The sequence below is a fragment of the Natrix helvetica genome, assembly GCF_964273705.1.
Source record: "Natrix helvetica genome assembly, chromosome: 1".
NCBI lineage: Eukaryota > Metazoa > Chordata > Lepidosauria > Squamata > Natricidae > Natrix > Natrix helvetica.
In genome coordinates, this window is record NC_138548.1 from 226,345,640 (window position 1) to 226,489,157 (window position 143,518).

General features: G+C 42.6%; 2 protein-coding genes across 8 annotated transcripts in view; one reads left to right on the forward strand and one right to left on the reverse strand.

Annotated features, from left to right (window-relative positions):
• The first annotated feature begins 3,523 nt into the window (after nt 1-3,523).
• Nucleotides 3,524-77,558, forward strand: HLF (HLF transcription factor, PAR bZIP family member). 5 transcript variants are annotated; one of them, XM_081938054.1, is made up of 6 exons: nt 3,524-3,714; nt 3,960-4,106; nt 6,996-7,331; nt 71,102-71,322; nt 75,567-75,791; nt 75,935-77,558. In XM_081938054.1, the coding sequence occupies exons 2-5, from the start codon at nt 4,001-4,003 to the stop codon at nt 75,783-75,785; spliced, it is 882 nt and encodes a 293-aa protein (XP_081794180.1). In that variant the 5' UTR covers nt 3,524-3,714; nt 3,960-4,000; the 3' UTR covers nt 75,786-75,791; nt 75,935-77,558. The 5 variants fall into 5 exon arrangements, with proteins under 5 accessions (XP_081794180.1, XP_081794182.1, XP_081794178.1 ...); XM_081938056.1 differs by lacking the exon at nt 3,524-3,714 and adding an exon at nt 4,831-4,983 and having other exon boundaries at nt 3,752-4,106; XM_081938052.1 differs by lacking the exon at nt 3,524-3,714 and having other exon boundaries at nt 3,753-4,106.
• Nucleotides 77,559-115,455: 37,897 nt separating this feature from the next.
• Nucleotides 115,456-143,518, reverse strand: part of MMD (monocyte to macrophage differentiation associated) — a 48,489-nt gene continuing 20,426 nt past the window's right edge. For all 3 annotated transcript variants that reach the window (XM_081939843.1, XM_081939845.1, XM_081939844.1), the window contains 6 exons: nt 125,060-125,141; nt 123,224-123,384; nt 120,671-120,745; nt 119,435-119,536; nt 117,749-117,818; nt 115,456-116,410 (listed from right to left, as the gene is read on the reverse strand). In XM_081939843.1, coding sequence (XP_081795969.1) covers nt 116,210-116,410; nt 117,749-117,818; nt 119,435-119,536; nt 120,671-120,745; nt 123,224-123,384; nt 125,060-125,141 — 691 coding nt within the window. In that variant the 3' untranslated portion in view covers nt 115,456-116,209. The remainder of the gene's footprint in view (nt 116,411-117,748; nt 117,819-119,434; nt 119,537-120,670; nt 120,746-123,223; nt 123,385-125,059; nt 125,142-143,518) is intronic.

Sequence of the window (143,518 nt, forward strand, 5' to 3'; positions counted from 1 at the left end):
TCTCCTCTAGGACTGACCGGTTTGATTGCCTTGCAGTCTAAGGGACTCGCAGGAGTCTTCTCCAGCACCATAGTTCAAAGGCCTCAATTCTTTGGTGCTCAGCCTTTCTTAGGGTCCAACTTTCACAGCCGTACATTGCAACTGGAAAAACCATAGCCTTGACTCTATGCACTTTTGTTGGCAGGGTGATGTCTCTGGTTTTAAATATGCTGTCTAGATTTGCCATAGCTTTCCACCCCAGGAGCAAGCATCTTTTAATTTATAACCCAGGAAAATAAGATCTGATAGTGGAACCTCACAAAACTTGCCACATTGCTCTTCTTTATTTTCTGACTTGCTTAGTTTGATGCTTTACCTTACTTCCAAATAAGAACAAACAGCCATGATTTGAAGAAGGCATAATTGCCTATTCAAATTGACTTCATGGTAAAATAGGGATGAGGTGAGTTGAAAAAGCATTCCTAATAGCCAAGTTGTCACTAGGAGAACTGAACCTTAACTTTCCAGAATCTTAAATAAAATGTCCCCTCCTTTCTCTACTCAACTATCCTCAAGATCATGCAAAATTTTAGGTCACAGAACCAAGCACACTTGAAGCCTCAGCATGTTCCTAAAGTAAATGTCTTCATCTTGCCCACTTCCAGCTATACCAGACAGGAGGAGATTAAGTAGAGGCTGTTTCAAGTATGCACCAGGCTAAAATTATCCTACTTTGGACACATTATGTGAAGATCTAACTCTCTGGAGAAGGCTGCAATATTGAGAAAGGTGGAAAGAAAGAGAAGAATTGGTTGGAAGAGCAGCAGGTTGGATGAAAAATGACTTGATTGTAGGAGATGACCAGGCTAAGCCCGAGGGAAGGGTCAAATGTGTCATAAGTCCCTTCCCGCCCACAAGAGATCTAAGTCCAGCCCACCTTGAATGCCTTTGATTCTTATCTACCACCAATGCCTTTGATTCTTATCCACCACCAATTTGCTTTGGCTGTTAGTAGTTCAGATTCTTGCAGAAAGCTTAGCTTAGCTTGCGATCAATCTTTATACCACCCCCTCCAGTGGTGGGATTAAAATAATTTAACAACCGGTTCTCTGCCCTAATGACCAGCTGGGTAGGCGTGGATCGGTGGTCATGTGACTGAGTGGGCCTGACCAACTCAACGTCACTCATGTCAATAAGCGCTTCACCTTAGCTGTTGCAATGTAACAAGGGTTAACCAGAGCAGCAATTTCTGTAAGCAGGGCAATGAAGATTAGGCTAGAAACAACACCAGAATGTTTCGTTCCTGCCTTCCTTACAGGATTAGCCCTGCAAAGTGGAAACAACCAAAATAAGATTTCTTCCAACAACCGGTTCTCCGAACTGCTAAGAAAGTTAAAATGTCTTCTCCCGAATAGATGTGAACTGGCTGAATCCCACCACTACCCCCTGCCCCCCCCAAAAAACTTGCCACATTGTAAATGGAGTATGGGAAAAGACAAGTGTTCAGTAGCTTTGGGGGTACTTTCTCACTGGATGGAGTGCCACTGAATGGCTCAACCCATATATTGGCTTCTTAAATTCTGCCCAGCTTCGTTTTTGAAAAGTTAAGAAAATACCTGACCAATGAATGGAGAGGCGAGAGCTTTGGCAAGGAAGTCTTGTGGAACCTAATTGTGTTGGAAGATTAGGCAGAAGAGATATTCAGCAAGTGGCTCTCGGCAAAAGAAAATGCCAAGCCCTCCTCTTGCTCTGAAGTTTATTTAAGCAAGTATTTGATACCAATCCCGAAAGCACAAATACCATGTGAGCAGGTATAAAAATTAACGGCTGACAAGTCTTTCTCAACAGTCGGGGAAAATTTTCCAGCACTGTGTGCTGCCTCCAGAAACATTCAGCCCTAAAGGAAACACCATTGCACCACTTTTCTTTCTTTCTTTCTTTTTTAAAGTTGCCTCCTAGGTTAGCTTGCTGCAATAAAAACACCTATGTAAAAAAAAAAGTTTCCAACAATGAAGAACAGATGTTGCTTCTGGCATGCAAAATAAGCTAGTCCTTTCTTGAGGTTTTAGAAGCCTCCGTTAATCGTGGCACCACTAGCTGCTTCACACATGTGGCACCAATTTAGAAAAGTCTTAAAACTCCAATTCAGAGAGCTGGTTTTGTTCTTTCAGGCCCAAAATATTTCGGAAGGAAATAGCTAAAATAATGTCTTCTGGCATTCTCTAAGGCAGTGATGGCTAACCTTTTTGCCATTGTATGCCAAAAGCATGGGAGAGTGTGTGTGTGTGGCGGGGGTTGTGTGCACACATGCCTGCACCCATAATTCTATGCGCCCTCCCCCCACACATGCGTTCGTGACCCACACACACACACACTCCCCATGCTTTTGGCATGTGATGGCATGGTAGACGTGTTTTTTTGCCCTTCCCCAGGCTCCAGACTCTTTCTAGGAGCTTGGGGAGGGCAAAAACAGCCCCCCCCAAGACTGGAAATGGCCTGTTTTCCGACTTCCAATTTCTGCATTGCCATGCATGCCATAGGTTCACCATCACTGCTCTAAGGGTTTTCATTGGCTGAGGACATTAACCTATGGTTATTAGAATCATAGCTTGCTCAGTTAACTCCGATTGCATTCCTCAGGAAGCACAATGGCTGGGTTTGTTCAAGATAAAATCAAGCCTCTGAGCTGAGCTCAACCCTTGGTGACCACAGGGATACACCTATATAGTTTCCTTGGCAGGATAGGGAATTAGTTTGCAGTTGCCTTCTTTCAGGATGTTTCCCCACCCCCTCAACCTAGTCCAAAGTCTTGGGATCTCCTAATGGTCTCCCATCCACTAAGTATATGTTGCAAGCAGGTGCTTTGGAGACAAATCCCTGCTTTCCATAGCACCTTTAGAGACCCAAACTGAAGCCTTGCCCGGCTGTATTAACCAGGCCAGTGGCCTTATTTGGCTCTTCTAGAGCAGCCAAGCACTTCATCCTAGCTTGGTGAACCTACAGAAATAGGCAAATGAACCACATTTCCACTTCTGATGGCGGCCTCTGTATTAGGAGCAGAACAGAGTCTCCTCCCTAGAGAATTGGCTGGCTCTGCTATCCTTTGGGTGGTCAGCAAATTCATCAAAAAAAAAAAAAAAACATTTATCCTGGCTTTTAAATAGAAAGGAGTAAGTGAATGAATCAAATGTGGCTTTCTAAGGTTTTGGCTTCTAAGCCTTTCCATTTTGTTGGGTTTCCCTATAAACGCGTTCCACCCAGAAATCGGAGCAAAACATTTTAAATGAATTTAGAAAAAAAAAGTGATTGTTTAAAAAAAAACCGTTGGTTTTAAAGTTACTACAGACTTTGTTTTCATTTTATTTTTGTTCATAGGTTTAAAAAAAAAATTCCCCCACACAGCGAAACGCGAAAGCCTTTCCTGAAGGCAGGTCCACCTCCTCATTAGAAACCCGCGTTTAGCTCTGCCTCCCCAACATCGGCGAGAAAAAGCAATGGAATGAAAAGGAGCCGCGGCGGCGGCGGCAACCCAAAGATGAATTATGAGGGCCCAGAGCCTCCAGAAACTCCTCCCTTGCCCGTCTACCGGGGAGCTGCGCTAACTCTGACGTCATTTTGATCCGTGTCCGCACATGGGTGTGCAAATGTTCTGAGCGCGGCGCAGGTGGCCCCAGCCAGCAATTAGGACTGGGAGGAGCGAGAGAGCTAGAAAACGCCGCTTGGCTTATCTGGCCGGTGGGGTTGCCTCTCTTCCCCCCCCCATCCCCTTCCCTTTCTTCTCTCTTTCTTTCTTTCTTTTTCTTTTTTAAACTCCTCGGTCTAGTTTGCTAATATTGATGCAAAAAAGGGATCCAGGGACGCTCAGATTCGCTTGGAGCGAGGTCGTCTGAAGCCTTTTCCGAACGGAAGATCGATTCGGGATTTCTTCTTCTTCTTTTCTTTCCACCCTCTCTATTTCTTCCTTCTTCTTTTTTTGCTAGTTTAAACCAAATTGGCGGAGTGAAGGAGGGGCGAACGAAGGATGGCTCGACCTCTTCCTTTGAACCCAGCTTTCCTACCTCCAACTTACGGGGTGCTGAAATCCCTGCTGGAAAACCCGCTCAAACTGCCGCTGCATCATGAAGATGGTGAGAGAGATATGGTGTGTGTGCGGGTGTGTGTGTGTGTAAGGGGAAGGAGGAGTGTAGCGGTGGGTTTCCCTCTTGCCCCCACCCCTGCGCCCCGCTTTATGGTCCTGCGGGTTGTTGTAAGGTGGTGTAGGGTTTCCTGCCTGAGCAGGGGGTTGGACTAGAAGACCTCTAAGGTCCTTTCCAACTCTGCTATTCTATATTGCTGCCTATTCGCACATGACAAGGCTTACAAGCCGTGCGCACAAGTTCCACTGAAAGCGGCGATCGAGCTGTGCGAACCAGAGGCGCGCGTCTTGCCTTAAGCGTTGCTTGTGGGAATCGGGCGCTTTGCGCGTCGAGGCGGAGAACTCCGCGCAAATCTGAAGGACGCGTTTTTGAGTTTCGGCTCGCCGGAGGCTGCAGCTGCAGTCTTGAAGATCCTTGGGAATCGGTTCTGCTGAATCAAGCGGGATTGATTTCCAGGTAAACACCCCTAGGATTACCCCGAGAGGTAACAAACGATTCCGTTTTACCCTGCCTCTTTTTGCCTCTCTGTATGTTAGTCGGAGATAAGTCCAACTCAATACACGGGGCTTACCCTCAAGTAAGTATGCCTAAGAAAAACGACTGCCTACTTTGCTACTCTTTGCTCCAAAAATTAGCGCGTGAGGTGTGCTTATAGCGGAGCCTGAAAAGTGACGGTACTTTTTTATGCACTGGATAGTTTATTTTTGGTTGGCAGGTTCTGTGGTAAATTGGAGCTGATCTTTTGGGCAAAGTGCCTTCCGATACCACAATTTGTGAAGAAGTCATAAAAGAGGGAATTAGGGTCAGAGCGTTTGTATGGTGCACTTCTGTGAAGTAAATTCCCCCTTTTTAGTGGGGCGTCTCTCAGGTAAATTGGGATTTTGCTGTATGGTTTTACAGACCCTAGCAACTATTTGCCCTTGTTTTGATTTAAAAGGCATTTTATTTCTGTGGAAGTGATTTTGAAGAAAGTGTGTGCCTTGAATTGTAGGCCTCCCCAAACTGCTTTTCTCTGCATTACATGGGGCATACATTTATCCATAAATGTGTACACACAACTCCCCCCCAATACACATAGACTACTTAAAGTCTATACTAGTTTTTTTTAAAAATCTGGACTGACTTATTTCATACCTGAATCAGAAATTTTGCTGTACTCTTGACATCAAAACTTGCAACATGTATGTTACCCCTAATTCAACCTCTGATTGAAGGTTTCAGAAGAATAAAATTGAAACCTTGAATTATTTCTGACAAAGTTGAAATTCCCTAACCTTTAAACTCCAATGCACTTAAAAGCCAGTAATAGCCAAGCGTTGTACAGCATTCAACAATTTTCTATGATTTTTGAGGTAATATTCACCTATACTTTAATACTTGTGCAGTGTAGTTTAGACTCATCTCATTCCTGTTGACTGAACCAATACATATACGTATTTTTCCATTTAAGAAAACGCAAGCACAAAAATAAGATATCTAGATTAATTATGTTGATGCAATGTGTCATTCTGAACAGAATTTTTTTGGGGTAGTTCTTTTAGATCATAACAACTTGAAATATTTCCAGTGCTGAAAAATCGGATTTACGAATGGTAAATGTTCAAATAAAATATATTTGAAGAGGATGATCAGGTGCTGAGAAATGCATTGAGGGTTACTTACAAATTTAGGAAGTGGCTGCCAATAGTTATTTGTCAGCATAAGTCTAAATCCAGTGGATGCGAAGGAACAAACTACAAATTGCACAAAGATCTGTAATTACCATTTTATTGCTACTTTGCTGTAAGAAAAGTCCACCAAGGAGAAGGGGGGGGGGATTACAATTAATTTTGCAATTTCCTACACAGTGTACAAAAAGTTCTGGTTCTTAGCTTCAAAACCAGTGTGCATTTCAAAACAATCCCAGGCATAGGAGTAGAAGAAAGGGGAGATACAAATCTGGAAATGATTGTAGGAAGAAGCTAAAAAGGGGCTTAATAGTTCCAGCCTCTGTTGCTGCTGCAGGTTTATTTTTAACCAATCTTGTGAAATGCAGTTGTGACTCCCCTGGGTAATGTTTGGCTTGTTTTATAGCTTCTCATTATGAATTTCTAGTTTCTAAGCAGCAAATGATGAAGATTGGACTAAATTAGGCTATTTTACTAAGATAGCATTTCCAGAATTCTTGACTAGCATGAATGTCCACCTAGGTAATTGGGCATTTAAAAAACATTTAAATAAATCAGCTGTGGTGATCTTCAGGTTATTTATATTTAAAATGTGATATGTTGCCCTTCAAAATGGATTTGAAGCAAGTTAGCAATACATTACAAACACAATGTGTATTCTGTTCTTCTTAAACCTATTTGAAGGAGTAATTGGCTACATGCATTGCAGAAACCATAATCTTGCTTTTATTATTTGGATTCTGTGTAATGTTTACAAACACAGCCACTGTGGTTACTAAACTCTGGCTGACTGTGTTGTGCAATACCAGTTAGTGGTGGCTTAAATGAAACCACGTTTAATAAACCATGGCTTAGCACAGATATATAAATCCTACCACGATGAGTAATTTCAATTGTGTAGGATTTGTTCAAGCAAATCCCATATTCCATTATACCCATTTGAGCAGTTCTCCATTCTGATGAAACCTTGGAGTGGTGTTGTTTGAAGCTTGCAATTTTCTTGAAGCCAAGAATGCAGATGAATTGCAAGTTAAAAAGCAGAGGTGGAAAACATACCTGGCCTTAATGAGCTGAAAAATGTATCCAGAGACTTGAATTGTGTTCCAAATATATAGAACCCCAAAAACAGAGAATAGGTACAAAGGGATTCTCTTTATTTTCTTCCTAGCAAGAAACTAGCTAAAAAATTCCTTGCCTTCCCCTTCCCTTTTAGCATTTTATAAAGAAAAAGACAAAGACAAAAAACTGGATGACGACAGTACTGGTGCCACTATCCCACAGTCTGCTTTTCTGGGGCCTACATTATGGGACAAGACACTTCCCTATGATGGTGACACTTTCCAGTTGGAATACATGGACCTGGAAGAATTTCTCTCAGAGAATGGCATCCCACCCAGTCCAGTCCAGCACGACCACAGCCCTCATCAGCCAGCTCTTCAGCAACCTACCTCAGCCTCACCACCTGTCATGGACCTCAGCCACAGAGCATCCACATCGGTCCACCCGACTATGGTTTCCCAAAACTGCATGCAAAATACAGCCAGGCCAGGTAAAGTAAGAGGTCCTTTGATTTTCCTTTTTGCACCATTGGTGAGGAGGTACCATATATGCGTAACATGGAGCCTTTTCCATCCAGGTTGTGAACATGTGTGAGGTACTGGATAGAAACTTGATTTGGTGCAGGGAATGGGGGATTGGACAGGCTCTTTGCTTTTCCAGGGTAGATAGATAGATTAAAAGAGTTGGAAAGGACCTTATAGGTCATCTAGTCCAACCCGCTGCCCAAGCAGGAGACCTACACCATCCCTGACAAATGGCAGTCCAATCTCTCCTTGAAAGCCTCCCAATGATGAAGCTCCCACAACTTCCGAAGGCAAGCTATTCTATTAGTTGATTGTTCTCACTGTTAGAAAAGTTCTCCTTATTTCTAGGTTGATTCTCTCCTTGATCAGTTTCCATCCATTTATTCCTTGTCTGGCCTTCAGGTGCCTTGGAAAATAGTTTGACCCCTTCCTCTCTGTGGCAGCCCCACAAATATTGGAACACTGCTATCATGTCTCCCCTGGTCCTTCTCTTCACTACACTAGCCGTACCCAGTTCCTGCAACTGTTCATCGTATGTTTTAGTCTCCAATCCCCTAATCATCCTGGTTGCTATTCTCTGCACTTTTTCTAGAGTCTCAACATCTTTTTTATAATGTGGTGACCAAAACTAGATGTAGTATTCTAGGTGTGGACTTACTAAGGCTTTATAGAATGGTATTAGTACCTCACTTGATCTTGAATGTATCCCTCTGTTAATGCAATTTAGGATTTTATTGGCTTTTTTGGCTTCTGCCGCACACAGCTGGCTCATATTTAAATAGTTGTCCACTAAGGCTCCAAGATCTCTCTCAGTTACTGCTATTAAGCCTGGTTTCACCCAGTCTACATGTGTACTTTTGGTTTTTCTTGCTTAAGTGTAAGACTTTATTTTTCCCTACATTGAATTTCATTTTGTTAGATAGGGCCCAGTGTTCAAGTCTGCCAAGATCCATCTCACCCTTACTTCATTCAAGATAAGAGTTTTGACTCACAGTGTTGAGTGTTGTCAAAACTCACTCTCAGTATTTCTCCTTTTTTTCCTGCATACACCTGCAGTGAGCAGCTGCAGTATCACACTGTTTGAAAACAGCTTATGATGTGTAGATTCAAACGCAATTGTTAGAAAGAACCGTGGTGTGCTATAGTGGTTAGAATGCAGTATTGCAGGCAAACTGCCCACTGTCAGGATTTAGTGCTAAAATTAAACAATATATTTATTTCTTGCCCAGCCGGAACCTGAATGAAATCATTAGTTCTATACACGGAGACTGCCATGCATATTCATTTATTATTTTAAGGAGGGGTTGCAATACATAGAATTTGCTAACTCCTGCAGGGAGATTCTCATTCAGACACATACAAGGAGTGTCAATTTAGAACTTCTGATTCAATATAGCAAGGCTGGTAAGCCGAAGAAAAGGAGTATTGGAAGACAGCCAGCATCTGTTCAAGTCTTCTGTTCAGGTATACTGTCTGGACATATTTACATAAATATGCTGGATTAATATGAAGCCTTGCACCAAGGTCTTTCCATAATGTGTTACATAGACCAAGGAGGGAAGTCCTTAAAGTGAAACAACTCCCTGTGTTATTTGGAGAATGTTTTTCCCAAGAACCACATAAGTAGAGTCACTTGCTATCAGTTGTAGCTCTCTATGTGCAGGGAGCCAGCCAGTATATTTGCATGTAAAGGAACCATGCTTTTTACCCATGTAATCCCTTACCTAAATGCTGCCATATTGGTGTGGGAAAATGGCTCCATATTTGCATAAATTACATGAGAGCTACCATCTTACATTTAGAATTAATGCCATGTCTGAATGGGTGTTTTGAAAGGGTCATGAGAGGTGCTGGAATTACCTACATTCCAGGTTGCGCATCTGTTTATAATGGGTTAGGAACCTGTAGATCTCCAGATGTTGCTGAAGTACAGTTCTTAGCATCCGTCACTATCAGCCAGGGTGTTGTAGTTCATTGATACCTAGAGGTAAGGTCTCCGGCTAGCGGGAGGCAAAACAAAATGCTAATAGCAGACACTAGCATGTGCTTGAAGGAATAATGGAAAAACACTAGAATTCACAATGAGTTTGAATAGTTCGTTCTTCATTGAAGGAAGTTTTGCATAAAAGTAACTACTGTCAGATTTTAACTTTTTTTAAAAAAAAAGTCTGTGGAAGAATTTTGCAAGTGGTGAAGCTAATCTTAGTTTTGTTAGAATTCAGATTTACTTTAATGAAGTGTTGTTACAACAATATCAGTAGTCTAATTACAACATTTATGAACAGCATGTGATTAATACGTCTCGTTTGACAGATACTCATACATCCAGGAAATGTTGCGGTCCCTTTGTTGGAGTGCCCAGGAGACTACTTGAGAAATTTTGTAGGGAACTGAGAACATTATCTTGAAAATGTCCCTACAGTTATTCTGAAATAATCATAACACTGCTTTAACATTCCTTTTTAAACAGAAAGGCAATTTGGAAACATTTTAAAACTGAGCCTGCAGTCCTAATTAAATATATTAGGACTAAACCCCATGAAAATTGTGGGATATCTAGGACAGTTCTGTTTATGTTTACAAGTTGGTCCGTCAAACAAGCAGTTAGGAAATGGAGAAACGTATGGTGGGGTGGATGATACTTTGAATTAATTCTACGTAGAATTAGGGAAATCTGCACAAAGTGTAATTTGGCCCTATATTTAATTTTCAGTTGGGTTATTTATTGCTTATCCGTTGGAACGGAGCTCATTGTCAACAGCAGGAAACCATGTCACTTGCGCTTTATCCTGGGATGGTGAACAAGATATTGTTGTCAAAGACATATAAATCAAAATAAATCAAGCAGCTAGCTTTGAGAGTGGAAAAGAATGGTATAGAAAATCAAAGCCACAAACTGTGTGGTTATCAGAAACTGGGAGGAGACTGTTAATCTAGCTGCGTTTCTCTGAAAATCAGAGCCAGAATCCTCATTGACATGCACTTCAGTTGATGATTTTTGGAATGCATGTTTATTTCAACTGGAATTGAAACAAGGGGAAGAATTTCAGATGGACGCAGTTCACATTTCTTGGAAAAGCTATCAAATGCTGAATAGTATGTGATGGGAACGCAGCTATGAATTGGTTTCAACCAACTAGTTTCTTTGCACATAAGTGTAGTTCCACATATAAAGAAAGTGCTGAGCTGAACGTGTGTGTTTGGTGTGCAGCGCACAACACCATAGTGACTCGGGCTTCCTGGCCCATGTACTCTCAGAATCGAGTGTATGATGGAAACTTATCCTGGTGGCATTTTTTTTTTTTTTTGCTTTTGAGGTGCGCTGGTAGCAAGTTCTATGTGTAGCTTTTAAAGAGATTTTAACTTTTGAAATAGCACCAAACATGATGGAGAGGGTCCCAAAGGTGCTTTTTCAAGAGGCAACTAGACTTTTTGGATTTTCTTTGAAGACGTTTCGCTTCTCATCCAAGAAAGAGAGGGAGTAAATTTTTTAAAGGAGAGAATTATAGGTTTTGGAAGCAGCATTGACTGCAGGAGAAATGGGGATTACATCGAGGGGAGAAAAAAGGCGGAGAGCCTAAAAAGGCAGGTGGACTCTCTGAGCTTGGCTAGTCCCTTCCTATGAATTTCCTGTCAGGTCCTCCATGAAGGTGCATTGGCAAGAATCATTTCCCTTTCTCACTTGTGGATTCTTCATGACATCACAAAGCTGGTCCTTTATGCTCTCTATGCTTAAGAGGTCAAGGAGGTGGTTTTTTTCCCCAACTAAAAGAAAGCTGCATGGGGTTTAGCATTATGGAATCACTTTGAGACTCCCCATGGTGGTATCACATGGCTTCCCCACACATGAAACTCTTGCAAAAAAGACGAAAACTAGGCAAGCATCACCTTTGGTGGGTAAATCTTTCCACCGCCAGGGATGATTTGATGTAGTAATTCAGGGCTGTCAAACTCAAGGCCCAGGGGCCAGATCCAGGCTGCAGAATGTCTAGATCTGGCCCGCAGGGCCACCCTGAAAACAGCAAAGGACCGGCCCATGGTGCCTCTGCCAGGAAAAGTGGATCTCAGGAGAGCACATGTGGCCCTTCCAAGCTCCATTTTCCCTGGCAGAGGATTGCTGGAGGCCATCCCAGCTGAAAACGGAGCTCATGTAGGCTGTGTGCGGTCCTCCCGGGCTCTGTTTTCTTCCCCAGAGGGTTGCAGGAGGCCGTCAAAGCTGGAAACGAAGCTTGGGAGCCAGTTTTTGCTGACAGAGCACTTGGGCCACCACAGCCCCCCCCCCCAGGTCAAACACAACCCTGATGCGGCCCTCAATGAAATCGAGTTTAACACCTCTGTAGTAATGCTTCTAAGACATTTGTTTCTGCCACATGTGTTCTCAGATGCTACACCATCCTCAGGATTGTGTCAGGTTCTCTCTATATCTTAGAAATGACTCTATATGATATGCCTCAATGGCCAAGCACAGGATGGAGGGTAGAGAAAATTATTAGAATGATAATCCTTCCTTTCTCTGTATCTTTTTGGGAGAGCAGGAAAAGCAGCCAATCTTTACATGGTTACCTGTCAAGGTTCATTTGCAACCTCTTTTACAAGTCAGGCCTGGCTAAGATTTATACTCTTGGTTGATTTTAGAAAACACCCCCCCCCCCCTTTCCCCCTGCCCCGATGGTTGAGGAATTTCAAAACACACTTCTAAACTGTCCTATTGCCAAAAGTTATTTTGATTGCAGGTTTTGTTGTTAGCATCCACAAATGCCCCTCCTATTTAAAAAAATCATGCCCAAAGTTTTCTTAGAATCTCCAGGCTGTAAGCCAAGAATTTATTTTCAGTCTAGATCTGCAACATGAACAATACACAAAGCAATGGAGACTTTGCCATAAGCAGGAGTTTCTTTCCCTCACCTCAAATGACCCAGCAAGCACATGTACATTTGGAGCTACAGGGACCAAGGTTGCAATGGGTTGATGTGTTGCCTGTCATCGTTCACGTTAGAAATGACTTAAGTAATGAAGCTCATGCTTTCTAGGCTCAAAGATAATTTGCTACAGTCAATTCATTGCGGCCAACTCACCATGGCCAACTCACTGCGGGACAAGAATCATGCTACTTTCAAAGACATGGTAAAATAGAATTATTAATGAAATGACTCAAAAGGAGGGATAAAATGTAATGTGAATGACAACCATTAAAATATTATTTTTATTATTTTAAATATGTAAGTTGCATTGTTGAATTTTCCTGTGGTGAGTTGCCCCGTAGCCAGTTGGCGATGGCAAGTTTTCCTGTAGCAAATTGGCCAAGGCAAGTTGGCCACAGCGAGTTGGATGTGGCAAGTTGTCCCATTCTATTCAAAAGAAGAGGACTTCTTTCCCCCACTGTTTTAGTTCAAAAGATTGTGTAATGAACTGGAATCATAATTTGAGGGGCATATTATGTGACTCATGCCCCCTAGACTTTCTCCAACAAGCTGACTAGGAAGTGGATGATGGGCAAGTAGCAACAGGAGTTGGTACCTTTCGAGTCTTGGCACTGATAATAAAATAATAAGAACAGAGGGCAAAGTAATTAATTTAAATTTTCCAGGATGTTCCTGTCTCTCTGGAAAAACCAAAACAGTGACTTCCATGACTTTGTCAAAGGGTGGTTGCAGTGGCTTTATGTGTTGGTGAGCCAAACTCTGAAATGTGTACAAGAAGTTTCCCCAACTTTTAGAAAGGAAGGATGTAGATGGACACAGATTCACATATCTGTGCTAACGATCTTCTGTTTATGGCAATTTGGCCATTTAAAAAAGTTATTTTGAATTCGGATTGCAATATTGGATTGATTAAAAAAGAACAAATCTTGAATTGGCAGAAGATTAACGAGAAGAGTAGGTTTGGACAAGTAACTTTTTTACATGGTGTACCCATTTGTTGCTTGAATTTGGCTACTGAAAGAAAAAAATAAGGTGTCAAAGTACAAGAATCCAACATAGGTCTCCAACATTTATGGGGAGGAAGTAATGTATACATCTCTCTGGTGGATAGAAATAATGATGCAAAAAAAGTTAGGGTTTATTTTATGTCCTTATTGCAAATATTTGTACATTGCTTTCCATTATATATCAAGAAGCGGTTTACATTAAAGTAAAATGAAATACAGTTTTATGGTCTGGCATTTTTGTCTTTTTACTGTTCTGTGAAATAAGATTGGGGAAGACACAGTTCTCTATATTGTGTTCTCGGTTACATTCTGATGATGATTTGATAATTGCACAGAACCTTTTGAGTTATGTAGTAAGTATGTATTGTCCCGTATCATTTGAGGGGATTCTGTGTTTTCCCATCTCTTAATTTTCCCAATTTGGCACTCCTTCAAAAGTGTTGGGATTGCATCTTGCAGAATTCCCAGTGAGTATCTTTTGATGGTTTGGTCCCATCTGCAGGTAATGTTCTGGAGACGTTACCCTAAAATAATTGGTGCAGAAAGTGATGGGAAAAACAAAGAAAAAAATAGAATTTGGGGAAAAGAAACAGAAACATTCATGGAAAGATGTGAACAATTTAACAACAGTGATGAAATGGAATGTTAATTAAAAAACGGGGGTGGGGGGAAATGAATCTTTTCCCCTCTTTTTTTGGAGGATATGGGAGCCTTCATATCTCTGGAAGAGAAACGGCAAGCTGGGAGAGGCCAATATACACAATGAAATCCTACCTCTGTCTGTCGTCAGTCATTATGTTGAAAGCTTGCTAAAAATTGGAGTATGAAGCCAATTTACGTTGTCAGAGTGAACATAGCTTGTTTTCTTGAAGCTCAGTCTTGGCATATCTATAACACCAGGTCTCCACACTGGAAGACGAAATGAAAATAAATAGAAATTTCCCAGAGCAGGCACATGCCTGGATGCCAAAAATCTTCCTAGAAAACTTGCCAAATGTTATGAAACACAGGTAGCATGAATGTTGGACAGAACTGAAAATAAAAATGCCAGATGATGTACTCGAGGGCTAGAAAACACAGGGCCATTGGTGATTCTTGTAGCTTTGTGTTAGACTTGAGGATGTTTCTCCTTTTTTTAAAAAAATGATGGGGAGATGTTAACGCTGCATCTGAAAATTGACAAACTTAGTGAAAAGAATCCTATCTTTTTTTCTGCAATTGTTGGTCATTAAGTGCCAAGGTTTGTAGAAATCTATTGGAAAGCCACTTCGTTACTATGGAACCCACAGCAACAATGAAATGCACGCTATAGTCAGGATAAAAATATTCAGTGTGTTCTTGGGTATGTGCCCATTGAGGTCCAAGCGGGGCCTGGCTGTCAGAGATGTAACGTGTACACACCCAGCGTCTGTGCAATGGGGTTTTGGCAGCCATTGAGGGATTCCTTGTAAAAGAGATCAGTAAAGAAAGTATTCCTTGGAGATAGACAAATGAAATGTGCTGTGCTGTTTCCTGGAACTCAAAAGAAGTGTCAACATGACGTATCAAGACAGATATTAGGTGTAGCTCAGGTGCAGAACATATCATGTTTAGTCCTTTCTGAAATAAAGCATCAGATTGAGAGGAAAACTTTGGATTTGAGAATCCCAACAATTGGTGTCAGAGAATGAGGATAGCTGAGCTGGCTGGATCAAAGCCAGTTTGGTCTAGTGATTAAGACATCAGGAGTGATTAAGACATCAGGTTGGAAGCCAGGAGGATGTGAATTCTAAGAATTCTTCTTAAGCATGAAAACTGGTTGAGTGACTTTGGGCCAGTCCCACTTTCTTAGTCCAACTCATTCACAGGGTAGTAGATGTGGTGAAAATAGAAGGAAGAAGGACTATTATGTGTGTTGACTGGCTTTATCAAACTAATAAAGCTGGGATAAGTACAGTAAATAAAATAAAATTTGCAATATTATCATAGCCTTCTCAAACAGGTACCTGCATTATCCTTTCTGTATATATGTACTATAGAGTCCATCATTTTTAAGCCAGCATGTTCCTGGCCAGGGCTAGCAAGAAATGATGGAATGAGTCTAGGCCAGGGGTCTCCAACCTTGGCAGCCAGAGGAATTCTGGGAATTGAAGTCCACAAGTTTTAAAGTTGCCAAAATTAGAGATCCCTGGTCTAGGCAACCTATGAAGGTGCCCAGCAGTGGTGGGTTATGGATTCCATTCTAACTGGTACGTTGGAACGGTCTCGGCATTACCCACATGGATGCATCGTACTTGCCTGCGATGCTTCCGCAAGCTTCCGCGATGCTCCAGCTGCTCGGCGGAGTGGCGCACAGGCACCGTATGCACCACGTGAGTGTGTGGAAGTGCCAAAGGTTTAAAGGACAGGTAAAGAGCTCAGGCGAGTGGGGGGGCCCCTCCGGAGCACCATACCGGAACGGTACTAGGTGCTCAGGGCAGGCTCCGGTACGCCTGTACCGGGGCGTACCGCCTGCAACCCACCACTGGTGCCCGGCTAGTGAAGTTAGCAGAATTTTATATGACATTTCTTTCTCTAGTTCATACCATGTGGAGTAACACAAGAGAAGACAACCATTTCTACCAAATTGTTACCAATATGACAGTGCTCATGGCAAATTATACTTCAGTAGATTTTATTCAAGAGGATATGCTTTGTACTGTGATATTTTACTCTAGAATTCTCATTTTCCCATGCTAGCTACTCTAACACTCCATGAAATCACGTGAGGTTATCACCAAATTCTCCAAAAAATAAAATAAAATAGAATAAGAAAGTAATAGCAGACTAGAAATGGCTAAGTTGTTTACCTATGTATTCAGGTTTTTATGTCCTCTCTCTATTTTAGAGATAAAATCTTTCTTTATTGTAGTTTCTTCCATATTTAATAGCTGAAACAGCCACTTAGGCCAAATCTTATTCCATTCCATCTTATTCCATTCCAAAGTTCCTCTGAACAGATTTTCAATTTTTATTGTCACTTCAGGCATGCTCAGATTTATTATTTCTGATTTCAGGCAAAATGGTGGCCATTTCTAGATCAGAATTTCTACTGTTACCCCAAATTGTGTCTGTCTCATGACTCCCCACCCCCTTGCTCTGCAAAAGGCCAACATTCTATTTTTTTAAAAAATTAAAATGATGTTTTTATAACAAAATTAAGTTAGATGAGCAGGAAATTTGACCGGCATCAAGGGAGGAATTGGCAGGCACATGCATTTCCTGTTTCTGAAATAAAAGTACAACGGAGCTACATACAGCAAGCTCATCCCAATGCCTCTGATCAAATGCTTACTCCTCGTAGGGGTCGTGGGTGGAGGTCAAGGGGGCAGCTAGGAACATTACCCATATTTTCCATAGTTTCCCTGGTATGGGTAAGACATTGTCCAAAAGTTCTGGCAAATTTCAAAATTCTTTCTATCAGTGGGAAACAAACCTGAGTCATAGGTACAAATCGGCAATTTTGCCTATTAGATAAATAACATGGTGAATTACTGTATTTTTGGAGTATAAGACACACCTTTTTCCCACAAAAAGGAGTTTGAAAATCTGGGTGCGTCTCATACACTGAGTACAGCATTTTTTGCCTCCTGAAACTACGCCCCCTTCACCAAAATGGCCGTGCATAGCCTTTAGGAGCCTTGCGGAGTGCTCCTGGGGGGTTGGGAGGGCAGAAACGAGCAAAAAAACGGCTGGTTTTTTGCTAAATTTTGCTCCCCCCCAAACCACAGGAGCACTCTATAAGCCTCCTAAAGACTGTCCATGCCCTTTTTTTGGGGGGAAAAAAAATAGGCCTGTTTTCGCGAAAAACGGGCCGTTTTTGGGAGGTCTGCAGAGTGCAAAAACTTATTTTTTAAAATTTGCCTCTTCAAAACCTTGGTGCGTCTTATACTCTGAAAAATACGGTATTTCAGAAAGATCTATTTTAGGACAAAGGCCACCCCTTGGTTTAATCTGTAGAATAAGACAGTAGAAAATAATTTTAAAAATAGCCTCTAATTATGAATTGTTAAGCGTTTGAGTGGACTGAACAAAGATTAGTTCTGCTTCAGCCTCAATTGTCAATATCTTGGTTTGGGCTTAGGACAACATTCCAATAGTGAGAAACATCCAGGTTACCAATGTCTGGTGTTGTGATTCCCTCTAGGGTTTAAGGGACAAACTGTCTTCTGGGTGAGGGGTGGGGGCAAATAAAGAAAAAAGAATTCAGAAAGCAATGTTGGAAGAAATATCCAGGTCCTGTTCCAAGCGGGAGAAAGGTACTGGAGTCAAAATGGAGGCTGGAGGCTGATTGGAAAGAGGGTCCATTTATTGATGAAGCGGGAGCACATATTTGTGGTTCTGGGCAACTGAACACATGGAGATGAGAGTGAGGGGTATTTATACCTTCTCTTGGGCTTTGAACTTGAGCTTTCCATTCCTGTGCAAGAACATGTATTCTATTGGCTGTTCTCAGACTCCCATACAGGGGTGGATTCCTGCCAGTTCTAACCTCTTCTATAGAAGAGGTTCCACAAATCTACAGTGCCGTTTAGAACCGGTTCCAGCTCCTTCCCCCCGCCCGTCAGCACCACGCTTCCCCTGCCCACCGCTCAGTGTTTGGCTGGCTCACCAATCGCCCCGCCCGCCTCTAAGAGTCATATCTAAACGTTAAAGTCTTAAAGCTGTCAAGTTTGAACATCCCTGGGATTTTTTTCTAAAGGGTTAGGGGTGCAAGGGTCTTGTAACTTGACAGCTTTTGCGTGCTTCAAATGCCAGAGTTTCTGAGCCAACATTTTGGTTGCTAAGCAAGAGCGTTGTTAAGTGAGTTTCACCACATTTTACAAGTTGGCCACGCCCACCCAGTCACATGGCTGGCAAGCCACTCCCACCCGGTCACATGGCCAGCAAGCCACTCCCACAAAGCAGGCCACACCTACAGAAGAGATTCTAAAAATTTTTGAAACCAACCACTGCTCCCCATAGGACCATGTAAATCCTAGGAGTTTGTCTGAGCTTAAGTTTGGTTGAAGTTTGGCTGATGGGCAATTCCTATTGTGGCAGAAGGCTAACCCTTCTTTTGTTCAGAACCAGACTTTGCTGCAGGCAGTAATGGATTAGCAAATTTGCATTTCGAAAAGTTGGCCTCAGCTTAGTATCTGCTTGTGGGCGGGGAACTGAGACTCTTGAGTTTCGGTCTCCCTTAAGATTTTTATTTCTCTCGATAGGCGAAATATTTTATCCTGCCTTTTAAAAATATTTCTCAAAATATTTCATTCTTCTAGGAGAGGGTTGGGTGCTAACATTCTACATCAGTTCCCTCTTCCTTATTGTGCTGTGAGGGAGGAAAAGAGCTGTAAGCTGCCTCTGATCTTGAAAATGTCTTGGATGTGCACATCCTTCTTCTGAATTGTTATAACCGGGTAGCCTAAACAGTCCCCTTTATGGTACAGTTCAGTTATTTTGATTTCCGCTGCCCGCCCTTATGCCTCCTCCTCTGTATGCCGTTTTCCGTATAACCCAGCTTGATATTGGTTGTTTCTGAAGCACTGACGTGCAACAATTGCAAATAACGCATATAGGGTTTCTGTATAACCCAGGTTGTTATTGGTTGTTGGTCGTTTCTGAAGCACTGACGTTGTACAATGATTGCAAATAATGCATATAACGCTGCTGTTTTAAAGGTTTTCTTGTCCTTGGGCTTTCTACATGGGTTGCATCAAAGCAGAGGGAGCTAACCGGAGGTGGGTTCCTATCGGGTCAAACGAATAGGTAGTAACTTGGCCTGCCTTGCCCCCAAACTGGTTCTCTTGCCAGCACCATAGGCGCTGCCATCATGTTTTTGGCTTCTGCGCATGCGCAAAATCATTTTTTAGTTCTGTGCATGCGCGAATAGTGTGCATCAAGCACACACAGCGCGGCCCTGAGCGAACCAGCAGTAGGAGCAGCCAGAACCCACCTCTGGAGCTAACCCACCAATCGGATCTTTTCTAGTGGCAGGTCTTTTCACATTGGCTCTTGCTGAATGGTTGAGAGTGCTGGTGGAGGAGAAACAACTGAATGGTTTATTTCTTGGATCTGTGGAGAGTGTTCATTTCTTTGAAACAGGAAGGCAGATGCATCAGGCTGATAGGTCCCTTTATTGGTACCTCGCGTGTCCAGATCTAGAGAGAACCTTAAAGCAAAATGGAAAAAAGTTTGGCAGTACTAGATGTTCTGTGCAATGACGATAGAGAGTGGGGAGGAAAGTCATATTACCCACTCCTCCCTTCCTTTCTCTCTAGTTTGCCAGAGACTGCAGTTTAGATCAAAAAGAGATGTGGAATACGTGTAGGCAAATTTAAAAATAGATCCCCCTGGGTGTGAGGGAAGAAAATTGCTGAATGCACAAGCTGGAGAGGAAAAAGTCCGTGTCCTTTTCTGATCTAGAGAAGTGAATTGTAACGTTCCCAATAAAATTTTAATTAATCACTTTACCCCTTAAGAAGTGTTTGCAAAACATGGAAATGGTAAGGCATATGGGTGTGTGGGGGGGATGGTTAAATGATCTGAAAATCAGTAGTTTTCAGGGCAGCTGAGAGAGGCAGCCTTTCAATGTAGCTGAGTGGAAATTTCCTTGGACAATTCTGTTGCGTTGTGTGGGAGATACATAGAGTAGTTCTACAGGTAGTCCTTTACTTACAACCACAATTGAGCCCAAAATTACTGTTGTTAAGCGAGATAGTTATTAAGTGAATCTTACCTCATTTTACCACCATTCTTGCCACAATTAAGTGAGCCACTGCAATTGTTACATTAGTAACACAATCTTGCTTCCCCATTGACTGTGCTTGTCAGAAGTTCATAAATAATTATCATTTGACTCCAGGAGGACACTGCAACTGTCACAAATATGAATGAGTCGCCAATTATCTAAATTTTGATCACATGACCATGGAGATCGCAAGTGTCAAAAACTGTTATAAGCCACTTTTTCAGTGCTGTTGTAATTTCGAACGGTCACTAAACGAACTGTTGTAAGTCAAGGACAATCTGTACTTTCTGTTCACTATCATGGAGCTAAATGAGGCAGACTTTACTATGATATAGTGGTGAAAGGCTTGAGTAAAGCTAGGGAAGATACAATCCCAGTCAGATACAAAGTCCACTGAGAAACTGACTAGAATATATCAGAGGCTAATTTCATGTGTCTCACTAAGAAATAAACCAGACTTGTACAACTTAAGGTTCTCGGACAGAGTTCTCCAAAGTGGTCAGTATTGACCCCCATGAGTAGAAGGGACACACCAAGGGGGTCAATGTTATTATTAGAAGTAGTAAACAATATTCATTTAATTATGTTCATATAATAAATACGTGGGGGGGGGGGTTTATGAACAGTCTGAAACCTCAAGAAGGAATTGATGCATTGAAGAGTTTGCTTTGAAGAGGGCCCTTCCCCTCTATCTCCCTACCTGAGCACCTCCAAAAGTCTCCACCAAATTTAAATTTGCCAGAAGAGAAAAAATATTGAATATGCTAGTTATAATTATGTCCTCTATATTTGATTATTTTAGTGTTAATTGCATTTGAATGTAAATTCAGTTCAATCTAAATTATTTTTCCTGGCCTCACCTAATTATTTTCAAAATATAGCCTCTAATGTGGCCTTCAGAGATCTGGTGCAAATCACACACTTTAACAAACCACAAGAGCCTGATTCATAACTCATACCACAAGCAGACAGCAGCTTTATTGGATATTATTATTAAGCAATGTAGAGAGAGGGAGAAAGAAATCATGTGCACTTCCCTGAAATAAAAAAAAAGATAGAATAAAAATATAAAGAGGGAGACAAGTTGGTACTGCGCTCTTTGGTGTGGATAAATTTAGTTTTAGTGTGGAAATTAAGTGAACGGACATGTGATAAATCAGTGGTCAGATAATCCTCAGCTCTTTTTTTCCCCCACCCAGGCTGTGACTTTTCATCAGGCACAGAACTTAGAATTGTTCATACAGCAATTTGTGCAGAAAGCACGTGACTTTTGTGATGGGAATCGCGCTGCAGACAGATGTGTGAAATAAGGCTGGTGTATGTGGATGTTTGATTTTTAACAGCAGGGATATGCAAAATCTGTACGTGAAGCTTTTCACAGCAGGGAAGAAGAATGTTCACCTGCTAATTGCATCAGATTTGGAGGCTACTAAAGGCACAGCTACCAACATTTCACAAATTATGTTTATTTATTTGAGTCCACATAGAGAAGGTTTGACCTTAACAATTCTGATAGCTTAAAGACAGAAAGAAAGATATAATCAGGCCAACAGCCAGCCCACCCGCCAACAGGAAGATTAAGTCAAGCAACCACTAGTTATTAAGTTGGGGAAAACATAGATCTCAAGAAGGATGTCATGGCAGAGGGCAGACCTACCAAAAAAGTCATCTCCTGGGTCTCATAAGGTGACATTGTATAATCAACAAAGCCAGAAATGTGCCCGCTCTGCCTGATCTCACAGGTGACTTAGCTTGAAGATGCTGGGATGTTGTTTGATGTGTATTGGTGCATTAGTGATTATGAGTTTGGCAATAAAGAATCTGTGGAAAGATTTATGTGGAGGATAAGGGTTGAGACTCTGAGTGTCCCACTTTCAATAATTCTACACAAGAGCAAACAATTGTCTTGCTTTACGGACAGGAATTTGTATATTTCTTGGTGGATGGGAAGGTCCAGATCAGACTTTTCCAACCCTGTTCCCCTCGGGTGAATTATAATTCTCAGACAACATGTATTACAGTTCCAATAAATCACGGGTCTCCAAATTTGATAACTTTAAGACTTGTGGACTTCAACTCCCAGAATTCCTCAGACAGCTCTTAAAGTTCTCAAGTGTGGAGACCCCTACAATAGTTGTAGATGCACCTGAACAGGGAAGGAGAATCCAGGCAAATTCTTGTGTCCTCATATTCCTCTTCCACTACAATGCTCTCTTCTCTTTCCAAAATGTCAGTCAAGGTTGAGTCTTTTCTACACCCATTTATCTTAAATAGATCTTCTCCCACATTGCATGTTTTAGAGATCACTGCAAATGGCAGGGTAGTGAGGAGTGAGAATATATTGGATATTGTAAAATATATTCTGTAAATACAGCTGTGAACATTCTGGAAATAAATCTACATTTTCACGACATGAGGCCATTTCTAATTAATGATTTACTTCTCACAGCATTTAGAATGTAGCACGTATGTGTGTGTTTATTTAACTGAAGCATATTTTGCCTAACTTTGGCTGACAAGGACTTCCCAAAATCAATAATATGATAGCCCCTGCAGGCATAAAATCTATTAGCTGCAACATCAAAAAGATGGGGATTTGGAAGAAACAAGTACAAACACTAAATTGTTTTCTAGGAAGCTCTTATTCCAACCAGTTGGTATAGAAACGGTAAAGCAGAGGAAAGTTGCCAAAAGTTGCTGGTCTAATTCTTCTTTTTTTCTCCCCCTTTCCTCAGTGTCTATCTGTTGCCTAGTGCAGTGGGAAAACAATATTCATGATTAAAATTTAAAAATGTCTCTGATGGAGAGAAAGCCATACTTTTAGGCATGACCACTGGAATCTCTGCCGAATGAAATTGTGAAATGAGCATGACGGGGTGAGAGACTTGTAGTCTTCCAGATGTTAAATGAGCCACAGTTCCCAGAAGTCTTCAGTTGTACGGCCAAAGGTTTTAAAAAAAATGCTGGCCATTGTACTTCAACACCACCTGCAGGACCAAAAGATTCTCTTATCATTGTTGTATATTTACGGTGCATGTAAATACTGTAATTGGCCGGAACAGGGTGAATTATTGTTGTTTCGATACTTCCAAGTTTGTGAGTCAATGAACAAGATTTTAGGAGGATTGTCGGTAGTTCCTTCTCGTAAGACTGTTTTTGGTTCCTACCACCTTGTTTTCTGCTGGCCTCTTTTTTGATTGCCTTTGATTTTTCCAGGCATCAGGACCCTTTCCAGTGATCTCTGCCTTTGCATCATGTGTCCAAAATATTTAAGCTTTAGCTTTGTTATTAGTGTTGTTGGAAGATTAGCAAGAGTCTGACCATGGTGTGCCAAGCTCTAGAATTGTTCAACTTATAAACTTTTCTATTAGGTCAGAACAAGGCCAACCTTTTTAATAGTTAAAACAAGTTGTCCGCGTCACCCGAAAGACAATATCTCAGAATTGTTTTTGTTACTATGAAATAAAGATTATTTCTCTGGAGCCCTTTGCTTAGATTTTTATTTTGTTTTATTTCTGCCCAAGGCCCCTTCTTTGAATTTTTTCAGCCCTCTTCCTTTTCTTTTCCCCCTTTGATCTGCTTGCCAACATCAAACATGGTAATTCTCAACTTCTCCAAGTTCAAATGAAGGAGCCTCAGTAACATTTTTCATTTTGGAAGCACGTCCTTTTATTTTCCCCTCCTGCCCTAGACGTCAGGAAGAACATTACATTATTATAGCATTGTTTTGTTGTTGTTTATACAGTATTTGTTTTAATTATTTGTCAGCTGCCCAGAGTCATATACGTGAGATGTAGGAGGCTATATAAATTTGCTTAATAAATACCTCAATCCATAGTGAGTGGAAGAAAGCTGATGTGCCCCCGTGTATGCTCATCCCCGTAGTGTGATCAGCTGTCACTATGACTGGTTGATGTTCCCTGCCTGGGTTAAACTCAGTTTGCTCCTGTTGGCCAGGGGAGGAACGGATAAATGAATAATTCACACAAGCCCAGTAGGACCTTGGATAACCCTGTTAGATCTGCAGGGCTTGATAGCTGGCAGGACAGCAAGCTAATAATTAGAGAAGGAAAACTTGCCAGGTGCCTCCAAATCAATGTGTTCTTTCGATTAGCTTGTGCACTTGTCACTGGCAGATGTCAGAAGCAAGCGACAGCGATAAATGAGTTGTGACAAAATGTCCTCCTCTGAGGTGTAGCCGTATAAATAGAAGGCTGCATGCATGGATTTTTGGCAGAAGATCTCTCATTGACGATGCTGAAAGGGCTGTAGCAAACTTTTTACCCAATTATCCTTCAGGAGCCTAGCCAGCAAAGCCTTCTCCTCTCTGGAACACGATTGGGGACAATAGGTCAGAGATTAAGCGCTCGGTGTTTTCTTTTCTTTTTAATAATAATAAAAAAGAAAGAAAAGGCAGCCGCTTGGTGCTACTTAATTTAAGAGCTACACAGTTGAATGCAGCTTGCGAACCCATAGCAGAAAACAAAATTAAATGCTTTGCTTTGCATGGCAAAGATACCGAAGCGTTTTCACCCCAAGCTGTGGTCTATGTGTTCAGCTAGTTAAGAAAGGCTGAGCACCAAAGAATTGAGGCCTTTGAACTATGGTGCTGGAGAAGACTCCTGCGAGTCCCTTGGACTGCAAGGTGATCAAACCGGTCAGTCCTAGAAGAGATCAACCCTGACTGATCTTTAGAAGGCCAGATCCTGAAGAGGAAACTCAAATACTTTGGCCACCTAATGAGAAGGAAGGTCCCATTGGAGAATGCTGGGAAAGATTGAGGGCAAAAGAAGAAGGGGACAACAGAGAATGGGGTGGCTGGATGGAGTCACTGAAGCAGTAGACGTGAGCTTAAATGGACTTCGGGGGATGGTAGAGGACAGGAAGGCCTGGAGGAACCTTGTCCATGGGATCACGATGGGTCGGACACGACTTTGCAACTAACAACAACAATAAAAAAGGCTTTCTTAGAGGCTTTGTTCAGCTAGTCCAGTAATCCTGGGATAGAACAAAAGTTATTGTTGGGGGTCCAAGAACCACCCTTGACTTTTGAAGGATAGGTCAGGGATTGAAATGTCAATAGTAGCTGGAATCAGACCCCCCCCCCCCCCCCAAATGCACTAGGGCTACTTCAGGTAATCTGACTGGATTTCGGTTGCATTAATTTAATAACCTCCATAATTATTTAATTGTATGGTTCTGCATGTAATTTATAATGCCTCTTTTTTCTTATTTAGAATTGCAATTCAAGTTGCAACTTGGTGATTGTCTCTGTGAGACTATAGGTTTTGTGTCTCCATCAGAAACTAAATACTGCTGGCGCAAAATCCTTCTTGTAACAATAAATAAACAATTCCTTACAGCAGACAGTATGATTTAACCAAAGTTCGTTCAGCAAGCCAGAATGTTAGCTCTGTCTAAATATTGGTAACATCAAAGAAAATTATATACTCCTTTCAGAACATTTTTTTAAATTTGAAGAAATTTTAAATTTTCTTTTTTTCTCTTAGTGCTGTAATACCTTGTATTTTACTACAAAAGTGAGGATTGAAAAAAAAAAAAGGGGGGGGCTTAATTCTGTCCATTGTTCTCATTCTGGTCGTGTCAACAATAGTGTCAACTTTCTATGAGATAATATAAGATTTCGGCAGACCTTAATCATGCTTACAATGAGGTCAAGAAGAAATCTGTTCCCAACTTCATTTCTGAAAACCACTATCTCAGCTTGTGTGATGAAGACCCTGCATTTCAGCATTCCTCCTGTGCAATCAGATGGGTTATAATGGTGTGTGTGTGAGAGAGAGAGAAGGGGGGGGGGAAAGCATGTGTGTGAGAGAACATGAGAGAGAATACGAAAAAAGAGAATAAGAGAGAGAGAGCACACAAGAGAGAAAGAGAGCATGAGAGAACATGAGAAAAGAGAACGAGAGAGAGAGAACACGAGAAAAAGAGAACATGAAAGAAAGAACATGAGAAAAGAGAACAAAAGAGAGAACACAAGAGAAAGAGAACGAGAGAATACGGAAAAGAGAGTGAACAAGAGAGAAAGAGAACATGAGAGAGAGAACACGAGAAGAGAGAGAGAGAGAGAGAGAGAGAGAGAGAGAGAGAGAACGAGAACTCAGGATATAAACATACGTTTCCATATTTAAGTACCACATACATAAGCAGAATTTCTGAGGCAGCAGATGGGATTGCTAGGCCTTGTTTGATAGACCTCTCGTGGGCTCGGGAGCTGGATGCCTGACAGAAATGATGGATCCATTTGTGTGCTAAAGAAAGCACTACCTGTCAATCACTGCCTTTCCACTACTTGAAAGATATAAAAGCCCATCCAGTGGCAATTTAAAACCAGCCTGTTCAGTATCTAGCATGAATTCTTTGGCTGTCTATCCTTCCTCTCAGAAAGAGGTGCAGTTCACAGCAATGCATGTCAGTGTGGGCTCTTCTGACAACGTCTCCCAACTGCTTTTTATAGTTAATTCATGCAAAATAGGGTGATGTTAAGAAGCAATAGTAGCTTCTTCCCGGCCTGATCTTTAGAATGAACTACTGTAGCCTCTGAGAAGGGATTATTATTGACATTATTGATTATTCTTGCCTCCAGAGTAGTAGTGGAATATATATACCCCCCCCCCCCAGTCTGTTATATCAAATAAGCATCCTTTATCCTGTTATTAATCAGAGAGGTATTGATGTGTCTTTTATTTATGATCTCCCATCAACATAACTCTGGGTGGCTCACAACAACATACATAACAAACATACACAACCCCCCCCCCCAAATGAAATGATTCCATGCAACCTAGGGATTGTATCATTCTTATTTCAAATATACAGGCTCAACTCTCATCCTGACATAATGTGTAATGCAGTAGTAGGCTTTTCTTTAATCTAAACTCCGTTGGTAACTGTTAAAGGTTCCAGGTAAGTTGGTGGCCACCCAACAGTGTGCTCTGTTGTGTATTTAGAGAAGAAAGCATCAGGTACTTGCAACGGCAAGAAATACATCCAGCTTTTTTATGCAAAAACAAATATTGGTTCCCTGCTTGGTACAATTACTTCGGTTACAAATTCAGTCCCGTGTCATAGAAAAACTAATTCTCTTTTATTTGAGGGAGCGACGAGCTGTTTCAGGGATAGGAGGCAGTGGGTAAGTACTATTGCAGTGAATTCTGAAATTAGGAAATTAACATGATGAATGCTTTACTATCAGCCACTTCAGCATTAAAAATATATCAAGTAAAATTAGAACAAGGCAGGGTTAAAGGAGGAAGACATGCATGGTCCTTGCAATTAGGGGATGCTTGAAAGAGGCACATGCATGGATGTAAATGGGACAGTGTCCTAATAAATAAATAAATAAAGCCAGGAGTCTCCTTCCTAATTACGCTTTCTCGAAATAACAGTTCAGTGAGCTTTGCAGAGTTTAAATTTGGATCTTTCGTCTTACCAGAGCTCTTCCTGCGTGTCACAAGTGAGGAATATGCCCATCATTCAGGCTCACTGGCATTCCCCAGGCTGTGCACTTCTTTTCTAATAATCCATTTGGGAAATACCGAAGGAATTAAGGACAGCTATGCTTGTTGTTATTGTTTTGGAAGTGAGATGCAAGCACTCAGCAGGGGAAAAAAATGAGGCCACTGTGCTGGTTGGGAAGGGAACTGAGAGAAAAAATTGGAAGGAGGGGGAAAGGAAGGGTTTGGTTTCCCTCCAGTTGTATAGAAGTTGTGCAATTTAAGAATCGGATTAACCTGGTATGACTTGGTTTTTCTGCCAAAGTAGATAGGTTAAGTTTCTTGGCACAGAGCACAGTACAGTACATTATGTGCTGTAAATATGGGTGTGTCAGCCTCGGGTTTTAATGCTACAGAAGTCTTAGAGGCTAATATTCTGCAGCTGTGCAGCACAGAACAGACTTCCTTTAGCTTTTGTCAGGAAAGCTAACTGCATTGTTTGGGTGCGCTGTGGTTCCTTCTTTCCTGCAGCAATCAAATCCACCCGAGAAGCTTGCAAACAGAGCAGTCTGATGTGAAAACCAAGGGGTCATTTGCATGGAAGCTTTTCCCATTCATGATTTATGGCCGAACAGTTTGTTTTTTCTCCTGTGCCACCAAACTAAGTATGGCCCCAGCATTCTTGTCAACTTGAGGATTGTTCCAAGATGGTAGAGGGATGTGGCAACCAAGACTATAATGTGATGCTTTCATAGTTCAATGCTCCTTGATCGAACCTTCTTGCAAAGAGTAGCTAGTTACTATGATTGCTGTATTGTAGTTATTTTACAATTATACATGGAAATGCATGGACAGAGGGATCCATTAGCAACCAATAGCAAAATTAATTAGGAGGTTATTTGGCTTAGGCAAGCTACACAGCCTCCTTCCACAAAGCAATGAAAAACAGCTCTAATAGAGCGGCAATGGGCAGTGGTAGACAAGCAGACAGACCAGAAGAAGCAATGTGGAAGTGGCTAGGGATTGGTTCCTCTTGGTCATTTGACTTCTTGACTAGCAGTTCCCGCCAATCTTTGTTGTTGGTTGTATTGAGGTGATGAATGAAGAGCTAATGCCGATTTCCTGATGGATACATCACAGTTCCAAATACCAACTCTAAAATATAACAGGAAACAATACCAAGTTAGCTCAGGAGACCAGTTCACAGGACCTTAAAACTGTAATAGGAGTTAAAAGATCACACATCTTAAAGCTGCCAAGGTTGCAATATGTTGGACTAGAGCAGTGATGGTAAACCTTTTTCTTATGGCTTGCCAAAATTGAGCGTGTGCTGTCGCGCGTATGTGTGTGCCCACACCAATTCGATCTTCCCCGTCCACCTGCGCATGTGCACGCAACCCCCACCCCCCGTGCATGCACACACAACCCCTCCCCAGGCTCCGGAGGCTTTCCTGAAACCTGGGGAGGCGTAAAGGGCCTCTCCTGGCCCTCCGGAAGGCTGAAAATCAGCTGGCCAGCACACACATGCGCGCTGGAGGTGACAGCTGACATTCCAGCAAATATGACTCTGTGTACCACCTGTGACCCACGTTCCATAGGTTCGCCATCACGGGACGAGAGCATCTTCAGTAGGAAAGGAAATGCTTTTAGAATGACAGCGGCTAACTTGAGCCTCACTACCTTGGAAGTATCATATGCACAGTGCATATACGATTTCTTGAAAATGAAGAAGTATAAGTGCACTTACAGATAAAACGTCTCGTTCATGCCCTGTTTTTGCCACAGCTTTTTAAAGAAAATAATTATTATGCGTGATCATTGGGCTCACATCTTGGGAAAATTAATATTTATTGGTGACATGTTTAAGATGCGTTATGAGATTATGGTCACAAAGATGTTGAAGTCCAGGAGACTTTGTGCTGTTTTTATGGTTGTTACCTTGGCAATTTTCCAGATTGGCTCAAATTTTAGGAAAATTAGTAGTAAAATTGCACTTTCTCCGGTCCCTTTATAGATATGTAGCCTGGGATACAGTGCAAACATTGCCATCATAGCAATACCGTTTGTTATAAGCCAGGTATTTAATTCTTTTGTTGAAAAGATTAAAAATGTGACTTTTGTCTGATTGTTTTTCCTTGTATATATATTCAGCAAAGAGCATCACTCAGCCCCATCCATTCATTCTCTCTCTAGTTTGCCCAGTTGCATTGCACTTGATTTGATTAACATCCCATTGGCCTCACACTATTTCCACTTCAATGCTTACATATTGATCAGTATTACTATTTATCAATCAGTGGTGATACTGGATTTACTAACTCTGTAGTGTGGTATTTCAAACCTCTTCTGCAGTTGCAATGCCTTGCTTATATTATAAATACACAGGTAAACCTTGACTTCTGACCACCATTGCACCTGGAATTTTGATCGTAAGTCATTGCAGTTATAAAATGAGGCATCATGTAACCAGACTTTATTTTATGACCTTTTTCCCAAGAGTCATAAAGCGAGTCACATAATTGTTAAGTGAATCATGCAATTGTTAAAACAAATCTATTCTTCCAAATGACTTTTTTGCCAGTCACAAACTGCTCATTAATGAGAGTCGGTTGCCAAGTACCACAATCACGAGATTGCAGGGAGAACAACGGCAGTTTTAACAATTGCTGAAGGGTCATAAGTAGTTTTTAAAAACTCTATCAGAACTTTGAATGATCATTACAGAACTGGCTGTAAGCCAAGGATTACCTATAAAAGACTACCAGCACACCCAACATCTTTCAAACTTCCGTACTTCAGTGACAACTTTAATATTAGTTACTGGTGTATGACACTTGATCACATAACGTCAGGAGATACTGCCTTGTATTTATTGATAGGTGTCTATAAAGGGCAAACAGAAACATCATAGACAATGTGCCAGAGAAAGGAAAAGGCATTTGGTTTTGACTATAACCGAATAAATTGTATTGTGCTTCTCCAATCCCCCCCCCCCCCCCCAAATGTAACCTGCTTTGCTAATATTATTGCATTCGGTCTCATGATACTCACAGAAAGTGGATAATGAGAAATACTGACTTGGATAAGGCCATTTAAGCAGTGGTTTAACTAAGTAGTTCCCCATACCTGTCTGTCATTTCCTGCAGCATTCATCAGCAATTAGAAAAATCTACATCTTTGCTTGCCGTCTTTGTTCCTAATGTATTGATGTATACAGGATCTGCCCAAACAAACCTGTAATAGACTCCAACTAATGAGCAAACAACAACATATGTATTAGGTTGGCAACAGATCCATTGCTATTAATGTTGCTTTGATGCAGGTCTACAAGGAAAAAAGAAACTCTAATGCTGCAAAATTTCTCACCTTGGAGGCGTCATTCACACAATTGGTCTGCTGCCCGTATGAGTGTTGTTGAGTATTCCCAGGTACAGAAGCAACGAGAGAGTAGGTGATAATAGATCCTGTGAACCATTCTACACTTATAGCTTGGTAGGTTTAAGCAGATGAGCATTAAGGTAGCAAAGCAACGATTTTAGTTCAGTTTCACATTGTATTTGTGCAGGTGGTGTGCCTATCAAAAGAGGTAGTATTTGACCAAATCCCAAGTGAAACCCTTGAGTGAAAGTTATTTATTAATGAGAAGATAGTCTAAGTCAGCCATTTCCAACCAAGTGACTGTCATTTATCCTGAGGTTAAAAATCCCATCATACCCAGCCAGGATGACAAAGCATCTGTAGGACATTCAACTGATTAAAAGTTATCCAGAAATTTGGGATCCTGTAGACCAGGGGTGTCAAACTCGCGTTGTCATGGTGGTTTCATGTGACGTCCTGTGGCTTTTTCTCCCTTCGCTAAACTGGGCGTGGCCAGCACGTGACTCATCTGGCCCGTGGGCCACAAGTTTGACAGCCCTGCTGTAGACAAATTGTACGTTGCCTGTAAGACCAAACCGTTTTGCCCGAGACATTTTTGATGATAGCCTTCTTGCATTCGACGATCCATTGTTTGTGTTTCATTCTCCCTTGGGTTACAGGGTAATTCTGATCTCTTCCTATGTAGGAATTGCTCTGCTCTTTGTTCTGTTTTGTTTTGCAGTGAAGCTACTATTTATAGTGACTATGACTTAAATTGTAATGAAGTTGATTTGCATTATTTCAGATCTGTGGGTAGCTGCTTCTTGTAGAAGAGTTATCATCACCAGGCAAGATGCTCTTGGTTACAACACTGGACAGAGAAAGTTGCTTTCCCAAGCATCATTCTGCCTCTCACCACTGTCAGTGCTGAAGAAACATTTGAGTTCAGGTGATCAGGAAGTGCCATCTCGTCAGGTTGCAGCAGAGTGAGATGGTTAGCGGTATCCTTGAGGGAAGGCAAGGGAATGGTATTGGTCAGAGTGATGCAAGCAGCATTGTGGCCTTGTGATGCCAGTACTAGTCCTCTACCATATGCATTGCAATCTTGCACATACTGCCCCCGAAGGACAATTTCATTTGCAGCATCCCACTGCTGAAGAAAACAAACACTTTGTAATGTTTAGTTTCAAGGGAAGAATGCAGAAGTTGCCACAACAATGCCGTTTCTGTTACTATGGTTATAAGCAAGTTTAGAATCTTCTCTGCTATTGTTTGCATTAGCCACCTCACAGAATGCAAAGGGACAATAGTTCTGTGGTATACGTGTATAGTGGATTATGAGGAGGAGTTGGGTTTTGTTGTTGTTGTGCCTTCGAGTCAGTGTTGAGTCCTGGATAGTCCCTGCAGTTTTCTTGTGTTAAGATTTTGAAAGTTATTTGCAATTGCCTCTTCCTAGGTCTGAGAGAGTGTTTTGGGTCCAAAGTTAGACTAGAACTTGTGGTTTCTAAGTTACAAGTCTGGTGCCTGAATTACTACACCATACTTGTTTTCAAATAGTGGTATACATTACAGATAAAGTGCTTAAAAAAAAAAGTCTAACAGTATGATGAAATGCTCTTTTTGCTCAGATAATAATAGCTTTTCTTTCCCCTCAAAGTGTAGTAATCATGTAGGGATTTGAGATTAACTGAAATATAATTGTTACTTTGAGTTATGTTTTATGTTGTGGTCAGAGCTAAAACAATAAACAAAACTGTTAATGCTTTTTCATTGAAACTATAATTTGGGACGTTAATGAGCATTTGACAGTAGAGACATAGCTCATTTTTTTTTAATATGCTCATCACGTTTTCATTGACAGACATTTAACCAATTTCATTGTGTAGGGAATATGTTTTTGCTCATTGTTATCTTTGGTTATCATTGAGCAAAGGATTAATAGTCCCAGAAGATAAATTAATGAATATGGATGAAGGCCAATTTATAATGCTTACTAGCCTATAATTGCATGTCCAGGCCTGGGACCCTGGGTATGTTAAGGGCCGTTTGTTGGCAGTATTTTCATCCATGGCAATAGTACTACTATAGGACTATATATACTTATTTTGCCTTGTTTTAATTATTTTTCATTTGTTTTCATATCTTCTGTAGTTATCCTTGACTTATAATTATTCTTTTAGTGACCATGCGAAGTCACAATGGCACTGAAAAAAGTGATATGACTATTTTTCACACTTAGGATTGTTGCAATATCCTTGTGGTCATGTGATCAAAATTTGGGTGCTTAGCAACTAGCAAGTATTTATGACAGTTGCATTGTCCTGGGGTCATGTGATCACCATTGTAACCTTCCCAGCTGGCTTCTGACTAGAAAAGTTAGTGGAGGAAGCCAGATTCACTTAACAACCACATGATTGACTTAACAACTGCAGTTAGTCGCTTAACAACTATGGCAAAAAAAAGGTCATAAAATGGGGCACAGATCACTTAATTGTCTTGTTTAGCAAAGGAAATATTGGGCTCCGTTGAGGTCGTAAATCAAGGACTATCTGTACACTGCCCTGAGTCACTTGTTGAGATGTTGATTGTTTCTAATCAAATAAATAAATAATAAATCCCTTGCACAGATACATTTCATACATTGTTTATTCCTGGCCTAAAAAAAGGGTATGTGAGATTATCTGAAATTGCTTTCAAGTCAGCTGATTAAATATCTGACTAGTCAAAGTTCTCAGCCCAAACAAGGATTAAAAATGCAAGACCTCCTCCTCCAATAGAAGTTCTTGCACCCTTTGCAACATTCCCTTAAACAAAGCAAAGATTCCTAATCAACCAGCAAGATGTATCCGTATCTTCATAATTCTGTCACTTACAATTAAAAAAAACAAACATTTACTTTTGCCTCCTTTAGTCCAGATTGCCCTTTCCAGGATATTCTGAAGACTCCTACTGTACATTGATCAAGAGGTGATTGAAAGGGGTCTAGGACAACTCGCAGCGGACAACTTGCCATAGCTATTCCACCACAACCAACTCGCCATGACCAACTCAACGCCGCCATCACAGCGCAGCCATCTCTCTGCGGGAACTCAATGCGATGTTACCTGCCCCTGTTTCTTCGACATTATTCCCTTTTTGTCAATGGGAATAACGTCAAAGAAACAGGAGCAGATATGATTTATTGCATTGGATTATCCCTCATGGACTTTGTCCACTGTGAGTTGTCTTGTGGCAAATGGCTGCAGCGAGTTGGCCATGTCGAGATGGCTGCTGGCGAGTTGCCCCATTCCAGATCGAAAGACCTCTCATTGCTAGTATTCTTTGTAAAGGTAAGAATATATGTGCAATTTTACATTATTTTATGTTTCTTCTGTTCTCCTCTATTCTGCAAAAGTAGGCAACCGTTTTATAAACATGTCTTCAGGAGGTCTTGGATGAATGATTTGATCCCTAAGAATCTCAGAAGTCCTGTGATAAATAAGGTCATAGGCTCTCTGGTCTAGTTTCTTGGGGGATAATCTCAAAAGGGACACTCAGGAGTTGGCATCGAGAGGCGCATTGCTACATACCAGAGATAATCATTATTTTTAAATGATTAGTAGTCCTCCATAGCCCTTTTCACCATAAATGCATACTTTTATACATTTAAGTCCTTTTTTCTGTTTTCATCCTCCATCTTTTTATTCCTTCCTATGGCTAAGGTTCAAGCATTCTGAGACAGGGAAAAAAACACGTCTTCTGATTCACTTTTCCCATACCCTGTTGAATTGGTACTTTTGTCATTTATTTTAGTTGCTTTTTCCTGCATCTGGTCCAGTTCTTCCACGCCTTTTTTTTTGCTGAGATGATAAGAGGTAAGGATGGTATTTCAGCCGGAGGTGGTATTCAGCCGGTTCGGGCCAGTTTGGGCAAACTGGTACTGGCACCTCTGATTTCAGCTGTGGTAAATTTATATGTTGGAGGGATTCTACTGCAGGCATGACAATTTTTCATTCCTTTCCTAACCCAGCATGGAATTTCTTTTCACAAGAATAACACCTGCCAGTGTTTTTGTTCTTCCAAAATCTCTTTTGTTATTGTGCTTTTTCATGGATCGGTGCCTTGCTATTTTCCCTGTTCATGTGACCCATTTCTGTTCTAAGTATTCTCAAGTGATTGCAACTCCCCAGACAAGAGGCTAGCTTTTCTCAACCTTGGCAACATTTACTCTATGTGGACTTCAACACCCAGAATGTCGTAGTCACCCTGCTGAGGAATTCTGGGAGTTGAAGTCCACACAACTTGGATGTGGGAGTACATTGAGCTAGATCGTTCATTTTTTATTTGTACCATTCCCTCGTTGCTTAGAAAATTGATTTTGCTGTTGGGCTCCTTTTCCCTCTTTCTCACATTTAACTGGAACTGCTCATGTATGTGTACAGTGTGAAGACAAATCTTTGCCATCACAAGGAAAGCAGCTTGGGGTGAATGGCTCTTCCAGGGGTGGGTTCCTGCCAGTTGTAACCTCTCCTATAGAAGAGGTTCCACAAATTTACAGAGCCATTTAGAACCGGTTCCAGCTCCCTCCCCCCACCCGTCCGAACATCATCAAGATGAAGAGCGAGAGGAGGAATTCTGGGAGTTGAAGTCCACAAGTCTTAAAGCTGTCAAGTTTGAACACCCCTGGGTTTTTTTTTCTAAAGGATTAGGGGTGCAAGGGTCTTGTAACTTGACAGCTTTAAGACTTGCGTGCTTCAAATGCCAGAGTTTCTGAGCCAACATTTTGATTGCTAAGCAAGAGCGTTGTTAAGTGAGTTTCACCACATTTTACAAGTTGGCCACGCCCACCCAGTCACATGACTGCCAAGCCACTCCCACTCGGTCACATGGCTGGCAAGCCACTCCCACAAAGCAGCCCACACCTACAGATTCTAAAAATTTTGAAACCCACCACTGGGCTCTTTCCTCAGGTAGATCAAAGTGTGTTTTCCCTATTCTGCCAGATTGGGGCTGCTGGAGCAAAATACAGTGAAAGATACATAGCTTGCCAAGTTTTTATTCCAGCCGTTGTTATTTGGCAGGATGTTCATGTCAGGATTTGTTAGAATATAGAAAGTCCTCGACTTACGACTACAATTGAGGACAAAATTTCTGTTGTGAAATATTTGTTAAGGGAATTTGCCCCATTTTATGACTTTTCTTGGCACAGTTGTTAAGTGAATCACTGCAGTTGTTAATTTAGTAACTCGATGGTTAAGTGAATCTGGCTTCCCCATTGATTTTGCTTGTCAGAAGGTCGCAAAAAGTGATCACATGACCTTGGGACACAGCAATGCTTAGAGTGCAGTACTGCAGGCTACTTCTGCTGATCACCGGCTGCCAGCGGGGTGGCAGTTCGAACCCCAGCAGGCTCAAGGTTGACTCAGCCTTCCATCCTTCTGAGGTTGGTAAAACCCAGATTCTTGGGGGCAGTAGGCTGACTCTGTAAACCGCTTAGAGAGGTATGTAAAGTACTGTGAAGCGGTACATAAGTCTAAGTGCTATTGCTATTGCTAATGGTCTTAAGAATGAACCAGTTGCCAAGCATCTGAATTTTGATCACATGATCATGGGGATCCTGCAGTGTTCTTAGCTGTGAGAAACGGACATAAGTAACTTTTTTCAGTGCTGTTGTATCTTTGAACGGTCACTAAATGAACTGTTGTAATTTGAGGACCTACCTGTAGTAATCTGGTAGTTGTGTCCCTCCCTCCCTTCCTCTCAAGCTATCAAGCTATAATTTGTTATCTTATAGAATATTCAATAAACAGTTTACAAACACAAATAAAACTGAAAAATAAAATAAAAGTTAAATCTAATGACAGAAGAAGAGAGTGGAAGCATTTCCTGAAGGAGTGTTTTCTGGAAGCAGTGCAGGAAGTAGCCCTTTCCCCCCAGACCCCCAAAATAGGTCTTGATGATGGAAGAATATTTTTATAAGGGCCTCTCCCTGCACGCCTTAAGAATCAGACAGGTTTGCAGTGGCAGAGATTCCCTCAAAGAGCATTGCCAATACATTGCACTGATGCATTAAATTGTATCAGTAGGCAATTAACAGTCCTTGCCATTTTTTCCAATATAGGCATCATATAGTCCCTGTAAATTATACCTTTACCTAGCATTATATATACAAGAGACCTATTGTCGTCACATTTTACGCCAACTGCAGTTTGTGGATGCTTGTCAAAGATACCCCTTTGAAGAAATTTATACCAAACGCCAAAAAATGTTAGAACACTTAATCAGTGTGTCCTTCCTTCCTTCCCTTATTTTTTTATACATATTTTAGATCAAAACCCAACATCAAACTTACATACAAAAGATTTTGCTTTAGCCATCCAAAGTAGCCAATCAATACCATCATTCTTCCCTTTGCTGCTGATTATGGGGTGGTTGCCTTTTTAAGCACTTGTTTATTTTTGCTTTGAGGATAAACAGTACAAGATTGCTTGTAGAAATACTGTATTAGCCAGTGTCCTCGGGAAAACAAAGATTTGCTGTCAGAACAAGGATTTATTATTGGAAAATTCATTTTACTCTTATTTAGTTCACTCCTAGAGCTGTTTGCTTCCATCCTAGTTCATGTAAACATATTGGAGGATCTGATTTTAGAAATGTAGAAAATGTTGAGTGTGAGCAGAAGATGGAAGATTTATTTATTTAACAATGCAGACAGGCTCTGAAGATAAAATGCAATATGAGTCAGATGTCACCAAATTGTGTTACTAATTCTGTCACTCAGATAATTCTCTTTTTGCTTCTGATCCCAATTATTACTCAGTGTTCTGGGCCTACTACTGAGTATTTTCAATCCACATTGGTCTATTTGGGAGAGGTTTTTTAAAATTATTTTTTATACATTTGCATCTGCTTTCCCCCCCAAACTTACTTCTAGCTTACAATCAGAGTGATGAAATGCACTGCTGAAGCAATTTAATACAATCCTCTACTTTGTATGAGAAGTCAGATTAAGGTATTTGAAAAGGATGCTGCCATTTTGGTTAGATAACCTTGATACTCCCTCTTAAATAAGTACAAAAATAGAAGAAATGATAATATTAAATCTTAAATAGAAATTTAAATCACTATTTAAATTACCTACCAAATTTAGACGCCACCCATCATGCTATCAATGTTCCTTCAAAATCTTGGGTATGACTAAATCAAAGCTTGATTGTTTTTAAAGAAAAGCTTATACTCAGATTTCCCTATTTTATATAAATAACAGATTAACAAAGTTGGAAGAGGCATTGGAGGTCTTGTAGACCAATCCCCTGCTCAGACAGGAAACCCTATACCGTTAACAAATATTTCACTTAACAACAGAAATGGTTGTCCAATTTCTTCTTAAAATCTTCCCATGTTGGAGCACTCACAATTTCTGGAGACAAGTCATTTCATACCATTATAGTATTCTACACAATATAAATAATCTATTTATATTGTATAAAATAATACTAAGTATCCCAACAATTTGGGGAACTCTGTCCGAATGTTTGCAGCTCTTACTCAAAAAATGAGAAAATGAAATGGTCACTTCATCTGAAATTATAAGCCTGATAAGACCTTTGTTACATCATAGTGTTTTGTTTTGTTTTTAAAATAAAGGTTTGGAGCCCAGTTGAAGAAGGATGCAGACTTAATAAGAGAAATATGATAGAAGAAATCTGAATGAAAACCATGAAGTTTGAATAGAACCATGATGGCGAACCTATGGTAATGTGTCCCAGAGGTGGCATGCAGAGCCCTCTCCTGGCACATGCGCCATCACCCCAGGTAAGATCTTTGTGGCATTTCTTATGTGAGCTTCTGTTTCCCTGCAAACGACAAAACAGAAGCTCACGAAAGAAAAAGATCTTACCTCTTGCCACGTTGCCGGTGCTGGGACGCCCTGCCTCCAGCTGGCCAGTTGATCTTTGGGTCTCTGCTGCACATGCGCACATGTCCATACATGCGTGTATTCATGTCTGCACATGTGCATGTTTGCGCATGATCGTGCAAGTGGCCTTGTGCACGTGCACGCCCCTTTCAGTTTGGACATGCGCGTATACGCAGTTTGGGCACTCAACGTCTAGAAGGTTCGCCATCACTGGAATAGAAGAACCAAAGAAAGAGGAAACTGAGGCAAACAGCTAATAAGGATGAAGGGGCTTCAGAAAAATGTAATACTTTGGAAAGATCAACTAATATGGAACAGGTTAGCCGAGGAATTGCAAGGTAAAAGTGACGAGTTCACAACTGAGTCGGAAAAAAACCAAGCGGTAAGGAGAAATGGTAAAGAGCTGGCAACAAATTGAAGCAATAGCTCAAGTAAATTGGAGGAACAGAGATTACTGCATATTATTTCATACCATAAGCAAAAAAAGCAAAAAAAGGGTGATTTAGAGGGGTAGGGACAGTAAGCCATTAATATTGGGGGGGTTGCAAGTAATACAGGCCTGATTGGTCAAAGCAAGAAATGTATCTTAGTGGGAATAATCTCTTGTTAGCCATAGAAAAATGTTCCATGTTTGTTGTATTATTTGATACAATTTTCTATGGTAGTGGGAACAACATTTCAACAAGGTTTAATTATGAAAGAAATATATATATATATATATGAATTTTAAGGCACTGTTGTGGTTATTTATAAATGATATATTTTAAACATGCTGGGACAGGCGCTGAACCTAACATTTTTGGGAAGCACTAAGAACAAAGTGGGGTGCGGGTACAACAGGATTTTGGGTAGAGTTTGGCGGTAATCTTTGTTTGAAAAGCCTATTTCAAGCCTTTCACTTCACTTTTTATGTGTTTTGTATTTCAAGAGGGCAAGCAAATGTGCAGTCATGTTTTCAGCATACTGGAAAGGGGAGATATACTCTTCTTTATGCAATTATATTTAGTATTAATACCAATACTAAAATCTTGGATGATCACTCTAATATTCATCATTGAAGTACAGTTTTAAAAAGAGAACACTCTAGAGAGGAAGCTGTGCAGTGCTCAACAGTTATTTCTGTATTTCTATTTCAGCATAAGTGCATTAGGAATTGAAGGCATATGGCATTTCCCTCTGAAGGAAAACATATCCAAATAACGAGTAAATTGTTCCTTCCTTCCTTCCTTCCTTCCTTCCTTCCTTCCTTCCTTCCTTCCTTCCTTCCTTCCTTCCTTTCCCTAATCAAGAAATACCTTCAAATCATGTTGCAGATTTGGTGTCTGAGATAAAATCCTTATGTCTCAGATAGCAAACTCATTATCTTATCCTTAAATACTAGGCAGCTTGACTGGCGCGAGTTGCTTTGTGAGCAAAATATTTTGGTGTCTATTTAATAAGCTCATAAAAGACCTTATAAACTTTCCTTTTCATTAAAAAAGTATTTATTTGAATCTACATCAAGAAGGAATAGTACTGAGAGGGCTCCCCGGGAGTCTAGATGATTGGCTTTCAATAGTTGTTCTCCACTCTTAGAAGTTGCAGATATTTTATTTTATCTCTAATGGAGGAATCTTTCAGAGTCTTCAACAAAATCCAGGCATAGGGAGGTTTAGCAAAATGGAACTGTTGCTTTTTAATCCAATACACAATACCAACCATTGCTAACAATCATGGTCTGTAATCTGAGTGGGCCAGAAATGTTGGTCCAATATATACATTACACACACACACACACGTGTGTATGTGTGTGTGCATGTATGGGTATAGATATAAGTAATGTGTTTATGTTTATATATGTATATATCACACTAATATGCATATAGAGATTATATAAGAGTGTATGCAATACATATATATGTCTGGATGCAATGCATATATGTATATATGGGTGTGTGTTCTGACCCCCCCCCCTTCTTCATACACCAAACACGCCGAGACAAAGATACTGCACGATGATTTATTAACACACAGACAAGACCTTGGCAGCAATCCAGCACAGACTAGACCTTGGCAGCAATCCAGTGTGCCAAGAGGACAAGACCCGATAGCTTCTCCAGCTCTGGTAAATATGTTGATTCCTGCAAACAGCTTGTGGAAAGTCCCTCCTTAAATACAGTCTTGAGAGGAGCCTAATTACAACCACATGAGTTCAATTATCTCCTGTAACTGCGTAGCTGTTCTTTACGTCTATTAGCCCTTCGTTGCCGGGCATCTAGAACCACCTCCCTTGTCTCCTCCCCACTGCTCCAAGGCATGATGTCAGGAGCACACTCCCTTTGGCTTTTACCACTGCTCCATGCCTCAGGCGCCTCCTGGTGGCCAACCAGCCTCTCTGATCCCTGCTCAGAGTCGGAACCCTGTCCAGGGTCCTCCACATCTTCTAGAGCCGACTCATAAGGCCCCTCACTTTCGGAGTATGGTTGCAGCTCCAACAGCTCCTACTAGACCACAACAGGTGTGTGTATGTAGTTGTGTGTGTATACATTTTATATTTAGGAACTGAATATAAATATATATATTTATTTATGTATGTTTTCGTAGATTTTCACGGGTGTAGGTATGCTGGTCTTGTTGTATTCGGGTCTTTTCCCATGTAAGATTGAGATTGTCTTGGCAACGTTTCAGCGAGGTCGCACTCGCCATCTTCAGGCTGGGTTTTGGGCTTAAAGTTTGATCGGAGCTGCCTTCTTTCTATAAATCTTGATGGGGGTGGTATGGAGTGCTGGCTTTGTTTCAGTAAGTGGAGTGATTGGTTGTGTGGTTGTATGATGATTGGTAGATTGGTGCTGATTGGTGCTGGCTGTGTGCCTATTGTTTCATGTTGTAATGGCCTGGGTGGTGGGTGGGGCTTGTTTGTTGACTAGGGCTGGTTTCCAGGTATTTGGTAGGTGGGAGGTATGGTTACATTTATTCATGTTGTAGAGGTGTTTCTCTATTTCGATAGCTTCCATAATTATTCTCTTGTTGAAGTGTTCTGTTTTGGAGATTAACCTGGTTCCTTCAAAATTAATTTCATGTCCCGTAGCTTTAAGGTGCTGGAAAAGGGAGGAAGTTTTTTCTTTTTTTCTTACTGCGTTCTTGTGTTCTGCGATGCGTGCATTTATTCTCCTGTTCGTTTGTCCTATGTATGTTGCAGGGCAGATTTTGCATGGTATTTCGTAGACTCCTTGGTTTTCTAGCTGGAGTTTGTCTTTGGGGTTTCTTAAAATGTTGGCTATTTTTTGGTCAATGTTGAAGGCTGTCTTGATATTGTGTTTGTGAAGAATTTTGCTGATTTTATCTGTGGTGCCTTTGATGTAAGGGAGGAGGGCGATGCCGTTGTCCTGTTCTGTGTCTTGGTTTTTTGGGGGAGTCTCCCTTTGGATTAGGTTGGTAATTGTTTTTCTTTGGAATCCGTTGGAGATTAATATGTTTGTGAGACTGTGTAATTCAGTTTTCAGGTGGTCTTTGTCAGCTAGGCGTTTGGTTCTGGAGATGAGGGTCTTGGCTACAGAGTTGATCTGTGCAGGGTGGTGATGGGATTGTGTGTTTAAGTAGCGGTTGGTGTGTGTGTTTTTTCAGTAGATGGTGTGTCCTAGAGACCCATTGGGTTTTCTGTAGATTAGGATGTCCAGAAAGGGAAGTTGTTTGTTTGCTTCTATTTCCATGGTGATTTGTAGTTTGGGGTGTACACTGTTGAGATGTGTGAGGAAGTTGTCCAGTTTTTCTTTCCCGTGTGGCCAAATCACAAAAGTGCCATCAACATATCTAAGCCAGAGTTTGGGTTTGTGTTCAGATTTATCTAAGGCATTAGTTTCAAAATGTATACCTGTATGTATGTGTGTGTGTATATATATATATCAACAGGGGAGGTATTTGATAATAAACCACTCCATATTTTCTCCATTAGTGTCCTCAGATGATCTGTTCTAGCTGCTAAAACTCATCAGACAAGTTTCTATTAAGCAATTAACTAGCAAAGCAGAAAGTGAAATAGTGCTTCTCCCAGAGATTAATCTACTCCTATTTTTTAAAAAAAGAGTCTAATTCCTTCCTTTCTTTCTTTTCAGTTTGTTAATAGCCCCACGGTCATCAAATTCCAAATATTTAATTTCCTTCAATGAAGGTTGAAGGAAATACAGAAAGGCTTCTTAATAGGACAAAATAGATTGCCTACCCACTGAACAGATCTATAAGAATTTCATATGAATAAAACAGAATATAGATATTGCAACTGATTCAATTACATAAGATTGTTTATATCCTTTGCCATATGCCTCTTTCTTAAAATGGTGCAAAGGAATAATAAATCCGATTTTTTTCATCTCTGTAAAATCCAGACAATAATAACAGGTGGCACCATTTCACTGAACCTCTACCAGCAGCCACTATTGGTATGTGGAATACCAATCTTCCTTCCAAAATAGTTGAGATAGAGCATTGAAGCAAATAAATGTTTTGTCCTGTTCTGTTTTTGCTGTGTTTTATTTGAAAGGCAAAAATAGAGTGGAGGATGCTATAGAGACCAAGATGAAGGATTTAAAGCAGTGGTTCACAACGTGGGTCCCACACCCCGCAGGGAGGCAATTTGATTTTTAACTAGGGCAATTTGAACCTTGTCTAAACCAAGTTCATTAATGGCCTTTTTGGCTCCCTCTGCATGAGTAGTTTACTTTTTGAGTAAAGTAAGAATTATATGTCATAGGGGGGGCATCAGGATTTTAGAGATGCTTAGGTGGGGCATGGCCCAAAAAAAGTTGGGAACTACTAATTTAAAATGAAATCTGTGATGATCCATGTTTCTTCCACCCAGAGGAAAAAAGGTGAATGACAGATGCATTTAATTCAGGGGAAGATCTCAGAAACAAGGGGAAGGTTTTATTTAGCCTAAATATCATGTGTGGAGTTAGGAACTAGTAGGACTTTGGTTATGGTTAAGCAAATTTGTAGTTCTAATGGGGTCTCTAATACAATATAGGTCATCCTCGACTTACAATACAATAGTTTGCTTAGGGAACGTTCAAAGTTACAACAGCAACTGAAAAGAGTGACTTTTGACTGTTTTTCACACTTACGACCATTGTGGTAACACCACGGTCCCATGAACAAAATTCAGATACTTGGCAACTGATTCATATTTATGACGGTTGCAGTGTCCTGAGGTCATGTGATCCTCGTTTGCGACCTTCCGGCAAGCAAAGGCAATGGGGAAGTCAGATTCACTTAAAAATCGTGTTACTAACTTAACAACTGCAGTGATTCACTTAACAACTGGGGCAAGAAAAGTTGTAAAATGGGGCAAAACCCACTTAACAAATACTTCACGTAACAACAGAAATAGTGGGCTCAGTTAGTCCAGGACTACCTGTAGTAGCAATGAGGTTTTTTTTTTAAATGGCTGCCCTCATGGAGATAGAGTAGAACAGCACACCTCTTTAACAAAAGCACACAGGTGAAGCTGCTGTTTGATAGGCCTCTAATCTCCCAGGCCCTCCCTTATTACCCCTTATGTCAGTCTATTTTGGAGCAGGTGAGCACTCTTTTGACAAAGGACTGAGTGTAGACTCATCTTTTTTTATATTATAGAAAGGCTTATTGGACCTAGGTAGAATCCAGTGGCATTTTAGTTTTCTATTAATCTACCTGCCTCCATTTTTGTTCCCCTTTCTAAAAGTCAACTGGAGCAGAGACCCTGGTTGATACCAAGGAGGGAAGTATGGAGGGTCATGTATTATCTGTGTTAGATACAAGAACCAGTTACAATGGTTTCCACCAAAGTCCTCTGTTCCGGCGGGAACAGAGATTCAACCTGATTGGTCGAAGGGTCTGACAGCTCCCTATAAAAGGGCTGCTGTCAGACTGAACCTTCGCTGGATTGTACATAGTTGCTACTGAGTTAATAAAGAGCTGTTGTTGCCTAAGCCTGAGTGTGCCTTTCCTTTATCCGATCTAACAATCTGCCCATAAACTGATTTACCTTACCTTTTAAGAATGACGTGAAGAGCAGTTTGCAACTGAAAAGATTGAGTGAGAATCAGTACTTAGGACATAATTGCATCTTGTGAGATCCTGAATCCCCATGAGAAGGGGAGACGGAAGGGCATGGTTTGAGAATGCCCAGAAACAAAGTAAGGAAGTCAAAAGAGATAGGATACCTGTCACAGACTAATATTTACTTGGCCTGACAGATACTGCCTTGATCTCGCTTGACATAGATCATAGGAGGGAATGAAGTAAGGCTCAGTCACATGCACTGATATTAGATACGCCAGGCGTGGATGTAGAATTTTCTCATTCCTTTAAGCGGCAGCACACAGTGGATCTTCAAAATCACCACTGTCCACACCAATTGCCTTGTTTTTCAAGGAGGTCAGATGACAACTGCTACCCGTAGGTGGTTGTGAAGGTACGGGTGTAGGAATTACGCGGTAATCACACAAGATCTGCATCTACTTTGGAATAATTGCTCCATTATTCTTGGAATTAGCACATAGGGTACTTTCTCTGCACCTCCTAGTTTATTGTCTGACCTTGGCTGCAGAAAGGAACAAGCTGAGCATTTGATCCTTGGCATACACTCCAAGGCTAAGATAAAGGTAGCCTTTGACTTACAACCCCAATTGTGCCCAAAATTTCTGTTGTTAAGCAAGACGGTTGTTAAAAGTGAGCTCTATCCCATTTTACAACCTTTCTTGCCACAGTTACTAAGTGAACCTAGCTTTGCTTGTCTGAAGGTTGCAAAAGGTGATCACATGACCGTGGGACACTGCAAAGCTTCATAAATATGAGCCAGTTGCCAGGAGTCCGAATTTTCATCGCATTGCTATGGGGGATGCTTCAACGGTCGTAAGTGTGAAGAACGGTCATCAGTCACTTTTCCAGTGCTGTTGTACCTTTGAACGGTCACTAAATGAATGGTTGTAAGTCGAGGACTACCTGTACAGAAGAATCAGCGGAAAGAAGGGAGAAACATCAGCTCCATGCGTTGCATTCACTGTTCATTACTGCTATAAAGATCCGAAATGCTTAAAATTGCCAATCTGGTTGCCACAATCATTAGAACAAACGGGAAGTGTGCAGCTTTCTTATGCGCATATTTTAAAGCACAATGTCTCCTTTTAGATGTGGAGAGGTTGTAGCCAGCCTTTGCCAGAGGCTCATTCATTTAAAAGTGGGATTTAAGAAGCTCATCTGTCAGGGTTCCCCCCTTTGGCCTGGATCTGGAAGCACTTCAGAGGAAATAGATATAAATATATTTGGCACAAGCCGATCCACATGCCAAATTTCAAACGCGTAAACTTGAGCCTGGTCTAGTGATGCCTCGGCTGTGAGATCAGTCTTGGCTAAAGCCGCTCCCCTCCTGCCAATCCTCGACACATCCTGGGGTGGCTGGATACATTAATCACAGATTTTGGATGAGAATTATACAGAAGGTGTGGCCTCATGCATATGTTAGTAATCAAAACCGTTCTTTCCCTCCTCTCTCGCCCTTCTGTTGCTATGATTGAATGAGTTGATAAATGATTCCGCTAATGTTTATTCAGAGCTGAGCCGAAGTGAGTTTGCGTGCAGACATGTGCAGCAACCAAGAATGGCAGCATGGCAACGATTCCCTATTTTCTCCCTGCTACCTTTAAACATAAAAGCCCCTCAGACTGATCTTCACATAAAGCAGGGTATAAAGTGGTAGAACAGCAAGATGGTGTCATGGGGTGAGACGAGGCCAGAGAGAGATGCACCTTAAATGATCTTCGGAAATATATTTTAGAGAGCTGGGCTGCAAAAAAACACACCCCAAAAAACCACCCCTGTGTTTTTGTTATCAAAAAAAAAAAAAAAAAGACATGTTAACTGATGCAGATGGATGTTTGTGAATCAGTCCTGGTTTGCTGCAGTGTTAAATCAAATGGCAAAAATGAGGGGTATCGGTGGGGCAAAACAGTTGTGGACGTCTTCCACCCCTAATGTTGTACTGTACAATTCGGCTTTTCAGTGGAGCCGTAAGGCATTTTCAAAATACATCCGGTAGAAAAGTGGTGTATGGACAGAGCATCATTGGTAGCAATAAAGTAAAGAAGAGGGGGCTAAATATATTTAGCCTTGAGAAGATAAGATGGCAGGAAATGTGATAGCCTCCAAGTGCTTAAAGTATCAGACAGAAGAAGGCCATGACCCCTTGTCTGTCATTGCAGAGTGGAGGACAGGGAGTAATATGTCCATGTCCTCCACTTTGCAGGGGGTTTACATTCAGTGAACCTCAATGGCCTTTTCTAAGATTCTGTGCATAAGATACCCGTGCCCTAGAAACTAAGAAGGAAAGTAAGGGGAAATTTCCTAACAGAAGAATTAATCAGTGGAACGACTTGCCTCCCGAAGCTGTGCGTGCTCCAACACTGGAGTTTTTAAAGAAGAGATTGGACAACCATTTGTCTAAAATGGTATAGGGCTATGACGGCCAACCTTTTAGGCACAGTGCCCAAACTGGAAAACCAAAGTGCCAGAAACCCAGCAATCAGCTGGCCGGCACGCATGCGCATGTCGGAAACCCGATGACCAGCTGACTGAGCTGGGGCGACGGCACGCATGCCCACAGAGAGGGCTCTGTGTGCCAGCTCTGGCACATGTGCCATAGGTTCGCCATCATGGGTATAGGGTTTCCTGCTTTGAGCAGGGAGTGGGATTAGTAGACCTCCAAGGTCCCTTCCGATTCTGTTATTCTGTTATACTAAAGAAAACCTCCTTTATTGCCGCAGTTACATTCCAGTTTTCTGAGTAGTCTAGGATGCTCCCAGGTTCCTTTGTGATGAGTCTGTCTTCTCCATTCCAGTATTGGAAGCTGAAAAAAGGGATTTATTTTTTTTGCACAATCAAACCAGCAATCTTGTTTGTAACCGATCCTTCCGTTTTCCTCACTTTTGAGATCTGCCAGAGTTTAGTTAAAATAAGGGTGTCAAAAAAGCCTCTGGGATTTCCTCCTGTGTGTTTCAAGTAAGAGTAAAAAGAGCCATGGGGGGGGGGGGGGGAGAGGGGTGGCCCTGAGGCAAGTCTCCACTTCATTTTGCCTCCCTTTAATTTTCAGTCAGGTGGAAGGAGCTTTGTCCATGGGGGGGGGGGGGGAAGGGGTGCAGGGAGACGCAAAAGACAAAGGAAAAGGAAGTTTGTCAGCCTTCCCCTCCTGTGACCTTTAAAATAAGATCCATCCTCCCATCCCATTTGTCAATGTGACTGACACCCCTTTGATAGTACGGTTGCGATGAGAAGTTGGGTGCAGGGACTTGCTTCAATTAAAAACAGTGTATGTGGGGAAGTACATTTTTGTAGCCATGTGCAATTGAAACGAAGTGTCTTGTTTAGTGTAGGTGTGCAATACAGCCTGAATGTATATCCAAATAACGAGTAAAATCTTAATGGTTGCCAAATTCCTTCTTTCCTCCCTCCCTCCCTTGAACTGAACCAATAATTTCTCTTACTGTTTCCTGGCCAACATGAATATTTAGAGTTCGTTTTCTTGAAAGAACAGAAACATACAACCCAGGCACACAAATCATCTTCCTATAAATGCTGACTTTACAGTTTCCTAAGCAACACAGAAGAAGGAAAAACATACAGAGAAAGATCTCTCCCTCCCTCCCTCCCTTTCTCCCCCCCCCCGTGTGTGTGTGTGAACATTTACATTAGCTCAGCCTTTCTAAATCTTGCTGTCCTTGAAATGGAATGGAACTACCAGAGTCCCTAGCCAGCAAGTTTTATAAAGAAGACACCAGTTTTTTTAAGTCCTGGAATTTTTTTAATAGATGATTTTTTTAAAAAATAATACCTGAGATTGCTTGATCTCTCTCTATCTCTTTCTGTGAAAGACAAGCCGAAGTGATGTTATATGACAGTTGCTATGGCAACACACCTACATCATGAAAGTAGGACATAGATTGAGTTTCAAAACAGCAGATCTTGCAGATTTCCTGAGCCCATCAAGATTGTACTGTTGGAAGAAATGTCCTTCTGGGTTCAGTTCCAAGTGGGAGGAAAAAACACTGGAAACATGGAGGCTACTTGGAAAGATGGTTTAATGGTGGACAGGATCACATGGCTTGAGCTCCTGAACAGAAAAGAAGGATCACATGCTTCAAGATGTTGGGTGAAGAAGAAAAAAGGGCAGAGATGCTGAAAGTCCCTGGTTTTATTTCCTCTCTAGACTTTGAACTTGAGCTTGCATTCTGATTGGTTGTCAGACTCCCATGGGGCCATGCAGGGGCAACTTTGTAGGCTGTGTTTTGAGTCCAAGTTTGATTGAGCATTGCTTCTTCCCAGGTGCCATGTGGTGAGATCGGTAGAGGGTTAATCCTACCTTTGTTATGTAGAGTAGACTGGGTCAGGCCTTAACGGCTCATTGACAAAGAGGTGTGTGAGTTTCTTCCTCACTTTTAGGGGGAAATATTTGGGCCTTTTAATATTTCCCAAAACATTTCATCTTCTAGTAGAGGGGTGGGTATCAACCTCCTATAGTATATTGCTAGAAGAACTTCAAAATGGACATACAGACATATGTGTACCTCTTTCACATCTTTGATTTGAACTGTAATTAATCTGTGGGGGGTTTTCTGACACATGTAATTATTGCAAAATTCTTTATCATTGCTATAGAGCAGGCTATCCTATTGGTTGCTAAGTTATCTCATGCCATCCTGTGAGATAGCTGGTCTTAGATTTTTTGCAACAAATGTGATACTCTTCATAAAGTTCCATGCTACATATTTGCTTCTAATTCTGCATATATATTTGGAAGGAATTCCACAGTGCAGTATGACTTATTTCCAAGTAATTATACACTGTGTTAGGGCCTATTTGCTATCAAGCCTTCTTGTGACTTTCGGCCAATCAGATGTGGAAAGAAATCAGTGACCAGCCATTTCTGAAAACATTACCAAAAAGGAATCAAGGCTGACTTGAAGATGCACACATGTATTTGTGTAATATATGTTGGAATTCTTAAAGCTAATTACAATATATTTTCTTGCATGACTTGCCCGTATTGGAATGTTTCACGACTTCAAAGTGATCCAAATTTTGATGTTAAAATTCAGTATTATGGAAATTTCTTATGTCAGAGATTGTTGCAGAAAGCACAAACAGATAACTGATTCAGCAGGATTCATTAACTTCTTTATATACATAACACATGAAGTAATATATATAATACCAAGAGTGTTTCTTCAGTTTCAGAGCAGCAAACTAGTTTAGTTCTCAGCACAGACTAGTTTCAGTTTCAATTCTCAGCACAGCACTCAGAGCTGCAGGGCTAAACCACTCCCAGACTCCACTATGTTTCAGCTCCCATTGGTTGATCTGTTGCTATGCCTATTCATTGGCTGACCTTGTTACCATGTCTCTGCCAGTTCATGAATATTCTAATATCTTGCTATTTGTAGAAGTAGCAACTGGACATTTCTTTTTGCCCTCCTCCTAAGTAACAGGTCCCAATATGACAGACAAACAGGCAGGCAGACACAGAGAGATGGTGCTAGGTTTGTTTGCTTCTTACTCAAAACCATAGGAACTCCGCTAACCCCATCTAGTTGATGAACTCAGGAAATGGATAAGTAGGCCATGAGATCAATAACCCTATTCTGTTATTGCTCCATAACAATCAATATTAGAGAAGGTTGCCATAAGGGGTCTCTAGCCAAGACTCACCACTATTGATAGCCTTCTTTTCTATGAATTTCCCGAATTGTCTAAATTGGTATTTTCTTAGGTAGTCTGAATTCCTTGGTTTAATTATTCACGGTATAAAAAATGATTGTCTTTCTTCAGTCTGAATCACCATTCATTTAGCTTCATTGGGTGAGCTCAAATTCCACAAACTGCCTTTTTAGCTGCTGCCTTCACACGTAGGCAATATTTTACAATATTGTATCATTTATCTCTTTTAAACTAAAAAGTCCCAATTCTTATTCCTCTGAGGAGAATTTCCTCCACTTTTGGGTCGCCTTGGTTGGTTTTTTTTTTTTTTTTCATCTTTCCCAGCTCTGGGACACCAGTTTTAGAACCTAGTTCCATTCAATACATTTCATACTAGTAGAGCAAATGGGTTAAAGTACTTGCTTTTGGTAGCAAAGGTTTGTTCGGGGAGGCAGGGGAGGCAGAGCCTCACCACTGTCAATCATGAAAAGGAAAAAAAATGTAAACGGGAAAAGGCGAGCGCTGAAGTGAGGTTAGCTAGCTGCTGCCTCACCATGAATGACTGCCTGTTTAAAAAAGCCTCTAAAGCTCTGAGCTCTGCCGCGAGGGAAAGAAAGCGCTTTAGTCAGTGGGGTGTCGGGGGAGAGGAGAGAATGCTCAGGCATTCTCTCCTCCTCTCCCCCACACCCCGCTGACTAAAGCGCTTCCTTTCGCCCGCCTGAGCTGTTCCGCGGGCGAAAGACAGCGCTTTAGTCAGTGGGGTGTCGGGGGAGAGGAGGAGAGATTCTATCCTCTCCCGTGACACCCCACTGACTAAAGCGCTTTCTTTCGCCCACGGCACAGCTCAGGCAGGTGGACGCTCAGAGCCACTGGAGCCCTTCCGCCGAGCAGGGTGCTCCCTCACAGCTCCTGTCGTCCTGTCTGGCAGGCGCCACCCGCCCGGGAAGCAGCTGAGCTGGGAAGTCCCGGCCGGCAGTTTGGCTTCCAGAGCGGGTGGTGCGGGCACCGGTGGGCTCCTCTGGGCTCCCACCTTCCCAAAGCGTGTCCCTGTTTTTGTGGAAAGCAAAAGAATGGAGAAGAAACGGGGAAGCTTCAGGTGGGAAATGAGGCCATGGAAGAGAGTTTTGCCCTTTGCTGGTGAACATGGATTGGTCTTGCGCCCATCCTGGAGAGATCCCACCCTGGGCTGGCTTTCAGAGACGTGAAAGGCTCTTTCCTCAGGCGGGCATCTTTTCCAATGAAATAGATCGAGACAGGAAGATCATTTTATTACATTTGAACTTTTTGACTAAAACGGATTCTCTCATTCAAGGAGGGAACCCAAAGACCATCTTTCCGTCCCTTTTATCAAAGAAAATGCCATTGGACAGGGCAAAAATAACTCCTCCTTTGCCCTGGAAATCAGCTACATGGAATTAAACACTATAATCCAACTTCTGTGTGTGTGTGTGTGTGTATGTTTGTGTGTTTGAGAGGGGGGAGGGGGGAGAGAGGGAGGAAGGAGGGGAAGGTAAAAGAAAAAGAAGGAAGAAAACTTATTTAAATAAGTTTAAAGCTGTTGCTTTAAATCGGAACTGAGCATGCCTGGCTGTGGAATTCTGGGAGTTGAAGTCCACAAGTCTAAAAAAATTGCTGCCTCACTAGCCATAAACTTCACCGCACATCACTGGTTCAGAGAATCTAGTCACTGTGGTTGTTGAGTTCTGTTGGCGCAGTGGTTAGAATGCAGTATTGCAGGCTAATTCTGCTCACATTGCCAGGAGTTCAATTCTTACGTTCCTGACCCACTCAAGATTGACTCAGTCTTCCATTCTTCCAAGGTTGGTAAAATGAGGAGCCAAATTGCTGGGGGGGGGGGGGGACACATCAATATGCCGATTCTGTAAACCTCTTAGGGAAGACTGTAAAGCACTGTGAAGCGGTATATACTGTATTTTTCGGAGTATAAGATGCATCGGAGTATAAGACGCACCAAGGTTTTGAAGAGGCAAATTAAAAAAAGTTTTTGCACTCTGCAAACCTCCTCAAAATGGGCCGTTTTTTGTGAAATCAGGCCCGGGTTTTTTTTTTCTTCAAAAAAAGGGCATGAATAGCCCTTAGGAGGCTTGTAGTGTTTCTGGGGAGGTGGGGGGCAAAAACGAGCAAAAAGCGGCCCATTTTTTGGGAAAACGGGCCTGTTTTTTGTCAAAAAAGGGCATTAAGAAGCTTATAGAGTGCTCCTGGGGGCTCGGGGGGCAAAAGTGAGCAAAAAATGGCCCATTTTTTGCTCATTTCTGCCCTCCCCTGCCCCCAGGAGCTCTCTGAAAGCCTCCTACAAGCTATGTACAGCCATTTTGGTGGAGGGGCGGGATTTCAGGAGGCAAAAAAATGCTGTATTCAGTGTATAAGACGCACCCAGATTTTCAGCCTCTTTTTTTGAGGGAAAAGGGTGCGTCTTATACTCCGAAAAATACAGTAAGTCTAAGTGCTATTTTAGCGTGCTGTGCGAATCCAGCCACTTGTGACTGATCAACATGTCATGTTTAATCTAACAATTGTTTGGCCAAGTCTGCCAAAGAATGTCATTACAATATATTTGCTCTTATAATGGATTCTTTGGATCTGAAAGACAAATTGGTAGGAGGAATAAGAGGCCTCTTGTCTCTCTGCGGCTTAGGGAAGTGCTGGTCAAAGGGTGGACTGGACATGCCAGTCGGTCAGGGTCTTGACTAAAGAAGCAGGTGAGTGCTCCTTCAGTATCCAGCTTACTGATGCATTTTCACGCTCCCAAACCTAAAAGACACTTGACAGCACTAAGATTGGAAGAGAAGCTGCAGTGAAAACAAACAGAGCAAAACAAAAACACTTCCCTTCTTGGCCCGCTGGCATTGAGGAAAAAAATATGGCATGGGAAATGCTCCCCCTGCTGGAGAAAAGTTCACTTTGCTTCCTTGCTCCTTCGCAAACCGACAGAGCTTGCAGCTGTGTATACATTTCTTCTGGACATTGGTGTATTTGCTGAGGAAAACAACACATGAAACTAAGGAACAGATAGTTGCAAATTTCCATCACATCTGCTCTTAATCACTTGCTCTGCCATGACTCATCTGCGCAATAACAAAACTGAAGGGATTATGTATGATTCTATGGATCACATTTATATCTCATTCTCCATCCTAGGAGCCAAAGAGTTGGGTATGCTTTAGTTCTTATAAGACATACGATGACAATAGAAAATGCCTTGCTTACATAACAACCAATCACTGCTCACTGATTTGAATTTTACTCAAAATAAAAACAATAATAATCTCTCCCTCAACATGCCATGACTGTTATGATCTGCTAGTTGTCATTTGAGGTGTTCCTATAATGAGCATGACGAGAACCTTTAGCTGCGGGCGGGCTTAGCTATCATAGTTGCTTTCTTTTGCGTCATAGGTAAGTAAGAAGGGTAGAAAGCAGCCCTGACATTCTTTTGAAATTAGGCCGCAGGGGTGTGGTACAAAAACACCAAAGAGATTTGGCAAATACTGTTCCGTAGGGAACAGAAAAAGCACCCAAGCAATGACACATGCCCATTTTTAAAAACTTTCTAAAAAGTTTCTACCCAAATCAGAACAAAGTCTTAATAGGTTGTCTGTGGCTGAGGCCACAGAACAATAGAGCAGTGGGGTTTGTTTTTTTCTAACTGGGCCAGTTAACACTCAAAATGCTAGATGCAAACTTTTCCCCCCCCATTCTTAAGCGTTCAACATTTTTTAAAAGGTTAATTTGAGGTAGAGATTCTAGGTTTAGGTTAACTTGTCTTGTGAACATTTTCCTTCTAATTTAATCCACTGAATGAACCCAAACCAGCTAGAGATGGTTCTGCAGTGGTTCCTTCCATTTGGAATAACATTCTCTTGGAAATAAGGTTAGCCTCCTGGCTACTTTTCCAAGAAGGCCTCCAAAACCATGGTTCAGTCAGTGGGCCTCAGGGCCCCAGGTGGATCTGGAGCTTATCAAATGGCATATCTGATCATGTTTGTCACCAGCACGGATTGTGTTTGTGTATGTGTGTCTCTGGGGTTTTTATATTGTTGATTTTTAATGTACGCCATCTGGAATCATGTGTGAATTGGGCGGCTATATAAATCTTAAATCCTGACTATTTTAGTTGGAAAAGAAAGCATGTGGTTAGCTGTCTCTTAGTGCCAGAAATGGAATCAGCAGCACAATCAGATGGCTCAGTTTAGACGGAATAGAAAACCATGACTTCATATCCCCAACCTCCGCTCATGCCTTCTCCTTTCCACTCCCACTTAATAAACTGCAACTCTTTCTCATTCATAGAAGCCCTGGTTCATAGAAGCCATAATTTGGCACTTAAACACAGAAAAATATGGTTTTTGCAAAGTGTATTTGCAGAGTTTGGCTGTAATGGTAGATTAATTTCTGTGAACAACAGAAAAACAATCTGAAAGCCCAAAAGAAGTTGTGAAAAAAAGAGGCACATAAAAAAAAAACAAGTCTGTAGTGCAAATGGCCAAACCAGGTTTGTCATTATAGGTGATACTGCCCTATAAATGTTGAGTCAGAAGCAAATCCCACTGAGCTGAGTAGCATCACTTTTGGATGAATTGTAGCCAAAACTAAATGTTATTTTCCCACATTTTTTAAAAACAATTTCTGCTTGGGCTGATGGATATTTTTGTTAGATTGTTTTTCGCTGTTTTGTATGTGCATGAGAGTGGCTGGTTAATTGTGTGTGTGTGTGTGTGTGTGTGTTTATATGTGTGTGTGTGTGTGTGTGTGTGTGTGTATGTGTTTTGTATTTGTACTGATAAATAAATAAAGGGAGACTACTATAGATCTATTTCGAGCTAATTAGCTCTCATCAGCTAGCCATACCCTTCCTGGGCTTTGAACCTAGCTAGCTGATGAGAGCTAATCAGCTTGAAATAGATCTATACTAGTCTCCCTTTATTTATTTATCAGTACAAATACAACACAAATATAAAAAGGCAACATTAAAAATAAAAACATGCTTTTCTGCCTGCATGGTCTTCTGTAATGAGCCGAAGGACAGAAAGGGAGTAGTGAGCTTCCTCCCATATTTGGGCATACCAGGGGTTGTAACACAAATACATATATACATATACATACACACACACACACACACACATATACATATATACATATATACATATATACATACATACACACATACACACACACACACACACACACACACACACACACACACACACATATATATATATATATATATATATATATATATATATATATATATATGCCTGTGTATGTGTACTCCAAGCAAAGAAATCACATTTGCAAAATTGCCACAAATCATTATTATTTATTCAATTTTTTATAGCTGCTCATCTCAGTCAAGTGACTCTTGGAGGCTTAATATTCTAAAATGCAGGCTAAATACAGCCTGATTGCTGACAACCCAACATAATTGGATGTTTGGGGATTGGCTAACTAGCAGAGTTGGCTTCAGTATTTTTCAAAATTTCTCACTATCACCATAAAGACCTAGTGTAAAAATCATATGCTCTGAATTGAACAACATTGAATATCTTCCAAGGCAAAAAATTCACTCCTGGTTACTTCAATCTTCCTTCAGTTTTGCAATATAATTTATGATAGGAAAGAGGAGTGTTTAGTCACTGCTGTTGTTAAATATTTGTGAATCAGAAATCTTTCCTAATCTGCTGTACTGCAAATCACACAGAGATTGGCCAATTAATCCCAACATGCCTTCTTTTTTGCCTACCTGTAAAATCACCTTGCCTTTTATTTCCTTTAAAAGAGACTAAATCTTGCTGGCTCAAGATGACTTGGTAGTCCTATAAAAGATGGGGCCCGGAGGGGAATCCCTATGTTCAAGAACTGCATGAATAATGATTGATGCAACTGTTCATATTACAGTGACTGAAAAGATGAAGGTTAAGGCGAGTATTAAGGTTGCATAGTATTGCTTATTGCATGGGTGATAGTCCATAGATTACCTGTATAAACATCCCAAGATCCCACTGACAAAATGGCCCAGCGTTGGTAATGCAATCTTGTTGTGGTGTTTGGTTGGTTGGTTGCACAGTCAATCAGGTGCTGATGGGGTTTGGCATTCTTGTCAATCTATTGAGTCCATGCAAGGATCTGGGATGGGCACATGCTGTGTGATGTAATTAAAGGTATTGTTACAAGATGTAAGCTGTTCCAAGTAAAGCTGCCTTTTGCAACTGACTGATGGTGATTTTGTCAATGCCGATGATATTCAAGTGATGCTTCAGGTGATTGCATGCAAGGTGCCTATTACTATTGGTACTATTTTTGCTTTCTTTTGCCATGGTTGTTCCACTTCTATTTGTAGGTCTTTATATTTTCTCCAGTTCTTCCTCCCCTATTCTGCTGTCTCCAGGTACCATAATCTTTACTGTCGTCGTCTTCTTCTTCTTCTTCTTCTTCTTCTTCTTCTTCTTCTTCTTCTTCTTCTTCTTCTTCTTCTTCTTCTCCTTCTCCTTCTCCTTCTCCTTCTCCTTCTCCTTCTCCTTCTTCTTCTTCTTCTTCTTCTTCTTCTTCTTCTCCTCCTCCCCCTCCCCCTTCCCACAGTCAACTAGATGTTTAGACTGGATTTAGCATTTTGTCCACTTGATTATATATGAATATCTCTATCTGTATCTATCTATCTATCTATCTATCTATCTATCTATCTATCTATCTATCTATCTATCTATCTATCTATCTATCTATCTATCTATCATCTATCTGCTGGTCTTCTTGTATTCAAGTCTTTTTCTGTGTAAGATTCAATCTGACACGGGAAAACAATCTTACACGAGAAAAGACCGCTGGTCTTGTTGTGTTTGGGTCTTTTCCCATGTAAGATTGAGATTGTCTTGGCAACGTTTCAGCAAGGTCTCACTCGCCATCTTCAGGCTGGGTTTTGGGCTTAAAGTGTGATTGGAGCTGCCGTCTTTCTATAAACCTTGGTGTGTGTGTGTGTGGATTGCTGGCTTTGTTTCAGTAAGTGGAATGATTGGTAGTGTGGTTGCATGATGATTGGTAGATTGGTGCTGATTGGTGCTGGCTGTGTGCCTATTGTTGTTTCGTGTTGTAATGGCCTGGGTGGTGGGTGGGGCTCATTTCTTGAGGAGGGCTGGTTTCCAGATGTCTGGTAAGTGGGAGGTATCGTCACATTTATTCATGTTGTAGGGGTGTTTCTCTATTTCGATGGCTTACATAATTATTCTCTCGGTGAAGTGTTCAGTTTTGGAGATTAACCTGGTTCCTTCAAAATTAATTTCATGTCCTGTAGCTTTAAGGTGTTGGAAAAGGGAGGAAGTTTTTTCTTTTTTTCTTACTGCGTTCTTGTGTTCTGTGATGCATGCATTTATTCTCCTATTAGTTTATCCTATGTATGTTGCAGGGCAGATTTTGCATGGTATGTTGCAGACTCCTTGGTTTTCTAGCTGGAGTTTGTCTTTGGGGTTTCTTAAGATGTTGGCTATTTTTTGGTCAGTGGTGAAGGCTGTCTTGATATTGTGTTTGTGGAGAATTTTGCTGATTTTATCTGTGGTGCCTTTGATGTAAGGGAGGAGGGTGATGCCATTGTCCTGTTTTGTGTCTCGGTTCTTGGGGGGAGTCTCCCTTTGGAATAGGTTGGTAAGTGTTTTTCTTTGGAATCCATTGGAGATTAATACGTTTGTGACTGTGTGTAATTCAGTTTTCAGGTGGTCTTTGTTAGCTAGGCGTTTGGTTCTGGAGATGAGGGTCTTGGCTACAGAGTTGATCTGTGCAGGGTGGTGATGGGATTGTGCGTTTAAGTAGCGGTTGGTGTTTTTTTTTTTTCAGTAGATGGTGTGTCCTAGGGAGCCATTGGGTTTTTGTAGAGTAGAACGTCCAGAAAGAGAAGTTGGTTGTTTGCTTCTATTTCCATGGTGAATTGTATTTTGGGGTGTAGGCTGTTGAGATGTGTGAGGAAGATGTCCAGTTTTTCTTTCCCATGTGGCCAAATCATGAAAGTGTCATCTACATATCTAAGGCAGAGTTTGGGTTTGTGTTCAGATTTATCTAAGGTGTTAGTTTCAAAATGTTCCATGTATAAGTTTGCGATGACGGGTGAGAGGGATGATCCCATGGGTGCTCCTTCTATCTGTTTGTATGTTTGTCCAATATAGATGAAGTATGTGTTGGTTAGGCAGTGGTTGGTCAGGTCCAGGATGTGTTTAGGGGGGTTGTGTTTGTTCTGGATAGCTGTCAAGGCTTCTTTTATAGGCACTTGGGTGAAGAGGGATAAGAGTCCCAACCCTCTATGCTTCTCAGTGAAATACATGGGGAAATCCCATAGGGGGAAAAACCAACGTAGAGTTAGAGTTAGGCCCCCTTGAATTCAGAGAGGAAAACCGACTTCCTAGCCAATGGGTATGGTTAGGAGCGGGTCGACATTTCAACTCTATGCTTCCCGGTGAAATACATAGGGAAATCCCATAGGGAAAAAAAACAACTTATGGTTAGCGTTAGGCCCCCTTGAATTCGGAGGGCAAAACCGATGTGGCCAACAGATTCCTAGCCCATGGGTATGGTTAGGAGGGGGTCGACATTTCAACTCCCCATCCTCTATGCTTCCCGCTGAAATACATGGGGAAATCCCATAGCGGAAAAAAACAACTTAGGGTTAGGGTTAGGCCCCCTTGAATTCGGAGGGCCAATCCGACCACGGCAATGTACTTCTAGCCAATGGGTATGGTTAGGAGGCGGTTGACTTTTTGAGTCCCCACACTCTATGCTTAGCCATGAAATATATGGCTAAATCCCATAGAGTAAAAAAACCAAATAGGGTTTGGGAGCCAAACCGACCTCACCAACGGATTCCTAGCCTTTAGATATGGTTAGGAGTGGCTCGACTTTTCAACTCCCCACCTTCTATGCTTCCCGGTGAAATACATGGGGAAATCCCATAGGGGGAAAAAACCAACTCAGGGTTAAGGTTAGGCCCCCTTGAATTTGGAGGGCAAAAGCTATGTCGCCAACGGATTCCTAGCCAATGGATATGGTTAGGAGGGGGTCTACTTTTTGAATTCCCACCCTCTATGCGCCGTGAAATACATGGCTAAATCCCATAGAGGAAAAAACCAACTTAGGTTTAAGGTTAGCCTCCTTGAATTTGGAAGGCAAATCTGACCTCGGCCACAGATTTCTAGCTGATAGGTATGGTTAGGAGGCGGTCAACTTTTTGAGTGCCCACCCTCTATGCTTCGCCGTCAAATACATGGCTAAATCCCATATGGAAAAAAACCAAATAGGGTTAGGGTAAGGCCCCCTTGAATTTGGTAGCAAATCCGACCATGCCAACGGATTCTTAGCCCATGGGTATGGTTAGGAGTGGCTCGACTTTTCAACTCCCCATTCTCTATGCTTCTCGGTGAAATACATCGAGAAATCCCATAGGGGAAATACCAACAGGGTTAGGGTTAGGCCCCCTTGAATTTGGAGGGCAAAACCTATATCACCAATGGATTGCTAGCCGATGGGTATGGTTAGGATGGGGTCGACTTTTCGAGTCCCCACCCTCTATGCTTTCCGGTGAAATACATGGGGAAATCCAATAGGGGGAAAAACCAACTTAGGGTTAGGGTAACCCTTCAATTCGAGAGCAAAACCGACCTCACCAACAGATTTCTACCCCATGATTATGGTTAGGAGTGGCTTGACTTTTCAACTCCCCATCTTCTATGCTTCCCGGTGAAACACATGGGGAAATCCCATAGAGGAAAAACCAACTTAGGGTTAGGGTTAGGCCCCCTCGAATTTGGAGGACAAAACCAACCTCGCCAATGGATTCCTAGCCCATGGGTATGGTTAGGAGGGGGTCGACTTTTCGAGTCCCCACCCTCTATGCTTTCCAGTGAAATACATGGGGAAATCCCATAGGATGAAAAAAACAACAGGGTTAGTGTTAGGCCCCTTTGAATTCAGAAGGCAAAACCAACGTCGTCAACGGATTGAGTAAAGCGTAGTCAGAGCTGCCGTCTTTCTATAAATCTTGGTCTGTGTATGTGGAGTGCTGGCTTTGTTTCAGTAAGTGGATTGATTGGTTGTGTAGTCAGAAAAAAAGAAAAAACTTCCTCCCTTTTCCAACACCTTAAAGCTACAGGACATGAAATTGATTTTATAGGAACCAAATTAATCTCCAAAACTGAATACTTCAACAAGAGAATAATTATGGAAGCTACCGAAATAGAGAAACACCCCACAACATGAATAAACATAATGATACCTCCCGCCTACCAGACATCTGGAAACCAGCCCTAGTCAACAAACAAGCCTCACCCACCACCCAGGCCGTTACAACACAAAACAACAACGGACACACAGCCAGCACCAATCAGCACCAATCTATCAATCATGATTCTACTACACAATCAATCATGATTCAACTACATAACCAGTCAATCCACTTACTGAAACAAAGCCAGCACTCCACCCCCCTCCAAGATTTATAGAAAGACGGCAGCTCCGTCCAAGCTTTACTCACACAAACACGAAGCCGAAAACACCAGCCTGAAGATAGCGAGTGAGACCTCGCCGAAACGTTGCCAAGACAATCTCAATCTTACATGGGAAAGGACCCGAATACAACAAGACCAGCATACCTACACCCGTGAAAATCTACGAAAACAAATATCTTACCTCTTTGGGGAGGAAACCTTCTTGCTCACCAGGACCTATGTGAAACTTGAAGTCCGAAGAGCCACCATCTTATGTGACCTCACATTCCTACGCAACTGCCGAGATAAAAGCCTGATCTCCACATGCTTCCAACTAAAATTCAATTCAAAAACCTCAGCCACCGAAAGGATCCTGAAAAGAACTGAATCAGAAGGATCAGAAATGAACTCCACAGGAAAAGTTTCCTACTAGACCAAACCAACTGGGACCTACTCATTCTTCACCTCAAACTCAGCAACAAAATCCACCCAGCACTCTGGGACAAATCCAAACAACTAGCCCTCTGGAGAGCCAAAACAGAAACCTCCTACAAGACAGACAAACACACCAACAAACTCCACAGACTAGAAAAACAACAGAAGCCCAACCCCCTTCCACAGCAACTCATGAAACAAACAGTACACAACATATCAGACAGAACCCTCACCACAGCAGAAACCAATGTCCTTTCCAGAGGATTCAACTTCGCAGTCGCCCCTAAACGCATCCCCACTGAAGACATCATATGCGGAGTTGAAGCTACATTCACCAAAATCAATCCAGATGAAGCCAATAAAATCAGACTTGCAGTCACCAACGTCCTTTGCTCCAGCAATCCAACCAGAAGTAACTTACAGCAAGAAGAACAAAAATCACTCACCAACCCGAGGAAAGACAACAACATAATCATTCTTCCAGCAGACAAAGGTAACGCCACAGTGGTGATGAACACATCTGACTACCAAGCCAAACTATCCAAGCTACTCCAAGACCCCGCTTACAAACCTCTAAACACAGACCCCACCAACTACCTGGAAAAACCCACCACCTACCTGGAAAAAACCACCAAAACCCACCAAAAACCACCAAATCCAAAATAAAAGCCTCTCCCATCAGTGAAGGGATCCAGCAAAGAATCATCCCCAGAGAGAAATCTTCCAGATGCCCCAAACTCTATGGCCTCTCCAAGATACACAAAGAAGGAACACTACTCAGACCCATAGTCAGCTCCAGAGGCTCACCTCTACAGAATCTTGCCAAATTCCTCACCAAACAACTCCAACCCTACGCAGAATCACCTCACACATACAAAACTCACTCCACTTCATAGAAACAATAAAGAAACAAAACCTACAACCCAGCAACCTATTCGTGAGCTTCGATGTCATAGCCCTCTTCACCCAAGTGCCTATAAAAGAAGCGTTGACAGCTATCCAGAACAAACACAATCCCCCTAAACACATCCTGGACCTGACCAACCACTGCCTAACCAACACATACTTCATCTATAATGGACAAACATACAAACAGACAGAAGGAGCACCCATGGGATCACCCCTCTCACCCGTCATCGCAAACTTATACATGGAATATTTTGAAACTAACGCCTTAGATAAATCTGAACACAAACCCAAACTCTGGTTTAGATATGTAGATGACACTTTTGTAATTTGGCCATATGGAAAAGAAAAACTGAACAACTTCCTCACACATCTCAACAGCCTACATCCCAAAATACAATTCACTATGGAAATAGCAAACAACCAACATCCCTTTCTGGATGTCCTAATCTACAAAAAACCCCAATGGCTCCCTAGGACACACCATCTACCAGAAAATAAAACACCAACACCTACTTAAACGCACAATCCCATCACCACCCTGCACAGATCAACTCTGTAGCCAAGACCCTCATCTGCAGAACCAAACGCCTAGCCGACCAAGACCACCTGAAAACTGAATTACACACTCTCACAAACATATTAATCTCCAACAGATTCCAAAGAAAAACAATAACCAACCTAATTCAAAAGGAGACTCCCCCCAAGAACTGAGACACAAAACAGGACAACGGCATCACCCTCCTCCCTTACATCAAAGGCACCACAGATAAAATCAGCAAAATTCTCCACAAACACAATATCAAGACAGCCTTCAACACTGACCAAAAAATAGCCAACATCTTAAGAAACCCCAAAGACAAAATCCAGCTAGAAAACCAAGGAGTCTACAAAGTACCATGCAAAATCTGCCCTGCAACATACATAGGATAAACCAATAGGAGAATAAATGCACGCATCACAGAACACAAGAACGCAGTAAGAAAAAACGAAAACACTTCCTCCGTTTTCCAACACCTTAAAGCTACAGGACATGAAATTGATTTTGAAGGAACCAAATTAATCTCCAAAACTGAACACTTCAACAAGAGAATAATTATGGAGGCTATCGAAATAGAGAAACACCCCCACAACATGAATAAACGTGACGATACCTCCCACCTACCAGACATCTGGAAACCAGCACTAGTCAACAAACGAGCCCCACCCACCACCCAGGTCTTTACAACACAAAACAACAACGGACACACAGCCAGCACCAATCAGCACCAATCTACCAATCATGATACAACTACACAACCAACCAATCCACTTACTGAAATACCACTCCGCACACCCCCATCAAGATTTATAGAAACTACGCCAGCTCCGATCACGCTTTACTCACACAAACACGAAGCCGAAAACACCAGCCTGAAGATAGCGAGTGAGACCTCGCCGAAACGTTGCCAAGACAATCTCAATCTTACACAGGAAAAGACCCAAATACAACAAAACCATACACACACACACACAATGTTTCATGGTGATTTTTGTCAATACCAATGTGGTACAAGTGGTGCTCCAGATATTTTGGGATTGGACCCAAGGCTCCTATTACTGTTGGTATTATTAAGGTTTGTTGCTTAGTCAGCCAGATGTTTAGACTGGTTTGGCATTTTTATCCACCTATCAAGTTATTATTATCACTATAAGCTTAAGTGTGGGTATAGAAGTTCCAAATTCCACTCCCACCCTTAATCCCTTCGCAAGAACTCCTTCCAAAATACTCAGATTTGTGCTGCAGAAATTTGACCATATCACATTGAAAATCAGTCACATTTCATTTTGTTTTTACATGGGTGGGTAAAAATGTGAGTGGATTTTTAAAGGGAAAACTATCCCATGTTTCTTGCCTCTTTCCATATATAGTCTTAATCCTTTGGGGACTCTTCCCCCAATTCATTTTTCTTCCTTCCAATGACATAATTCTCCATCTTGTTGGGAGGTAGAGTTGACTCCTTCAACATCCCTCACCCAGACCGCACGTCTCTCTCTCTCTCTCTCTCTCTCTCTCTCTCTCTCTCTCTCTCTCTCTCTCTCTCTCTCTCTCTCTCTCTCTCTCTCTCTCTCTCACACACACACACACACACACACACACACACAGAGATACATCCGTAAGACAGCCTTAAATTTATTTAGCCATCAAATGCCTACTCAAGAAGACATGACTGTTTTATTGAGTAGGCATTTGATGGCTAAATAAATTTAAGGCTGTCTTACGGATGTATCTCTCTCTGTCTCTCTCTCTCTGTGTCTCTCTCACTCTGTGTGTGTGTGTGTGTGTGTGTGTGAGAGAGAGAGAGAGAGAGAGAGAGAGAGAGAGAGAGAGACGTGCGGTGAGGTTTATGGCTGGTGAGGCACTGATGTCATCACAATCAGATTTACAATCATTAAAATCCTACAAATTATCTTATCCAATATTTGATTGGCAGTTAAAGAGTTATGTTTAAGGTCTCATATCAGCATTCTTTACACATACTGTAGCACACAAAAAAGCACATTTGCCATCAAAGCAGATGTTGGGGAGGGGGCAAGGAGGAAAAGGGTCCACTCCCTCTCCCTCAGACCCCCAGGAAGGAAGGAAGGGAAGGAAGGGGGAGGGAAAGGAAAGGACACGGGAAAGAAGAAAAAGGAACGGAAAGGAAAAAGGAAAGGAAATAGAAAAGAAGGAAAGGAGAATGGAAAAGAAAAGGGAAAGGAAATGGCAAAGAAGAAAGGAAAGGATGAAGAAAGGAGGGAAAGGGAAGGGAAGGGAAAAGAAAAAAGAAGGGAAAGGAAATAAGGAAAGGAAAAGAAAAGAAAGAAAAGGAAAAGAGAAAGGAAAGGAGAAAGGAAAGGAAATAGAAAAGAAGGAAAGGAAAAAGGAAAGGAAATGGCAAAGAAGAAGGGAAAGGATGAAGAAAGGAGGGAAAGGGAAGTGAAGAGAAAAGAAAAAAGAAGGGAAAGGAAATAAGGAAAGGAGAGAAAGGAAAGGAGAAAGGAAAAGAAAAGAGAAAGGAAAAAGGAAAAGAGAAAGAAAAGGAAAAGGAAAGAGTGGAATGGATTGGTACTGTTCAAAAATCAAGTCTCAAGATCCCATTGACCACTTTGGCTCAGGCAGTCCAATTCCACGCTGCTTCCCTCTCTCCACAAAGCAAAAGGAGAAGTCGAAGCAATGCCTGAGAAACGCTGGATGTGCAGAGAAATGCAGGCTACAATCAGCAAATCACATTTTCCCAGGAACCAATGAAGCCCCAGAGGACCAATAGGAATTCTCCCTTCTGCAAGCGTCATCAGTCTCCGGGAAGTCTTCCTTGACTTCAGGAGAGAGTTGGAGGCAGAAGAACTGCGTGCCTCTCCTACCTTGGGATTTTTTAGGCTTTTAACCCTCGCTTAACTCTGCTCGAGCTATCATAAAACGCCTTAGAAGTCAGATTAGACCAGATGAGGTACACAGTTCTCCTGCCTCATAGTAGAGGGCACTTTTTAGAGGCTTTTTTAAACAATTAGGCAGTCATTCATGGTGAGGCAGCAGCTAGCTAGCCTCACTTCAGCACTCGCCTTTTTCCTTTTACATTTTTTTTTCCTTTTCATGATGACAGTGGTGAGGCTGCACGTCACTGGTGTGTGTGTGTGTGTGTGTGTGTGTGTGTGTGTGTGTGTGTACACATACATACACAGACACATTTTTAGCATTGTATGTATAAACCTGCCCATTCACTAAAGATGAAGTCCAAACATGGATACATTTGGGTGTACCTATAAAAAAAAACCAGGAATTCCTACCAGGTCTGGTCAATGATCATACAGTGACTCTAAATAATTGGATTCATGGTTGGATAAAGCCAATAGCCTATTGAAATAACTGCAGAAGGTCGTCTTAAGAAGGGGGTGTCAAAGTCAAGGCCCAGGGACCAGACCCAGGGTGTGGGATGCTTAGTTTTGACTCATGGGGCTGCCCTGGAAATACCGAAGGACTGGCCTGCAGTGCCTCTGCCAGCGAAAACAGAGCTTGGTAGGGCAAGTCCTCCCAAGCTCCGTTTTCATTGGCAGAGGGTTGCAGGAAGCCATTGCACTCAAAAATGGAGTTCAGGAGTCCGTTTTCTCTGGCAGAGCGCTCAGGTCACCATAGACTCCCTCTGACACGAATGACGTCGAGCTGGCCATGCCCACCTTGCCTCCACCCCCCCGGGGGGGGTCAAATACAACCCTGGCACGGCTCTCAATGAAATCAAGTTTGACACCCCTGGGATGCTAAGAGAAGTAATGAAATGGTGACAGAGCCTCATCTGATGAGCATCCAATTAATTGTCTATTCATTTTCACAGGGTGGACCAGCCTTCTGTTCAGCTGAATTTATCTGTTTAATTAAGATAGAATTAGAATCAAAAACGAGCATGAATAGCAGCTTCAGAGAGCTGTAATGCGGAACCAAATATTTTGCCTTAACTTTAGCAAGAAATCCTGCTGATCCTATCCTGCAGCCTTTCTGGTCTGCTGACCATCTCTTGTAGTTGGGTGTTGTTGTCACAGCTGCACAGTGTGCTGATGCAGAGTTATTCTGCTGCTCTTTCTGCGAGGCATGTGATCTTTTCCACACTGTCCTCCTTTGACCCGCCTTGAACTGAAGAAAATTTAAGCGTCCCAAATTGAGGCACAAGGACAGATCCTAGAGAAGGTTCAGTAGGCATGTTTGTATCATTGTGAACGGGAGAGGGACACAATTTGTCCATCCGTGTTTAGTGGATTGAACTGTAGCACCGCACGGAGGTTAATTGCTGCAAGGCAATTTTATTGTTAAAGCCACATTCCTGTCCCTGGTTGAGAACTATCACAAAGAAAGACAGTATTTAATATACAGGTCAGAAAATAGATCAAAAGAAATCTCTCTCATTCACAGGTGGAAAGATGAGCCTGCTTGTCCCTTACATGCACACACTACACACACAAGCAAACACAAACCCCCAGCTATGTAAGTGAGGAATGGCAACTTTTTCATATCCTGTAACAATGTACATCAACACGGGCTGCAGTTCAGTGCGAGTTTACGTTCAAATTCACAGGTTTGGTTTTGAAAAACATAAAATGGTGTAATTGATGCAACCAATTGGGCAGGATGCAAAATGCATCTTCTTGGAAACATCCCACAGTCTTGCTTTTGGTGTCACAACAGCACAAGCGAGAGCATGAGAACAATATAGATTTGGAGCGTTCATGCTGTGTTTAAATGTGTGTTCAAAGAGCATCTCGGAATATCACAGCCAAAATTATCCACGTCCCTCACACGGAATAGAAGTTCTTCAGTTGCATGAAAACTTCCCATATTTGTTAGCGGATGGCTACAATATATAATGCATTTCAAATGTAACTTTCTGCAGAATGGCCTGAATACGAGTAGTCCTTGACTTTGAAAAGTTCCTTTAGTGACCATTTGAAGTTACAACAGCACTGAAAAAAGGGATGTGTCCATTTTTTACACTTAACAACTGTTGCAGCATTCCCACGGTCACATAGTCAAAATTTAGAAGCTTGGCAACTGTGTCATATTTACGATGACTGCAGTGTCCCTGGGGTCATCTGATCCCCTTTTGCGACCTTCTGACAAGCAGAGTCAATGGGGAAGCCAAATTCACTTAACCACCGTGCTACTAGCTTAAGAACTGCAGTGATTCACTTAACAACTGTGGCAAGAAAGTTCATAAAATGGGGGAGGGGAAATTCAGTTAACAACTGCCTTGCTTTCCAACAGAAATTTTGGGCTCAATTGTGGTTGCAAGTCAAGGACTAGTTATATAATAAAGCACGACCAACCATCCATTATTATAATAATAATCCTTGAAGAAAGTCTGAAGGAGACGGTTGGAGGCTGTGCATGAACCAAGAATTCTTTGTTTCCTGCTCAACCACCAAGGAGGTTTTTTTGGCGTCTGCCACAGATGAGATGTATAAACAAGGCTAAGCCTATCATCAAACGCCACTTTTCGATTTTATCCTCACTATTATCATCTGTTCCATGAGCAAAACTAAAACAGCATATGCCCATTTTTCAGCCCCTTGGCACAGAGCATCCAGAGTGCAACAGAAGGAAAGTTTCTATTATTGGTACAAGAGATAAATCTCTGGATCTCCCCCCTTTTTTTGTTTTTTTTTTAAAATGGGGAAGAATCTCTCCCCAGGGCTTTTTGGCCCTCTCGGCCAGCAAACGGTAGTGCGCTGCTTTGTAGAAGGAATTAGACAAGACACAACTGCCACCGAATCAATACTTTTGTGCCCTCCAAAAACAGCTCTCCCTAGTCTGCACCTTTCTGCCGTAATGTCCTGTTATTTTGGAAAGCGGTGCATAGTGTACGGCAACCAACAACTCGGGAGACACCCATTTTTCTGTTTAGACCACAAACCCCAGCTGACAAAGAACAGCTCACGTAAGGGTCAGAGATGGAAGCAAGATGAGTAAGTGAGCATCTAGATGGGGAAAGAGCTGTACAAATACATCCCAACTTTCTTTGCGTAATCTGATTTTCAGGGCTCAGCGCACCAACAGTCAATCTGACCAACCGTCCGTTCAAGAGAGAGAACGGGTGCTGATCTGGCATTCTTACATCCAGCTTTTCTAACTCAAGGATTATTTGAAGCGGCATTGAGACACTTTAAAAACATTCCTTTAATAAAATAAGGGGAGAAACCTTAACTTTCTCTTCAGCCTTATCGGCCACTCTGAATCTACTGCTGGCTAGCTGGAAACAGTATATTGGTGCTAGTGCAATGAGCCAATATTTTACTTAGACGGATTGGCTGAATGTGGACAATAGTTTCAAAGAGGAGACCTATGTTATTTCCATGACCTGCTCCTTTTTCTGAAGTGATGAATTTGTCACCTGATAATTTAGCAGCCCCCTCACTTGCACGGATTGCTCTATTTTGGGAAGTACCAGCCAATTTTCAGAATTAGGATTTGAAGTCCTCCCAAGACAGGTACACATTCTGACTTGGTCTGTTCATATTCTTGGGCGTTCTCAAACCTTATTCAAGGTTTAGCAAATCTTGCTTATGTCCATATGTGAGTCTGAATGGCTCCATGCTGAGTTGTCTCATGCTAAGCATCACCCTCACAAGAGAAATATTTTCTGGGCATCCAATATATGGCATGTATATGACATCCTCATGGCTACTAAGGATGGTCTTACTTTCTCATCTGTTAAAATAGTCTGGGTTATTTTATTTCATCTTTCATTCATCAGCTTGAAGTAGTGTACACAGCGCCCCCTCTTATATTTCACCACAGTAGCTACCCTGTGAGGTAGACTTGACTGAGAGGGAGGTTCCCAACCCAAACTCATCCAGGGAACTTCCCTGGCTAACGATGGACCTGAACTTGGGTCTCCCTGCTCCCATTCCAACATCTTCATTGCTAATGGGTCTTAAGTGAAAACAGGACAGATAAACTGGATTCTGTTCTTGAGGCTATACTTAGTTGGAGACTTGTATAAACCTAAGCTTCTCATTGTGTCTCAGACTTAAGTTTTCTAAAAGGCTGTTCTGTGATATAAACACCAGTGTCTACCATGATGTAAAAAAGATGTTGAGATTCTAGAAAGAGTGCAGAGAAGAGCAATAAAGATGATTAGGGGACAGGAAGGTAAAAGATATGAAGAACGGTTGCAGGAACTGGGTAGGTCTGGTTTAATGAAAAGAAGGATTAGGGGATACATGATAGCAGTGTTCCAATATCTCAAGAGTTGCCACAAAGAAGAGGGAGTCAAACTATTCTCCAAGGCACCTGATGGCAGGACAAGAAGCAATGGGTGGAAACTAATCAAGGAGAGAAACAACTTAGAACTAAGGATAAATTCAAGACCCCTTGAATTTTGAACTGTCCTTGAGAAAGGACAGTTAAACAATTAATCAGTGGAACAACTTGCCTCCAGAAGTTGTGAATGCTCCAACATTGGAAGTCTTTAAGAACATTTGGGATATCCATATGTCTGAAGTGGTGTAGGGTTTCCTGCCTAAGCAGGGGGTTAGACTAGAAGACCTCCAAGGTGCCTTCCAGCACTGTTATTCTTTATTCTACCAAATAACTGTAGAAATATTAGGTTATATATCATTTGATATTATTCTTGGTAACTTTATACCTTGGGTCAAAGACGGAATGACTTAATGCTAATGGCCAGTAGTGGGAAAGGGCAGTTGCTCTCCTGTCCATGCGTCTGTCCTTCCTGAGTTGGCCTAGTTGGCCACTCTTGGCTCTTCTAATGTTCTCAGATAGTCCAATGAACATGGCTTTGAGAGCATCCAGTTAAAAGCAGAGAGAAGATAATGTTTATCACAAACTGACCAGGGCTTGCTTTCCTGTACAAGGGGTATAAGCATCAACTTCCTTAGAGGACAAGAGAGTGGAAATGTGACAGATTTATAGTATGTAGGGGTTAAAGTGGTTACCTGAACAATATTATTATGTTACTGCTTCAAAGCATCCTTTGTGGAGTCCTTGGTCTCTCTGAGAGATCTTGGTTATGTCTTGCCGATATTTCATTTCCCACTCTTCAGTGCTAGAAAGGCTTGGCTTGTCCACTGTAGGCTATAGTAATGCTGTATTACCGAACTACAAAACATAATTAGTATTAGAAAGGGATGGGGATTTCATTCCTTTCTAACACTGATTATGTTACCTAGATGGGCAATGAAACATCTGCAAGAAAACCGCCAAGCTCAGAGAGCACCAAAAACTCCACCGTTCAAGACCGAGTTACAAATATTTTCTTCTATTGATAAAGCATCCTTTGTGTCTCTCTGTGTGTGTTTCTTCAGGTCAGATCTTGCCTACACACCGAAACACGCCAAGTCCCATTGACCCCGACAGCATTCAGGTTCAAGTTGGGTATGAACCAGACCCTGCCGATCTTGCTCTTTCTAGCATTCCTGGTCAGGAAATATTTGACCCTCGCAAGCGCAAGTTCTCCGAGGAGGAGCTCAAGCCCCAGCCGATGATTAAGAAAGCTCGCAAAGTCTTCATTCCGGAAGATCTGAAGGTAACTTGGGACTGGTGTCTAGGGCTGTGCAGAGGGACGCGGTAAATTGGAGCATGCACAGGTAGATGGGTCACATGCATTGATAACTATCTTAAAGAAACAGTGTCTTTTTCTCTCCCATGCTTGTGATAGAGACAGGAAGGACAGCAATTTGATGCGGTACAGTTAACATTTGGCAGGAATAAACAAATATTGTATTATGAGAACCAGGGAAAGAGAACTCTAAATCTCCAAGAGTGGGTTCAGCTGGAGTTAACAATCCTAGATACTTAACCTAAGGAAACTGGGAATTGTGGAGGTCAAATCCCAGGCTTTTAAAATGCACAGGTCTGCCGTGATTGTTCAGAAAGATTTGTGACAGAGCTAAAAAGAGCCAACTCAGTTGAGGTGGAGGTGCTAATTCCCTGAAGCAAGTTGAGTTATCACAGCACATATTGTTTCAATTATTTTGAAAGAGCCAGCATTCAAAAAAAAAAAAAAATCCAATCTTTTTTGGTATATAATTCTGTGGTCTTGAAAAAGTTAAGAAACTCTCTGCATATGTCTTTGCATTCATTGCAGAAATATAAAACTGGGAACAGAATAACAAAGGGGGCAGGTTTTTTTTAAAATGACTTTTCCAGCCATTAAATGCTGAAAAGTCTTAGAAGTGAGTTGCTGATGGTCTATATGGATTGAAATAACAGGCAGTGACTTCCTGGAGTTTGTGTTGCTTCATCTTCTTCCATTCTTAGCAAAAAGCTTGACCAGAGCTTGTGCTTCCTTGGGTTAAATTAGTTGCAGAATTCGGGTAAAGAGAGGCAAGCGCAAATTAGATCCATCCATTGATAGTCTCTGGACTATATGTGATTTCACATGTTTGCTCTTTTTTCAGGGTTAGTTTTTTTTTAAATATATATATATATAAGAGGTGTGCGTGGACTTGGTAATACAGGAATGAATTGAATTTAAAGTTGCTTTTTTTTTCTGGAGAGGAATGAGAAGGGAAGTAGGCACTACAGAAATACATAAGGCAATTTCCCAGCTAGAAAGAGAGACATTCATTAGGCAATCTTAAACTCCTTAATTTTGTGGTCAGGTTATTGGGCTTGGCTATTGATTCTGTTCAATAGGCACGTCCCAGGCAACTGATGGGCCTTCTTTCAGATGACCAGGTCCTTTCTGAGTAAGGAGGGACCAGGAAAGCCCCTGTGGCAGAGGTGGGATTCAGCAGGTTCTGACCAGTTCTGGAGAACCGGTAGCGGAAATTTTGAGTAGTTCGGAGAACTGGTAAATACCACCTCTGACTGGCCCTTCCCCCATCTATTCTCTGCCTCCTGAGTCCCATCTGATCAGGAGGGAATGGGGATTCTGCAGTAACCTTCCCCTGCCATGCCCACCAAGCCACGCCCCTCCAAGCCACACTCACAGAGCTGGTAGTAAAAACTTTTGAGTCCCACCATTGCCCTGTGGGGTTGCTGTGAGAAATATTCTCAGCAGAATAGACGCTGCCCTGTAGAAAACCCGCCTTCTGTGGTCCCCCACCTTTCAAGCCTTCTAGAAAGTTTTAAAAGCCTGGTCCTTCTTTCCAGTGAGGTGAAGATGGAATCGAATGATAGTAGGTTTTTTTTTAATTCATTGGCAAGTGTTGGATTAAGATGCCAAAAGTTGTTTACTTAGATACCAGCTTTATTGTTTTTGATCGCTGTGCTGTAAGCCATCCAGGATTATGGCACATAAGATGAATAGCCGTATAAGTCTCTTAAATACATAAATACATTCGGATCATGCTGAAGTGACCTTTGGTTGTCAGTTCAACATTATTCCCAGGATGGCACTTGGGAGAAAAAAACGAGCATAAGGAAAACAGAAGTTAAAAAGATTTCCTCCTCCTTATCACTGTTAAGAGAAGGAGTGCCCAGGGAAAAGTTATGAAAGGCAGGAGTCGTTATGCTAGCCCCTGTTAATTCCTGGTCATTTCCATCTGATTTAAACATTTATTCATTTCTCATAGGACCGTGATGGCGAACTTATGGCACCAGTGACGTGCGGTGAGGTTTATGGCTGGTGAGACTGGTGACATCATCAGGAAGGCGGAGAATGGGACCACGTGTGCTGGAGGCTGAGGCTGCCTCAGCCTCCAGCACATGTGATCCCATTCCCCGCCTTCCTGAGCGTGCTCCGCCGGCTCGCACTCCGCAGTCTTCTAAAGCGACTGGGGAACGACGAGAACCTTCCTGCCTCTGCTGGACTTTGAACGCTCCTCGCAACTGCAATAGACATCCAGAAGTGGCAGGGGCTGTTGGGCTGGAAGCCCAAACCCCATTAGCCACAAAAGCCGCTTCTGGACGTATATTGCAGTCGCGAGGAGTGCACGAAGTCCAGCAGAGGCGGGAAGGTTCTCGTCGTTCCCCAGTCGCTTTCGTGGCTTCGTCATCCCGGAGTGCCGACAACATTTCTGCCTCCGCAGCTCCCGGGCGCGGCCGGACGGATGTATATAATATTATAATATTATATATATAGTATATAATATTATATACTATTATTTCATGAAGAGAGGTGAGGCTCTGCCTCCCCTGCCTCCCCTGACCGCACGTCCCTGTATGGCACGCATGCTAGAGGTGGCACGCGGAGCCCTCTCTGTGGGCACATGTGCTGTCACCAGCTGCTCTTCTGGTTTCTGGGGCGCACATCCGCAGGCCCTAGAATGCCAGAAAATGGCCCGAAAATGGCCTGAAAGCACATGCGTTCCGGTTAAGCACTCGGTGGCGAAAAGGTTGCCATCACTGTCATAGGATATCTTTTAACTCAGGTTTTTATAAAAGTACTAGGTCCCTAGTACTTTGCTAAAAACCCGAGTTAAAATATATCCACAGCAAGGGTGGGGGTTCCAGCAGTCACAAGTGCCGGTTTGCTCAGGGGTGCGCTGCGGGTGCATACCTAATGCGATAAAAATTGCTCTGCGCATGCGCAGAAGCAAAAATCAAGATGGCAGCACCATAGGCACCGCCCAGAGAACCGATTCAGGGGCATGGCAGACCTGGGTCGCTGCCGGTTCCAGCGACCCAGGCTGCCAAACCACTAACGGTTCAGCCGAACCGGTCCAAACTGGTAGGAACCCACCACTGATCCACAGCCAAGATAAGATCCACTGAAAATCAGGTTTATGGAGCAAAAATGCGATCCTTTGCACAGTTGCCTGGAAGTGAGCTCCAGTGAATTTATCGACACTTAATTTTAAATGCTAAGATTTTTAAGTTCAGATCTTAACCATGCTTTAACAATTAAAAAAACAAGAAACGCCTTCAGCTACCGTAGCTAAGATGCAAAGGAATTTTACTATTTAAATTGGAATAGTGGAACTTTTATTGTTTATATTGCGAGAAAAGAGTAAGTTCCATCAAAGAAACCGGGGAGGTTCCAGCCTCTGCTAAATCCTTTTCCTGATTCTCTTTGATTTTTTCCCCACCCGTCTTCCTAACCTGGCATCCTCTTGTTTCGTTGGCTCCCATCACCCTGATTAACTTGAGATGCTAGGGATTATCATTCCACTGGATGCCAGGATCAGGAAGATGCCTCAATGCAATTGTAAAATTTTATTTACTTATTTTTCACATTTTCAGAGAGGGATTCTGAGCAGTGTACAATAAAAGTCTAAAGACTTAAATGTCTCCTTATCTCATTATTTTGCTAGATCATGGACTCCAGTAGTTTACATGGTATCTCATCACATATCATCTTTTTAATCTATGTCTGTCTGTCTGTCTGTCTGCTTGTCTATCTTACTATCTCTCTCTATCCATTCTATCTATCTATCTATCTATCTATCTATCTATCTATCTATCTATCTATCTATCTATCATCTGTCTGTCTGTCTGTCTGTCTGTCCGTCCGTCCGTCTGTCTATCTGTCTATCTGTCTATCCATCTATTCATCTATCCATCCATCCATCCATCCATCCATCCATCTACTGTATCTCTCCATCCATCCATCCATCCATCCATCCATCCATCCATCCATCCATCCATCCATCACTTAAAAAGAAACATTAAAATACAAACTGTACAAGTAGATAAGTAGTTTGCATCTATTTCTATTTTAGAAGATATCCCAGCCCTGCAAGTGTCATCTTGCACTTGCTTTTCAATACAACCGTGTTTGAGAGGAACACAACAGGATACATACAACCCTGCTGATGCCTTTATGGGCCTCTATTCCTCTACTGAAATCTAACACCGATTTTCTTTTCCTCTGTGATTAATGAGCAGGATGACAAATACTGGGCAAGACGTAGAAAGAACAACATGGCTGCCAAGCGATCCAGAGATGCCCGGAGGCTGAAGGAAAACCAGATTGCTATCCGTGCCTCGTTCCTTGAGAAGGAGAATACGGCCCTGCGCCAGGAAGTGGCTGACCTACGGAAAGAATTGAGCAAATGCAAGAACGTCCTTGTCAAGTATGAAGCCCGGCATGGTCCTCTCTAAATGGCCTCCTACCCCAAGGGTGTCCAAACTTGAGAACTTTAAGACTTGTGGACTTCAACTCCCAGAACTCCCCAGCCAGCATGGTTGGCTGGGGAATTCTGGGAGTTGAAGTCCACAAGTCTTAAAGTTCCCAAGTTTGGACACCCCTGTCCTACCCAAACCCCCAAGCCCCCCCCACAATCCCATCCATCACCATCCACCTGTTTCTTTTCTCTTCCCATCTACTTTTTTTTTAATTTTATTTTGTGGTTTTGGCATTTAAATAGATGAGGCAGTGTGTTTCCTGTTTGATAGCACCTCACCCAAACCAACTTTTCAGTCATGGGCACTTTAATAGAAAGCAGAAACAGAACTAGTGTACAGTTTGTGTGTATGCGTGCGCATATGCTTGTGCACAGCCGCCCAGGCATACTTGTGAATAAGTGTGCATGTCTGTCTTGGCTCTTGTGTTTTTATGAAACCCTCTTTGTAGGATTGGATTGGCTGAGACTGGCCATGCTAAACTTTTTATGGAATACATACAGTACATCTAGATATGTATGTATATATTTTCCAGTGCTGCTTACACTGTATTTTTGTCTTACCCTATCCCATTATTTTGATTTAACTTGGGGGGGGGGGGGAGAGGGGGAAGAAAGAAAGAAAATGAAAGAAAAGCATCCTGGTAAATGAGAAAGAACAAGAGAAAGAAGAAAAAGCTGTTTTTGGTTTGTTATTTCAATAAGGCACATCAGGCAGTATAAACTTACTGATAATAATGCACAATTGGTATTCATGCTTTACTGCAGAGATACTAATTTATAGATTCGCCTTTTTGTTTTGTTTCGGTTTTCATTTACTGTGTGTTTTTACATTTTGTTAAATAAAATGGATCTCCAGATTCATTATGTATTTTATATCCTCCTTGTAGAGAAATAACTTTCCTTTCATTGCTTTAAAATTATAAATAGACCGCATCCCCTGGGCATAATCAGCAATTCTCTTGTACAGATTAAAATATTTCTCGTGGGCATTGGATGACTTTGGTACCCTAATACTGTAATTTTTTTAGTGCTATTTTCCCCTAAAACATTAAAGATGTCTTGATAGTTTGCCTAACAATGATCCCTAACCAGAACAAGCAAAAACATATTCATGTATGCTGCACGGATAAGGCCAAAGCATATTCCTGCCTTAGGTGAATTAAATTTTTGCTTGTACCAGCCTTCCTCCCCCTTTTTTTGGTGTGATGTGCATTGCACAACACTAAATACAGGAGTACAAAACACTTCAAGGTTGACAGACTCCAACTCTGAAACACTTGTTTCAATCTTATTAAGAGCTGACCAGGATAACTCTTGTCTTTCATCTGATTTCTTTTATACTTTGCAACCAGCAAGTGGAAATCTAGGAACTGTCAGTTAAATCTTGGGGTGGGGGTGGGGATTCAGGGTGTCAGTTCAGCTAATGACCTGCTATGCTGCTCATGCAAATCTTTCTCCAGTCTGGTCAGTCCACAGGGGTCTTGAATTTGGCCATTGGGAGAGAGCTTGTCTGCTTTTGATGGTCAAGCTGCTCTTGTGAACATCTGCTGCTCTTGGTTCCGATCCTAGTCCTTGCCCTTAACCATTCTGCGATTGGCATAACCACAGGAGTTTGGAGCCATCCACCATTGGGGACGAAGGTCAAGTGATGCTTGGCTTTGGCTCATCACCCACTATTCAAAGAGTCCAGTGTTGTTTTTGGTATGTGAAAGTGATGCTGATTGGCATGCTAGGTCAGGTTGAAACTCTATACGAAAATCAAGATAATTCACTGGCCAGAGAACTGGAAACCAATTTTTTTTTTTAAAAAAAAAGGCCTACATTGCACTATCTTTGGAGTTTGAGCAGACTGCCTTTTTTAAAATTTCCACTGATGTTCAATTTCTTAAATTCTTGCCCCAAAGGTGCTTTTTCCAAAGGCAACTGGGCTTTTTTTGTTTTCCCTCGAAGACACTTTCCCTTCTCATCCAAGAAGCTTCTTCAGTTCTTCCAAACTGAACAGAACTGAAGAAGCTTCTTGGATGAGAAGCAAAATGAATTCAAGGGGAAAAAAAACCAGGAAAGTCCAGTCTCCTTTGGAAAAAGTATGACCTGGAGGACTGAGACTCTCCATTAGACATTCTGAAATTCTTCTTTGAATTCAGCTTTTTAGTCTACTATGTGCAATATAATTTCTGTAGATTTCCCACCTGCTGGGTTTTACTCCCCCCCCCCCCCCCAAAATGGCTTTGATTCAGTTAGAAGTCACTTTTGCAGGGTTCTTAGTTTTGTTTTGCCTTGACATGCTGCTGTGATTGTATAAATGAGCTGATTGTTTTCAAAGATGCTCCTGTTATTTTATTTTTTTAGCTATAATTTGTTTCTAAACTTATGCTATATTATACAAAGTATTTTTGGAGGGTGGGAAGGAAATGAATGTAAGAGATGCAGATATATATTGAAAAGCGGCAGTGTTTGTCACACTGTGGTTAATTCAGTTCTTTTAAATGTTTCCTGAAGACCAAAAGAAATTGATTATTATAAAATGTATAAAATTTATACAGAATCTTTAGAGTGTGCTTTTTTTCTGTACAGTATTTTTCGAGGACAAATGTTGATTCTGTATTTTGGGAAAAAGAATAAGATACATACATACATACATACATACACACACACACACACACACACACACACACACACACACACACACACACACACACATATATATATATATATATATATATATATATATATATATATATATATATCAATCATATGTTTAAGCAAAGAGAGGGTTTAAAAAAAACTAGATTATTTCACCTTAAAGATGACAATATATCTCTTTATATATTCATGAATATTGAATACCGAAGAAATGCTTTTAGGGCTTTTTTAAAAAAAATGATGATATTGTACAGCTTGCCACTGGCACATTAACATAATTTTGTGTTTTCAGTTAGAGAATGATTCATGCCACTGGGCTCAGTTGCTTAGTTCTGGAAGGATCCCATTGGGTGCAATAGAAGGCTCTACCTCCCTCTTTTTCTTAGTGTACCCCACTTTAGCAACTGTCCATGTATGAGAAGAAGAGGCTTGTGCACATCCCCCTTTCCCCCCTGAAGGACTGTAGAGTTCCTGCCAACTTCGTGTAAACCTTCCATTTAAAATTGGCTGGGGCCTTATAGAGATGGACGGGACTCTAAAATGTTTTCTGCGTGTCTGCTGCAGTCTTTCAAATTTCTCCTGAGCAAATACAGCTCAACTGTCCTTTTTAAAAAAAATAAAATGTAGTTCATTGGTTGGACAATTAACATCTGTCACCAAGCTTCAAGGGCGCAAATACATTAGGGATTGGGCAGCATGAATAATAATGCTCATAGAGCTTGCATTATATCAATCCCCTCTGAGATTTCTATCCCATGATGAGAGTTTTGGAACGGAAAAAAAGTACTTCCGGTTCTTGCAGATTGAAACAAGTTTCTTTGAAAAGACATCAGCTGAGAAGGCTGGAGTGTCTGCCCGGACCTCTCCCCAAAGACAGCTTAACAGACCTAAAACAGAAGGCCTACTTTTCAATTCAATACAGTGGAGAGCAGATAGGCCCTCTGCTTCAGGCACCTCCCAAATACTGGACTTCCAATTGCATTGGACCGTAGCACCCAAAATTCCTAGCCAGCCACAGCTCTCTTAGGTGATCAACAGTGTAGCTCTGTGTACTTCTCCAGGTTTAGGAAGGGTGTTTGATTTGTGGGGAACATTTAGAAACACAATGAATCATTTCAGGGACATGGTGGCTCACATGTAAAGACACTGAGCTTGTCGATCAGAAAGGTTGGCAGTTCAGCGGTTCGAATCCCTAGCGCTGCGTAACGGAGTGAGCTCCCATTAGTTGTCCCAGCTTCTGCCAACCTAGCAGTTCAAAAACATGTAAAAATGCAAGTAGAAAAATAGGGACCACTTTGGCAGGAAGGTAACAGCGTTCCATGCACCTTGGGCATTTAGTCGTGCTGGCCAGATGACCACAGGGATGTCTTTGGACAGCGCTGGTTCTTCGTCTTTGAAATGGAGATGAGCACCTCCCCCTAGAGTCAGAAACGACTAGCACAGATGTGCAAGGGGAAACTTTTACCTAAGAATCATTTCACATGTTAGAGAAGAGGCCAGGTTAGTTGTTCGGTATTCCTTCCCTACCCTGGTATCCTGTTTGACACACTTGTCCAAACTGAATTCCTCTTATATCAATTTTGGTGCCCAGAGTTTTCTGTAAGGAAGTCATTTCTGCTTGTTGAACCACATAGCTTCTCGTTCTTTACTCTTACCCATGTTGGATAATGCTGCTGACCAGCAAGTTCAACAACAGCCAAACAGCACAGATTTCCCATCCTGACTTCATGCTTACTGCTTTTTCAAAGCAATCTTGAGCTACAAATATTCTCCTTTATTATTGCTGCTTTCCTTCTGGCATCTTCTAGAGGTCTGTTGTTTTAATTTTCTTGTCCAGTCTCATTCTCTCACTGGTTGAATACAAGAATGAGCAAAGCCATGTGACTTATTTGAGGCATACTTGGCTTTCATTTATACTTGAAGAGGTGTTTTTTTGAATTGGTGAATTACAGGAAAGGTGTTGGGGTATTTTTTTAGCACATTAAAAATACTGCACATCATAAAATTATGGCGCCACATATCTTTCTAGATCACTTTTTTCCACCAAAACAAGTGCATTTCTGTTACATGATCACATTATATTAAAAGTGATTTAAACAAAAGTTTTGGACAATTACAAAGAAATGTTGCCATTCTTAGAGGACTTTCCGGAAAGATTGAAAATATATCTCAGTATCCTAAATGCTTTAATAGATTTTTTTTGGATCATTATTTCAGCTGAGTAATCCTCTTTAGTGGATAAACTATCCTTTACTGGCCAGTAAATATTTCTTTCTAAATGTTTATGTGTGTGTGGAAGTAAAAATAAATATTAAGATAATTTTCACTGAGTTCACAAGCCTAGTTTAAGAAGTTGTGAACAGAAACTCTGTTCATTCCCCCAAATCCCAAATATTTTAATGGTCTTTTCTCATAATTTTGCCTTGTCTGGAGGGGACAGTATAGAAAATCAAATTAACAAAGATGCTCTCCAGGCTAAAAGGTTTTACTTCAACGATGGATATAGAGACTTTAAAGAAAGAAAAATCACTAATCTGGAAATTCTTTTGAGATATAAAGATCTCCTCGATACAGAGCTATTAATATTAGAAACACCAGTCACTTCATCATTGTAGGATCATTTAATTTCTTGACAGGACAACTATACCAAGTCATAGAAGCCACTGTCAAATTATACAGTGGCTTCTGTGAATAATCCGTAGTTATACACAATACAATATCTTGAACACACAACAAAGCAACCAGATGCCCACACTTGATCTGCCCTCAAAACATGCTTTTGTTTGCTTCCAATTTTGATCTTTAACGTGGCCTGCTAGTTTATTCGGTTTTACCCTATGAATCTATATAGGTAAGTGATAAGTTTCTCTCAAAAGAACACACCAAGAGAAACTAGTTAAGAAAAAACATAAATGAAGACAGGAGCAAGTCAGCTGTGACTTGAACACAGGACAAAGGAGGATGGATTTTCCAGAGATGGGCAGAATCTAGGGCAAGGCCAACAGCGATAGACCACTGATCAGAACTGAAACCTGAGAGCTGCCTACACATTTCAAATTACATAGCTAGATCTGGGTTGGCTTGTGGATCATGGTGACATTGGAATAAGAGATGCCTTCTTCCAAATCCTACCTGCCAGCCTTTCCCAAATGGATGCATTCCAAATGTGATGGGAATATATTGCCCATACTTTGAAGCATCCCAAAACCATGTCAGCTAGCGAGTCCGTAGCCCTAATATTTCTGGAAGGCACCTGCTTAAGGACTGATAGTTATCTGCACCAAGAAGCCAGTGCATCTTCCGGCAAAGAGTTTGCAAGAAACATTCCTGATCGCTCAGGAAATGATTATCAGGACCAGCCATTTCATCAGTCCTGAAACTGTTGCAGATAACTGTCACCCCTCCAGATGTCTTGCAGATGTTGCATACCCATCAGCCTCAGCCAGTACGGCAAGGAGTTGGCCAAAACAGGAAGGCCACAGCTTTTCCACACTCTGGTATTGTAAGGAGCGTACATCATCTGTACACGTAGTCTATTGTTTCAGTGCTCCATTGGTTTAAGACTGCATATTATTTGCTGGAGTGAGATGTAAATTAGGCTACAATTGTATATGCTCTAGTATTTTTGCACACAGTGGGCTTACTTCTGAGTAAGATTTTGGTAAGTTATTAATGAATGAAACTTAGTCTTATCTTTTGAGTTAACTGGTCCCCCTGGCCTTTATTCTTGCTTCAAAAACTGTATGTGCGTCGTATGTGTGCATGTATGCACACTTGCATTAGCATGTGTGTTGTTTGAGAAAAGCAAGAATGAGCTTTTGGTATTTTCAATTTATTTGGGAAAATGTTCCACCTTTTTCTCCTCTCTCAAGTGATCCACCGTTGTATTTCTGGCAACCTCGTAGGAGAGCTCTGTTCGCCAGAGTTTAACAAACAAGATCAAATTAAATGTACGTCATGACATGAATTGTGTTCTGTATGTTTTTCAGCCCAAATCTTTCTGTTATTCTTTAACGTTTAATAAAAACATTTAATTTTTTTCTTTGTCTGAGGTTGTGTTTGTCTTTCTTGCCTTAAAAAAAGACGATAGCCTCTTAAGAGGTCTTTAGACCCCAAAGTTGAAGCATGATTCTGAAGGATGGTTAGACCACTGGCTGCTGCTGTGCCCCTTTATAAAGTATTTGTGACTCTGATTTAGAGTAGTTGCTGCTTTTTAATTATGAAAAGTAGAAATGTATAAATACTTACACTGGGTATTTACATTTTTAATTCCACACCTAGCCGAAATTAATTTGGATTTAGCATAGACACTTTTCCCCAAACTTGCTCGGAATGAAATACGATTGTTCCATGCACAGCCCCTTAATTAATCTGAAGCCCCCAAACAAATGAGGAATGTGTTTGTGGTTCTAGAGCAGGGGGTCTCCAAACTTGGCAACTTTAAGATTTGTGGACTTCAACTCCTAGAACTCCTCGGCCAGCCATCCTGGGTGGCAAATCCTGCGATTTGAAGTCCACAAGTTTTAAATTGCCAAATTTGAAGATTTGGAGATCCCTGTTCTAGTGGTTTGAATGCCAAAGAATCATCTTGTATCTCCAGATAGGGTTGGGAAACTCCTCCTAAGTACTATTGCTGTACGTTATAGACAACCCTGGTCTGGATGGTTTAGGCGCTGAAGAAGATCCTCTCGAAAGGAGAGAGAGAGAGACAGTAAACTCCTCTCCATACATTTCTATCACAGACCTTGAAGAGAAGCTCTCTCCTTTAAACCTTCACTCAATGCATGGAGGATGGAAAGAATGAACCAGTGGCTGCTTCCAAATTGGAAGAGAAAGGTTGTGTTCTGTCTCATGTGAAAGCATTTGAGATATGGAGACCATGCTTTGCCAGATTTGTAGACAGAGTGTTGGGTTATGAATAAGTAAATCAGGGTCTCCCTCCCTCCAATATGAGGTGATAGAACTTCAGCTCCTTCCTGAAGAGGACACCGTTTTTCCAATCTTTTGGCCTCCTGTCTCATCTTCCTTGCCTGTTTTTTTCTCACATCAGGAAAAAGAGAGGCCCAAGAGACTGAAGGATGAAAGAAATTGAAGCCATGTCCTTCTCTGAGAAAAAGTAAAACTCCATCTTTACAGTACGATAGCAACTAATTTGCACAACATACTAATCAACAGACAATCGCTAAACTTAAGATGACTAACCTTAATGGATTGTGCAATCAATCGGTACTTTTTTAAAATGTGCCTACTTAAGCGTGTTGTGTGAATGCAGCCAGAAAGAGATACTGTTGGAGAGGTTTTTTTAAATAGCTGAGCAAATCCAGATTTAATAAAATACTCTTTAGCTAAAGGGAGGGATCTTTCCAGCGGTGAGCTGCTGGGGGTTCGCAGGGATTGGAGAGAACTGCTAGCTAAGATTCTGTACAGTTCGGAGAACCCCCAAATCCCACTCCTGGCTGGCCCCACCCATCCCACCCCTCCCAAGAGTCCCCATGTGGCTGGTTTTGGATGCAAGAAAGTGCAGGGCGCGTGCGGAGACTCGGGGAGGGCAAAAATGGGCCTACTGGAAGTTTGGAAAGGCCAGAAATGAGCCCATTTCTGCCCTCCAGAGCTTGGGGGGGGGTGTTTTCACCCTCCCGGAGGCTGGAGAAAAGCCTCCAGAGCCCAGGGAGAGCAAAAATTCCCCCCCCCCCATGGTGCAGGAGGCTGACTAGGCCACGCCCACCATGGCCACGCCCACCAGCTGGGCAGGGAACCCCTTGCCAAAATTTTTAAAGCCCACCCATAGATCTTTCCCCCAAAAAATCTGGGTCCTTGCAGTAAAATATGCAAGTTTAGCCATCCTAATTTCTCTGAAGAAACTAGAGAACTAAAGTTTGGAAACAGGCTGAACATTTTTGATTAGGGTTTCCTTAAGGTGACCAACTTTTTTACAATGAAAAGGAGGACAAATAAATTGGAAAAAATATATCGTAAATAAAAGAAATATTTTATTCATTGCAACAATAATACACTAAAATATGATATATGCATAATAAAAACATTTGCAACATTTTATATTGTAATTATGCTTACATGCCTGTTAATTATTATTTAAATGAGTACTTTTCCATTGAATTAATATTTTTTGTCAATGTATCATCTTCTAACAATATATTGGAAATATCTGAACAAGAAATATCCTTCATATTGAATTTTACGGCAAGTGCTGCAGCTAGAGTATCAACATTCAATCTCGATTTCTCACTTGTCGAAAAATCATTGGCAATTGAAAAAAACTCTTTCAACTGCTGCATTAGTTCCAGGGCAGCACAACGTAAATTGAACAAGTATAAATAAATGTTCACATGGAATATGTTCATTTTTGAAATGGCTGAAAATATCCACCCATCTTTTATCAATTTCAACATGTTGATTTTCCCATTGTATTAATTTTTCCGAATTTAAATATACATCCAGTCTTCTAATTTCTTCAAAGAGACAATTGTCATCTATTTTAATGTCTAGCATTTCTTTAGATAAAAATTCAACACAAGATTCAATATCTGCTCAATATACTTGCGATGAAGTAAAAAAACCACCGTTAAAAACTGTTTAATAAAATACATCACATAACGCGCAACAGATTAGCCTTCAAATATCAAAAAGGAGGACATGTAGGAGGACACTTTTCGAGGGAGGACAGAACTTACAAAAGAAGGACTGTCCTCCCTAAAGGAGGACGGTTGGTCACCTTAGTTTCCTCTCTGTTTCCGTGTCCTTGCAACCTCTACTTCCCCCAAAGGAATAAAACGGTTTAAGAAAAAAAAAAGTTTCAAAAGATCCCTTGTCCTCTACCTGGCTCGACAAAAAATAAAAATCCAAACCAATCAATATAGTGAAAACTCTGCAATTCTGCATACCTGACAAGACAGTAGCAGAAATCAGCAAGATACACTGGGATAGATAGACCAAGGATCACAGTTTCCTGGTCTCTTCTGCAGATGTCTTGGGACAACTAGTTGTCCAAGAGGCCTGGAAATTGTGATTTTCAACCCAGTTTAAATGCATTGAGCTGGAAAAGCCTGAGCTAGACAAAATTGCCAAGGGTGAGGAAATTTAACTTAAAATATACTTACTCACCTGTTGGCCCATGCAAATACAGGATTCTCCCCTCATTGCAGTTAGAGAATAACAGGTTCATCCTGAAACAAGAAAATAACTTACCTGAGGTTATGCTTATTTATTTGTAATTCGGAAACATGAAATGACATAATCAGGGAACTCTTAAGTCAGTAGTAATTTAGAGACTGGAAACAAGAGCTGTGCAATTATTAAAAAGAAAGAACAGGTTGTTAAAAAGCAATGGCAAGGTGTCGATCATTTTCATCACAATTTAACTATATTGAGAAGGAGCTAAAAGAATTTGCAGAGGTGTCAAGACTATTAATTAATTTTCACAAATCACATTTGACGTGTGTTTTTTCATGCACTCTCAAAAATTCAAAAGGATTTTTCTGCCGTTTTAGGGATTCCAATAGTATATACATCTTCAACATATTTAAGCATCACTATTACTAAATGTGTTAATGCTTTTTAAAATTAATTTTATATCAACATGGAAGAAATTAAATAAGGAAATGAAAAACTGAGCTTCAAAACATTTTAATGTTTTAGGGTGCCTTGCAAAGGTAGAAATGAAAATCTTTACACATGCCTGCCACTAGAAATTCCAGGACAGGTTTGAAGACATGGGTAATAAATAAATAATACCTTCTTTTTAATGAAAAAAAAATGAGAATAAACAAAAGGATTTTATACAGACCTCAGAAAGAGAGAGGTGCCTAATTTGATAATATATTATCAAGTGGTACAATTAGGGTATATGACTCCATTTATTATGGAAAGCTCTCCTAAACAATGTTCCAAATTAAAACCATATTAAGACCAATCCAAAATATTTTTTCTAGAATAAAGAAGATTGTAAATGTTTTCACTAAAGTAATGCTTCAAATTTGAAAGTAAAGACATAGCTGTTAGGGTTCCATGTAAGTAATACAACTATAGCAAACAGAACTCCGAGGCAGGTAAATTCCTCAAAGAATAGTTTTATCAGATATAGCTTATTGGCACAGGCTGGTGAAAACCGACTCTGAATGGTCCCACAGTCAGTCACATGGTCCAATCAAGGAGTCATCCGGTTGCCTGGTAACTTCACTGCGCTCTCCAGCCACCTGTGGAAATGTCCTTGATTCCCAGGAGAAAATATTTTGTTTTGGCTACAAACCCCAACTATTTCTATTCCCCTCCACCCTATCCCTAAACTCCAGTGTAGCAACACTGAAGCCTCAAAATAGCCTCGATCAGGTCAGGGTTGAGAGTAGATTTGATAAAGAATATTTCTCCTTTAACTTATTTAATAACATACAGAACAGAATAATATTTAAGGTTTGGTTAAAATTATTTTTGTATTTTTTTAGAAATTACAATTTTTATAGACTAAAAGATGTTTATAGTAATAGGAATCAACTATAGAGCAATGAATAGGTGATAATGTAATAAGCTCTTTTGTATTAATTCAAGTCTCTTTGGAATAATAGAAATATTGGAGCTTCAGCAACATTTTATGTTTATTCTGGTCATGCAATAAAACTATACCCTTTTAGGATGCATTTTTGGGAGGAGGCAAGTAACATCACCAAACAAAGAACTAAATGCTCCCCAGAGCATATATTTACCGGACCAAATCTAAAGCAAATATATCGCTTTACTGCATATATTTACTGGACCAAATCTCAAGCTTAAAAATACTTTATTATTTAATTTTAGCAGCCAAAATAACTGCGCAACATTGGAAAATTCTAGATAGAATACAATTGAGATGTGGATTAACTTGGCCTCTTCAATTGCCCCATAAGAAAAAATAATAATAGGCAATGATATAATGAAACAGCAGAATTCCTCTATCCTGGTCCTATTAGACCTCTCGGCGGCTTTTGATACCATCGACCATGGTATCCTATTGCGCCGGTTGGAGGGGATGGGAGTTGGAGGCACCGTTTTGCGGTGGTTCGGCTCCTACCTCTCCGACCGGAAGCAATGTGTGTTGACAGGGGGGCAGAGGTTGTCCCTGAGGCCACTCACTTGTGGGGTGCCACAGGGGTCGGTCCTCTCGCCTCTCCTGTTCAACGCATATGTGAAGCCGCTGGGTGAGATCATCCGTGGTTTTGGGGTTGAGTACCACCTGTACGCTGATGACACTCAGCTGTACATTTCAACCCCAAACCACCCCAACGAGGCTGTCGAAGTGATGTCCCGGTGTTTGGAAGCCGTCGGGGTCTGGATGGGGGACAACAGACTCAAACTCAACCCCTCCAAGACTGAGTGGCTGTGGGTACCGGCACCTCGGTTCAGCCAGCTGACGCCATCGCTGGCCATAGGGGGCGAACAACTGTCCCCTGTGGAGCGGGCGCGCAATTTGGGCGTCCTCCTTGATGCCCGGCTGTCAATGGAGGACCATGTGGCAGCCGTGGCAAGGGGGGCGTTCCACCAGGTTCGCCTGGTGCGCCAATTGCGCCCCCTACTGGACCGGAGTGCCCTGCGCACGGTCACTCATGCGCTGGTGACGTCTCGCCTGGACTACTGCAATGCCCTCTACATGGGGCTTCCCTTGGGACGCATCCGGAGACTGCAGCTAGTTCAGAACGCAGCCGCGCGGGTTATCATGGGGACTCCACGTTACTCCCACGTAACACCTCTCCTGCGCGAGCTGCACTGGCTACCTGTGGCCTTTCGGGTGCGTTTCAAGGTACTGATCAGCATCTTTAAAGCGCTCCATGGCATAGGACCTAGTTATCTGCAGGATCGCATCCTTCCACACACGTCCCTGCGACCTATCCGCTCACACAGAGAGGGACTCCTCCTGGTGCCGTCCGCTAGGCAATGCCAGCGGGCGACACCTAGGAGTAGGTCCTTCTCTGTGATGGGCCCAACCCTCTGGAATGACCTCCCCCCGACATTCGAACTACCACCGACCTCCGTTCCTTCCGTCAGAAATTAAAGACTCACCTATTTCAATCAGCTGGCCTGGCACTCTCTTAGTTTACCTCCCGGGATATATCTTAATTGGGTTTGGGGTTTAATTGGGGTGTTTTTAGGGTTTTTTATAGTCTATTTATTTCTTGCACAGCCTTATCTCCTCCATCCAAATGTATTTAATTGTTTTATATTACTATTGTATTTTTATCTGCATTTGACTGTACACCGCCCCGAGTCCCTTTCTGGGAGAGGGGGCGGTTTAGAAATCCAAGAAATAAAATAAAATAAATAAATAAATAAATAAGAAGCAGGGATCACAATGTTATCAAATCAGGATGGATTTTATCTTAATAGCAATAGACATAATATGGTATACATTACATATATATGGGAAAGAGACACGTAGCATAACTGTCTCTTGATTTAATTGCAGTAAATCATTTTTTTTTGTATCTTCTGTCTTTTTTTCTCTACATACGCATCATGCATTTATGTTAATCTGGTTACCCGATATTAGCTGTACATCATAATGCATTAAAGACAATGGGAAAAAAGCAGTGGTGAAATTCGCATTTTTTACTACCGGTTCTGTGGCTTGGAGGGCCTGGTGTGGCTTGGTAGGCATGGCTTGGTGGGTGTGGCAGGGGAAGGAAACTACAAAATCCCCATTCCCACCCCACTCTGGGGCCAGCCAGAGGTGGTATTTGCCAGTTTTCCGAACTTCTCAAAATTTCTGCTACCGGTTCTCCAGAACCTGCTGGATTTCACCCCTGGAAAAAAGGCCTCCATTTCTTCTACACACAATCGCTCTGGATTGACTTACCCATACCTCACCCTCTAGTTTAGTCCTAAAGGTTCCATGCTTTTTTTCTTTCTCTGATGAGCCAACCACTTCCACAAGTTCTTGCTCAAGAACTCATCCATCCAAGCTGGGCCCAACTCAAGTCAACTTTCAACCCTGGATCCAGATATCTGAGTTAATTCATTTTTCCAGCAAAGGTTTGTTCTGAAGTAATGTTACCTGGAGCATTATTTCTTTACCCTTCCGCCATTAAAGGCTACCAGTGTCTTTTGGTAGACAGGAATGGTGGATATAAATGACACCGCTTCCTATCTTTTCCTTATTTGTTTTGTAGGTCATTTGGGTTGAAGATCCTAAAGGGTTGTTGGTATTTTTCTAAACACTTTGAGGCTGTCTCTTTCAGGACTTTGATTCTAAGACTCTTTTGTTCCAGTATTTGAAAAAAGTTACTCCAGGTGATTCATCCAGCGCTTTTCATAACACAGACCGACCTTGTAATCTTAATAAAAGCAAAACAAAGAAACAACCACGGCCCCAAAATGATAACTTGTTTGTTGGGAAGGCAACGGTGTGACAATTGACACTTTCCTTTGTACCTGACAAGCTATCTTGGTTATTTTACGCTTAAAGAAATAATAACTGAACTCAAGGGATGCTGCCAAGCAAGATGTTAATTAGCTTCAAGCATCACTCGTCTTTCTAAGTATCCCACTGGCCAGAAATGATTCCATAAGTTTAAGAAACAAAACTGAAGTCCAATGTTTTGGAAAGAAAGGGAGCCTCTGGCCAGATGTATCACAACCTGAATGTTTTCTGCAAATTGGCAGATGGAAGGCAATCCAAGTAACATTCTGGTCGAATACTTGAAATTATTTTATGACGGACATGACTTCCTCACAGCCATTTGATGAAACAGGCAATTGTCCTTCTGAATGTGCGGAGAGAAAACCAGGAGGTGAGGAGATTAAACCAAGCCACCTGTTATTTCTTTGACATATTAGGTTACCATAATTTTGAAGGGGTGTGGGTTTCTATAGTGGAGAATGTTAATGATTCAACTCCTACCCATCCATAATTTCTCCAAAATGGTTTGAGCTGTAGCTTAATCTGAAAATACAGGTCCTCTTTCTAGGCCTAGCTTTGAGATAGCCTTGTCCAAGGGTGGGTTCCAACTCCTAGATCAGTGATGGCTAAACTTTTCCGGACTGAGTGCCCAAAGCACATATGTGTGCAGCCAAACCCCCAAAATGCAATGCCCACGCAGCTCCCGTGCATGCGCCCCACCCCCATGCATGCCTACCCCGCACGCACCTCACCACTGAACATGAGCAGGTGCCCCATGCATGCGCCCCTGCATGTGCACATGGCCCACCACATGCGTGCATGGCCCACCGCATGAGCATACTTCACAGAAGTGGTATTCAGCAGATTCTGACCAGTTCTGAAGAACCAGTAGCGGAAATTCTGAGTAGTTCAGAGAACTGGCAAATACCACCTCTGGCTGGCCCCACCCCCATCTATTCTCTGCCTCCTGAGTCCCAGCTGATCGGGAGGGAATGGGGATTTTACGGTAACCTCCTGGAGTGGAGAATGAATGCAAATTTTATAGTATCCTGCCATGCCACCAAGCCACGCCCACAGAACCAGTAGTAAATTTTTTGAAACCCCCCACTTCCCCCCCCACGTGCTCAGCAGAGACCCAAAGACCAGCTGGCCAGTGAGAGATGCATGCACATGCTTGGCGGAGCTGAACTGGTACAACAGCTCACATGCCCACAGAGAAGTTGCTGCGTGCCCCCTCTGGCACATGTGCCATAGGTTTGCCATCACAGCCCTAGATTCTCTGCCATGGCCAGGCTGGCTGGGGAGGGCTTGGAAAAGAGGCTTACTCATCTGACAAACCACGACACTCAAAAATACTGTTTTAAGAGCCATGGTGGCATAGTGGTTAGTATGCAATATAATTCTACCAACTGTCAGCAGTTCGATCCTGACCAGCTCAGGATTGACTCCGCCGTCCATCCTTCCGAAATCAGTAAATTGAGGACCCAGATTTTTAGTGACAATATGCTGACTCTGTAAACCACTTAGAGAGGACTGTGAAGTGCTATGAAGTGGTATATAAATCTAAGTACCATTGCTACTTAAAATTTTGTATTTCTAACAAGAATCTTTGAATGTTAACATCATAGTGCTTTTCACATGATGGATTAACTCCTGTGGAATTCATATTTGCAGGAGTGAGGGAGAGCATTTTTTTCCGTTGCTTCCTATCTAGAACAGGCATAGTTTTCTGCCACATTACAGGAGGTTATTTTAAGACCAAAAGATGAAGATGAGACTGACCAACCACACTGATCATAAAAGAATCAAGAATTTAGATTTGGAAGAGATCCCAGCTCACCTCTAAAGCTCAACAGAATACAAAATTCAGCCCCTATTTCTGCTACAAATGCCCCAAACTCCCAAAAGTAAAAATGGAGCTCAGAGTCCTAAGATGCTTTCTGTTCGTCTTCTAATAATGAAATGGGATTCTCTCTTTTTCTCTTGGAATGTTGATGGAGTAAGAATGGAAAATTATTATTAGCAAAGGACGTGGGATGGATTTCCATATCACAAGCCACAAGCTGCCATTACTTTAAGTAGAGATTATTCTTGTATCCTTCTGTACACCTTCCTGATGGAACATCCTGATCAAGGATTCACCTAAGACCAAAGTCTAGAAGTCACCATAATGCATAAGGAGAAAGTCAAAACATCCTAGCAAACATCCTAACACTGAGGCTGAGTTTTAATGCCACCTAGTGGTATTGCATTCCAACATCTAAAAATTAGGCATTAGGAAGCAAGCCATGTTAGGAATCTAATCTCAAGATTCATAGGGTATTGGTACACTATGGGGCACATCCATAGGGTAAGCTGCTTCCTGAGGTGACCATTTTCACACAGGAACAGTTTCCTGATCTTATGGAAGGCTTCAATTAGATTCATCAAGATAGGTAGTCCTCAACTTACAACAATTTGTTTGCTGACTGTTCCAAGTTACAACGGCACTGAAAAAAGTAACTTATGATCATTGCAACATCCCCATGGTCAAAATTCAAATGCTCGGCAACTGAATCATATGTCAGGGTTCCAAATAGCATCCAATATAAATTCAGAGTCCAAAGCAAGAGATTCCTCAAAGTTCCAATTTATTAAAAGAGCCATGTTGGCACATCTGGGAAAACCTGAATCTGAAAGCTTCCAGTTTTCCGCACACAGTTGAAAGTTCAAGATCCTGCCACAACACCCACAAGTTCATCACATGGTCCAATCTTCCACTGCCACGACAACAGATTCCACCCATCCAGTTCCGGCCAGGTGCAGAGACAAAGATGACCTTGACTTTCTAAGAAGAATGTTGTTATAGCTACATATCACTCAACTCCATATAATCCCCCCTCCCATTTTCCCACAGTAGAAAGTGTTGCAGGCCTGAAGTCCCCCCCAAAAAGATAACTTGCAGGCGTGACATCATATTTATGATGGTCGCAGTGTCTTAGGGACACATTATCCCCCTTTTCAACCTTCTGACAAGCAAAGTCAATGGGAATGCCGGGTTCACTTAACAACCATGTTACTAACTTAACAACTGCAGTGACTCACTGAACAACTGTGGCAAGAAAGGTTGCAAAATGAGGCAAAAATCACTTAGCAACTGTCTCACTTAGCAAAAGAAATGGGCTCAATTGTCACTGTAAGACAAGGACTACTTGTATATATAAAAAAGACCACTGCCATAGGTCTGCTCAAAATCAGACAATGTCCAGTGACGGAACTTTTCAGCTAACTTGAAAGTCTTCCCACATTACTGCCAAACCCAGTTTGGTGTTCCAGCAAGATGTAGTCTTGGTTTACATCAGGGGTGGGATTCAAATTTTTCTACTGCAGGTTCTGAGGGCGTGACTTGGTGGGCATGGCTTGGTGGGTGTGGCAGGGGAAGGTTACTGCAAAATCTCCATTTCCTCCCAATCAGCTGGGACTCGGGAGGCAGAGAATAGATGGGGGTGGGGCCAGTCAGAGGTGGTATTTACCGGTTCTCCAAACTACTCAAAATTTTTGCTACCGGTTCTCCAGAACCAGTCAGAACCTGCTAAATACCACCTCTGGTTTACATGACATGAATAGGAAGTTGATTCTTGGCAGAAGACTGATGGAGGTCCCACTGGGAAAGCAGAAATGAAGGCTTAATATTTAGAATCGTAACATAATATTATAACACAAGTCATCTATGAATGGAGGCCTAATTAATCTCTAGAGTTCAGCTTGCCAATTGTGTCAAATTTGCTTTGTATAATTTATGTATGTACAGTATGTGGCTCTCAAGCCCATCCTGAATTTCTCTGCCGGATTTCCAGAGGAATAATTTAAACATTTTTCTCTTGTTTGGGACCTATTGAGCAGGTTTTATTTCAGACCTGTAAAGTTCTGCAGTCATTTGTCTGACGCCTTCCTAACACCAGCTTTATCTTTGGCAAGAAAACTGGAAGTCTTGTGTAATAACATGCAATAGGGCAGTGCCACTGCAGAGTCATCGTTGGCAAGTCACAATAAGAAAATGTGATTGCGCTCATAGCCTATTACAACACTTGGTCAGAGACTGCCAAATCGGCTTCGGGACTGGCCTGAACTGGGTGTTTTTCCACCCCCAGAACATTGGGACATCCTGATTACATTCTATTTGTCACAGAGGATATTCCAAACAACATGGCAATCTAAGTGTTTCTGTTTGTCTTTAAAAGAAATGAAAAAGGTTTAAGGTTTATTGAATTATTATTTCATTATTGAATGAAATTCAATAATGAATTATTTCATTATTGAATTATTTCATTATTGAATGAAAAAAAGGATATTTGCAACCTGAAAAGGGTGCCCTGCCCTAAATTGAGTCATTGAAAAAGGTACCCAAGCTTTCCCGTTTAGGGTTGATAGATGTCAGGCAGCAAAGAGATGAAGAAACCTGAAACCATCTAACAGCCATCTAGATTTTGACAGCCCAGATATTGTCCCCCATAAAGATATCAGGATCTGTCCTGCAAATCATGATGTTGAGACCTAACAATTTGCTGGATTTTACGATCACAGTATCCAGAATAGCTGACATTTCCTCATAGCCAATTAACAGCTGCAATAGCACTTAGACATATATATATCACTTCACAGTGGTTGGCAGCCCCTTTCTAAGCGGTTTTACAGAGTCCTCCTATTGCCCCCAACAATCTGGGTCCTCATTTTACCCACCTTGGAAGGATGGAAGGCTGAATCAACCTTGAGCCTGGGGAGAATCGATCTGCCAAATTGAAGTCAGCCGGCAGTCACCAGAAGTAACCTGCAGTACTGCACTCTAACCACTGTGCCACCAACTATAAACTGATAATAGCTACTGCATATAAGGAAAATATTTATAAAATACTTTATAGGTGTCACTTGCCACCAGCAGGATTGTCAAAAATGTTTAGCAATATGTCAGCCAAATGTTGGAAGTGTAATCAGACTCCAGGTATTCTTATCATATGTGGTGGACTTGTATGAAAGCAAGAAAACATTGGACGAAAATTCATACTTGGTTGGAAAAGATGATCAAGCAACCTATAGATCTGTAACCAGAAATATTTTTGTTGTTTTATAATGCTGGAGGGCTATGATAAAGGGACTATATATTTAGTTTTGCATGTACTGACAGCAGCAAGGATTACATTTGCACAATATTGGAAAAATGAGAACACTCCATCAGATGAGGATGTAATTCGGAAAATATTAGACTGTGCAGAGATGGACAGATTGACATTAAAAATAAAGGACAAAGGTGACACAGAATATTACTTGACATGGAATAGATTTTATGAGTGGTTAGAGATAAGAGGTAGAAATTAGATGAAGAAAGATTATTGCTAAGTATGAATTAAATATGAAGGGTTTATAATTATAAATATGCTAATATACAGTAAAGAGAAATCTAGTTAAAATTTTCCTGTCACATTATTATTATTGTTATTAATATATGTGTTGATATTTCTTTTTGTTCTTTCTTTGCTTTTTTGTAAATGATATGCCCTGACATACACTGTATTCAAAATGTTTATGAATAAATAAGTAAAAACCCACTGCGCCACCACAGCTCTTCAACCTCATTTGAGTTCTAAAAATCCTCCCTGAGTTGAAGACAATTTCAGATGACTTCAGCTACATGGCCATCTTGCTCTTGGCAATGCTATGGAAGGAGTTAGCAGTTACTCTCTTGCAGAATGTACCGTATATTCCGCCGTATAAGGCGACTGGGCGTATAAGACAACCCCCTACTTTCAGGTGCCCGCAAGCCCGACTGAAGGCCTCCACGCTGCCGGGCTTTTGTAGTTTGAGCTCAGCGCCTTCCTCCTCCAGATCGCCAGCCAGACCTTACTAAGCCATCCCAACGCTCATCCATCCACGTGCCCAGGTGAGGAGCGCCGATGTTATCAATTGAAAGGCCAGCATCTGCGCTGGTGGCAGCGTTGCATTTTCTTTTCCTTTGGTTTTTTGGTATGGCCTTTCTTATACCCGGCGTATAAGACGACCCCCGATTTTTTTTATTAAAATTTTTAAATAAGTTTTACAATTATCACCCCCCTTATCCTTCCCACTACCCTCCCTCCCTCCCCCCGACCTCCCAAAGCAAAATACAGGGTATAGACATTTAACAACCATACGTTAACATAAGCTAACTAATTTTAACATGTTACTATTCTTGTGCTTTAACTCCCCCTTTATTAAACTAGCTTTGAATAAATTGTAGCATTCCTTATGCCTTCATTCATAAGCTAACTGGAATTTTTTAGTCCGGTATTTGTTTTGAATATAGTCAATCCATCTTTTCCAGTCCAGCTTGTACTTCTCATCTGAGTGGTCCTTCAGATACGCTGAAATTTTGGCCATCTCTGCTAAGTTTACTACTTTTAACGTCCATTCTTGGATAGTGGGCAACTCTTCCTTCTTCCAGTATTGCGCCACCAACAATCTTGCTGCCGTCGTTAGGTTCAAAATCAAATTAGTCTCTATAACAGTACAATCTGAAACTATGCCTAACAAAAACAACTGGGGTGTGAACTTTATTCTCTTTTTCAAAATATTTTGAATAACCCACCATATTTTTATTATTCAAAATGCTTTAACTTTTTTACAAGTCCACCAAATATGGTAGTACGTGGCACCAACACAGTCACATCTCCAACATTTAGATTGTAGATTCAGATACATACAGGCTAGCCTTTTTGGATCTAAATGCCATCTGTACAGCATCTTGTAAAAATTATCTCTCAAGTTCTGAGCTTGTGTAAATTTTACATTTCTTACCCAGATCTCTTCCCATGTTTCCATCACTATTGGTTCTTCAAAAAATTTTGACCCCCGATTTTTGAAGTAATTTTTGGGGGTTAAAAAGTCATCTTATACGCCAGAAAATATGGTAGTTTAAAACCAAAACCAAAACTCCAGACTGGTCTAAAGACTGGCATTTCCTGATGGTCTTACATGGAAGGATTAAGAGGCCTCTTGTGCTTAGCTTTGTGAAATCAGCCAGTCAGCTAGGTATTGCCATTGTATTTCGTTATAAATAGCCACAAATCCACTTGAGACAGTGTCTGGTAACAAGGAAAGTGTCGTGAAGAGAGGAAATTAAGCTAGCGTTCTTAGAAATAAACAACAGGCATCAGTCCTGTTAACAAGATCTTTCTTCACTCCCCTGCCCAACATTGCTAGCCCACACCACCCTTCATCATTGATTGAAACAGATCAATAGCCCCTTTAAAGTCTCACTTCCCTCCTTTCCCCCTAGAGCTTTTGACTGAATTTAGTCAATCAAACCTGGAATGACTTGATTGCATATGAGCAGAGAAAGCCTCCTAGCAGCCAGGGTCACTTGCAGCTTTTAAGTCAATCATCTGTCATCCCACAGGTTCTTGCCCCTCCTTTTAAGGAAGGACCCTGGGTTTTGCTTCAGTTGTTTCAAATCTTAATTGGTAAAAAGAGAGATTGTACAACTCACATGGAGGTCAGTGGGACCCAGGGCTGGATTTTCCTATAGGCTAACTAGGCCTCAGCCTAGGGCCTCAAGATCAAGAGGGGCCTTTTATTTTTATTTATTATCTGTGCCACATTTTTTTATAAAGGTTAGTACCAATTACAACATGTTTCATTTAATATATTGATATATATCACAGCAATGATGTATTTTATTATCTCTCATGTAATTTACAAACTTAAAAATGGGAGGTGAAAGGGCCCCATAAGTGGAATAGCCTAGGGCCTCTTTTCATCTAAATCCGGCCCTGGTGGGACCACTGTCTCCCAACATGGATGCTCTGTCCTTTAACAATTTAGGGGCAGGGGTGGGTTCCAGCAGATACTACTGCTGGTTTGCTCATGCTTGTGCTTCACACGCGGGCTTGATGCGCACTGCACACGCATGCACAGTGCAATTAAAATTGTTCTTCTCATGCGCAGAACTGAAAAACAAGATGGCGCCGATGGCGCCGTCCTGGGAACCAGTTCAGGGCATGGCAGGCCTGGGTTGCTGATGGTTCCAGCGACCCAGACCACCAAACCACTACCGGTTTGGCCAAACCTGTCTGAAGCGTTAGGAACACACCACTGGTTAGGAGTCCCAAAGCTGGGCTGGAGCCAGGGGTCCAGTTGGGGAAAGTGGATTGTCCATTCTGGTACCAACTTTTAAAGGGGTGGGTGGGTAGATAGATGGATGAACCAGGTTCTTGGAAAGACTGTGCCTTCCAAATCTTACAGTCAAGCATGGAGGCCTCGCTCCGTTGTCCACCATTAAAGATCCAACAGCACATTAATGAGACTTTTTGGTGGTGGCCTCCTCATTGAGAAATGTCCTTAATTTACCATCTACCTATTTCCTTCCACCTTTAATGGAAACAAAGTTTGGTTGATTGCAGGATTTTTTAACACGGAGAACATGTGATGGACTCCTCTTTCCTGCAGTTTCAGGGGGTACCATCTCAGCAGAGATGAATAAATACATCCTCAAACAGATGTCAAATTTGAATGATGTATTTGGACCAGGAAATGTCTTTATTCAAAGGGGAGAGGAGGTCAATGCAGGTGATCCTTTTCTGATATGTAGGAAGCAATCTTCTTTCATTCAAATATGGGCCCTGGCAGTAATAAACAGATGCTCTGTGCCAGCTTTCCAGAGCTCACCTTCTGAAATTCATGATTCATTCAAAAGTGATGAGAGCCCTCCTGAAACTATTGCAACCGAGATGTCAGGAGGGCAATTTGGGTTTATTCTGAAAGGCTCTCAGTGCCTTAGAGACCAGACGTGCTCTTCTTCCCTCCCAATATTACACGAGGTTAACTCTGCCAGACTAGATCAAGGATAGGTAGTCTGTGACCTCCTCGATGCTGTCATTGCAGCTCCCAGAATCAATAGCAATAGCCCTTAAACTTATATTCCGCTTTACAATGCTTTACAGCCCTCTCTAAGTGGGTTTACAGAGTCAGCCTTTTGCCCCCAACAATCTGGGCTCTCATTTTACTGACCTCAGAAGGATGGAAGGCTGAGTCAACCTTGAGCTGATCAAGACACAACTGCCAAAGTGCAGGCAGCCAGCAATCAGCAGAAGTACTGTATTTTTCAAACTATAAGATGCACTGGAGTATAAGACGCACCAAGATTTCGAAGAGAGAAAACAAGGGAAAAATAGCTTTTGGCCTCCGCACATCCGGTTTTTGCTCTCTCCAGTCTCCAGGAGCACTCTGCAGCCCTCCCAAGCGTTCTGCACACCCAGTTTTTTTTGCAAAAAACGGGTGAAAAACAGGCCCGTTTTTGGCCTCGCCAACCCCCCCGGGGTGCCATTTTTGCTCTCTCCAGCCCCCAGGAGCACTCTGCGGGCCTCCCAAACCCACTGCGCACCCTGTTTTGGCTGAAAACGGATGCACGGGGCAGTGTTTTGGGAGGCCAAAAATGGCTGTATTTGGTATATAAGACGCACCAACATTTCCACCCTCTTTTGGGGGGGGGTGCATCTTATACTCCGAAAAATACAGTAACCCTGTAGTACTGCATTCTAACCACTGTGCCAACATGGCTCAATTGCCTTGTGATTTGGGATTGCACCAAGATGTAGTTCAGCCAGATCAGCTGGATGACAGTTTTCCCCACCTGAAATGTATATGCTCCCTGCTGCCATGAACAGAGGAATGAGAAGACTCCTGAATGCTCCACCCAGCCAGCTTCTGGCAGAGCCATTCTCCCTCAAATCGCACACAAGACACTCAGAGGCTTCTGGGAAGAGCATGGAGATGATTGAATGGATTACCCACTTGCAGGCCAGCAATTGTGGTTCATTTAATTGGAATTACAGGCAGCCCTCAATTTACAACCATTTGTTACGTGACTGTTCGAAGTTACCGAAAAAGTGACTTATGACCGTTTTTCACACTTAAGCCCTTTGCAGCATCCTTATGGTTATGATCTCAAAATTAATATTACTTGCAACAAGATAGTTGTCCTGAGATCACATGATCACCTTTTGCAAACTTCTGACCAAGAAAGTGAACTAATCAAGAAGAGAAGCAACCTAGAACTAAGAAGAAATTTCCTGATAGTTAGAACAATTAATCAGTGGAACAACTTGCCTCCAGAAGTTGTGAATTCTCCAACACTGGAAGTTTTAAAGAAGATGTTGGATAACCATTTGTCTGAAGTGGTGCAGGGTTTCCTGCCTAAGCAAGGGGTTGGACTAGAAGACCTCCAAGGTCCCTTCCAACTCTGTTATTCTATTCCATTCCATTCTATTCGGATAACCAGATTCACTTAACTGTGTTACAAACTTAACAATTGCAGTGGTTTACTTAACAACTGTAACAAGAAAGGTCGCAGAATGGGCAAAATCTTATTTGGCAACTGTCTTGTTTATCAACATACATTTTGGCCTCAACTGTGATCATAAGTCATAATACTCCCTGTATAACATTCATGAATTTCTGAGGGAATGAGGTCAGGTATTACTGGGAAAATGGTCCAAACATTATTAAATTGCCTGCTCCTGCACTATGTAGGCATGAACCTGGTGGGGTTGGAGCCAAGAATTCAACCCATCATGCTTTCCATTTGTTCCCATCCTTTTCATTCTACTGTATGGTATTGAGGGGAAGATAACCTCAGCTAATTCTTTCCTTTTCATCTCAACATTACTCTGGTTTTGTGTCTGGTGCCCTCTTGTGGCAAACATTTTGCCATACATCTTTTTCTGAAGCACCCACTCTGCTTTTTAGGTCTCCCTGTGATTGCTGTAACATGCACCCGTGCTCTCATACCTTCGAAAAATGATTTCTCTAGATCGGGGAGGGGGAGGGAGGGTCAAACTGGATTTCATTGAGGGATTGTGTTTGACCTCAGGGTGGGGGTGGGGGCGGGCATGAGGGCAGCTTGACGTCAGTAGATGTCAAGGAGTGCCTGTGGTGGCCTGAGCAATCTGCCAGCGAAAATAGGCTCCCAAGCTCCGTTTTCAGCTGTGACAGCCTCCTGCAATCCTTTGCCAGTGAAAACAGAGCTCTGTTTTCTGCCAGTCCTTCATTGTTTGGCAGTCCTTCATTGCATTGGTGGCCACGCGGGCTTGATCTAAGTACCCTGCAGGCCAGATCTGGTCCCCGGGTCTTGAGTTTGACACCCCTGATCTAAATCGTTCCATATTTTGCACTTTTTGCAACACCACCACCACCAACAATCCTATCCCGGGTCTTGGCAAGGACTCGAGAGCTAAACAAAAATGCCATACCCAGTCTGAATATAAGGCTGACTGCGCAATTAATAATAATAATAATAATAATAATAATAATAATAATAATAACAACAACAACAACAACAACAACAACAACAACAACAACAATGATCATCATCATCATCCTGGCCATCGAAACTACACGGCTATGGATGAAGCATGTAACAGTGATACCCATTGCCATCGAGGCACTTGGCACCATGTCCAAGAATTTTACAAGATACATCCACAAATTGCAGCTTCCTGCAATAACACCAGCGGAACTGCAAAAAACTGCTAATCGGAACATCTTATATTTTAAGAAGGTACTTGGTTGATACCTAGGATGCTGGCAGCAAACTGTATCAACCTTTAGCACCAATGGTATTTGTGATGCATTTTTGAATGTTCAGTTGGCTGAGTTTCATGTTTAATGAATAAAGTAAACAACAACAACAACAACAACAACAACGATGATGATGATGATACCATGTCCAAGAATTTTACAAGATACATCCACGAATTGCAGCTTCTTGCAATAACACCAGCGGAACTGCAAAAAAATGTGCTACTTGGAACATCTTATATTTTAAGAACAGTGACGTGCCGTCAGGGGAGGCAGGGGAGGCAGGGCCTCACCTCTCTTCATGAAATAATAGTATATAATATTATATACTATATATATATAATATTATAATATTATATACATTCGTCCGGCCGCGCCCGGGAGCTGCGGAGGCAGAAATGTTGTCGGCGCTTCCGGATGACGAAGGCACGCAAACACGCATCTACCCAGCTGTCTTTTCCAGCTACCTAGCAGACCGATCGCGCATGTTTTGCGCGCAACAAGGAAACGTCCGCGGCGAAGCCCTTGTCACCCCGAGCTCTTGTTTGCGCTTCCGCCCCTTTTTCTTCGCTCCATTCCGCTCCGGCTGTGGAAGGGCCGGCAAGGTTGGCTCCAGCCGAGAGCAACAGGGAGGAGAGGAGGGGGTAGCTGCGGGCTACCTTCCACCCCTGCCGTGCGCACCTCGCTCTTGTCGGAGCCTCGGCCGCCCGCAGCTTCCACTGAGAACCGCAACTCCGCCCGCCTCGCCAAACCAATTTCGAAATCATTCTTTATTCCAAATGCGCACGAAAAGCTGGAAAAGACAGCTGGGTAGATGCGTGTTTACGTTCCAGCTACCTAGTGCTCTTTTCCACCGATTGCGGATGCTTTTTGTGCGCATTTGGACATTTCTGCCTCCGCCCTCCGCAGCTCCCGGGCGTGCTCGCTCTTTCGTTCAGCCGGACTGCCTTGGCGCCATTCTGGCTTCCTCCGTCCTGGTGCACCCGGGAGCTGTGGAGGGCGGAGGCAGAAATGTCGGCGCTGCCGGAGGACAAAGGCACACAAACACGCATCTACCCGCTGTCTTTTCCAGCTAGCTAGCGCTCTTTACCTAGCGCTCCAGCCGAGAGCGACAGGGAGGAGAGGAGGGGGTAGCTGCGGGCTACCTTCCGCCCCTACCGTGCGTGCCTCGCTCTTGTCGGAGCCTCGGCCGCCTGCAGCTTCCACTGAGAACCGCAACTCCGCCCGCCTCACCAAACCAATTTCGAAATCATTCTTTATTCCAAATGCGCACAAAAAGCGTCCGCGATCGGTGGAAAAGAGCACTAGGTAGCTGGAACGCAAACACGCATCTACCCAGCTGTCTTTTCCAGCTTTTCGTGCGCATTTGGAATAAAGAATGGTCTCGAAATTGGTTTGGCGAGGCGGGCGGAGTTGCGGTTCTCAGTGGAAGCTGCGGGCGGCCGAGGCTCCGACAAGAGCGAGGCGCACACGGCAGGGATGGAAGGTAGCCCGCAGATACCCCCTCCTCTCCTCCCTGTCGCTCTCGGCTGGAGCCAACCTCGCCGGCCCTTCCAGAGCCGGAGCGGGATGGAGCGAAGAAAAAGGGGCGGAAGCGCAAACAAGAGCTCGGGGTGACAAAGCGGACTTTTCCTTGTTGCGCGCAAAACGCCGCTTTGGTGGGAAACCGCTCGCCGTTCTTGCACGCCTCTCCAGCCACCGCCTTGGAAGTGAGTCGCGCGGACGGAGCTTTGGGGCTGAGGAGAGAGGCAGGGACGGAGGGAGGGGGGGGAGAGGAGCCGGCCCCCTCACCCCCCAGGCAATGGGGAAAGCTTTCCCGAAATGGGGGGGGGGAGTATTGCGGAAAATAAAAAGGGCGCGCGCTGGGGGGGGCACGAAGGAGGCTTTGGCGCGCCTAAGAGGTGGGCGGGAAAGCAACGAAAGGGGCAGCGAGGGTGGGCGATGGCTGCAGGCGGCAAGACTTGAGCGGGGTGAAAGCACAGCCCCTTACGTTGCTTTCCCATTCACCCCACTCAAGCCTTGCCCGAGGGAGCTGGGGATCGGGCTTTGGGTTGGTGGGAGACCTTGAAGGAGTGGGGGGGGGGAAGGGACTGGCGCCGGTGGAGGAAGCAATGCTACGCGGATCAGTGCACTCCACGGTCCTCTTAATGTTCACTCAGGAAGGCGGAGAATGGGACCACGTGTGCTGCACACGTGGTCCCATTCCCCGCCTTCCTGATGACGTCACCAGCCTCCCCAGCCATAACCCTCACCGCACGTCACTGTTTAAGAAGGTATTTAGTGGATACCTAGGATTCTGGCAGCAAACCATATCAACCATTAGCACCAGTCACTGGTATTTGTAATGCATTTTTGAATGTTCAGTTGGCTGAGTTTCATGTTTAATGAATAAAGTGTAATGATAATACTAAAAATAGTAGTAGTAGTACTAATAGTAATAGGCCCCTTGGAAACAATCCCAAAACAACTGGAGCATCACTTGAACACCATAGGCATTGACAAATTTCCCATCAGTCAATTGCAGAAGGCAGCTTTACTTGGAACAGGATCCATCCTGCGATGATGTCTGTAACACCGTCAAACATCCAGATTTGCCTAGCCCAGGTCCTTAGAAAGGACTCGATAGGTAGACAAAAATGCCAAACCCAGTCCGAACATCTGGCTGACTGTGCAATGATCAATAATAATAGTAATTAATAATATCCCGCACCGATGCCTTTAACATCCTCAAACAATAACATTTGCCTAACCCAGATCTTTGGGGAAAACTCAACAGATGGATACAAATGCCAAACTGAGGAGTGGGGGATGGCATGATGATGATGATAAAGAAGAAGAAGAAGAGGGGAATTAAAATTTGGAGTGACATCTGGGACAATCCAAAAGAGACAAAAGAGACTGAGAGACACCCTGGTTCAGTCAAAAGTAGATGATACAGATATAGCATCAGAAAAGATTTATTTTTAAAAAAAACAACAAGAAAAGAAAGTGCAATGGGCAGTAGGAATAATTGTGAGATGAGGAATAGGAGGAAGTGCAAGACAGCAGTCAGATAAAGGAGATAAAGGAAGGAAAGGGGGACCACATTCAGATATTTAGTAACTTTATAAAGGTAGTCCTCAACTTACAACAGTTCATTTAGTGACCGTTCGGTTACAATGACACTGAAAAAAGTGACTTATGGCCTTTTTTCACACTTACGACCATTGCAGCATCCCCATGGTCACCTGATTTACATTCGGATGTTGAACACCTGATTCATATTTATGACTGTTGCTGTGTCCTGGAGCTATGTGATCCCCTTCTACGACCTTCCAAGAAGCAAAGTCAATGGGGAAGCCAGATTCACTTAACAACCGTGTTACAAATTTAACAATGGCAGTGATTCACTTAACAATCACGGCAGGAGAAGTCGTAAGCAAAACTCACTTAACAAATTTCTCACTTAGCAACACAAATTCGGGGCTCACTTGTGGTCGTAAGTCGAGGACTACCTGTAATAAGGCAATACTTAGCATTCATAATTCTGTTGTCCTTGTCTGCTCTATCTTGGAGATCAGATTAGAGAACCTTAAAAAAAAGATGAAGTATATGGATTTGGCGTAAATTTCTGATGATACTCAAATTAAATGGTTTGGCAGTAATATGGAGAAAAGGGCAAAAAGTTGAAGAATGGTTGACAAACAGTAAAACATTATTAATAGCAAACGACACAAAAAGTAGATTCAGAAAACTACAACAGAAAATACTTGCTTCCTAACAATGATTTAGCACTTGTGATTTTGAATTTCATAATGAAATTTTATTGCCTCTACCAGAAAAAAAAAGGAACTTGCTGAAACTAACCAGGAACAAAGCATCAGCTAATAAATAATTATATTTTAAAAAATGAAGAAAACACAACTTACAAATCACTTGAATTCATAATGAAAAGTCATTCAATTCTCCTACATGAAATTGCAGCCAGTCATTTTAGAATTAAGTGGCAGCAACAGTGTAAGCATTCAAAAAAAGTCGGTGCCGTCCTAAGCATAATCAAGCGCTAGGAATCAATTGCAGTGTCCATGTCCATCCTTAACCCTAGGTGTATTTTTCTCTCCAAGATACAAGGGAAAATTCCATTGCGGAGAAAATACACCTAGGGTTAGGGTTAGGTCTCCATCAATTCAGACAGGAAAATGGACATTGCCAACGGATTCAGAGTGCTTCATTATGTTTAGGAGGGCAAGGACTTCTCGAGTCAGCATTATCCATGTTTCCTGGCAAGATTCATGGGAAAATCCCATTGGGGAGAAAATACACCTAGGGTTAGGTCTCCATGAATCTGGACAGGAAAATGTACATGCCAATGGATTTGGAGTGCTTGATTTTGCTTAGGAGGACACCAACCTTTCGAGTCAGCATTATCTACGTTTCCTGGTAAAATACATGGGAAAATCCCTTTTGGGAGAAAATGCGCCTAGTATTAGGGTTAGGACTCCATGAATTTGGACAGGAAAATGGACATTGCCAACAGATTCGGAATGCTTCATTATACGTAGGAGGGCGCAGACTTTTCAAGTCAGCCTTATCTACGTTTTCTGGCAAGATTCATGGGAAAATCCTATTGGGGAGAAAATACACCTAGGGTTAGGTCTCCATGAATCCAGACAGGAAAATGTACACGCCAATGGATTCGGAGTGCTTGATTTTGCTTAGGAGGGAGCCGACTTTTCGAGTCAGCATTATCTACGTTTCCTGGTAAAATAGATTGGAAAATCCCATTGGGGAGAAAATACACCTAGGGTTAGGGTTAGGTCTCTATCAATTCAGATAGGAAAATGGACAGTGCCAAGGGATTTGGCATGCTTGATTATGCTTAGGAGGATGCCAACTTTTTGTGTCAGCCTCAATTACGTTTCCTAGTAAGATACATGGGAAAATCCCATTGGGGAGAAAATACACCTAGTGTTAGGGTTAGGTCTCCAGACAGGAAAATGGACATCGCCAAAAGTTTTGAAGTGCTTGATTATGCTTAGGAGGGTGCCGACTTTTCGAGTTGGCATTATCTACGTTTCCTGGTAAGATACATGGAAAAATCTCATTGGGGAGAAAATACACCTAGGGTTAAGTCTCCATGAATTCAGACAGGAAAATGGACATTGCCAACTGTATCAGAGTGATTGATTATGCTTAGGAGGGCTTTGACTTTTCAAGTCAGCCTTATCTACGTTTCCTTGTAAGATACATGGGAATATCTCATGAGGAGAAAATAACTTAGGGTTAGAGATAGGTCTCTATAAATTTGGACAAGAAAATTGACATCACCAATGGATTCAGAGTGCTTGATTATGTTTAGGAGGGGGCTGAGTTTTTGACTCAGCCTTATCTACATTTCCTGCTAAGATTCATGAGAAAATCACAATGGGGAGAAAATACACCTAGGGTTATGTTCTGACCCCCCCCTACCAACACACACACACTCCGAGCCACAGATAAGGTACCGGATTTATTTACAAACAGACAGGTCCTTGGCAGCAATCCAACACAAATAAGCCTTCATAACAACTCGGCACTGATAGCACTGGCAGCAATCCAGCCTGCCATGCTCACAAGACTGTTCTCCCACATTAGTTCATGCGTTGACTTCTGCAAAAGGCCGTGTGCACAAGCAGTCCTTTTATAGTCTGGAGAGGAGTCTAATTATCATCAGCTGAGAGCAATTACCTCCTGTAACTGCGCAATTGCTCCTGACGCCTGTTAGTGCGCCGGTAACGAGCATCTAACAACTCACTGCTGATGTCTGACTCACTGTCCCTTGTCTCCTCCCCACTGCTCCAAGGCATGACATCAGGAGCACCCTCCCTTTGGCTTTCACCACTGCTCCATGCCTCAGGCGCCTCCTGTTGGCCAACCAGCCTCTCTGATCCCTGCTCGGAGTCATAACCCTGTCCAGGGTCCTCCACATCCTCCAGAGCCGACTCATAGGGACCCTCGCTGTCGGAGTCTGGTGGCAGCTCCAACGGCGCCTGCTGGGCCACAACAGGTTAGGATTAAGTCTCCATGAATCCTGAGAGACAAATGGACATCACCAACCAATTTGGAGCACTTGATTATGCTTAGGAGGATGCTGACTTTTCGAGTCTGCCTTATCTACCTTCCTTGTAAGATACATAGGAAAATCCTATTGGGGAGAAAATACACCTAGTGTTAGGGTTAGGTCTCCATGAATTTGGACAGGAAAATGGACACGCCAACGGATTCAGAGTGCTTGATTATGCTTAGGAGGGTGCTGACTTTTCAAATCAGCATTATCTACATTTCCTGGTAAGATAGATGGGAAAATCCCATTAGGGGCAAATAAACTAAGGGCTAGTGTTAGGTCTCCATTAATGTATAGAACTGGCAGAGTAACCAATGGGGACAATTGTGGAGAGTGTTCATTGTAGGAGCTGATATTTTCAAAGGCTTGGATTGTAACTTTAAAAAAAAAAAAATAGCCAGATTTTATATTTTCTATTGTTTGAATAGAAGGTAGGTGATTGCTGTTTTGTGGTTAGAAATTAGAATTTCTTTTCCAGAACCACATATTTCAAGGTTAGAGATGATAGTCGTCTGCCCTCAGATACTTGATCAAACCTGTGGTTAGAAGAATCAACTGAAAGAAAATGATGTAATGAAAACAAAAATCAATTTACCAATATAAAATACCATCTCCTCCCGCAAGAGGGCACCCAAGAGCTAAGAAAGCCGAGTCGCCTTTTGAAAAAGCAGGTTGGGACCACCATGGCTTGGATGACTGAGAATCTCCATAGACATCTAAGAGCTAATTTGAGGATCTTGCTCTGGCAAATCAATTCACCATCTGCCCCTAAAAACATCAGTTGTTAAGAATGAAAATAAAATGGATATTGCTTGATTTACGGAGGAAAAAAGTAGCTTGAATCAACAGGGCAGATTTCTCAAGTTTCTCTTAGCTTTTTTCTTCTTCTTAGAAAAACATTTACTTGAAAGAAACTTTGTTTCATAAATATGTGAGCATTAAATGAGGGTCTAACTCTCTATTAAAAATAAAACTAATTTAGCACAAAAGAGAACTTTTATTACTTGTGCAATTGCGGCACCTAAAAGAGGGTTTATAAAACTCTCTGGTATGCTTATTTTTTGTTGTACCCTTAGATGTATCGTGACTGAAGAAAATGTTGCCCAAATAACTGGAGTGGGGAATGTATGACCAGGAATTGTTTGGACTATCGTCCCTAATCAGTGGCCGGAATGGGACTGTTCTCCTCGTACCCTTGTTCGCCCCTTGTTCGCCCCCAGGGTTTCTCCCCCAGTCATTCACATCTACCATTTTGCCTCCGCTTTTAGGACCCTAGATCAGTGATAGCGAACCTATGGCACGAGTGCCACAGGTGGCACACGGAGCCATTTGACAGGGCACGCGAGGCGCTGCCCTGTCAGCTGGCCAGCGCGCATGTGCGCGCTGGCCAGCTGAATTCACCCTTTTTTAAAGCCATTTTTCACCCAGAGCCTTTATAGGAGCCTGGGGAGGGTGAAAAGAGCCCCCTGCCCCCCCAGAGGCCCTCCGGAGGCTTCATGAGCTTCCCTGAAGCCTCAGGAGCGCAAAAAACCGGCCCTACGGGCAAACCGGAAGTTCGGGAACTGACTTCCGGTTTGCTCGGAGGGTCGTTTTGACTGCTCCGGAGGCTTCAGGGAAGCTCATGAAGGTCCCTCAAGCCTCCGGAGGGCTTCCAGGGGGCGGGGGCTGTTTTCGCCCTCCCCAGGCTCCTATAAAGCCTCTGGAGCCTGGGGAGGGCAAAAAAAGCATGCAAAAATGGGGGGAGGGCTTGTAGTGCGTGCATGCACACTGGGGGGTGTCATGTATTGCATTATGGGTGTGGCACGCCTGCACACTACCCCCCTGCACTCCCCCCACTTATGGCACGCGAGCCAAAAAAGGTTCGCCATCGGTGCCCTAGATCTTCGCCCTAGGTAATGGGACCCAGCCTCTTCTGTCCCAGACCCTTCGTCACGGGCCATGGGAGAAATACTGCTCACCCCGGCCTTTTGGGCTCAAGAGACAGTTGGCCATCAGCCAATTGGAGGAAGGAAATGTCCTACTCTACATTTAAGAGAAACAACACTAACCTTTTCCTGAAATTTCATGAATTCTTATTCTATGCTAAAACTGATATTTGGGGTATTGATTGGATTCATCACAAGACAGATTCTTGAAAAGTTATCTTCTCTCTTTTGAGTACTTAATTGAAAGACAATGATAGTGAACGACTGATTTATAGGAGTTCTCTATTATTAATATGATCACTGATCTCCCACTCCCATTAGTGGGAGATGAACTGGAACCTGTTCAAATACTGGAGTGTGTTATGGTGAAACACTCTTACCCTGAACCAGCTCAAGAGCAACTGAAATTGGAAAGCTATTTTAAGAATAAGTGATTGTTAACTTCACTGTTTCGTTATGACTTTGCACTTCCTCTGTATTCCGTACTTCCTTGTCTTTCAGACTGCAGAAAACCTTATTTATGTCTAACTGTACATTTTGTTCGGGTTTAAAAGATTTGATGACTAAAATTCCTAAGAGACACCGTGCTACTGTATACATCCACCTCTTTCAAGGGCAGCTTCAGAAATCACAGTGGTGTTCAGAGCACAAACACAACAGAGCTTTCAAAATAGAACCAACTTAACAATGAGCTTCGTCTAATGTAAAGCCTGCTAATAATATGACTTTAACAGAGCAAATATAAGATTTAGCCTGTAGTCACCCTTCCAGCTAGGCTCTCTGTGAAGAACAGTCCTCTGCTTAGGATATAAAAAGGGCTTATCGTAGAAATGGTGAGGTTTGGGTGATGTCACAAATAGGGGTTCCTCCTACTTTTACACAAATCAGCCCACTGTGCTTTTATTTATATAAGTTTGTAAGACTCATTAAAGCAGAGTGGAAACCTTAAATAAACCATTACTTATAAGGGTAGGCACTATATTGAGAATATGGCTTGTTTCAAGCTCAGAATGAGAGCTCAATTCAAAGCATTTCAGGTTGGTTTGTAGTGATGAAACAACATTCAAAATGTTTCAGTATTACAGCTACAGAAAACATTGGGAACTTGGAACAAATTCTTTGCTTTCTTGTTTCCCATCAAAAGTCACAAGAGTAGGTGTGCTGCCAGTCTATTCAATAATACTGAATTATTATTATTTCCTTAAGATATTCCAGTTTTTGACTGAGAATTCAAGGCAGCCAATAGGGGATGTCTCCTTATTTTCATTCCCAAAAGAATTTTGTAAACTAGGTCAGGCTGAGATTATATGCCCCAAAGACATTTGACCATGATCAAGTGAAGTATTGCACTGCACCGCACTAAACTCCATTGCGAATTGCCTTCCAAACTGCAGTAAAATTGATAAAAGATTTTGGAAACATTAAAAAAAAAATCCTTAAGGAAAAATAAGAATCATCAACTGGTTTAAATTATGTAAGTGGAGAGCCTTGTTAGTCTATGCTAGCAAAAAGTAGGATTCTGGGGGCACCTTTTAGAATATGTAATTGTGGAAATCCCTTGGGGCTCCTCAACAGAGAAATCTTTTTTAAGTTTTAAAAATCCTGAAGCTCCCAGTCAACCCATTTATATAATGAAAATACTACTCAGAAACATTTCTTACAAGGCTCCCTTTTTCTTTTGCAGCCTACCAACTCTGTAGCATTTTCTGATGCTTTTGAATGTATGTAATTGGAGGGAGGGAGGGAATTGTTCATGCCAATACGTGAATATTAAAATTACAAAAAGATATAAAAGGGAAAAGCCATGCATCTTGGGGCTAGGAAACAATCTTCTGGAATTAAGCCCTCCCCCCCAAACTGGATTTGTGAAGCTTGAAAGACTGATTAGAAGAAGGATTTCTAAACTTTGTCTTCCAACACTACATCAACACCAATGTTGTGTGTTGACCCATTCTTTTTTTAGCAGCCTTTTAAAACCACAGACTTTCCCAAATGGCATGGGAATAATGGAATAATTATTCGCCCAATATGCTGATGTATAAACACTTCTAAATAAGCCAAATTACACTAAAATATAGATTCAGAGTATCAAAGTTTGTAAAGTGGACACATGATCCTACCGAGGTAAACTGCCAAACTAATTCCAATATAGTAAGCCTTCACAAATACTACCGTGTTTCCCCGAAAATACGACTTGTCCTGAAACTAAAGCCTTGCCACATTTTTCGCGTGGGCAAAAATATAAGCCCACCCCCCAAAATAAGCCCCCTGGACAATGCCTCCCCTCTGGCCAGGCAGAGTACCGCTCGCCGACCTAACGGTATCCCGAAAGCGCCAAGCCGCGGGAACAAGGTGGGGGCAAAAGCGCTTGCGTTACTTGGTGCTTTCGGGGTACCGCTAGGTCGGTCAACGGGGCTGTGCCCAGCTGAAGAGAGGGGTTGCTGGGCAGCTGCTCCCTTGCAACCGGGCTCCCGAAGAGCCGGGCACAGCCTCAGGGTCGAATGGCTGTGTTGCGCTGTCGCAGCAGCAACGAGGTTACCAAGCTCACGAACAGCCGCCCGGCAACCCCCCTTTCCAGCCGGGCACAGCGCGGCTGACCGACCTAGCAGTACCCAGAAGGCACCAAGCAACGCAAGCGCCTGTTCGCCGCCCTCCGCCTCCCGTGGCTCGGTGCCTTCAGAATGCCCCTAGGTGAGTGAATGGGGCTCTGCATGGCTGGAGAGGGGGGTTGCACAGTGGCTTTTCCACTCCCCGCTCGTGCGTCTCACAGGCTCACGATGCCCTTGGCTAACTCTACAGTACTTGTAGAGATGGCATTTCCACTGCTGGTGCTGCCCGCCGCTTGGGATTTTTCTTTCAAAGCACGGACGATGGATGCCGCTCTGGAAGTACGCTCTATGGTAGCGTACAACCAGAGCGTACTCCCAGAGCAGTATCCTACCTCCATGCTTTGGAAGCCACAACGGAGGACAGATGCCGCTCTGGGAGTACTCTATGGTTGTACAATCTGCAGCCCACAACCTGGCGCTTCCGGGTACTGCTAGGTCAGTCAGCAGCGCTGTGCCCGGCTGGAAAGGGGGGTTGCTGGGTGGCTGTTCGGGAGCTTGGTAACCTCATGGCTGCTGCGACAGGGCAACACAGCCATTCAACCCTGATCTTGTGCCCGGCTCTTCGGGAGCCCGGTCGCAAGGGAGCAGCCGCCTGGCAACCCCAAAATAATAAGCCCTCCCCTTTAATAAGCCCAAGGCCATATTTCATGGGTCAAAAAATATAAGACCCTGTCGTATTTTCGGGGAAACACTGTAATTTTTAAGAGGCTTCACAAGAGAGATTTGACCGCAGATATGTAGGCTTGGTTTCTAATTGCTGCTATTATTTTACACTTCTGTTGGAGGTTTGTCAGACCATTGGAGATTATAGTTGAGAGTTCCCTTTGCATGTTTCAAGGTTCAGAATGTTTTCTACTCTGGTGGTGAAATCAATTATCAGGACAATACAATTTTAAGTAATGTTGAGAATGACATTGTTGTCATTGAGAATGACTGGGGCTGCCCACGTTCTTCAAAACCTGTCACTCAAGCCGAACAAAGCAGCAAGTCAATGGTCATGCTTTCTTCTCTAAATATTTTTTCACTCCTTTATGTCTCATTGGGAAGGAAAATATGGATGTAAACATGGCGAGGGCCCACTCTAACACTTTTTGAGAGAAAGAAAAGGTCTTAAAATTAGCTGGTCTAAACTCATCTTCCATTTGGGCTTGCAACATTTCACTTGGTTGTCCAGCACCAATGAGATCTCCCTATGTAGACAAACTACTCAACTAGTAGAGTGATGCTTTGCTTCATTCTAGCCCCTTCCAGTCACCAGACTTGGGGGTTAGAATTGTTGCTTGTTTTCAATGATTTCACAAAGTAGCCCTTTCTTCATTGCTACAATAAAACAGGGAGATATTAAAACACTGCACATCCTTTAAAAGGCCACAGCAAAATGTCCTCTTAAAGACAATACCCACCCCCCCAACAGAGTCGATCTCTATTCTTCCACAGTAATTTCTCTCAAGTAAAAGAAACATGTGGAAAGCTGAATCTCCTTTCAAACCTATACTGTATGTATACGGCCAGATATCAGTATTGTCTTGTGCTGCAGACTATAAAAGATGCATGGGAGTTAGTCAGTGTCCACTCTGCCACCTTTGCATGCTTATGGCCATAATCTGGATGATAGAAAACGAACCATAACAACTTCTATAGTCTTGCACGACCCAGGCCATGATAAATGCAACATTTGCCAACAGAATTCCAAATTGCACAAAATGTTTATTTGCATTAATCCAGTACATTTAACCTTCAGGAACTAGATTAAATTAGGGGTAGGACATGTTCAGTTGTTTTCAACCTTAACACTTTTCATCCTTAGAATATGCAATATTATAAAGACCACACGAAGTTACCATAAAGGTAGCAGTATTATTTAGAACTAGTTTTGACAAAAACAGAGCTTTAAACATATTTTAGTGGTTTTAACAGCACTACACTCGATTTAAGAGAACTCGCGTAAAGTGAAAATATTTAGAATCAGTTAAGAAAATAAAAAACAGAGCTGTGTCACTCAGATATTCCAGAATGGACGCAGTAAACGTTTTGTACTTTTGATATATTTTTTTCCTGACATTCTAAATCAGAAACTTAAACAAGTTCTCCAACTCTTGGATTCCAATAGCTAGATGGAAACTTCTTGTAAGGCTCTTCCGTTCTTTTGCAACACTGTCTATAAATGTTGACATGTTAAGAAAAAGAGTGAAACAACTAGTGCTTAGTCGGAAATTTACAGACATCTTCATACACTGAACAGCTTTGGAAGAGAGTCTGATAAGATACAATTTTATAGTCATTAGCTAATACTGCACTGAAACCTGGTTTATTTCTGAGCAGCCTCTCTGTCTAAAATGAAGGCATCAAACTGTAGAAGCCAGATTACAACCAACTGGCAAATGTTGAAGAGGTTTACATGCTTCTAGGCTGTGGAGAGGGGCAACCCTCCCCCAATATTTTAATAGTTTCATTCTGTTGTTTCACAGGTAAAATCTCCAGAGTAAAATCTGAAAAAGGCAACATGTTTCGTTTTAGGTTTTTTTTTTAAAACACTTACATGAAAAAGAGCAAGTTACAAAAAGCATAAATTCAATCTTAATATAAGACATTCATAGTATAGTGGGACGTATACAGTAACTTGACAATGACCATCACAACAAAGATTCAAATATCTTGTCATTTAATAAGCACATCAGACAACCAAACTGCTACCGTTATTATCCCAACTACTATGGTAAGAACCACATACGCTTGCAGTTTTGTGACTTTAAGTCCCAGATGGAGGAGACATCACAAGTCTTTTAAGTTCCCCTTCCATAAAGGCCATTTGGGTGTTATAGTGAACCACTCACTATTAATATTCAAAAATTTTATCAGCAACTCTTTACTTTTCAGAAATGGCAAAAGTACCCTAGTGAGGTTACACCCAATGGGAGTAATTGGGCCAACTAGTAGTAATCTTGAATACTGTAAGGACGTAGTCCTAATATCACTAGGGAGTAAACTTCATTAATACCATGAGATTTACTTCTGAGTAAACAGGCATAAAGTTGCACTAGGACCTCTGCTTGAGCACCAAATGTCTTACGAATCTACAAAATTACTGATGCTTTAGTCATTCAAATGTTACAGCTGTTAACTGCTGGTCACAATTTCTAACTAAAATGTTCAGAATGCTTTCACACAAATACCTACAAATTCTTCTAGAAATGGCACCGTATTAGACAGCATTAGTTGTATTCTGAAATACATTCCACACAGGCAATGCAGTTTACCACAGAGGGTGGAAGCTTTTCGGGCTTTTAGGTTGGCAAAGCCGGTTTTAGAAATTATTATCAATCACGTTTTCTTTTAAATGAAAAAAACCTGGTAGAGATATTATGTACCAATACATGGAATGTAGCCAGGTTTGTTTTTGGTTTTCGCCCCCCCAAAAAAAAAGAAAAAAAGAAGCGCCATTTCTTTATTTAAAAAACATTTTATAAAAGTCACATTGGTTTATCAGGTTTGGGATGGAAGAGCTAAACCCTATCGGTCCATGATTTGCATTTGATGAAATTATTTGTGAAAGGTGATAGAAGCAATTTTTAAAAATGTGGTTTTGCTGTCACATAAACTTCTACGATTCATAAGTTTACGACGTTTAAAGATGAGAAAGTTAAACTTATGACAGACATTAAAAAAGAATTTGTAAACATACCACCACCCATTTTTTTCACATCGTTGTAGCTTGTTAATGTGGAATGGATATTTCATAATGCAGCATGTTGGTTTGAACCAAAATCCCAACCTGGGCTTAAATGGACTTAAATGCCCCACCTAAAATTCAGTGGTCAGACGTAGCCTCCACATCTTCACCGTGGATGCCACACGAAAAGGCTAGGCTTCTGTGCAAGCCGCCCTGAAATGAACAGGAGTGCCATGTTGTTGCCCAAGTCCTATTTATTTCAACTGGGGCTCTCCTAGGATAGTGCTTAGAGAACCAGGGGCTCCAGCACTTCTTATGCAAACTGTAGTTCTACGAAAGATTTTTGTCACTTAAGTTCACAGTAAAAGTGAAAACAATCAAAGTCAGTGCATTTTCCCCTCTACCATCCCCTTCCCCACATTTCCCGAGAATTTCTTTTCCCCAAGTAATACTGAGTCAAAGGCATATTGTTGTTGCAAATGTCTCTGTCTTCGCGTTTCATATCATAGCTGAAGGATGATATCTGCAGGACTTTTGTAAAGATACTTCCAAATAGCATAATAATGAACAGCAGCTGCAGTGGCAACAAACAGATGCCAGATGGCATGGGCAAACGGAATTATTCCATCACTCTTGAAGAAGATCACTCCCATGCAATAAATTACACCTCCCCAGGCAAGTTCTTGAAGTCCGTCCGTGTTGTTCTGTAGAGGAACAGAAAGGGAACAAGTTTCTTTTAAACCTGGGTGCATGTAAAAGAACAGTCATTAACACTGGAGGAATACAGCACAATTTCTGTTCAGGCTATACACAGGCAAGGTAAAGGTAAAAAAAAACTATTAACAGGTAAAAGCCTCTTGTCTTAAAACCAAGAGGCTCCGTAGTACAGCATCCTGGTTTCTACAGGGACCAGCAATGTATTTATTGCTTTAGTGAAGGGAGAGGATTATTGTGACCTAGGCAGGTGTTTACATTCCTCTACAGTAGCTATTGGGGTTGCTATCCAAGTATAATAAGGATAAATGGAAGAAGAGGAGAAGGAGGGGAGGCAGATCCATGTGGAGAGGTAAAACTATTTAGACATGATTCTTTTCTGTGCCTCTGCTTGTGGAAGTGACCTGGACAGTCAGGTGGAGCAGCCATAGACCTTAATACTACTTCCAATGAACCCCAGGTTGGTTTCTAATAAAAATGTTAATGTACAGGGCATTAGAAAAAAATCAAGGAGTTAACTAAATGGGGAACAGCAACTTGTATGGGTTCACCTTCTGCCAACCAAGTACTTCATGCAGAAGAGACCCAGTCCTTTGGGCTAGGGATGAGATGTTGTTATACTCAACAAGGATTTCATCTTCCACTTCCACCACTCTTCTCTCTGGGACTTGGTTACCTTTAAGGATATGTGCTGGCGGCTTCACCATTTAATGTAGGGGTGTCGAACTCATGGCGTTACAGTGGCATCACATGACATATCAGGACACACACACCCTCGCTAAACCGGGTGGAGCGGAGCCAGTACATGACACATCTGGTAATTAAGGCCAAGTGCTCCCATCCCTTAAGGAAAGCAATGTCAAGTTTCTTGCTTAAGTAAGTATCTTTGAACCCAACCAATTCCTACTGTCCTTCTGTGTATCCAAATTAATGACCAAAGCAGTAGCATTGCAACCCCAAACGATTCTTACAAGTAATTATCTACATCCCTTTCATCTGGGTTCAGACACGAACTGGCACACAAATAGCCCTAGTCCCTCTTGTGGATAATCTGTACTGGAGAGATGCTCTCTCTCTCTCTCTCTCTCTCTCTCTCTCTCCCCACAGGCTTTTATGCTATTGACCACTGTTTCCTTTTAGAGCATTGGGAAGCGCTCTGTTGTCTGTCCATTTTTCTGCTTTCTTAAAGTTGTGTTGTTCCAATAACAAAAAAAAGGGAGGAAAAAAAAATAAAGTCAGCTTGTTAGTGCTCTTTTAAATTTGAAGTCTATAAGTGATTGCACAAGGCTTTTCTTTTAAATGCAACTATTTAAATATGAGTTCCTTACCATGGAAGTTACAACTAGAGCAGGAGAAAATCCCATTGCTAAATAGAAGAACAGCTCCACGATTTTATACCTGTGTACAAAAACAAAAGGTACATTAGCCTGAAATTATGAAAACTGCACTTTCTTCCTTTAGAAACACAACATATTTTTGCTTCAGCATCAACCAGATTTCCTGTTGTTTGTGGACAGAAGATAGACATAAACTTCAGCAAATCTTTAATGATAGATTTGTTAATCTAATGTGAAGCAGCCAGAAAATGGGAAGAGTTTCTTGTTGGTTCAATTTCCATTGTTAGCAGAGAAATAAAACAGCATCTGTAAGCATGTGAGTGTGTATCACTCTCTTGCCACCTCTCACCAAGATTCAGAAGGAAGACTTTCCCTTACACGGGGGAATGCATTCCTAAGTAAGGGACAGAAAAAGATGCACCCCAAGCACTTGTAGAAACAGTATCTTGTGCAGCTCAGCATAACACACTTTAGCGAGAGCATAGAGCTAGTGGCTCAAGATCTGCACAAAACTTCATGAAGTATGCTGAAGGTCAAGCAGTGTTGGGCCAGAGCTAAAATAGTTCTGATTTGTGGTGGCTTTAGTTTCTAAAAAATGAAATGTGCCTTCAAACTTTGTAAGAATAAAGACATCCCCAATGGAAAATGCTTATTTTCAGTCTGCCATGTTCAAAAGAAACACTGTAGCCCACAGACTGTAAGTCTGGCACCTATGCTCTACAGCAATCTTTTAAAGCAGGTCTCCAAATTTGGCAATTTTAAGGCTTGCGGACTTCAATTCCCAGAATTCCTCATCCAGCCATGTCCGCAAGTCTTAAAAGTTGCCAAATTTGGAGATCCCTGTTTTAAACCAAATGTGATAGACGACTTGTATTGGGTAACAATTTTCATATCTTCACAAAACATGTGAAAAGCTACTTCAAATGACACATTTGGAGGCCACACATTGTGCTTAAGCTCCTGTAAAGGATCAGTCACTCTTACTAGCTAGCATAACAATAGGCATACTTAAAACTTTCAGAGCCATTTACTTCCAACTCTTCAAGCCAGAAACAAAATATATGAATTTAGAATTAAGAGAGCTTCTCTGAGAATATTCAAAATCTTATGAACTCAGTTAGCAATAAATCCTGATCTACCTTCTGTCTGTTGCTGTATTAGAAAATACACTATATTGCCAAAAGTATTCGCTCACCCATCCACATAATCAGAAGCAGTTGTGAGCGAATACTTTTGGCAATATAGTGTATGTTCCCCTAGAACTTTAATATTAAGAGTACTGTCTGGGTGTATACAGTGGAATAAAAAATGGACTGCAGCCACATACTCTTATTTTTTTCATATAAATCCAAGCTGTTCTCATCAAGCAGAATATTAAGTGCTGCTTTAATTATTTATAAAAAAGAAATCTAAAAAGCAAGACAAGTGATTTTTTTATAGGCTGATAATGTCCTCATATTGGCACTGTGAGAGAGAAAAAAATTAATATAAATGCATTTTTCTTAAGAGAAATTAGAGTGTGATTAAATAAAAATGGTTTGTTTTATCCTGAAAAAGCAATTCCAATGTTTTTAATGTAAAAACACCACACGCAAACATTTATCAAAAGATATATCCCTAAATTTATAGACAGACATAGAGAGAGATCACTTCAAGAATAATCATGATAATCCTTACTTTTCATGGTAGAGAAATACATAAAAAGCTCCTCCAGCAGCCATTAGCCAGATAAACCAACGCATATGAGATGCCAGAGGCCCAAGTTCACGAAGATTTAACCTGAAAAAAATATTTAAATGACTTTCTGAACTAATAAAAGAATGACATATTAAAGACATCTTAAAATTCTTTTTCCAAATGTAAAAAAAAAATCCAGTCAGGAGTTCTCAAAGGCAGGAAGAAGGAGAAAAACAAATCCTTTTTATTATTAATATGGTTTTAGTTTTTTAAAAATGAAGAAAAAAGTTGTTAAAATATAGCAGTATGAATGCTTAATATTCAAACTTATTTAGAAATTCCATATCACTGGCATTAAACAATGAATTGAAAAAGTTAGTTTTGATAGCAAAGTATGGTAGTCCTTGACTTACAACAGTTCATTTAGTGACTGTTCAAAGTTACCACACGGACAAATGGTCAGGACTTTTTTTCACACTTACGACTGCTGCAGCATCCCCTTGGTCATGTGATCAAAATTTAGATGCTTGGCAACTGGTTCATATTTATGATAACTGCAGTGTCCTGGGGTGATAAGACCAGCTTTTGCAATCTTCTGATGAGCAAAGTCAATGAGGAAGCCAGATTTACTTCACAACCATATTACTAATTCAACAATCGCAAAGATTCCTTTAACAACTGTGGCAAGAAAAGTTGTAAAATGGGGCAAAACTCACTTAACAAATGTCTCACTTAGCAACATAAATTTTCGGCTCAAGTGTAGTCATAAATTGAGGACTATCTGTGCATTTTAATGTATTAATCCCTATTACACTGGAAACTAAAATTTAAAAATGTGTACCATAGCTTCTTATAATAATAAAATTTTATTAAAATTATTTCAGTTCTCTGAGAAGAGTACAGTGTAAGTGCAGCATCACAGAATATTGTTGCCTCACATTCAGAGCTACAGCTGCGGTACATGATTTGGGGCATGGCCCACCAAAAAGCAGAAATACGATTCTGTGTTATTCTTGTGGGATCAGGTCAACTTGAAAAGGCAAAGACGAAAACAAACCAGCAATTCCCCCTTCCCCCCAAACCACCAGACTTAATTTATCAGATGGAAAACAAATTGGACTTTCATTTTTTCTCAGATTAGGAGCAATTATTTAACTAATCCTTCAGATGGAGGCTACAATGGTAATATGGGATTACATTTGTTTTCTACCGAAGGGCATGTATTTTCCTCCTTACCAAGGTGCATATGATGCTGCAATGAAGATATAGATCATCATTCGGTCACACATATGGAAACAGTGCTCCATTGTCCTAAAATGCAAACAGGGAAACAATTCAGAAAAAAAACTGCCATTAAAATAATTACTCTGGAATTCCACCCAAGAAGTACTAAGAAGACAGAGAAGACTAAACTAGACAAAATAGAAAGATCATTACAAGACGCTTGTTTTCTGCAGCCTCTCAGGAAAAAAAAACCTGGCAAAGCATCTAAATCAAACAACAGGTATCCAAATGTGCTTTTCTTCCCAAAATTGTATTGGTATTGTATTTTTGAAATGTAACATTGAGCAATATTAGAGTCTTCAGTTCAAATATTTTATTCAACTGTCCTATGGGGCTTTTTGGTTTGTTTTGTTTTTTAAAAAAATGTTTTAGCAAAAAATATTATACAATAGAAAGTATATTGAGTCATTTTGTTGCCTAAATTCTGGAGAAAAGAATTCTTGAATTTTCTTTGCAATACAGCTTAGGAATTTGGTAAATTTGGTAAAAAAGCTTTGTTTTTCATATATATATACTTGGGGCAGTATATATCACTGCAGTATACTTATATGATCATGTATTAACATTGTTTAAACGGATTCTATTAAGAGACTTCATTCATCATATTTGTTTGACAATTAAAGCTCAGTGCCAAAATTGTTCTTGTGTGTAATGAAATCTCCAGTCACTTGCAAACTGGCTTATAGTGGCAGCAAGAATGCCTTTAATTTTAGGAGTTTTTCTTCCCCTCTACTCCCTCTCCCACCCTACTTACTAAAATTGCTGGAAGGAAGCAACAAGGCTTCCTCCTTCCTCACTGTGACCTTTCAGCAATGTTTGGCACCAGGAAGCCATTTATATTTTCTCTATGCTTCCTGAGAGCTTGGTGATCTGCTGACAAGGAGGCTGCTAGAGAGAGAGTGTAATATCCCATTTGGGGAGCTTCCGTTGCACATCAAGGCTTCCCAGGAGTTGAAGGATAAGCATGCTCCCCAGAGCACCTGCAACTGATTCTCATTCTAGTATATTTTAGGCTAAACATTCACATTTTATTTGTTCCATGATGTTCCCATCTTTCTATTGCATGTGTACACTAGAGGATCATTTGATTAAAAATAGATGCCTGGTCATCAAAGCATTTTTAAAAATATAACCTGAAATTTGAAATGGACACCTAACATTAGAAGCATTATTACAAAGGCGCAACAAAGAATATTCTTCCTGCATCAACTCAGAAGGTTCAGACTGCCCCAGAGGAATTAAGTCAGCAACCAAACAGGGCAGGTACAGACTCCAACGATAGAACTGCAGAAAGAACAACTGCAACCAGCCTACCTTCCATAGAGGACCTGTATATTGCACAGATCAGAAGGAGAGCTGAACAAAATAACTACTGACCTCTCAAATCCTGGATATAAACTATTTCAACTCTTCCCCTCGGGACCCCACTTACAGGGCACTGTATGCCAATACAACTAGATACAGAGACAGTTTTTCCCTTGTGCCATCACTCTGCTGAACACCTAATTCCCACAGTACCTTCTTATATCGAAGTATATTTACCCATGTGTTATGGCTGTAGTATTATTATCTTTCTCATCTACTCTCTTACTCCCTCTTATTGGTATCATTATCATTATTTTGTTGCTTTGCATGTACACTGAGGGCTTCTGCACCAGAGGCAAATTCCTAGTGTATTTAATCACACTTGGGTAATAAAGTAATAAAGTATTCTATTCTGAATGTTTGGGTGCTTCAAAAATAAGTTAATTGAAGTGAGTTTTTTGACCAGGGTGATGATTTGTTATTTTATTCCCCTAACTATATTATGCTGGCATATTTATGCTTTAAGGTGCCCTTAGATTTTCTGTCTTTTTTTAAGTGTTTGATCATACCCCCTTATGTGTACAAATGAATAAATCCTAGAACTATTATGTAGAAAAAGCTAGAAGTAGATAAAGATAGGACAACACTTTAGTATTTTAGAGATCAGTAAACATTCAATAAAAAGAGAGGAAGATGACTTGTATAGGACTCTTGAGAAAGTTTTCTTCCCAAAATTAGAAGAGGGGATGCAAATGTTGAGGGTTAAGATATGGTTTTCTTACATAAGCAACTGTTGCAAGAGAGCATAATTCTAGGGAAGTTAAGTTAGTTTCTTCATCCTGAAGTTCCATGTTTGCTAATGAGTTTTGAGGGACTAACTAAAAATATCTCTGGGTATTTGATTGAAGAAATGTAATAAGTGAATATTTTAAAGAGTGAATATTCCTTGCAAAGAGTGGGAATAAGGCCTATGATCAGTGGTAATGAAGTCAACACTTGTTCCTGGTAGCTTAATTTTCAGGATATTTTGTGGTCTAGATATCAGGGAATATTTAAAATTATAAAGGATAAATTGTACCAAGAACCACCACTGCAACAAATCTATTTTGCGCTGAAACGTAACAACATAAAAGACTTACTTAAAAAGCACTCTTAGAAACAGATCAGTGTGTGTCAGAAGAAAGTGCAAGAAATCTCTACCTTAGATGACTCTTCTTCCAAGAAATGATATGAAACACTGTTGAAATGATGAAAAGTGCACACAGACCAACTCCATATATCCATGCTGTTATCTTTTCCCACTGATCCTCAGAGAGTCGATGAAGGAGGGCACTACCAATAATGGCTGGGAAAATAAGAAACTAGACCAAAAAACAAAACAAAACAAAATAGTTGGCCCAGAAGACATTTTATCTCAGATAAATTTTATCTCAGATAAAACCCTGACAGTCACTTTTTTTCCTCTGCCCTTTGATTCAAATGAAGTGAAAATAAGTGAAGTTTTAAAACAAAATTAAATTATCCTAGTATAACAAATAAACATATTTTTAATTTCAATTTTTATCATGGAAAGAAGGAACAATGGTTCTAATTTCCTCAAGCATTTAATCTCAAGATCTCTCAATTATCTTTAATAGTAAATTCTGTTGGTACAGAATTGCTGTGTCACAAAGACACACCGCATGCCAAGGCACAAAGCAGCACCCAACTGTCAGGCAACGTTGTGTTTGAGATCACAATAAGCTGAAATTAAATTCACTGTGCAAGTGAGAAAAAAATAACAAGATATTTAACATGTATGCTTTAGATACAGAGATTCATGATTACTGTGTTTAAAATTGCTGGATGTTGGTTTACTACAACCTGTAAACTACCCATTATAAACCATAGTTTTGAACCAAGCTACTATACCTTGCTCAAAAACACAGGGCTAAACCAACCAAATTTTGCGTTAAAATATTTATGTGTTGTAACTACTTCATTGCCTTTAAAATATAAAGTAAGAGGTCTAAAATATTTTCATATTCAAGCCTGCTAAAAATGCACTTGTTTCTAAATAACATGATGACAAGCTTAGACATTTCATTCACATATGCATTATATATAAAAATTATATGACATTTTTTGGTTTGTCCAAGATGCATGGCATAACTAAATACATTCTATACAGTATTGTGGTACTAGCCAATACATACAGTATATAGTCATCAATTTATTTTCAGATGCCTGCTTAGTTCCAGTTAACAAGCACAATTGCTATATGAAACCATTGTCCTTGTAGCCAAAAATTAAAAATCTTACCAGACAATTCTCTTAATAGTTAAAAAAAAACCCACATACGTATCATGTTATTTGAGAGATTTCTCAACTACATCATTGCAACTACGTTAACTATCACACTAACTATATAATGTATGACTGCTGGTCAATGTAATATAAAAGGAAAACTTGAAATAAAAGGAAGATATATAGAAATAATAGAAGAATGATTTAGCTGACAGACCAAATAAGAAGCAGGCTACTTGTTGATCAGCATTTTAATAATTGTGACACATTTTGCAAAAGGGGAAGGGAGGAAAATATTATTTCAAGTTAGGTTCCTCAAAATCTTAGTATTTCAGTTTACTGTCATGATAATTTGGGGAGAAAAGGTGAGAGACTCAAAACCTGATATAATACTGAATTAGTTTACTATATTTAATAAATATATTTAATAAATTTCATGTCCCATAAAAGGAAAACAATGGAAAAGAATCTAAAGGTCTTTTGGTTGAGACCTCCCTTTAGCATAAAGTGCCCAAATTGTACACAAACCAAAGTAACACAAGTAGACTGTACTGAACCAGAAAAATGAATTAAAGAATGCATAACAATAAAAAAATCTTATCTACAGATGGTGTATTTTTCGCTGTATCTTGGTTAAAAGTTTGAAGGCCTACTTAATCCATGGACAGGATTATGCACTATATATATGGCAGATAGTAATCAGAATTATCTGGACTATCATAAGAACTGATTTCCAGGAAATCTACTTACTGCATGAGTGTAACAGTTAGCAGCATGCTCATAGCAAGTAGGTTTATAACGACTGTTTGCTGGAGCTGGATGATTCATGAACCTGTTGAGATAATCAAGATATTAGGCTAATGCAGATTAATATTTTAAGAATGTAAAGAATGCATTTATTTATTGAGTTAAACTAATTCATATTTTAATGTTTTTGATACTAAACATTAAATAAATACATTTACAATGAAAAATTAGAATTTCATTAAAAGTTCTTTTCCCCACACTTGGCACAATAAAACATTTAGAATTTAAAAGTAACATTTAGCAACTATAAATGCATCAATGCATAGTACATCCATTTTACTGCAACATTATTTGGGGGGAAAGAAACTCATGGCAATAGGCATCTACACCCTGAAACAAAGATATTAAAAGGTTGGGTAATAGAGGCATGATTTGCAAATTTTATTCCACCTTATTTCTGTTCCATAGTAGAAAACGTAGCAATATTTTTTGAAACTATGATAAATAAACCTTAGCAATTTTTTTGATAATTCCATTTCCTAGATTTCCTAACCCTAACCCTAAATGCCATATTTTTTGGAGTATAAGACGCACCAAGGTTTGGAAGAGGCAAATTTTTTTAAAAAGTTTTTGCATTTTGCAAACCTCCCCAAAACAGCCCGCTTTTTGCAAAAATGGGCCATTTTTTTTCAAAAAAAAAAAAAAGGCCTGTTTTTTTGCTCATTTCTGCCTTTCCCTGCCCCCAGGAGCTCTCTGGAAGCCTTTTAAAAGCTATGCACGGCCATTTTGGTGAAGGGGCGGGGTTTCAGGAGGCAAAAAATGCTGTATTTAGTGTATAAGACGCACCCAGATTTTCAACCTCTTTTTTGAGGGAAAAAGGTGCATCTTATACTCCAAAAATACGGTACATGGTTTTTAAAAAAAAAAATCAACAAATCTCTATAATTTAAAAACTCCTCTCTAAATCTTATAATTAAGAAATCTACATCAGGGTTTTATATATTCATTTATCAATTGGAATAATAAACTGCTAATCAGTGCTTTCTTACAATTAACTGATTTAGAGCTTCAACTAGAGAGTATCTTGTAAAAAAGAACCGAAACGTTTACCAAAAAGTCACGACATATAGCTCCAAATCTTACTAAACATAGAGCATTTTGATGAAGTTCTTGTTATCACTAACCCTTAATGTGCACACTTTCAATCCAATAATAACTAAAGCTCCGAAACATATATCACTGTAACACTATAAAATGTTTCCTGACTCCTTTTCAAAATGGCATGGGATTATGCTTTGCTTTGTATTTAGAGAAACAAATCACAACTTTCATTTCTGTCTCAATCTTCATAAAATTTCAATAAAGTACTACAGTAGTCAAATCTGTTTGGAACTTGAAATAAAAAAAATACAGATTCAGAATATATAGACCAGTCTTTCAAATTTCAGCTGAATTATTTATCTGAGTGTCAAGTGGACTAGTTCAATTGCAAAACACTCATTTTATTTCCAGCTGTTCTCCTTACCTTTATTAATTTGCTATCTTCCCCAAACATATCACTGAAATATGGCCATATAGTACCAAATCAGCAATATACTTTCAGGGTGATAGATAGTAAAAGTGATACTTTGGGACTATCTGTCTTCTGCAGACTCTCCGATACAGAGATATTTGTAAATCCATTCAACTCTTAAATTACTAAACATTTAATTTTAGTAAGTTAGACAATTCATAAATCTGTTTTAAGTACCGCATAATAGTTCTGCCTCCAATTTGGAAATAGTTTTTCTCTTCAAAATGCAAAAAAAAAAAAAAAAAGAAGAAGAAGATGGAACATTGATCCTACCTGAAGATTCTTCTCAGAATGGCGCAGGATGGTCCAGGAGTGGGTTGTTCAATCCTTATTTGCCCAAGAGACTGAGTCAGAATTTAAGCCACGCCTCCAGCTTCCTCTGCTATATCCAATTCCGATGAGGCGCGGCTCCAACTAGCGAAACGAAAGAAGAACAGGCCCTTCCCGCAGCATTAGTAGCCCCGGGGGGCCTGGACCTAATGAAAAAACAATAACTAGGGTGGGACCTGGACCGTCCTGCGCCACGCTGAGAACGTTCAGGTAGGACCAACGTTCCTTCTCCAGCTGATGGCGCAGGAGGGTCCAGGAGTGGGACATACCAAAGCGGCAGTCCCTAGGGCAGGAACTCCCTGGTTCGTGGTACCCGAGGGCGCATGTACTCCTTGCAGTACCCTACTCCCAAATGATGCCTCCACAGATGCGAACACATCCAATCTATAGTGCTTAATGAAAGGTGAGGAGGAAACCCACGCTGCAGCTCTACAAACGTCCCTGATCGGAGCCTGAGTGTTCCACGCAGCCGTGGTGGCCGCACTCCTAGTTGAATGAGCCGTTATCCCCTGGGGCACCTTGCCCTTTGCCTCATAAGCTCTGGCAATAGAAGCTTGCAACCAATAGTAGGTGTCCAATAGTAGGACACTCGTGAACCCATGGCAGAAGGCTGAAAAGAGACAAACAATGCCTCCATTTTTCTGTGGGGCGCCGTTCTCCATATGTAAGTACACAGGGCCCTCTGCACGTCCAGCTTGTGCCAGGATTTCTCCTGTCTATGTGAGGGGTTGGGACAGAAGTTCAGCAAAATTAACTCCTGAGCCCTATGAAAGTAGGAGTTTATCTTTGGGATAAAGGCGGGATCAAGCCTCAGAACCACTGTGTTAGTCTGGAAAATACAAAGGTCCTCCCTGACAGAGAGAGCACTTTTTTCTGAAATCCTCCTAGCCGACGTGATGGCGACCAGGAAAACCACCTTTAATGTAAGGAACTGAAAGGATACAGGCCTCAGTGGTTCAAAAGGAGGATCCACTAGGCCAGGAGGACTGTGGACAAATCCCAAGAGGGGAACCTGTGAACTACCAGGGGCTGAAGATTTGCTGCCCCCCGTAGAAACCTCTTCACCACCAGATGACAGCCCAGGCTCCCCCAGCCGTCCAAAACCAGGACAGTCGACAGGGCCGACTTGTCTCCCAAGTGTGTTATGGGCTAACCCCCTATTGAGCCCAGACTGAAGGAAGTCCAGGATATTCGGGAGTGAGGGACATTTGGAGTCCACATGTGCCTTACGGCACCAAGTACAAAAGGTGGACCACGTGGCGTTATAAATCCTGGTCGTGGCCGGACGTCTGGACACCACAATGGTTCGTATCACCCATGAGGAGAACCTTGCCTCTCTCAGGATCTCCCTCTCAAATACCAGGCGGTCAACTGGAGCCACTGCGGCTCTGGATGGACCAGGACCCCCTGGCGTAGGGATATCTTCTCCTGTGGGATTCTCCAGGGTTTGGCAATGGAGGTCCGCGAACCAAGGCCTGTGTGGCCAATATGGGGTGACCATTATTACCTCCGCCCCTTCCTTCACTATCTTTCCCAACACCCCTGGAATCAGTGGGAGGGGGGAATGCATAAAGCAGACCCGAGGGCCACCTGCTGCGTAGGGCACTGCTCCCCGAGTCGGGAACCATGTGAAAAACCTGGGGAGATGGGCATTTTCCGGAGACGCAAAGAGATCTACCACTGGCCGTCCGAATCTCCTGCAGATCTCCTTGAACAGTTCTGGTTCCAGCTGCCACTCCATCTGGTCCACCATGGCCCTGCTGAGCCAGTCCGCCTGGTGGTTGGTGTCTCCGGATATGTGTTCTGCCTTGATGGACAACAGGTGCCTCTCTGCCCAATGGCCCAGGCGCTGAGATTCCACCCAGAGGGCTCTGGAGTGAGTCCCCCCTTGCCTGTTTACTTGCGCCTTCGTGGCCACGTTGTCCGTCAGGAGTAGGACATGTCTTTGCTCCACAAGGGACTGAAAGTGTTGAAGGGCCTGATGAGCCGCACGCAGCTCCAGCCAGTTTATGTTATGTGTAAGGTCCCGAGGGGACCACCGAGCCTGGGCCAGCTGTGTCCCCAACAATGCCCTCCAGCCGTAAAGGCTCGTGTCTGTGGTCAGGGTAAGTCTCTCCGGCTCCCTGAACCCACACCCTGGCTAACTCTGGTGAAGTCCACCACCTCAGGGAGAGCCTCACATTGGGGGGGGGGGGGGTACTCGAACCTGGAAGGACGAGGCACTGCACTTGCTCCTTTGGAACAGGAGCAAGAACCACTGGAGGGTTCTAGCATGGAGCCTCGCCCATGGAACAAGATCTATGCATAAAATCATCTTCCCCAACAACTGGGATAAGTAACTATGGGTACACGCCATTCTCTCTGCACCTGGTTGACTAGTTTTACCAGGCTAGCCTTATGATCCTGGGACAAGAAAACCATACCGAAGGAGGAATCTATGATCACTCCCAAATGCAACAGTCTGGTAGATGGTCGCATGTGGCTCTTCTGGAAGTTTACTGAGAATCCATACCTCTGCAGGATGGAACGAAGGGATGCCATCTTGAACCATTTTAAACTAAATAACGATTTAACCATTTAAGGTCAATGATCGCCCTCCAACCCCCCAGAGGACTTTGGAACTACAAAGAGGTTGGAATAAAAACCCCTGCCCCGGTCCTCTTCAGGAACCACCTCCACCTCCTGGATCTCCACCAGGTGGTCAATCGCCTGGCATATGAGCTGTCTCTTAAGTGCGCAATTGGAGGACGTAAACGTACGAAAAGAATTCGGAGGGACGGATAGGAATTCCAGTCGCAGGCCAAACTTCACCATGTCAAGGACCCAGAGATCCAAAGTAATACTCCCCCATCGGTTGGCAAACAACGCCAACCGATCACCAATGGGAGCCGTCCAAACCTGCTCATTTATTCTGACGAAAGGGCTGCCCGCCCCCCCGAAAGGGCCGCCCGCCCCCCGAAAGGGCCGCCTACCCTGGGGTTGGAAGCGTGACCTGTCCCTGTAAGACGACCTATCCTGCCCCCTGTCCTGACGTGGCTGAAAATTCCTAGGCTGATAATGATAGTCTGTGTCAGTACCCCTATAGGGTGCCCTACATGTATATGGTGTTACTTGTGTTCCTGCTTCTTAACTGTGGCAGGCAAAACCTTACGTTTGTTCTTTTCCTCAATGAGGATTGGGTCCAGAACCTCGCCAAACAGCTTTATTCCCGCATATGGGCCTGCCGCCAGCTTCCACTTCGCTTTGGCCTCCGCCTGCCAATTTTGAAGCCACACCATCCGCCTAGCTGAAACAGAGGAAGAAAGAGCCCTGGAGGCAAACTTAGCGGCGTTCAAGGTAGCATTTGCTGAAAACTGAGTCGCAGCCTTGACCTTGCTGATGTCTTGAAGCAGCCTCACATCGTGCGCCGGGACACACTCTTGCATTTGTTCAAGCCACATCAGCGTGGCACGATTGAGGAAAAACGCGGAGGAAGCGGCCTTGATCGCCCATGTTGCCGCCAGGAAGGTCTTACGCAATGCAGTTCAATCCTCTTATCTTCTGTCTTCAGATTGTCGGCTACATCACTTGCCACCATGGGAGTTGGGGATGCCAGGGCGGCCACAGGGGCATTCACCTCCGGAACCTGTAATGCCTGGGAGAAATCAGGATCCATATTATAGAACCGCCTGTCATTCCCACCCGGGGTGGGGAAAGTACCTGGATTGGCCCACTGCTTCTGAATGACATCCAGAAACAGTTTTGGTGCAGGGATTTCCTCTTTCCGTGCCATGGGTTCCATAAAGAAAAGTTTTTTCTTAGGCGCTGCCTTGGAGGTTGAGGCCTCAGCCACTGTCTCCTTCTTCTTCTGTTTGCCATCCTCCGTTTCATCGGCTGCTCCTGGCTTTAAATAGCAAGGAACAGAACAAATTAGGAGGAAACAAAGCGGCAAAGGCCAAAGTATCCGGCCAAACCTTCATCATCAGAAAGCTCCGTCTCCTTCTGCTCTTCCTCTTCCTGAAGCGAAACCTCGCTCCTCAGTGAAGGGGAGACCTTTCTCTGCATCCTGTCTGATCGAGCAACCGGATCCTGGATGTTTCTGCGCTTGACCTCCATCAGTTCTGCATCTGCCTGGTCAGAAGGCCGACCCTGGAGGGCTATGCCATGTGCAATGGCTTGATGAATAAGAGATTGAATGTTATCAGTTAAGTCCTCAAAATCACCAATGTCATGACTAGGCCCAGGCCTGGTGCCAGCTGGTGCCTATGCCCCGGGTCAGGAACAGGCATAATAAATGTAGGCGGATGGTACTCGCCTTCCTCGTCCTCCACCTCCGAGAGTGGGGGATCCAGAGACCCTTGAAGGGGAAGGGGATGGAGAAAGTGGAGCTGCCCTCAGACGGGTGTGTGTGGACCTTACCGAAGGCAAAGGGGCCTTATCTCCGTCTCCCTGCTTGGCCTTCTCCCCACCCCCTGCACCCCTGTGCCTGGAGGGAGCTTGCTTCACCAATGGAGGAGGATCCTGTGGGGAACCTTTTCTCTTCTTGGAGCTTTTTGAAGGAGTTGCAGAAGTTGCCCCAGAGCTACTTTCACCGTGGGAATCAGCCATGGTCTTGTAGCAAATTCTCTGCCCAAGACCGCTGCCTCATGGCCACTAACAAAATGGCCGTTGCCATGAGGACCTTCCCAAGATGGCTGCCACCCAAGGAACTCTCCCAAAATGGCTACTCCCAGGGCCCCATAATCACGAGGCAGAAGCCTCCGGACAAAAACCAATTGTGCGAGTGAACAAACGGCCCCGAGATCATCCGGTCGGCCACGCAGCCCTCCGCAATTAACAGCCAGCGCTGATCGTGCCCTCATGTCGTCCCGGACCATTTGCAGCTATGCGGGAATGCCAGCGTGCCACACACGCGTTCCTTGCACTCGCAGCTCGATGTCCACCTGCTGCAGCCCCTGAGAGCCAGGGGCAATGCAGGATAATCTCCCTGGCCCGCTCACAAGCCAGTAATTGGAAGCAATTTAAACGGAGCCGCAATGGACTCCGACAGCCAGCCCAGCCGGAGCTTGCCTGCGAGTAACCTGGGACCTCCAGCAGGGTCTAGCCCATACAGTTAGCTACTCTAGCACAAGCAGGTGGAAGAAAAAACTTGTGAGCCAAATTCAAACACCTTCCATCCAGTAGCAACATCAATTTAATTAAAAGAAAAAAAATTAAACTATTCTAGGAAAGAAAACCAATTTTCACTAACAGCAAAGGTTTTTTTCATCTCTTTTCGGACAAGACTGAGTCGGAATTGGATATCAGCAGAGGAAGCTGGAGGCATGGCTTAAATTCTGACTCAGTCTCTTGGGCAAATAAGGATTGAACCACCCACTTCTGGACCCTCCTGCGCCATCAGCTGGAGAAAGAACATTGGTCTTACCTGAACGTGTCTTTTCATTGTAGTAGGGGGAGTGGTCACCTGTGGGTATTCTCATAGCCTGATTGGTCCAAAGACTGAGAGCAAACGCTTAAATACCCCTGGCTTTCCTTTCCTTCCCAGTTCCTCGAAGGCGAATAGTAGAACTGAAACAATAAACACAAACAACACAACCTCCCTCCCCGGATGGACCCCGGGCTCCCCTTGGCCCCAACCTCAAACAGGGCGGGTCGTGACCACTCCCCCTACTACAATGAAAAGACACGTTCAGGTAAGACCAACGTTCTTTTTCCATTGTAGGAGGGGGAGTGGTCACCTGTGGGACATACCAAAGCCCAGTCCCAAGGGAGGGATACTTAACTAATAACTATGGCCCAAGGGGAGTGTCTGCTACCACCCTCTGTAATACTCTTCTCCCAAAGGCCGCATCCGCCGAAGCGAACAAATCCAGACGATAATGTCTGATAAACGGTGTCGGGGACGCCCAAGTGGCGGCCCGGCAGATGTCCTCAAGGGGGGCCCTAGTGGCCCACGCCGCCGTAGTCGCGGCACTTCTAGTGGAGTGGGCCGTTATCCCTGAGGGAATGGGATGCCCTGCTGCCGCATACGCCTCTTGGATGGCCTGACGCAGCCAACGGCCAATAGTGGCCGAAGACACCCTAGCGCCTAAGGTCCTGGGTTGAAAGGACACAAATAAGGCCTCCGACCTGTGGAACTCAGCCGTCCGCCGGAGGTAAATGCGCAAGGCTCGACGAACGTCAAGACGGTGCCAGAGCCGTTCCCTATCCGAAGACGGACCCGGGCAAAAGTCCGGCAGAACAATCTCCTGGGCCCTGTGAAACGGAGTGTTTAACTTCAGAAGAAAGGTAGGGTCAAGCCGAAGCACCACCCTATCCGAATGAAAATGGCAGAGGTCATCTTTGGATGATAAAGCGCCTAACTCCGAGATACGCCGGGCGGACGTAATCGCCACAAGGAAAACTACCTTAAGGGACAAGAACCTGAGATGAACTGACCTAAGCGGCTCGAACGGGGCCCCCGTTAAGGCTTTGAGGACCAGGGGCAGGTCCCACGTGGGGAACCTGTGGACAGGGGGAGGCCGGAGATTAGCCGCCCCCTTGAGAAACCTCTTGATCAGGGGAAGATGAGCTAGCGAAGAGGAACCCACTCCCCCCAGAACTGACGATAGAGCAGCCACTTGGCGCCGCAAGGTGTTGTGAGACAGACCGCTCTCTAAGCCCTTCTGCAAGAAATCTAAGACATTAGGAATGGTGGCTCTAGTCGGGGAGACCTGATTGAGGGAGCACCACCTCACGAACGCGTCCCAAGTCAAGTTGTAGATACGATTTGTGGACGGACGCCTGGACGCCTCGATGGTGCGGATGACCCCCGAGGACAGCTGAGCCGCCCTCAGCAATCCCTGTTCAACAACCATGCGGTTAGATGAAGCCACAGGGGCTCCGGATGGATCAGGACCCCCTGGCGCAAGATCACCTCCTCTCGTGGAATCCTCCACGGAGGAGCCACCGATAGCTGGGTGAGATCCGCAAACCAAGGCCGCCTGGGCCAAAAGGGGGCCACCACTATGACCAGAGCCTTCTCCGCCACCACCTTCCTGATAACCCCCGGGATGAGCGGAACTGGGGGAAAGGCGTACAGGAGACCCGCCGGCCACCTGCTCCTGAGAGCATCCATCCCCTCCGCCCCCCGGGACTGAAAGCGAGTGAAGAACCGGGGCAGATGTGCGTTCGTCGGAGACGCGAAGAGATCCACCAGGGGCGCGCCAAACCGCTGGCAAATCCTCCGGAAGAGGTCCGGATGGATCTGCCACTCGCCATTGTCCAGAGTGGCTCGACTCAGCCAATCCGCCTGATGGTTGGAGAGGCCGGAGATGTGTTCCGAGACCAAGGACAAGAGATGCCTCTCTCCCCAGGCGCCCAGCCTCAGAGCCTCCAGCCAGAGTGCTCGAGGCCGCGTCCCCCCCTGACGGTTGATGTGAGCCTTGGTGGCCACATTGTCCGTCAGAAGGAGCACGTGCCGGCCCTCCACCGAGGACCGGAAGTGTTGGAGGGCGAGCCTGGCCGCCTTCAGTTCTAACCAATTTATATTGTGGCGGAGGTCTGTCTGGGTCCACCTGCCCTGAGCCAGGCGGGAACCCACTAGAGCTCCCCACCCGAACAAGCTCGCGTCCGTGGTGACTGTCACCCTGTCCGGTTCCCAGAAGGAACAGCCCATCTGGATGGCCGGTGACGTCCACCACCGAAGGGAAGCCCGCACCCCCGCCGGGAGACGAAGGGTGCGAAGTGAGTTGCTCATCCGGTCCCTCTGGAACGGAATGAGCTCCCACTGCAGAGGGCGGAGGTGGAGCCTGGCCCACGGAACTATCCCAATGCACGACACCATCTTGCCCAGCAACTGTGATAACGTGAGAACAGAAATGGACCGACTTACGCGGACCTTTTCCGCCAGCTGGCGCAACCCGTCCTGACGGTCCTGAGACAGACGCACCACCCCCTCCTCCGAGTCTATCACCGTCCCCAGATGAAGGATGCGAGTGGAGGGAGACAGATGGCTCTTGGGGAAGTTTACCGAGAACCCCAGGGACTGAAGAGTCCGGATGGTGAGCTGGAGGTCTGAAATCGCCCGCGGAAGGGACCCCGCCTGGACCAAGACATCATCCAGGTAACATTGAAGTCTCACTGGGACAGCCCGAAGGTGCGCTGCCAGTGCCGCCAGCACCTTCGTAAAGGTGCGGGGGGCCGAGGCCAGGCCAAACGGAAGAGCCCTGTACTGATAATGTTGGTTCCCATGCGAGAACCGTAAGAACCTGCGGTAAGACGGGAAGATTGGGATGTGAAGATAGGCCTCTGTGAGGTCTACTGATGCCAGGAAGTCCCCTTTCCTGATGCCCTGAAGAATAGACTTGAATGATGACATTTTGAAACGTCTGTACACTAGGAAACGGTTCAGACGTTTGAGGTCCAGAATTGCTCGCCAACCCCCCGAACTCTTCGGAACCACGAACAGGTTGGAGTAGTGGCCCAGCCCCCTCTCCAAACGGGGGACTAACTCCACCGCCTGAATGTCCAGGAGATGTTTGATGCGGCGCTCCAGGCTCCGAGACGGAGGGAACGACCTGAATGAGTTCGGGGGTGTGGAGAGAAATTCTAACCTGAGTCCTTGGCGAACTGTGGACCTCACCCATGCGTCTGACGTGATGTCGTCCCAACGATCCGCGTAGAGGGACAGGCGGCCGCCTATGGGACGACTCGGGTTCGAGTCACTTCCCCCTACGGTACGGGCGACCGCCGCCCCCCGAAAGGGCCGCCGGGACTGATGCTGGAACCTATTCCTGTCCTGATAGGGCTGTCGCGAAAACTGTCTGTCCGACCTGAAAGAAGAAAAGCGTTGTTGGTGATCAAACTCAGATGCTCTATAAGACTGCCTGCGGTAAGGATGAGACCTATTCTCTGACTTTTTGGTAGAAGATGGGAGGACCTTTTTCTTGTCCTTATTTTCGACAAGAATCGGGTCGAGAGCCTCCCCAAAGAGGGTGGGGCCCTTGAACGGGGTGGCCGCCAGATCCCATTTAGCCTTATTATCTATCTGCCAATTACGCAGCCACAGGAGACGGCGAGAGGTCACCGAAGTGGCCAGGGCGCTGGACGCGAATTTCACTGCGTCCAAAGTCGCATCAGCGGAAAATTCGGCAGCCGCAACGATCTTGAACAGATCTTGGTGCAACCGTTCGTCCTGGATCGGGATGCGATCCTGGAGCTGGTGTAGCCACATGACCGTAGCCCTGTTGACGTAAGACGCAGCAGCTGCCGCCTTAATGGCCCACGCTGTGGCGTTAAAGTTCTTCCGCAAGGTAAGTTCCGCCCGTTTGTCTTTGGGCTTCAACTTATCCGCCGCGTCCCCAGACACCACTGGGGAAGAAGACACAAGGGCGGCCACCGGGGCGTCAATGGAAGGTAGCTGAATGGCCTTCGTAAAGGTCTGCTCCACATTATAGAAGCGACGGTCATTGCTCCCGGGGTTAGGGAAATTGGAAGGGCGAGACCACTGATTGGTCAGAACCTCCATGAACAAAGGGGGTGCCGGAATCTCAGCCTTGTTAGTGGCCGTGTTTGAAAACATGGCCATATCCGGGTCCCTTGGAGGAGGAACCGTGGGGTCACCTGTGCCCACCTTGGTGGTCTTCCTAGCCTTGCTTAGAAGGATCTTGAACATGGCCGGGTGAAAAAGACCTTCGGGCGGAGGACTCTCGGGCCTAGCAGTCTCCTCATCCTCAGAGAACCCCATACCATGGGGATTCTCCTCTCCCAGGGCTGAGGCCTCGCTTACCATAGACCAGTGCTTCTCAATTATTTTCTGTCATGCCCCCCCTAGGAAGAAGGAAACATTTCGCGCGCCCCCCCCCCGCGCGACTGTAAATAGTATAATTTGTCTATAAAATTGTTATAAGTACACCTCTGCATAACATAGCACACCGGTCTTTCCTCGACTCCCACCGTAGTCACATGCTTTCTTTCCTCTTTCCCTCTTACTTGTCTATCCTTCCTTCCACCCTCCCTTCCTCCTTCCCTTCCTTCCTGCCTCCCTTCCAGTTCCCTCCTTCCTCTTTCCCCCTGCCTGCCTGCCTTCTTTCCTCTTTCCCTATCCTCCTATCCTTCCTTTCTCCCTCCCTCCTTCCCTGCCTCCCTTCCAGTTCCATTCTTCCCTCCTTCCTTCTGCCTCCTTCCTGCCTGCTTGCCTTCTTTCCTCTTTCCCTCTTGCTTGTCTATCCTCCCTTCCTCCTTCCCTTCCTTCCTGCCTCCCTTCCAGTTCCCTCCTTCCTCTTTCCCCCTGCCTGCCTGCCTTCTTTCCTCTTTCCCTATCCTCCTATCCTTCCTTTCTCCCTCCCTCCTTCCCTGCCTCCCTTCCAGTTCCATTCTTCCCTCCTAACTTCTGCCTCCTTCCTGCCTGCTTGCCTTCTTTCCTCTTTCCCTCTTGCTTGTCTATCCTTCCTTCCACCCTCCCTTCCTCCTTCCCTTCCTTCCTGCCTCCCTTCCAGTTCCCTCCTTCCTCTTTCCCCCTGCCTGCCTGCCTTCTTTCCTCTTTCCCTATCCTCCTATCCTTCCTTTCTCCCTCCCTCCTTCCCTGCCTCCCTTCCAGTTCCATTCTTCCCTCCTTCCTTCTGCCTCCTTCCTGCCTGCTTGCCTTCTTTCCTCTTTCCCTCTTGCTTGTCTATCCTTCCTTCCACCCTCCCTTCCTCCTTCCCTTCCTTCCTGCCTCCCTTCCAGTTCCCTCCTTCCTCTTTCCCCCTGCCTGCCTGCCTTCTTTCCTCTTTCCCTATCCTCCTATCCTTCCTTTCTCCCTCCCTCCTTCCCTGCCTCCCTTCCAGTTCCATTCTTCCCTCCTTCCTTCTGCCTCCTTCCTGCCTGCTTGCCTTCTTTCCTCTTTCCCTCTTGCTTGTCTATCCTTCCTTCCACCCTCCCTTCCTCCTTCCCTTCCTTCCTGCCTCCCTTCCAGTTCCCTCCTTCCTCTTTCCCCCTGCCTGCCTGCCTTCTTTCCTCTTTCCCTATCCTCCTATCCTTCCTTTCTCCCTCCCTCCTTCCCTGCCTCCCTTCCAGTTCCATTCTTCCCTCCTTCCTTCTGCCTCCTTCCTGCCTGCTTGCCTTCTTTCCTCTTTCCCTCTTGCTTGTCTATCCTTCCTTCCACCCTCCCTTCCTCCTTCCCTTCCTTCCTGCCTCCCTTCCAGTTCCCTCCTTCCTCTTTCCCCCTGCCTGCCTGCCTTCTTTCCTCTTTCCCTATCCTCCTATCCTTCCTTTCTCCCTCCCTCCTTCCCTGCCTCCCTTCCAGTTCCATTCTTCCCTCCTTCCTTCTGCCTCCTTCCTGCCTGCTTGCCTTCTTTCCTCTTTCCCTCTTGCTTGTCTATCCTTACTCCCTCCTCCCTTTCTTCCCTCCCTCCCTGCCAGCAGCTCCTCCAGCATCCCAGCTGGAAGCAGCAGCACAACAGTCGCCGTTACCAGGGGCGAAGGGGTGGCGGTGGCAAGATTGGGCGACCGCCGCCCCTTTGTCCCTTCCCCAACAGCGGCTGTTGCGCTTCCGCTTCCAGACGGAATGTTGGCGGTGGAGCTGCTGGCGGGGAGGCGAGCTACCTGCATAAAGACGCCGCCGAGGGCATGGCAGAATATATCCCGGCTTGAAGTGGCAGCGCTGGGGACTGCTCAGAGACTCATCAGAGCCGCGGGCTGGAGCTGTGCAAAAAGTCTGCTTGGGCTGGGGGGGGGGAGGGAGGGAAGCCTGGGACAGCCATGCTTCCCTCCCTCCCACCCCCGCCCGAGCAGGCTTCTTGCACAGCTCCAGCCCGCAGCTCTGATGAGTCTCTGAGCAGTCCCCAGCGCTGCCACTTCAAGCCGGGATATATTATGCCTCGCCCACGCCGCCGCCGTTGCACCCAGATGGAAAGGAAGCCTTCGCGCCCCCCTTTACGGAGCCTCGCGCCCCCCCAGGGGGGCGCGCCCCACTATTTGAGAACCGCTGCCATAGACGGAGATGATGCCCTGTACTGAGACCTAGCAGAGAAGGAGCCCCTGTCTCTCTGTGCAATGCCCCTAGTAATAGCAGTCAAAATAAGCCTTTTAATGTTTTCTGGGAGATGCTCCAAATCCTCCCCCCCTCCGTAAGAAGAGCTAGGTCCTTGGGGGGCCAACCTACGTGAGGAAACAGGTCCCCTGGAAGTTCCCTCCAAGGGATCCTCCTCCTCCCCCCTTGCCAACCTAGGTGAGAAAGAGTGGGAAGGAGAGGGAGACCCCCTCCGCCTGGAATATCTGCGGGACCCGGGTGGAGACACAGAGGGAGATGAGGGGCTGAATCCTCTAGGAGAGGATTGGCACGATCTAGGCCTGATGGGCGAACGAGACCTGCTGGCTGAGGCCCGCCCTGTGGACCTGGCCTGCCTTTCGGCCCTGGCAAAGGTCTTTTCCAATGCCCTATGCCTCCTTGCCTCCTCCCTGGTGGAGGCCCTGGATGGTCTCTGGGCCGTCCCTGGGGCATCCAAGGGATCCCCGGCCTTCTGCCTTTGCCCCCCTCCTGCCGGGCCCTCGGCCTGGCCCTGGGGAAGAATCGTGCCCTTTTCCATCGCCTTACTCACGTGTCCAGGAGACTGGAAATCGCGATCAGAAGGCCGCTGTAGGCCCTTTCGGAGCCTGGACCCTTGTTGCAGCAAGGCCTCTAACAGGCTGCCCGCCTGTGCCTAGGCCTCAATGCTCCCCAAGCCCAATGGAAGCTGCGAGCACGTGGCGCGATTCAAAATGGCCGCCGGAACAAACGCGGCAAAGAAAACGGCCGAAAAGCTCACTTTCAACTCTCTGGCCTCCAACTGCAACAATACAGGCTCAGCGGCACCCAGGGGCCTCGCGGCAGGCCCGCACACACTCCCCCCACTCGCCTGCACACCACAGAAGTCAAAAAGCCTCCCTGAGCGAAAAACCACTCGTTCCGGCAAGCAGCGGCTTCTCCAGCCGCTGCTGAGTCCACGTGGCGCCGAAAGCTCGGTTTTTAAAAGAAAAGCCTCGACGCGGCTGCAGCTGGCTAGAGCCGGCACCCCCGCAGCCCCGGGAGTCGGGCTAGGCTCCGTGCCCTCAGAAGGGAGGCAGGAGCCCCCAAGAGGTCCCCCCCCAACGTTTAGGGGCAGACGCTGTCCCTTTGGGCCACAGCTGCAAATTTAAAGTTGTTGGGAAACAATTTAAAATGCCCAATTAGCCAAAACAGACCAAATCAAAGTAAATAATCCAATAATTTTCCTACCTATACCAGATTCTCAAGTGATTGGACCAAAAAGACTGAGAGGAACTGGGAAGGAAAGGAAAGCCAGGGGTATTTAAGCGTTTGCTCTCAGTCTTTGGACCAATCAGGCTATGAGAATACCCACAGGTGACCACTCCCCCTCCTACAATGGAAAAACATATTTTCTTTTTATTCCACACATACATTCTATACCCATAAACTTTTAATCTAGGAGCATAGCCACCCTTTAAAATTTATATTGATTTGATATTTAGTCTTTATTGATTACTAAAATTTGATAAAAGCAATATAAAATGGAGTTCGATAAAATACAATTTAAAATGGAATTGATATAGAATACAATAATTTAAGATATAAATTATGATAAAATTATATTTCGGTGTCACCCCTGCAATCTACCCCAATCACTCACACATATGCAGATCTCATCCGAACCATTTTGTTTAAGTACTGTGCTATCTTCACTGTTATATTCCGGTTCTGGCCTCCCGTAAGGTAAGTTGTTTTGATATGGGGATCCCAATGGATCATTCGTTTGGTATATAGACCAAAGTCTGAACAAAGCCACATCCCTACTTTATGTTGGTCTAATTTTTTTAAATCTCAAAAACCTGGCATTTTAACTGGAGTCTGTAGATTTTAACATCAACTGTATATGTTTATTTCTAATACATTTAGGTAACCATCATGCTTTTTAAAATTTACTGAATTTTGTATAAATTAGTATATTTCATTATAGTTGTACACACAAAGTCTACGTTCATAGGCAATCTGTGCATAACGAACACAGCTGCCTTAAAATACAGTCATCTTAAGCCATCATAGAAGTTGACCAAAAATCTGCTGCACCAATTGTCAATCTACAGTATATACTGCCATAGTACAGGTCTCTTAATGACTGGCCGCTTAGCAACTATTTGATGGTATGGTGGATCTGAAGTTACAGCCACTGCAGTATTTCCCCGGTCCCTTGACTGATCACAGGGATGTTACACTGCTCCCCTATCTATCCCCCCACCCCCCGTTCCCCAGTCCCTCCAGGCAGCAACAAGAAGGGAGGCACTATGCCACAATAATCCCAAATGGTGAACTAGAGTTAGATAGATCCCACCCATGACTGTACCAGCAACCACATTGTTAATGACATTGTAACCATGGCAAAAATTGTGTTGGAAAAAGAGGGAAAACACTGTTTAAAAGTGAAGCAGCAAAAAATGAATTTAAGGTGTCTCACTGTGGGCTCAGCATCAGGAGGACATGGCACAAAAAGCAGTTATTCTACTGGGACATTTGTTCTGCAGTCAGGGGGACGTGTGGATGAATCATAAAAAAGGTTAAGAACAATGAGGAACATACAGAACAACAGCGGAAATGGTGTGCACAGAAAATCTATTACATTGAATTGATAAAGCCATTTAAGAGCATACACAACTTATTGTTCATGTGTGCTAAGCTTTTAAAAACAGGTGCAAGATTTAGCTTTGCTGAATAGTTTCTGTTGTGTTTTATATCATTAATTTTCCTTATACATCTGGATTCTTGATCTCACTTTGCACAGCTTACAGCTTTGATATATAACAGGCTGGAATTCAGACTGTTCCTTGCATGAATGAATTTCTTCTGCATACAGAAAATACATTAAATTCCAAAGATGGCTTTTTATTAGAGGCAGAGAATCAGAGGCTGATCATTCCTAGTTCTTTGTTTCCTATGTATCTTTTAAAATGCCTTACATATTATTTTGAAAGTGTTATCATTCCTGCAGAGCATAATACTGTAACCCATAATAAACATCTCCCCTGCCCTTCCTCCACTGTAAAATTGAAGCAATAGTGCACAGCTAGTATGCTGCTCTCCTTCCTGGCAATTTCCCAGGGTAAAGTCAGAAGGAGGTATGTAAATAAATCTTGGGCACTGTTGTGTGGAGGGATTTAGTACTCTTAGGGAAAAAGTGCACCCAGAGCTTGCCAATAAAATTTGGCTGTATAGATTCCTACACACACTCCAGTGATTTTATAATTATCCCAAGGTTTTTTAGCAATATGTTACAGCACCAAGCTATATCAACTTCCTTAAGCCAAGTGTTTTACTGCTATTTTCTATTGTGAATCTCCTCCATATGGTATCTTTAGGCTTGTTTTTTAAAATAATAACTAGCTTGATGTCATAAATCCTGCTGTATCAGGACTCAGCATCAGTTACATTGAATCAAGCTTTTTCTATATCATTCACTTTATGACCTTTTCCATAAAATGGTTTTATTTTTTTCTCCTAAAAGACAAAAAACATAGGTAATCCTCATTTAGCAACTACCTCAGTCAGCAACTATTCATAATTACAATGGTGATGAAAAAAACTGAATCCTGCTATTAAAAATATTTTATGCTTTTATCAACTTTAGTGTGTATCTATAATTCTTCTCCTTTAATTCTACATTCTCTCTTAGAATACAGATGATAAATGTTGGAATAGCTCATTTCTAGCTTAAAATACTTCAAAAATGTTTTGCAGAGCCCTATTTCTAGCCTTTAAGGGTTATATTATATCTCATTAAATAATTGTATTTGACCAATATAGTGTATTATATGGTGCAGAGAGGCAAGATTCTGGTTCATTATACAGACAGCACAAGTGCAATTACTATTTCCTTGTATACTTGCAATTAAAAATTCCTTGTAAAGGGTACATATCTCTACCAATTTTATGTAAAATTTAGAAATAATTTTAAATGCAAATTGCTAGTATTTCTAACAGACTAAATTCCGAGAGTGCCTCAATTTTATTGTACTTTTCCAAATTAGTTTGAAAGTGTAGTAATATAGTAAACCTCTATTTTTTTGTATTTCAAGAATTCAAATAAACAGATATTAATATAGTGTTTTCCAAATATTGTACTGAAACTTGTTTTCCCTCACGAGCTGCCTCTAGTTTCTTGTTTGCCTTTCTTTTTTTCTTTTTCTTTTGAAGTGAGGGTGCTTTCAGACTTTTGGCTCCTGGCAAATGTCCAGACAACACCCCACAGTTTCAGGTGGACTGGTGCAATAGTTAAGGCATGAAGCTAGAAATGGGGCACAAAACCATCTGAATAGCCTTGAGCCCATTCTTTTTCCACAGCCCTAGGCAGAAGGCAATGGCAAACGACTTCTAAAAACATGGGAGTAATTTGCATTAGAGTAATTATATAGTATTAAACAGTAATTTACAGTATTAAACAACATTCATGTTGTTTAAAAACAGAAATCCTGTGAGGTGACAAGCTGTCAGCTTACAGGTATAATAGGAATGTGGAATTTTTTCCTATTTGAGATAAGGTATTCACATCCTCCCTTTTTCCTGTCTCACCAAACATGTCTTGAATACTTCC

Coding starts and splice junctions, on each gene's coding strand:
- HLF (XM_081938054.1), top strand. CDS start 4,001: ATGGCTCGACCTCTTCCTTTGAACCCAGCTTTCCTACCTCCAACTTAC. Junction 4,107..6,995: donor GCCGCTGCATCATGAAGATG/GTGAGAGAGATA, acceptor CTTCCCTTTTAG/CATTTTATAAAGAAAAAGAC. Junction 71,323..75,566: donor TCATTCCGGAAGATCTGAAG/GTAACTTGGGAC, acceptor GTGATTAATGAG/CAGGATGACAAATACTGGGC.